The sequence below is a fragment of the Oncorhynchus masou genome, chromosome 17 (assembly GCF_036934945.1).
Source record: "Oncorhynchus masou masou isolate Uvic2021 chromosome 17, UVic_Omas_1.1, whole genome shotgun sequence".
Lineage (NCBI taxonomy): Eukaryota > Metazoa > Chordata > Actinopteri > Salmoniformes > Salmonidae > Oncorhynchus > Oncorhynchus masou.
The window spans coordinates 33,131,080-33,239,297 of NC_088228.1; the positions used below are offsets into that span (position 1 = coordinate 33,131,080).

General features: G+C 42.7%; 3 protein-coding genes and 1 long non-coding RNA gene across 6 annotated transcripts; 1 reads left to right on the forward strand and 3 right to left on the reverse strand.

Moving 5' to 3' along the window:
- Positions 1 to 11,166: 11,166 nt before the first annotated feature.
- LOC135558204 (uncharacterized) lies at positions 11,167 to 12,560 on the reverse strand. Its single transcript, XR_010458327.1, has 3 exons — positions 12,414 to 12,560; positions 12,127 to 12,193; positions 11,167 to 11,489 (listed from the first exon to the last, which is right to left on the reverse strand). It is a non-coding gene; the product is annotated as an uncharacterized LOC135558204 (long non-coding RNA).
- Positions 12,561 to 20,885: 8,325 nt separating this feature from the next.
- Positions 20,886 to 46,501, reverse strand: LOC135558889 (angiopoietin-related protein 1-like). Its single transcript, XM_064993089.1, has 6 exons — positions 46,418 to 46,501; positions 45,496 to 45,662; positions 25,811 to 26,677; positions 22,439 to 22,632; positions 21,633 to 21,903; positions 20,886 to 21,519 (listed from the first exon to the last, which is right to left on the reverse strand). Exons 3-6 carry the CDS (start codon positions 26,610 to 26,612, stop codon positions 21,332 to 21,334), a joined length of 1,455 nt encoding a protein of 484 aa, XP_064849161.1. The 5' UTR covers positions 26,613 to 26,677; positions 45,496 to 45,662; positions 46,418 to 46,501; the 3' UTR covers positions 20,886 to 21,331.
- Positions 46,502 to 52,218: 5,717 nt separating this feature from the next.
- Positions 52,219 to 67,010, forward strand: LOC135558890 (transcriptional adapter 1-like). 3 transcript variants are annotated; one of them, XM_064993090.1, is made up of 8 exons: positions 52,219 to 52,319; positions 55,139 to 55,230; positions 58,445 to 58,510; positions 58,602 to 58,699; positions 58,820 to 59,032; positions 59,245 to 59,396; positions 64,214 to 64,370; positions 64,586 to 67,010. In XM_064993090.1, exons 1-8 carry the CDS (start codon positions 52,246 to 52,248, stop codon positions 64,736 to 64,738), a joined length of 1,005 nt encoding a protein of 334 aa, XP_064849162.1. In that variant the 5' UTR covers positions 52,219 to 52,245; the 3' UTR covers positions 64,739 to 67,010. The 3 variants fall into 3 exon arrangements, with proteins under 3 accessions (XP_064849162.1, XP_064849163.1, XP_064849165.1); XM_064993091.1 differs by lacking the exon at positions 58,445 to 58,510; XM_064993093.1 differs by lacking the exon at positions 55,139 to 55,230 and having other exon boundaries at positions 52,228 to 52,319.
- A 1,990-nt stretch (positions 67,011 to 69,000) lies between these two features.
- On the reverse strand, positions 69,001 to 70,884 carry LOC135558891 (transcription factor Jun-like). The gene has a single exon (XM_064993094.1). It carries the CDS (start codon positions 70,481 to 70,483, stop codon positions 69,533 to 69,535), a length of 951 nt encoding a protein of 316 aa, XP_064849166.1. The 5' UTR covers positions 70,484 to 70,884; the 3' UTR covers positions 69,001 to 69,532.
- Between the last annotated feature and the right edge of the window lie 37,334 nt (positions 70,885 to 108,218).

Here is a 108,218-nt window from a genome sequence, read left to right on the forward strand (position 1 = left end):
GGTTTTTTAGTTATTGGGATTGTAGCTGATTAGGGTGTGTGTTACATAGGTTTGGCTGCCTGAGCGGTTCTCAATCAGAGTCAGGTGATTCTCGTTGTCTCTGATTGGGAACCGTATTTAGGTAGCCTGGGTTTCACTTTGTATTTCGTAGGTGATTGTTCCTGACTCTGTGTTAGTGTTCACCAGACAGGCTCAGGTCACTTTGGATTTTCTTTTTTTCTTGTATTGGGAAGAGAAGAGAACGAGCGCCATTCTCCTTGCGGAGATGGCGCTAAATACATCAACACGGTCGGTCCCTGGGATTGGGCTGGCCAACACGATTCGTTTTGCTTGGAAGGAAAAGGAGTTGGAGCCTTTAGGACGAGAATCTTTTGGAAGGATAATATTGATGGGGATTCTAAAGCTGACGGTGAAGGATGTGTTTTGTTTCCAAGGTTGGAAAGAAAAACTATAGAAGAAGAAAAACACGATGATATCCTGAGAAGGGCAAGAGCAGTGGGAGGTGAGAGGCCGATGTGCCACTACGAAATATCAAGCCTGGCGAAGAATAACTTTAGGGTTGTAACTGTCAACATTTACAACCCTTACGTTAAGGACGAAGAGGTGAGGGCTTTTCTGGGGAGATACATGGATAACGTTTCCTCAGCTAGGCACCTCAAAGACTCCCTTGGGTTTTGGAATGGGAGGAGAGGTTTCCAGGCCCTCCTCAGGGAGGACCCAAAGGGACATGGTGGCTACCTCCATCCTCCTGCTATGTTCTCCCTTGGGGCTGACAGGGGGACATTGTTTTATGCACGTCAGCCCCCCATTTTGCAGGCGCTGTATGGCCTACGGACACATTTCGCCTCGTGCAGCATGAGAAAATGCAGATTTTGTGGATCTGAGGATCACGAGGCGAGGATTGTGACAAGCCTAAGACATGCCATGGGTGTGGCTCGTCAGCACACCTGTGGCGGGGGTGCCCGGCCCGTCAGAGGTCATATGCGTCTGCGGCTGGGGAGCAGGAGCGGGGATGGGGGAAGAAGAGGAGGGGAAGGAAGCACGCCTCATGACAAGAGTACAAGTCCAGAGGGGAAGGCCACAAGGAAGGAAGAGGAGCAAGAAGCGGCGGATGGAAGAGAGAAGGAAACGGAAGGCACGGGAGTAGGAGAACCAGGAAAAGTGGCGGAAGAAGGCAACCGGGTGGAGGAGCATTAGAGAGAAGAAAGCGAGGGAGGAGTGGTGGAGAAGAAGACGGTGGAAGAGCAAGTGGACTGGGGGAAAGTGACATGGTGGAAGAGATGAGGGGTATGGTGGAGGAGCGGGCGGGGGGGGAGGGTGGTATCTCTCCACTGCCGCCATCACCAAAGAAGAGAATGAAGAGAAGGGTGCGATTGGCCGACAGTGAGGGGGAGGGGATGGCCAAGAGAGTGATGGGGTGGGAGAAACCTCTGGGTTGCTGCTGGTTTCCCCAGGCTCTCAACTTCATTTGGGTGGGGACACACCTAACAAGACTCAGGACTGGGTACAGGAGGAGGTGGGGAGTTTTTGTTTGGGGACTCAGCCTCCCCAATTTTTTTCCAAACCAGCTGCAACACTGGGGAGGGGGAGGATTGTGGGGGTAGACCCAGGGTGCAGGGCACCCCGGAGCCAAACACTATTCCTGCATCCTGGGATGGTGTGATGGAGGAAGAGGGGGGGATGTCGGGATTACGGATGGTGTTCTCACCGGTAGATATGGAGCAGGGGAGCATCGGGTGAGTCTCCTGTTTTTTTTTTCTGTCTGGGTTTAGAATTTGAGTGTATTACATGTTTTATTTTTTCATGGAGTCTAATTTTACTTTTGTTAGTTTAAATGTAAGGGGTTTAAGAGATATTGTTAAGAGGAGGGCGGTTTTTAGTTATTTGGAGGGTGTGGGGTTTGATTTTTGTTTTTTACAGGAGGTTCACCTGAGGGATGGAGGGGATGTTAGTAGATTTAAGAGGGAGTGGGACAAGGGGGAGTCGGTTTGGGGTGTAGGGGGTGCACTCATCGGGGGTAGGGATTTTGTGTGGGCATAGGGAGGTAAAAGTGGAGGATTCTTTTGTGGTAATGCAGGGGAGGGTTATAGGGGTGGATGTCACGATAAGGGATTGTAAATTTAGATTAGTGGTGGTGTATGGGCCACAGGTGGTGGCAGACAGGAGGGAGATGGTGGACTGTCTGACGCCACTGTGTGTCACAAATAGGAAATTAGTGATAGGGGGGATTTTAATACAGATTTAGGAAGAGGGGGGATAGCAGTGCAGGCGCCATTGCTAGGCTAATGGCTTGCCATGGTCTGGTAGATGGTGGTATGCACACTACTCCGAAAATGGACGGTCCTACATGGCGTAACTCCAGGGGGTTGAGCGGAGGCTCGATTATATTTTTGTACCCAGGTCTTTGGGTAAGTTGTCTGGGCGGCTGTTGCCTGTTTTCTTTTCGGATCACGACGGGGTGCTCCTGCAGGTGGGGTCGCCAGTCTGCCTCTTTGGTAAGGGGTACTGGAAGCTAGATCGGGATGTGCTGGAGGAGCAGGCTTTTGTTGACGGGTTTTATGGTTTCTTTAGGAGGCTTGAGGGCCTCCGGTCCATGTGCGAGGGGGTGTTAGAGTGGTGGGAATTAGTTAAGGTGAGGATTAGGGCTTTTATAATAGGGTATTGCAAGAGGAAAAAAAGGGAGGAGAGGAGGGAGGTGGATCGTATCCAAAGGTTAATTGAACTCGAATACGAGGCAGGCAACCTCGGCGGGTCGTTTGACTGGGAGAGATCCGCAACCCTAAAGGCGCAGCTCAGGGAGTTGCAGGAGCAGAAGGCTCGAGCTTTCCTGGAGCGTGCGCATAGTGGCTTTCTAGAACATAATGAGACTTGTTCTGCTATGTTCTTTAAGTTGGTTAGGGCAAGACAGAGTAGGAAGGTAATGCATGGTGTTAGGGAAGAAAATGGTAGTATAGTTAGAGAACCAGAGGATATGGTCAGGGTGACAACTGATCATTTCCAAGGTTTATTTAAGGAAAGGGAAATAGATGTAGAGCAGGGAAATGTGTTTTTAGAACACTTGTCCAGGCGGTTGCCGGAGGACATTAGAGAAGTGATGGAGGCCCAGATTTCACTAGAAGAGGTTGAGAGCGCTCTTAGGAGGATGGGAAAAGGGAAGGTGCCTGGGATGGATGGGCTGCCGGCTGAGTTTTATCTCAAGTTTTGGGGTATACTTGGACCAGTGGTCCTCGAAGTCTTGAAGGCCATCCTTGAGACGGGGTCCCGGGGGATCAATGGCTGTTGGTGTGCTGTCACTTTTATATAAGAAGGGGGAAGTAACAGACCTTGGCAACTGGCGGCCGTTGACCATGCTGTGTGTAGATTACAAGCTACTTGCAAAGGTTTTAGCAGACCGGTTGCGCACAGCCCTTCCCTACGTCGTTCATGAGGATCAGACGTGCGGGGTAGAGGGCCGCTCTATTAGATGGAACCTACAGTTAATCAGGGACTCCATCGCTTGGGTTGAAGATAGAGGACTGCCTTTTATGGTAGCAGCGCTAGATCAGGCGAAAGCCTTCGATCGCGTGAATAGATCCTTTTTATTCAGAGTGTTAGGTCGATTAGGATTTGGGGAGAAGTTTATAGGATGGATTCGTACATTATATGTCGGAGCGGGGTGCCGAGTTAGTGTAAATAGTCACTTGGGTGACGTTTTTGACCTTTCGTCTGGGGTCAGGCAGGGGTGCCCACTCTCGGCTCTCCTCTTCGTTCTGTACATGGAGCCTCTGGGGGCTGCCATTAGGGCAGACACAGGGGTGGAAGGTTTGCTGATCCCTGGAAGTGGTGGACTGCGTGTTAAGATGACGCAGTACGCTGACGACACTTCCTTGCTGTTGTGCAAGGACTCGTGCCTGACAGGGTCCCTTGCCATCTTTGGGGATTTCACTCGAGCGTCGGGAGCAGTTCTGAACCATGCAAAGTCTTCCGTCAAGTTTTTCGGAAGATGGCGCGGTAGAACGGATGTGCCTGGGGGTTATCTCTCTGTGAGGGGGCCCTGAGGATTCTCAGGGTCCATTTTGAGACCTCCGGCTCAGCGACGCTAAACTGGAACATGCGTATCGCAGTGGTACAGAGGAAGCTAGCAATGTGGAAAGCTAGGTATTTGTCTTTTATGGGCAAAGTCCTGGTCCTAAAGGTGATGTGTTGCCGTCGCTTTTGTATTTGGCATACATCTACCCATTGCCGGCTTGTCTGAGGAGGTCTCTAGTGAGGTTTCTTGTGGAGTGGCAGGTATGAGTGGGTCGCCAGGGCACGCATGATCTGTCCCATCGGGGAGGGAGGTAGGGGGTACCACATTTCCCCCTCAAGCTGGACACAATTTTTGTTTCTTTCTTGTTAACGGAGCTTGCTCAGCCAGTGATACACCCGTCCGGTTACCTCCTGCGGGTATTTTTCTTGTATCAGGCGAGAAGCATAATGGTGTGGTCTAACACGGGTCCTCGGGCGGAACAGCTGCCGTGGCACTTTGGTCATGCAGCCAAGTGGCTGCGTGCGCACCCTGAGGTTGAAGTTGCCCGAGTAGGTTTAGATCATAGGCACCTGTATGAGGAGGTCAGAAAGGCAGGGAGTCCGGCGCCTGTAGTGGGCATCTTGGAAGTGGTCTGGGAGGGAGTGCAGGTGCGGGGTCTGGACAACAGGCTCAAGGACCTGAATTGGTTGAGCCTTCATAAGTGTTTGCCGGTACGTTCCATCTTGTACCGGTATAGTTTGGTGCAATCCCCCACCTGTCCAAGATCCTCTTGTGGCAGGGAGGAGACTGTGCGCCATGTCTTTTGGGACTGTGCCTTTGCCGGAGTAGTATGGGCTAGGTTACGGGTGTTGTTAGGTTTGGTAAAGGGGGATTTTGTATTGACGTGGGCCAGGTTAGAGAGGGGTGTAGGGAGAGCGAGAGGGACAGATAGGGACAGGTTTCTGCTCTGGCTTCTCATGAGTCTCTTTAAACGGGGACTGTGGGAAGCAAGGCAGAACATGAGGAAGACAGGGAGAGATTGGGGGGTGGAAGGGATGGTGAGGAGAGTGGAAGGAGATTTGAGGGGAGGATGAAGAGGGAGGAGAGGAAGTGGGGGCAGCATGCTGCTCGGGAGAGGTGGAAGGGGGGTTTAGGGCTGGGTGTCATTTAGATTTGTAAGAGGATAGATTAGGGACGGGGAGATAGGGAAAGGTATTTTGTAGGGTGACGGGGAGGGAAGATGCTCCCTGAGGTTTTGTTTGGGGTTTATGTTTAGTTTAATTAGTTTAATTAAAAATACCATTATTTGAGTATGTATGTAAATTATGAGTTGTAAAGAATGAATGGTATTGAAGATAATAAATTATTTTTTATTAAAAAAATAAAAAAAACAGGCTGTATAGGTTTTTCACGTTCCGTTTGTTGTTTTTGTTTTTTCATGTATCGTCGTTTGTTCAATTAATAAACATGAGTAACCAACACGCTGCATTTCGGTCCGACTCTCTTTCGACAAACGAAGAACGTCGTTACAGAATCACCCACCACACACGGACCGAGCAGCATGTCAACAGGCAGGAGCAGCCCAAAAAGGAGCTGCGTATTAAGGATTTCTGGACATGGGAGGAAATCCTTGACGGGAGAGGACCCTGGGCTAAACCAGGGGAGTGTAGCCGCCCAAAGGTGCAGCAGGTGAAGAGGAAAGAGGAGGAGCAGCCCAAAGAGGAGTACAGTATGGATTATACAACGTGGGAAGAAATAGACAGGTGGGCGGCCGACCCAGAGAGAGTGCCGGAGCCCGCCTGGGATTCGCTGGAGCAGTGCGAAGAGGGCTATAGGAGAATGGAGTCAAAAAGAAAGACACGGCGGCGCAGAGCGAAGCCCCAAAAATTTCTTGGGGGGGGGGCTCAGAGGGGAGTGGCTGAGTCAGGAGACAGACCTGAGCCAACTCTCCCTGTTTATCGTGAAGAGCCAAGGAGGAGACCAGAACCGGTGTTGGAGGTGAGCGAAGCAGAGACTGTGAAGGAGTTAATGGGGAAATTGGAGGAGAAAGTAATGAGGGAGTTGCTAGTTTGGTGCTTTAGGTACAATATTCGTCCGACGGAGCGTGTCGGGGATTTAATGGCACCTGGGACAGCGCTCCATACTAGTCCTGAGGTGCGTGTTAGTCGGCTGGTGAAAAATGTGCCAGCCTCACGCACTAGGCCTACTGTGTACCTACCTAGCCTTGCACGTCCTGTGCCAGTCCTGCTCTCAGGCTCTCCAGTACACCTTCACGGTCCAGTCCATCCTGTGCCACCTTCACACACCAGTCCTCCGATGGTAGCTCCCCGCACCAGGCTTCATGTGCGTGTCCTCTATCCAGTACCACCTCCACACCCCAGCCCTCCGGTAGCAGCTCCCCGCACTAGGCTTCCTGTGCGTGTCCTCGGCCCAATACCACCAGTGCCAGCACCACGCATCAGGCCTTCAGTGCGCCTCGCCTGTTCAGCGCAGCCAGCGCTTTCTCCCTTTCCTGCGCTGTCGGAGTCTCCCGCCTGTTCAGCGTTTCTAGAGCCTTCCTCCTCTACAGCGCTGCCGGAGCATCCTGCCTGTATGGAGCAGCCAGAGCTGCCAGTCTGCATAGAGCAGCTAGAGATTCCAGTCTGCATGGGGCAGCCAGAGCTGTCAGTCTGCTTGGAGCAGCCAGAGTTGCCAGTCTGCATGGAGCTGCCAGTCTGCATGGAGCAGCTAGAGCTTCCAGTCTGCATGGGGCAGCCAGAGCTGTCAGTCTGCTTGGAGCAGCCAGAGCTGCCAGTCTGCATGGAGCAGCCAGAGCTGCCAGCCTGCATGGAGCAGCTAGAGCTGCCAGTCTGCATGGAGCAGCTAGAGCTGCCAGTCTGCATGGGGCAGCCAGAGCTGTCAGTCTGCTTGGAGCAGCCAGAGTTGCCAGTCTGCATGGAGTTGCCAGTCTGCATGGAGATTGCCAGTCTGCATGGAGTTGCCAGTCTGCAAGGAGTTGCCAGTCTGCAAGGAGCTGCCAGTCTGCAAGGAGCTGCCAGTCTGCAAGGAGCCGCCAGTCTGCAAGGAGCTGCCAAAGCTGTTAGTCTGCATGGAACAGTCAGAGCTGTCAGTCTGCAAGAAGCCGCCAGAGCTGTCAATCTGCATGGAGGAGCCAGAGCCGCCAGTCAGCATGGAGCAGTCAGAGCCGCCAGTCAGCATGGAGCAGCCAGAGCCGCCAATCAGCATGAAGCAGCCAGAGCCGTCAGTCAGCCAGACTCTTCCAGATCTGCCAGTCAGCCAGACTCTTCCAGATCTGCCAGTCAGCCAGACTCTTCCAGATCTGCCAGTAAGCCAGACTCTTCCAGATCTGCCAGTCAGCCAGACTCTTCCAGATCTGCCAGTCAGCCAGACTCTTCCAGATCTGCCAGTCAGCCAGACTCTTCCAGATCTGCCAGTCAGCCAGACTATTCCAGATCTGCCAGTCAGCCAGACTCTTCCAGATCTGCCAGTCAGCCAGACTATTCCAGATCTGCCAGTCAGCCAGACTCTTCCAGATCTGCCATTCAGCCAGACTCTTCCAGATCTGCCAGTCAGCCAGACTCTTCCAGATCTGCCATTCAGCCAGACTCTTCCAGATCTGCTATTCAGCCAGACTCTTCCAGATCTGCCAGTCAACCAGACTGTTCCAGATCTGCCAGTCAGCCAGATTCTTCCAGATCTGCCAGTCAGCCAGACTCTTCCAGATCTGCCAGTCAGCCAGACTCTTCCAGATCTGTCATTCAGCCAGACTCTTCCAGATCTGCTATTCAGCCAGACTCTTCCAGATCTGCCAGTCAACCAGACTCTTCCAGATCTGCCAGTCAGCCAGATTCTTCCAGATCTGCTATTCAGCCAGACTCTTCCAGATCTGCCAGTCAACCAGACTCTTCCAGATCTGCCAGTCAACCAGACTCTTCCAGATCCGCCAGTCAGCCAGGATCCGCCAGTCAGCCAGGATCTGCCAGATCTACTAGTCAGCCAGGATCCGCCAGTCGGCCAGGATCTGCCAGTCAGCCAGGATCCGCCAGTCAGCCAGGATCTGCCAGATCTGCTAGTCAGCCAGGATCTGCCAGTCAGCCAGGATCTGCCAGTCAGCCAGGATCCGCCAGTCAGCCAGGATCCGCCAGTCAGCCAGGATCCACCAGTCAGCCAGGATCCGCCAGTCAGCCAGACTCTTCCAGATCTGCCAGTCAGCCAGACTATTCCAGATCTGCCAGTCAGCCAGACTCTTCCAGATCTGCCATTCAGCCAGACTCTTCCAGATCTGCCATTCAGCCAGACTCTTCCAGATCTGCTATTCAGCCAGACTCTTCCAGATTTGCCAGTCAACCAGACTCTTCCAGATCTGCCAGTCAGCCAGATTCTTCCAGATCTGCCAGTCAGCCAGACTCTTCCAAATCTGCCAGTCAGCCAGACTCTTCCAGATCTGCCAGTCAGCCAGACTCTTCCAGATCTGCCAGTCAGCCAGACTCTTCCAGATCTGCCAGTCAGCCAGATTCTTCCAGATCTGCCAGTCAGCCAGACTCTTCCAGATCTGCCATTCAGCCAGACTCTTCCAGATCTGCTATTCAGCCAGACTCTTCCAGATTTGCCAGTCAACCAGACTCTTCCAGATCTGCCAGTCAGCCAGATTCTTCCAGATCTGCCAGTCAGCCAGACTCTTCCAAATCTGCCAGTCAGCCAGACTCTTCCAGATCTGCCAGTCAGCCAGACTCTTCCAGATCTGCCAGTCAGCCAGACTCTTCCAGATCTGCCAGTCAGCCAGATTCTTCCAGATCTGCCAGTCAGCCAGACTCTTCCAGATCTGCCAGTCAGCCAGACTATTCCAGATCTGCCAGTCAGCCAGACTCTTCCAGATCTGCCATTCAGCCAGACTCTTCCAGATCTGCCAGTCAGCCAGACTCTTCCAGATCTGCCATTCAGCCAGACTCTTCCAGATCTGCTATTCAGCCAGACTCTTCCAGATCTGCCAGTCAACCAGACTGTTCCAGATCTGCCAGTCAGCCAGATTCTTCCAGATCTGCCAGTCAGCCAGACTCTTCCAGATCTGCCAGTCAGCCAGACTCTTCCAGATCTGCCATTCAGCCAGACTCTTCCAGATCTGCCAGTCAACCAGACTCTTCCAGATCTCTTCCAGACTCTTCCAGATCAGGTGATTCTTGTTGTCTCTGATTGGGAACCGTATTTAGGTAGCCTGGGTTTCACTTTGTATTTCGGTGATTGTTCCTGTCTCTGTGTTAGTGTTCACCAGACAGGCTGTATAGGTTTTTCACGTTCCGTTTGTTGTTTTTGTTTTTTCATGTATCGTCGTTTGTTCAATTAATAAACATGAGTAACCAACACGCTGCATTTCGTCCGACTCTCTTTCGACAAACGAAGAACGTCGTTACATAGCTAAAGCATTTACTGCAAATTTGAATGTACAATTTTGTAAGCTTGCCGTGCCAATATTTGCCATGCAATGCAGCTAACTAACTCTTCTTGCTTATTATATAGTGGAGGATAAAAAAAACATTGTATGCCTATGGATGTGTAGCTAGCTATGTAGACGATCTGTGTATGTACTGTTTAAAACTTTTGGTATAAATATTAGTTCAGAGCAGTGGTTTTAAATGTTTACACCAGTTAATCATGAATCCCCAAGAAATTGCAGAAAATTACTTTTACATGTCGATATTATAATGTTAATATTAGCTAGCTAGCTTTGAACCTAGCTATGAACCTCAGCTATCATAGCCAGTAGTATTGACTTCAAGACACTCTAAATGGCATCAATGAAGCCTCTGGATTAAGTAGAATATCATATAACTTTAAGTCGTATATATATATATATATATATATATATATATATATATATATATATATATATATATATATATATATATATATATAGTTATTACCAAGGATGAGTTTCCCACATTGTAGCTTGTACATTGAATATATTCACTGATCATGTACAATACTCTACCTTGACAAATAAAGGTATGGTTCAGGTATGAATGACTGTTAGACATTATTTTCAGTCATATCCAATTGCAGGAGTATCATACTCCAGTCTTTAAATTATACTGCGTCTGCATATATGTATTACAATTATACACTTCAACATTGTTTACCAATCCTGGTCTTGGGGCATCAGTAGATGAGAACACATTATTCAACTAGTTAAAGGCTGATTTGTAATTCAGGACCAGAATTATTTTTAAACTGTGCACACACTACACCTCCGTTGCATCATGTAAATACTCTAAAACAGGTTCATCTCACCATTGAATTTCCTCCATCTGCACTGATCTGAGGACACAGGATATGTGTATTATTTCATCAAATGAGACTTAATTTCAACCAGTAGAGAATGTGAAAAGCTTTATTGAAAGTGAATTATCCAAGTGTTATAAATATATAATACATGCATTATAAATATTATAGTTAGTTTTAAACATGTATTTTTCCATTTATAAACACACCCTATGTGTTCTAATAAAATAAACTACATGCATTGAGTTTGTCTGATGCTTTAAATTCATGGTTTGATGCCTCATGAGGGCGCCAGAGATCTAGAAAACCAGAAGAAAAAACCTAACCCAACAATTTTCCTCCCACTCCTGCTGGCTTTCCGCAGATTCTGCCATTACTCTCCTGAAGTTGATGGTAACAGGCTACACGTGGAGTCGTCAACCTTTCTCATGTGGAATGCCAATTTAACTTACCATTTCTACCGATCTGTGTGCCAGTTATGGTTTTCATATGCAAATGTTTGTGAAACAATTTAATTTAATTTATAATAACGTCTTCAGATCTCAAAATTGGTGTCATGTGGTTAATCAAATTTCTATGCAAATCTAAATGAAAATTAAACAAACCTAAAAAGTAACTTCTATTGCCATTGTCAACTATGTAAATAGCCTTCATAAAGCCAACAAATAAAAACATTGCATAAGTAAATATTATATAAATCACATTGGCTGCACATGGCCTGTCTGCAATGAACTTGAAACACTATCAACTTGGGTCAGACCCGAAGCTTGCGCTAGTGTAGCAACTCTCATATGGCTCATTGACAAAGGACACAGTGCTCTTCTCTTTCAAGGTTTATTCAGCAAGTACATACTGTACACAACACTGTGTAAACTTCAGAACTGCAAACCCACCAAGCAATCTCCATCAAAGTTGAATAATCTTTTGGCTGGATCTGTAATCATTTTAGAAAAGTTCAAATGCATGTTCATAATATACAGTACCAGTCAAAAGTTTGGACACACATTCTCATTCAATGGTTTTTCTTTATTTTTACTATTTTCTACATTGTAGAATAATGAATGCATCAAAACTATGAAATAACACACATGGAATCATGTAGTAACCAAAAAGTGTTAAAGCAAAATATATTTTATATTTGAGATTCTTCAAAGTAGCCACTCTTTGCCCTGATGACAGCTTTGCACTCTTGGCATTCTCTCAACCAGCTTCATGAGGTAGTCACCTGAAATGCATTTCAATTAACAGGTGTGCCAGCTTAAAAGTTAATTTGTGGAATGTATTTCCTTCTTAATGCGTTTGAGCCAATCAGTTGTGTTTTGACAAGGTAGGGGTGGTATACAGAAGATACTGCTATTTGGTAAAAGACCAAGTCCATATTATGAAACTGGCTCTCAGGAATGGAAGACCCATAGTTACCTCTGCTGCAGAGGATAAGTTCAATAGTGACCAGCCTCAGAAATTGCAGCCCAAATAAAGGCTTTGCAGAGTTCAAGTAACAGACACATCACAACATCAACTGTTCAGAGGAGACTGTGAATGAGGCCTTCATGGTCGAATTGCTGCAAAGAAACCACTACTAAAGGACAACAATAACAAGGAGACTTGCTTGGGCCAAGAAACACAAGCAATGGACATTAGACCAGTGGAAATCTGTACTTCAAAACATACTTGCAGATGAGAGATTGCATGATTAAACCTTGTCTTTTTAATTCTAACCCAATGTCAGTCATCATGGTCATCAGGGGGTGAAATACAAAACTGACCTTGGATCATTAACTCTGGGACTACTACATCTCCATTTCAATGTAAAGCATCTCTTTAATAATACTTCCTGTTTAACCGACCAAGTGACCTCTCACCTCTGATCATGCTGTGCACTCCGTTTCAGGCAGTTCAGAAGAGGATCACTGACACAGCTGATATAACCTAGAGGATTTAGGGAGAAGGGGGAGAGGGAAGAAGTGAGGAGGGAGACTGTGATTGAGAAAATATGGAAGTTATAAAGAGACAGTGTTTAACAGGAATCTGTGTGTGGCCTCACGTAGTGTCCACACTGAGTGGCTGCAGAGTACTTTATACTGAAAAACATTCAGACACACGAGCACAAACAAATTAGCGTAGTTATATAAATAATGGAGTGTCTTACTATTCTCTATGGTCGGTCCTCTTGCCTATTCTTTGAAGGTGGAAGGAGCCACAGTTGTAAACCTGAGCCTGCTTACTGCACAACACAATCAGATTGATACACAAGAGTGTCGGTGTGAGTTGTAGGGTGTTTAATTGTTCATGACATTTTCCGATATGACTCTTAAAAGAGCCTGTTTTGTTTATGTGCTGACATCACTCTTACCTGAACAGCACCCTCACCTGAGAAGTAAAAATTAAAGGGAGAGAAACTGGGAATTGAATAACTGCAGTTGACATACAGTGCCTTGCGAAAGTATTCAGCCCCTTGAACTTTGCGACCTTTTGCCACATTTCAGGCTTCAAACATAAAGGTATAAAACTGTATTTTTTGTGAAGAATCAACAACAAGTGGGACACAATCATGAAGTGGAACGACATTTATTGGATATTTCAAACTTTTTTTAACAAATCAAAAACTGAAAAATTGGGCGTGCAAAATTATTCAGCCCCTTTACTTTCAGTGCAGCAAACTCTCTCAAGAAGTTCAGTGAGGATCTCTGAATGATACAATGTTGACCTAAATGACTAATGATGATAAATACAATCCACCTGTGTGTAATCAAGTCTCCCTATAAATGCACCTGCACTGTGATAGTCTCAGAGGTCCGTTAAAAGCGCAGAGAGCATCATGAAGAACAAGGAACACACCAGGCAGGTCCGAGATACTGTTGTGAAGAAGTTTAAAGCCGGATTTGGATACAAAAAGATTTCCCAAGCTTTAAACATCCCAAGGAGCACTGTGCAAGCGATAATATTGAAATGGAAGGAGTATCAGACCAGTGCAAATCTACCAAGACCTGGCCGTCCCTCTAAACTTTCAGCTCATACAAGGAGAAGACTGATCAGAGATGCAGCCAAGAGGCCCATGATCACTCTGGATGAACTGCAGAGATCTACAGCTGAGGTGGGAGACTCTGTCCATAGGACAACAATCAGTCGTATATTGCACAAATCTGGCCTTTATGGAAGAGTGGCAAGAAGAAAGCCATTTCTTAAAGATATCCATAAAAAGTGTTGTTTAAAGTTTGCCACAAGCCACCTGGGAGACACACCAAACATGTGGAAGAAGGTGCTCTGGTCAGATGAAACCAAAATTGAACTTTTTGGCAACAATGCAAAACGTTATGTTTGGCGTAAAAGCAACACAGCTCATCACTCTGAACACACCATCCCCACTGTCAAACATGGTGGTGGCAGCATCATGGTTTGGGCCTGCTTTTCTTCAGCAGGGACAGGGAAGATGGTTCAAATTGATGGGAAGATGGATGGAGCCAAATACAGGATCATTCTGGAAGAAAACCTGATGGAGTCTGCAAAAGACCTGAAACTGGGACAGAGATTTGTCTTCCAACAAGACAATGATCCAAAACATAAAGCAAAATCTACAATGGAATGGTTCAAAAATAAACATATCCAGGTGTTGGCCAAGTCCAGACCTGAATCCAATCGAGAATCTGTGGAAAGAACTGAAAACTGCTGTTCACAAATGCTCTCCATCCAACCTCACTGAGCTCGAGCTGTTTTACAAGGAGGAATGGGAAAAAATGTCAGTCTCTCGATGTGCAAAACTGATAGAGACATACCCCAAGCGACTTACAGCTGTAATTGCAGCAAAAGGTGGCGCTACAAAGTATTAACTTAAGGGGGCTGAATAATTTTGCACGCCCAATTTTTCAGTTTTTGATTTGTTAAAAAAGTTTGAAATATCCAATAAATGTCGTTCCACTTCATGATTGTGTCCCACTTGTTGTTGATTCTTCACAAAAAATACAGTTTTATATCTTTATGTTTGAAGCCTGAAATGTGGCAAAAGGTCGCAAAGTTCAAGGGCCGAATACTTTCGCAAGGCACTGTAGCTAAGTAAATGGAAGAATGTTGCAATATGGGTGGCTTTGAAGAGCCTTTGATTGTGTATAGTGTAAGGCACAAGGTGTTACCAGGGAACAGCACCCTCGTCAAAGAAGTAGGAGGTGAAGATCTCCTGCACCGGGATTGCCTCCCATGCTGCAGTGTTTGCCCCATCCATGCAACATCATGCAGAGCAGCAGACCTCTCCTCTGGCATACGGCAGAGAGCTGCAGGTCCCCTCCTGGTCCTTGTCAGCTGGGGATATGAACTTGCAACCTTTTGGTTTCTAGTCCAACGCTCTAACCACTAGGCTCCTCTGAAAGGGATCTGTAGGAACATGGAAGACAATGTCATTATTAGACTTTTGCATCACCAGGTCATTGTGGATTATTGAAGTATAATATATCTTATAACAAATCATGAGAACATTGGATAGATAGATGCATGTGACAACAGCAGGATCACGTCAAGGATGTCATCACAAATGAATACATAAATGCCAGTTGAAGCTTGATGAGTTGATCATTTGAATCAGCTGTGGAGTGCTAAGACAAAACTAAAATGTGCACCCCTTTAAGGCCCCAGGACTAAGAACCCACTGCACTTCATTGCGACCTTTTCATCTGCATACAGGCTTTCACAGCTCTTTGTATCTGAGGATAGAAAACATTACAAGAAACAGGCTTCATTATACTCATATTAGACAGCACTAAATATTATGTTACTATTATCTATGTCCTCACTTCTTTCTAGGGACTGGAACTACACAAAAGTACCTGCCCTATCCAGAATAGCCTGCACTCTCCCTTCTTTGACAGCTGGAGCTGCTATCCTTTCATTCTCTTCCATGGCTGTTCCATGGCTGAAGCAGTGGCTTCTTCCATGTGTAACTCTGTGTTGGTGTCTGTGTCACACTGCTTTGATTTATCTTGGCCAGGTTGCAATTGGGTACAAATCTGTCGTTCTGCCCCTGAACAGGCAGTTAACCCACTGCTCCTGGGCCGTCATTGAAAATAAGAATTTTTCTTAACTGACTTGTCTAGTTAAATAAAGGCTAAAAATAAATTATATTAAAAAATAAATTGTTCTCAACTAGCCTACCTGGTTAAATAAAGGTGAAATAAAAAAAATAAAAAATAAAAAAGGTCCTTTGCTGTTGTTCTAGGATTGAGTTGCACTTTTCGCACCAAAGTACATTAATCTCTAGGAGACAGAACGCATCTCCTTCCTGAGCGTTATGGCGGCTGCGTGGTCCCATGGTGTTTATACTTGCATACTATTGTTTGTACCGATGAATGTGGTACTTTCAGGTGTTTGGAAATTGCTCCCAGGGATGAACCAGACTTGTGGATGAACCAGACTTGTACAATATTTTTTATGAGGTCTTAGCTGATTTCATTAGATTTTCCCATGATGTCAAGCAAAGATGCACTGAGTTTGAAGGTAGGTTTTGAAATACATCCACAGGTACACCTCCAATTGACTCAAATTATGTCAATTAGTCTATCAGAAGCTTTTAAAGCCATGACATAATTTTCTGGAATTTTCAAAGCTGTTTAAAGGCACAGTCAACTTAGTGTATGTAAACTGCTGACCCACTGGAATTGTGATACAGTGACGTATAAGTGAAATAATCTGTCTGTAAACAATTGTTGGAAAATGACTTGTGTCATGCACAAAGTAGATGTCCTAATTGACTTGCCAAAATTTGCATAGAATGCAGAATTATTTATTCATTGGGATCTAGTGCCATTTGCTCAGTAGCCTATCTGATTTAGGCCTATGTAATGTTTTTGAAGAAGTCAAGTAACTAGTTTTGCCACAAGGAGGGGCCACTGGCTTCAGGGAAAATATTATCGGTAGGCGACTGTTTATACATTCTTCATGACCATTACTTCAGCTGTTTGGACTTAACTAGGCCATAAAAACAGCTGAGCAATAAGCAGGAGGGCAGTATTAGCTCTATTACCAGGGGCCAGACAGACATACAGGCATCTTGCCCCAAATGTGATTCTTATGATGTCACACAGTAAGGAGTCACATTAGGGGCAAGCAGACACATAGACCACTGCCAAGTGACAAAGCTGTCTGCCCAACTGAATCAAGATCAAACATCTGTTTATACCATTGATGTTCTCCGTGTTTCATGGTTTGGGGAATAACATTTTGTAAAAAATATATGAAAATGTGTTGTTTTATCTATCGTCATCTACAAATGCATGCCATGCTCTGGATGTTGAGGGAGCAAACATAATATATCTGTTTAAGTATAGGGACTGTGGAAAGCTCTTGCTGACAACTGATGTGCCTTGAAGGACAGCTAATAGACGTCTAATAGACTAAATACTTTCTAAACGGCAGCTTGGCTTGGCTTGAAAACTTGGCTTGAAGAGAAGAGTAACGCTCTTTTCATGACTCAAGGCTCTCTTTTATTTGTTGTCTTTGGATATGTTTTCTGTGCTTGGATTTGCTCTTGTGTGCTGTTAAAATAAATTTAATTGAGCCTTGGCAAAGGCTCCTGTGTTTCACGTCTCACTGAAATATCATACCACGTTTTAAAGTTATTTGAGTGAGAGGCAAACTCCTCCAGGCAGCTGCCTTTAAATTAAACTTCCCAGCTCTCACTGGATGACTATGAATCTAAAATCTGTATGTCTTAGTGGAGGAGTTGCTCAGTCCAGACTCCATACAGAAATGAGCTCTGTTAGCTAATTGGTTATATTTTTATGCAGGGATATTTTCTGTCAATCGGTATTGTTTTGCATCCCAGCTCAATATCATTAGCTGTTTGTGGGTGTGCTGCCTGTGACAAGTTTGAGAACCACTGGGCCGGGATGGATAAATGGATCTCTATGGAGATTCCCAACTGTCCCCCGGGAACCTGTAGTTTGAAGGTTCCACAATTATTTCCCAAATATCTTCTAGCTTAGCACTGTCATGGTGGTCAAAGACTCTGATGGTGCTGATGGTTTCAGAAGACCACCAGTCGTCTCCAGTGCCTCGCTGTCGCCAGTCCCTGAGTGTGGTCTCCTCACAGGGCCAAGGATCTCACCTTTTCCCTTCAGGCTCATGACAGCAGTGGCTCTCTGGCAGAGGGTGGCAGGTGTGTGGCTAACTGGCTGTGTCAAGTTTGAGGGTTTATGGTGCAGACAGAGTGACGGGAAGACTCAGGGTGGATGTGTTTTACAAACGGTGGACGTGAGCACACACACACACACACACTCTCTCTCACACACACACACACACACACACACACACACACACACACACACACACACACACACACACACAGAGGCCCCAGCGCCATCCAATGCAAATATTAGAGAGCCTGTAAAAAAATGCACAGTACCTCAGGCCTCCAGTGGAAATCTCTTTCTCTCTTCCCCACTGAACCATACCACTGCACAAGGCACACACAGAGACTCAAGCAACCCATGCAAATCAGTTGAGGTAGAGAAGGTCTCAGAATGTAGATCACGGTAATGCTCAATCTGCTGAAATACATATAGAACTGAACTGTTCTCATATAAAGAGATTAACCTTGGATGACCTCTCTTAGTTGTCCATTCCTTGTTGTCTTAACCTCATGAGGCATTTACAAGACATGTTCTTCAAGAATCAATGGGTATATCATTCATTTTCAAAAATGGATGTAGAATATAAGGGGGGCGGTTAATCTAGTGGTTAAGAGTGTTGGGCCAGTAACCCAAAAGTTGCTGGTTCGAATCCCTGAGCTGACAATTATGTCAATGTGCCCTTGAGCCAGGCACTTACTCCTAATAGTTCCTGTAACTCACTCTGGATAAGAGTGTCTAGTAAATGTAAAACATTGTTGTAATAGTTTGTGAGTAAGCATTTTTGTGGCAGAATTGGGGTGAGCTGTTTTAACTTCTCAAGGGTTATGTTCTGCTCTGTGATATTATGCATTTCATAGACTCCTGTTATCTCTGCACCCTAACACAAGGCCATTGTGTTCTGGAACTGTTGCTTGTATAAAATAACTGTTGTGTAAACAATATGATTGTATTATCACCTCCCACTATATAAGGGACATTGAAGGGGTTAAACCAAGGCCTCATACCTTAAAGGGTTAATAAATTGTTTTATGATAAACTGTAAGGTCTCCTCTTTAGAGACCTCTGTGTGTGTGTGTGTGTGTGTGTGTGTGTGTGTGTGTGTGTGTGTGTGTGTGTGTGTGTGTGTGTGTGTGTGTGTGTGTGTGTGTGTGTGTAAACACCTGTTTTGAGTGTTGAGCCCTTCAGGCACTATCAGAAGGTGGAAACCACCTACGTTCATATTCCTCCGGCCTGGGCCCCGCCGTTGGCTATCTGGGGTTCTGAGAATACGACTGGTTTCCTGAGAACACAAGGCTGCCTCATGTCTGATAAAAACAGCCACCTGTCAGAAGATGCTTAGACTCGTTCACCTTGTTATGACCCCAAACTTGTGATGAAAGGTCAAGTTTCGGTCAAACCCACTTCTGAGCTTTTAATTGCTGACAAGATGGTTGCTGCTGTCAGGGGAGGTTAGATGTATTAAAATGTTGTTGCCAGGGAAACTCACGCAAGTAGGACTGGGAGGCTGTATGAGTTACAGGATGTCTCAGACACTTTGCAGAACCTGGGGAGAGCTATCATATAGTACTCTATACCAACTTCTGCCTACAATTGTATTACTAAAGGAGACGTTTAATACTTAAACAAAGAGTCTGTATTTCCATTCTACTACCAATATACAGTTGAAGTTGGAAGTTTACATACACCTTAGCCAAATACATTTAAACTCTGTTTTTCACAATTCCTGACATTTAATCCTAGTAAAAATTATCTGTCTTAGGTCAGTTAGGATCAAAACTTTATTTTAAGAATGTGAAATGTCAGAATACTAGTAGAGAGAATAATTTATTTCAGCTTTGATTTATTTCATCACATTCCCAATGGGTCAGAAGTTTACATACACTCAATTAATATTTGGTAGCATTGCATTTAAATGGTTTACTTACATTTAGGTTGGAGAATTTAAGTTTATGTAAACTTCTGACTTCAACTGTATATAAGTTTGATAATTATATGGATCTGATCATCTGTTGAAGAAATTGACCAACAACATGTAACCAGTTATTCTTCAAGCTCCTTCCTGACTGAGATCAGAGAGGGATCTACCTTCCAGCTCCTTCCCTGACTGAGATCAGAGAGGGATCTACCTTCCAGCTCCTTCCCCGACTGAGATCAGAGAGGGATCTACCTTCCAGCTGCTTCCCTGACTGAGGCCAGAGAGGATCTACCTTCTAGCTCCTTCCCAGACTGAGATCAGAGAAGGATCTACCTTCCAGCTGCTTCCCTGACTGAGATCAGAGAGGGATCTACCTTCCAGCTCCTTCCCTGACTGAGATCAGAGAGAGATCTACCTTCCAGCTCCTTCCCTGACTGAGATTAGAGAGGGATCTACCTTCTAGCTCCTTCCCTGACTGAGATCAGAGGGATCTACCTTCTACCTCCTTCCCTGACTGAGATCAGAGAGGGATCTACCTTCCAGCTCCTTCCCTGACTGAGATCAGAGAGGGATCTACCTTCCAGGTCCTTCCCTGACTGAGATCAGAGAGGGATCTACCTTCCAGCTCCTTCCCTGACTGAGATCAGTGAGGGATCTACCTTCCAGCTGCTTGCAAAGATTCACTATTATACTTTAAATTATTCTCTGCCTTAATCTTTGGATTGAGTATTCCACAACAGCATGTTTAATTGGCTCTGAGTTTTGGACATCTGTAAACTTGTCCATAAAACAGCACAAAGAGCCTGTTTGGTTCATTCTGACTGGTTTATATTCAAGTCTGGTGACTTAAACTTGAATATTACCCTTCATCTTGTGTCCATGTGTGACAAATATACAGCAAAGGTCATTATAATCATATGTTTTGTTGAAGTTTATAGATGTCTCTTTCCCATTGACTTTAACGTGTGATACAGTATGTCTTTTGTAGTGTGCCGTGTGCTGCAGACCCATCAGTCAGAGGAACCCGCTGGTCTCTCCTTTGGGGTCAGTTTCCCTCCAGATCTAGCCAGTTCTACCGGTGATTACGGACCACAGGGAGTCGTGACTTTTTCAATGTAAAATATATTTTTTAAACATACAGCCCAAGCACTTTTGTACGGAAAGAATGTAAATTTCTCTGTATTTAAAAGGAAGAAAAAAGGATCACTTTAAAATGTGGACAGAATCCATCCCAGTCCCCCCTCTCTTCCCCTGTCTCTTTCCCTCTCCCCCTCTCTCCCTTCTTCCCTTCACTCTATCCTGTGGCTTTCAGCCATGTGTTTCTCGTTGTCTGTTCCGATACTTCATACTAACTCTCTGCTTCGTGTGCATTTTTTAAGTCTCCGAAAACCACACAAAACAAACCGTAATTCCTTTCCTTTTTTCTTTTTTTCTTGTTTTGTCTCTGGCTTGTATTGAGATTTAATCAACTGCAAAATGAGAAAAACATTCACACAGGCTACAATACATAAGTCAGCTGTGAGAGCACAATAAATGTTGCATGATCCACAAATATGGACAGTGAATCGAAAACCCAATGTTTTCTATAGGATAATTTACAGCTTCTCCCTGGTTTATTTCAAATACATGAAAAAACATCTCAAGGGATGCAAATGATGAAGCATCTCAGGATGGAGAAGTTGAAACAAAGTAGATTGAATGCTTACATAAGATGTTATTATGACATGTAAAGATATTTACACGCCTCTAAAATAGGCAAGCTTTTACCTCTAGCAACATACACAGATTTCAATTCCATACCATATGGTCAGTTGTTTTGATCTCCATGGTAACTGAAAGGTCTGGCACTCCTTGGCTCTAAGTCTAGTGCTGACAGTAAGGCCCAGACATTAGTAGGATACTTTAATACTTTACCATCCCACAATGAGGTCAGACAATGTTTGTACTCAATCTCTGTGAGTGAGTAGGTCTGAGATAGGCAATAGTGTACATGTGTTGGTTGAGGGATAGGATGGTCATGTCTCTCCCTCTGTAGTCTCAGTCTATAGGTCTAATCATCATGCGGACTCCCTTCATAGAGTAGAATCCTCCGCCGTAGTCTGCCCAGAAAATTCCGTCCTGGAACTTGCTGCGGTAGACACCGCCAGTGTACCAAACACCATTCAGATTGGCCTGGCCACAGGAGTTGTACCACCAGCCTCCCTTAAGGAAGTGTGCACAGTTACCTGCATAGAGATCATGTAAATAGCCCATTTGTTTGTCTCATATGCTTTCTTTAGAGCCTACTGTATATCTTATGCATTTAGACAACAGTATATGAATTGATTGATTGACCCACCTGAGAAGGCATCCTTGTCTCTGTCCAGTGTGGTGAACTGCTTGCCGTTGTGGCTGCTGAGTGAGTCGCCAGCGTTTCCCTGGTAGGTGCCCAACCTCAGGCGGTAGCCCTCGTTCTCATGCTCCAGGTGGAAGCTGCTGTAATCAGCATACACCTTCTTCCCCACCCAGTCCTCCAGCTCCACTAGAAGTCTGTAGTCTCCCTGCTTCCCTAAATTGTAGATCCCCAGCAGCCCCAGCCAGTATTCCCCATCTATGTTGCCGAATCCATTCTAAGAAAGATAAATGAAAAGTTAGTTGTTGGTTTTGTATAGTCTGAGTGGTTGAAAAAGAGGAATGCTAAAAAAAGGAATACTATAAATCAATTTTTGTCAGAAAGTACCTTTGGAAGACAAATGCATCTAAAATCACTTTTTGGTCTGTTCAGGTGAACAGCTTTAATCTCTTTGGCCATGATAATATATAAGACAAACAACAATCAGAGAGTTCACTTCAGATTGAATTAGTGCACTGTAATTAAAGAAGATATAGCTAGCAGAGCTGTGGTAGTTTGGAAAGTAAACATTGGAGATTGAGCGGTGGAATATACCTTTCATAATGGCCATCTCAAACTAAATCACTTCAGCAATAATACGCTGACACACACAAAATACATTATATTATAAGTGAAAACACAAGGGGTCCAGGCCTTGGAAAGGATCCTGAGACACCAGACCAGACGAGTTCCTTTTGGATAGTTCACATAACGGCACTGTTGTTGTCTCTGGCTTATTCGTTTTCAGTGTCTTTTCTCTTTTTCATCATCACCTTGTAGGCGTCCCAGTTCCTGAAGAAGTTGACAGAGCCATCCCTCCTGCTCTGGATGACGGTCCAGCCTCCGTTGTCCAGGCCCTGCTCACACCACACCTGCATGGGCCTCTCCGCTTCGTCAGGTTTCAGCAGGTACATACCGCTGGTGCCATGGCCAGCCTCCTGGGCCTGGAGACAGTCCCTGAAAGGACCTGGGGGAGCATGGAGGGTGGGATGGTGGGGGAGAGATGGAGGGAGAGATGGAGGCATGAAGGGAGAGATGGAGGGATGAAGGTAGAGATGGGGGATGGGGAAAGAGATGAAGGGACAAAGGTAGAGACGGAGGTATTTATCAGTTACAAACTGTTAATCAAATCAAATTGTATTGGTCACATACACAGATTTAGCAGATGTTATTGCGGGTGTAGCAAAATGCTTGTATTTTTATTTTATTATTGTCTTTTCATTTTTTTGTGTACACAGCATTTTCTGGGCTAATAATGTAAGAAATAACACACAAAATAACAAAATATCACACACCAGATGTAGGCAGTTAAAGCAGTGATTTGTTTAGAACACATTGAATATTAGGATTTATCTCTATCTACCATTTATTTGTTATACATTTGTCTTAGAGCAGATGTGAACAGTTCAACTATTGTGTTTGTTTAATTTGAGATGAATCTTTGCCTAGTTTATAGGTGAGGATCGCTATTGGTCTCAGCAAGCGGTGGTGAAGTAAGCCAGATGTGCAGATAATAATAATAATATATCCCTTTGTGGTCAGCGGAAACCATGTCATTCCAGCCTAGGTTCTGTCCATGCTTAGCATGAGAGGGAGCCATCCTGCAGAGGGTTCCCTTTCATACACAGCTGCCTTCAAATCCCACACGTTTTATTATTCTTGGGTCGGGACAATCTAAATGTGTCAGGAATTTTGGTAGATGAGTTAAATGTTTATTTTCTGTGTTTTCTTTTTCTCTTTTCCCTCTTCTGAACTTAGAATGCTACGACCTATTTTCTTTCCATCAAGGTCTGTGTTCTTTCTGGTGAGCAGCACCAAACCTAGTTCTAGCCGAATATGCAAATGTTACATAATAAAGAAATCTGACTAAGAAGAAAATGAACACACATTGGTTTGAGGTTAATTTTGAAATAAGTCTATGCTTTATCCTTGCTACCAAACAAACAACAACTAACCACCCATCCACCCCCTCACCTACCAACCTACACTACATGACCATTAGTATGCGGACACCTTTTCGTCGAACATCTCATTCCAAAATAATGGGCATTAATATGGAGTTGGTCCCCCTTTTGCTGCTACAACAGCCTCCACTCTTCTGGGAAGGCTTTCCACTAGGTGTTGCTGAGGGGACTTGCTTCCATTCAGCCACAAGAGCATTAGTGAGGTTGGGTACTGATGTTGGGCATTTAGGCCTGGCTGGCAGTCGGCATTCCAATTCATCCCAAAGGTGTTTGATGGGGTTGAGGTCAGGGGTCTGTGCAGGTCAATCAAGTTCTTTCACACCGATCTCGACAAACCATTTCTGTATGGACCTCGCTTTGTGCACAGGGGCATTGTCATGCTGAAACAGGGAAGGACCTTCCCCAAGCTGTTTTCACAAAGTTGGAACCACAGAAGCGTCTAGAATGTCAATGTATGCTGTAGCGTTAAGATGTCCTTTCAATGGAACTAAGGTGCCTAGCCCAAACCATGAAAAACAGCCCCAGACAATTATTCTTCCTCCACCACACTTTACAGTTGGCACTATGCATTGGGGCAGTGAATGTTCTCCTGGCATCTGCCAAACCCAATTTGGTTTGTCAGACTGCCAGATGTTGAAGCGTGATTTATCATTCCGGAGAACGTGTTTCTACTGCTCCAGAGACCAATGGCAGCGAGCTTTACACCACTCCAGCTGACACTTGGCATTCCGCATGGTGATCTTAGGCTTGTGTGCAGCTGTTTGGCCATGGAAACCCATTTCATGAAGCTCCCAACAAACAGTTCTTGTGCTGACGTTGCTTCCGGAGGCAGTTTACAACTCGGCAGTGAGTGTTGCAACCGAAGACCGCTTCAGCACTCAGCGGTCCCGTTCTGTGAGCTTGTATGGCTACCACTTCACAGCTGAGCCATTGTTGCGCCTAGACTATTCCACTTCACAATAACATAATTTACAGTTGACCGGGGCAGCTGGAGCAGGGTAGAAATTTGACGAACTGACTTGTTGGAAAGGTGGGGATCCTATGACATTGCCACGTTGAAAGTCACTGAGCTCTTCAGTTAAGCCATTCCACATGACAAAGTTTTGTCTTTGGAGATTACATGGCTGTGTGCTCGATTTTATATATCTGTCAGCAATGTGTGTGGCTGAAATAGGCAAATCACAAATTTGAATGAGTGTCCACATACTTTTGTATATACGGTGCATTCAGAAAGTATTCAGACCCCTTGACTTTTTCCACATTTTGTTACGTTACAGCCTTATTCTAAAATGGATGAAATAGTTTTTCCCCTCATCAATCTACACACATAATGACGAAGCAAAAACTGATTTTTGCAAGTTTATTACAAATAAAAAACTGAAATATCACATTTACATAAATATTCAGACCCTTTACTCAGTACTTTGTTGAAGCACCTTTGGCAGGTATTACAGCTTTGAGTCTTCTTGGGTATGATGCTACAAGCTTGACACAGAGACTTGTCCTGAAGTGACTCCTGCGTTGCCTTGGCTGTGTGCTTAGGAGCGTTGCCCTGTTGGAAGGTGAACCATCGCCCCATTCTGAGGTCCTGAGCAGGTTTTCATTAAGGACTCTATGTATGTTGCTCTGTTCATCTTTCCCTTGATCCTGACTAGTCTCCCAGTCTCTGCCACTGAAAAACATTGCCACAGCACCGTAGGGGTGGTGCCAGGGAATCTTGTTTCTCATGGTCTGAGAATACTTTAGGTGCCTTTTGGTAAACTCCAAGTTGGCTGTCATGTGCATTTTACTGAGGAGTGGTTTCCATTTGTGGCTTTCCAAATCATGTCCAATCAATTGAATTGACCACAGGTAGACTCCAATCAACTTGTAGAAACATCTCAAGGATGATCAATGGAAACAGGATGCACCTGAGCTCAATTTCAAATCTCATAGCAAAGTGTCTGAATACCTATGTAAATAAGGTATTTATGTTTTTTATTTTGTATACAGTTGCAAAAATGTCTAAAAACCTGTTATCACTTTGTCATTATGGGGTTTTGTGTGTAGATTGATGAGGGGAAAAAACAATTCAATCCATTTTAGAATAAGGCTGTAACGTAACAAAATGTGGACGAAGTCAAGGGGTCTGAATACTGACCCAATGCACTATATAGTGTATCTAATGATCAGTTGCCTCACCCTCTGCACTGAAGTTGCCCTGCGGAGCCTTCTGGAGCTCCAGGGTGCTTCCTGTGGGTGCTGGCCCTGCTTGGGAGCCCCTGTCTCTGGGAAATGCCCGGCCGTGGTCCCTCTGGATCTCGTTGGTAAATCTCGGGATGCTAACCGGTATGTTCTCTGGCACCACCTGCACCAGTGGTGGGCCCTGAGGAGACTGCTCCTGCCGCCGGCCGTACACCTGCAGACAGCGCTCTTCCAGGGCACCAACCAGAACTGACTGGCTGTTGACCACGGCGGAGAGTGCAGCGTATCGGACCTCTAGGTCACGGTAGCGGGCGGCCAGGCGTAGGGACTCTGCTGTGGCGTTCAGAATGCGTCCCTCCAGCTGAGCCAGCTCCAGAGAGTTGTCTCTCTTCCTGATGATCTCGTGCAGAAGCTGCATGTAGAGCTGGGTCACCCTGGAGTTCATGTTCCTGCTCTCCTTCCTCAGCAACTTCATCTCGTTCACCATGTTCCCATCAATGTTCACCACCAGCTTCAGGGTATCCATCTCCCGTCTCTGTTTGGAAAGCAGGTCCCTCACCGCCGCTACGTCCAGGCGGGTCACGCGGTCCTTGTCCGTGTGTAGGCCCCGGCTGGTGCAGATTGGCCCTGTGATCTTCTGCTCAGGGACCAGGAAGGTATACGAGCACTTTTTGGGTGGATCTCCTTTGTCCTCCAGGTACCTCCGTCTCCGGGTCAGGATGGAGGATCTGAGGCCCTCACTGCTGCCCCAGACGGACAGCCCAAGCAGGACAAACAGGCACCAAGCTCTGGGCCCCATAGCTGGTGGTTCCTTTTCTCTTCTTCTGCTCTTCTACAACAAGGCTGTCTGTGTCACTGGTGCACCTAAAACATAGGCAGGGGAGAGCGAGTCAATACGTGGTTGAATTCTTAGCAGTGGTGTGTCCACTGCAGAACAGACATGCAGAAATATGTTATCACAACTCCAATTCTGACTTAAGTTCATTCACTCTTGGATATTCCTTCACGCTACTGCCCTTGACCAGGCTATATCATATCTCTGGGTGTGTTTGGTTAGCCCCGTTTCTCATATTCCTACATCTCCCCTGCTTTCTCAAGCTTCTTCAAAAGCTTCCAGATTGTGTCTTTGGGTTATAGAAAAGGGCTATATAGGACCTATGTATTATTATAATTAAGTGGAGGGATACTGTTAAAAAATCTCCACTCTTTCATATAAAAGTCTGAAAATCAAGTAGGAAGTTTTGGTTTGGAATTAGATGAAGGCAAACATGAAGCCCCAATTCTGAATAAATAAAAAAAGTTATCTCAAAGAAGTGTGTGCATAAGTGTACCTATAATAAGATTATGCCTGTGCATCTCTTGGGCGCCAGCTGGAGGCCAATGATTGTTTCTGACTGACCCATTTTACTCGCATCCTATTTCTCCTGACTGGCCTAAATATGGCACTGTCTGAATTTGGTATCGAATGAAAGAGCTGGATGTGTGAGACTGGCTTATAAGTAATGTTTTCTGGGAATCCATTTTTTAAAATCAGAACTCAGGATAAGACCCAGATGCAGACAGCTAGAATCACAGATGTTTATTGACCCAAACCGGGTGCATGCAAAAGACAGGTCAAAGGTAGGCAGAGGTCCGTAATCCAGGACAGAGTCAATAAGGTGCAGAACAGCAGGCCGGCTCGGGGTCAGGGCAGGCAGGAGACAAAGGGCTGTGAGACATAGGTTTAATCCTAGACACATGAAAAATTGGATGAATACTGAGGGTACGGGGCAACAGAAGACAAACAGCAGAGAGGCTAATAATCTTGGAGAAATTTGCTGTCCGCTTGTCGTCGATACCTGGTGGTGGTCTTGAGAAGAGCCAACCGGGCTCTCTTCCAGATTTGGCAACAGCAGCGGACAAACATCTGGGCCGAGGGTATGCTGAACTCTTCCTCTTGCTCCGGAAAGAGCAGGGGCTAACACTCCAGGGAACACTCGAAAGGTGAGAGCCCAGTGGCAGAACAGGGAGGGTGTTGCAGGCTTATTCAACCCACACGAGTTGCTGGCAGAGTTGTCTCCAGGTCTCGCTCCGACTGGGCATTGGACTGCTAGGAGGCATTGGACTGCATTGAACTGTGGAACCCGGAGGACAGGCTGACCAATGAGCATACAGAAAGCCTTCCAGAACCCGGGACTAGAACTGAGGGCCCCGGTCGGAGACCATGTCCACCGGGAGTCCATGGATCCGGAAGACAGTGCTGCACCATGACCTGGGATGTGTCTTTGGCAGAGGGTAGGTTGAGGAGAGGAATGAAGTGGGTGGCTTTGGAAAACTGGTCCACTACTGTCAGGATGGAGGTGTTGCCATCAGATGAGGGAAGACGTGTGACGAAGTCCAGGGATATGTTAGACCAGGGATGGTGAGGGACAGGCAGTGGTTGAAGAAGACCAGCCGGAGCTTGCCAAGGAGTCTTGTTCTGTGCACAGATCGTGCAGGCGGCGATGAACGCGGAGACTTCCGGGACCATGTTAGGCAGGCCCCCAAAAGCGTTGTCGCACAAAAGTCAGGGTCCGATGAGAGCCCAGGTGGCAGGCAGGCCTGGAGGAGTGGGCCCACTCCACGACCAAGGAGTGGACAGTGTCAGGCACACGCAAACATCCTGTTATCTGCTCCCCGGGGTTTGGCTGGGAACGATTCGCCTCACGGACCTGCTTCCCTATTCCCCAGCTGAGTTCCATCGCCAGACACGAGGTGGGAAGGATGGTCTCAGGATCTGAAAGTGTAGTCGCGGGGCTATAGCAGCGTGACAGTGCATCCGGCTTGATGTTCTTGAATCCTGGTCGGTAGGAGAGGGAGAAGTTAAACCGGGTGAAAAGCAGGGCCCACCTAACATAACTGGAATCGAGATGCTTGGCGGTGCGGAGATATTCCAGGTTATTGTGATCCATCCACACAATGAACAGATGTACCGCCCCCTCCAACCAGTGTCTACACTCCTCCAACACCATTTTCACCGCGAGAAGCTCACGATTCCCCACATCGTAGTTCCTCTCCGTGGCATTGAGGTGATGGGAGAAGAAGGTGCATGGAGGTAACTTGAGGTCCAGGGTAGAACGCTGGGACAGGACAGCCCCCACTCCAACATCCGAAGCATTGGCCTCCACCACAAACTGACAGGATGTGTCAGGATGAACCAACATGGGAGCAGTGGTGAAGTGGTGCTTGAGGTCCTGGAACACCCGATCAGCAGCTGGGGACCATGTGAATGGAACCTTGGGGGATGTCAGTGCAGACAGGGGAGAAGCCATGGTGCTGTAACTCCGGATAAAGTTAGCAAATCCCAGGAAACGTTGCAGCTTCACTCTGGACATAGGCTGGGGCCAATCCACCACCGCTCCATCTGTACATTCCTTGCAGCAATGATGTAACCAAGGAAGGGGACAGTGGAGCGATGGAATTCGCATTTCTCCACGTTCACAAAAAGCTGGTTCTCCAGGAGGCGCTGGAGGACCTGTTGGACATGTGTTCTTGGGCTGAGTGGGAGAAAACGAGGATGTCATCGATGTAGACAAAAACGAACCGGTTCAACATGTCGCGGAGAACATCATTAACCAAGGCCTAGAACACAGCGTGGCCGTAGGTAAGTCCTAATGGCATGACATGTCTCAGCCTCCAGTATGTATGCTGCAGTAGTTTATGTGTCAGGGGGCTAGGGTCAGTTTGTTATATCTGGAGTACTTCTCCTGTCCTATCCGGTGTCCTGTGTGAATTTAAGTATGCTCTCTCTAATTCTCTCTTTCTCTCTTTCTTTCTCTCTCTTTCTCTCGGAGGACCTGAGCCCTATGACCATGCCTCAGGACTACCTGGCAGAATGACTCCTTGCTATCCCCACTCCACCTGGCCGTGCTGCTGCTCCAGTTTCAACTGTTGTGCCTGGGATTATTATTATTTGACCATGCTGGTCATTTATGAACATTTGAACATCTTGGCCATGTTCTGTTATAATCTCCACAATCGGCACAGCCAGAAGAGGACTGGCCACCCCACATAGCCTGGTTCCTCTCTAGGTTTCTTCCTAGGTTTTGGTCTTTCTAGGGAGTTTTACTAGCCACCGTGCTTCTACACATGCATTGCTTGCTGTTTGGAGTTTTAGGCTGGGTTTCTGTACAGCACTTTGAGATATCAGCTGATGTACGAAGGGCTATATAAATAAATTTGATTTGATTTGATTTTGATGACCAGGTATTCATAGTGGCCGCTGGCCATGTTGAAGGTGGTCTTCCACTCGTCCCCTTCCCGTATCCGCACCAGATGGTAGGCGATCCACAGGTCCAACTTGGAGAAAACGGTGGCCCCCTCGAGCAGCTTGAAGGCCGAGGGGATGAGTGGTAGCGGTTCTTCACTGTGATGTTATTGAGGCCCCGGTAATCGATGCATCGGGTTCCCCTCCTTCTTCTCCACAAAGAAAAACTTTGCGCTGGGTGGGGAGGCAGAAGGACGGATACACACTGCAGCTGTAGGGGAGACCTCGATGTAAGTCTCCATAGCCATGTCCATGCCCAGAAAATGCCTAATTTGGACACTGCTGGACAAGGGCTTGTCCCAGTTGCATTTGGCTTTGGACAGCTAAGAGAAATTACTTTCCCGGGATGGTGAGAGAGGGGAGTGTCTTCCTGTTGAACCAGTTCCTTTCGGCGCTGCCACCCATCATGGGTGCGGGCCACTCGATATTGAGTCTTGTCGCTGATCGTTTACAGACATCGATTAGCCCATATTTGTCATTAGGTACTGAAGTTCTGATGAGGGAGAAAGACAGCCTTGAGCCTAGGGCTTGGGCTTTTTCTTCTTCTTCTTAAACTTGTCAATGAGGAAGTCCCCTTCTCCTTCATCTGCTGTCAAACATACAGTGGGGAGAACAAGTATTTGATACACTGCGGATTTTGCAGGTTTTCCTACTTACAAAGCATGTAGAGGTCTGTAATTTTTGTCATAGGTACACTTCAACTGTGAGAGACAGAATCTAAAACAAAAATCCAGAATATCACATTGTATGATTTTTAAGTAATTAATTTGCATTTTATTAAATGACATAAGTATTTGATCACCTACCAACCAGTAAGAATTCCGTCTCTCACAGACCTGTTAGTTTTTCTTTAAGAAGCCCTCCTGTTCTCCACTCATTACCTGTGTTAACTGCACCTGTTTGAACTCGTTACCTGTATAAAAGACGCCTGGCCACACACTCAATCAAACAGACTCCAACCTCTCCACAATGGCCAAGACCAGAGAGCTGTGTAAGGACATCAGGGATAATATTGTAGACCTGCACAAGGCTGGGCTGGGCTACATGACAATAGGCAAGCAGCTTGGTGAGAAGGCAACAACTGTTGGCGCAATTATTAGAAAATGGAAGAAGTTCAAGATGACGGTCAATCCCCCTCGGTCTGGGGCTCCATGCAAGATCCCACCTCGTGGGGCATCAGTGAACATGAGGAAGGTGAGGGATCAGCCCAGAACTACACGGCAGTACCAGGTCAATGACCTGAAGAGAGCTGGGACCACAGTCTCAAAGAAAACCTTTAGTAACACACTACGTCATCATGAATTAAAATCCTACAGCGCACGCAAGGTCCCCCTGCTCTAGCCAGCACATGTCCAGGCCCGTCTGAAGTTTGCCAATGACCATATGGATGATCCAGAGGAGGAATAGGAAAAGATCATGTAGTCTGATGAGACAAAAATAGAGCTTTTTGGTCTAAACTCCACTCGCGTGTTTGGAGGAAGAAGAAGGATGATTACAACCCAAAGAACACCATCCCAACCGTGAAGCATGGAGGTGGAAACATCATTCTTTGGGGATGATTTTCTGCAAAGGGGACAGGATGACTGCACTGAGGGGAGGATGGATGGGGCCATGTATCACGAGGTCTTGGCCAACAACCTCCTTCCTCAGTAAGAGCATTGAAGATGGGTCATGGCTGGATCTTCCAGCATGACAATGACCCGAAACACACAGCCAGGGCAACTAAGGAGTGGCTCCGTAAGAAGCATCTCAAGGTCCTGGAGTGGCCTAGCCAGTCTCCAGACCTGAACCCAATAGAAAATCTTTGGAGGGAGCTGAAAGTCCGTATTGCCCAGCGACAGCCCCGAAACCTGAAGGATCTGGAGAAGGTCTGTATGGAGGAGTGGGCCAAAATCCCTGCTGCAGTGTGTGCAAACCTGGTCAACAACTACAGGAAACGTATGATCTCTGTAATTGCAAACAAAGGTTTCTGTACCAAATATTAAGTTCTGCTTTTCTGATGTATCAAATACTTATGTCATGCAATAAAATGCAAATTAATTACTTAAAAATCATACAATGTGATTTTCTGGATTTTTGTTTTAGATTCCGTCTCTCACAGTTGAAGTGTACCTATGATAAAAATTACAGACCTCTACATGCTTTGTAAGTAGGGAAACCTGCAAAATCGGCAGTGTATCAAATACTTGTTCTCCCCACTGTATAGGACATAGATCCTCAGGGTAACCTGCCGCTACCTCCGCCCAAGTGGGTTGCGATTGCGGGGTCTCCTCATTGCCCTGTTTTGAGGGTGAAGGGGTAAGCACGGTGAGTGCTTTTCCGCAGCCTTCACATGCGGGTGGGACCCCCAGCTAGGTGGTCCACAAAGAGTGTGTCCTTGTCTGAAATTGTAGCCCCACACGGATAAGGGTGTTCCAGTAGAGGGAGCAGGGGCAGGCACCCCGCTTGGTTCTCCTTGTGAGGGGTAAGCCAGCACCATTGCTCAGAGAAATAGTACATGTAAACTAGTTAGCATTCGTCTTGAGGTTAAATAGCCTAGCTAGTAACCACACTGCTAGCCAGAGAAAGCATATGCTTCGCTTGTCTCTCAACGAACAAATCGTGTCTCTCAACCGTCATGGAGTGAAGCAATTCTATCCTTACAAGTGAAAAAGCTATTTTGGGGTTTGCTAGCTTTGCGGAGACCCTTACAAAAATGTACCATGTAAAGGTACTGCTGTAAATACCATGGTATTTTCCTGCCACGGCATTGACCAAAAACCATGATGATCGTATAATGGTATTTATTTTATTGTACTGCCATGGATCGAGGGAATATACCATGGTTTTACACTAACAGCATGTGAACATGAAAGCATGGTAGTTGTTTATAATGTATTATCATGATGTTCTGCGTAACAACATTTTACGGGTTAAGTGACCAAAAATGCAAAAATGTATGGTACTCACATAATGCAACATTCACTACTCGCTCTGCAATTAAAAAGCGTAGGCCTAGTGGACACTCTTAAAACTTCTTACGGCTAGGGGCGGTATTTTCCCGTCCGGATGAAAAGTGTGCCCAAAGTAAACTGCCTGCTACTCAGGCCCAGAAGCTAGGATATGCATATTATTAATACACTCTGAAGTTTCTAAAATCGTTTGAATGATGTCTGTGAGTATAACAGAACTTATTTGGCAGGCGAAACACCGAGGATGAACCATCCATGGGGAAAGAAAATGGAGGTCACTCTTTTTTCAATGGGTTTGAATGGGAATCTAGAATTTAAGGCAGTTGCTTGCAGTTCCTATGGCTTCCACTAGATGTCAACAGTCTTTAGAAATATGTTGATGTTTTTCCTTTGAGAAATGAAGAAGTAGGGCTGTCCAGAACGAGGGTCGAGTGAAGTGTTGTCACGCCTTGGTCTTAGTATTGTGTGTTTTAGTTTATTAGTTAGTCAGACCAGGGTGTGACATGGGGTTATTATGTATTGTATTTTCGTATTGGGGTTTGTAGTGTTTGGGTTGGTAGCTGATTAGGGGTGTGTGTGTGTGTTAATTAGGTTGGCTGCCTGAGGCGGTTCTCAATCAGAGTCAGGTGCTTCTCGTTGTCGCTGATTGGGAACCGTATTTAGGTAGCCTGTTTTTCGCTTTGTATTTGGTGGGTGATTGTTCCTGTCTCTGTGTAGGTAGCACCAGTCAGGCTGTATTAGGTTTCGTTCTGTTTGTTGTTTTTTTTGTATTTATTTAGTTATTCGTGTATAGTTCGTTCGTTTTGTATTTATAATAAACATGAGTAACTTACACGCTGCATTTCGGTCCGACTCTCCTTCAACAACAAAAGAACGCCGTTACAGAATCACCCACCAAACACGGACCGAGCAGCGTGTCAACAGGCAGGTGCAGCGCAAGAGGAGCGCAAGGAGCCTCGTTTTTAAGGATTTCTGGACATGGGAGGAAATCCTGGACGGAAGAGGACCCTGGGCTAAACCAGAAGAGTGTAGCCGCCCTAAAGCGCAGCAGGCGAAGAGTAAACAGGAGCAGCGTGTCTACAGGCAGGAGCAGCGCAAACAGGAGCTACACGAGAAACAACAGAAGCAGCTTCAGTGGGAGAGGCTACACCATTTGGAGAATTGGACATGGGAGGAGGAACTGGACGGAGAAGGACCCTGGGCTCAGCCTGGTGAATATCGCCTCCCAAGGAGGAATTAGAAGCGGCTAAAGCGGAGAGCGCAAATATGAGGAGGCAGCACGGCGATGTGGATGGAAGCCCGAGTAGCAGCCCCAAAGATTTTTGGGGGCTATCAGGGGGAGTGGCTGAGTCAGGAGACAGACCTGAGTCAACTCTCCCTGTTTATTGTGAAGAGCCAAGGAGGAGGTCAGAACCAGTGTTGGAGGTGAGCGAAGCAGAGACTGTGAAGGAGTTAATGGGAAAATTGGAGGAGAGTTTAATGAGGGAGTTGCTAGTTTGGTGCTTTAGATATAATATTCGGCCGACGGAGCGTGTCGGGGATTTGATGGCACCTGGGTCAGCACTCCATACTAGTCCTGAGGTGCGTGTTAGTCGGCTGGTGGAAAGTGTGCCAGCCTCACGCACTAAGCCTCCTGAGTACCTGCCTAGCCTTGCACGTCCTGTGCCAGTCCTGCATTCAGGCTCTCCAGTACACCTTCACGGTCCAGTCCATCCTGTGCCACCTTCACACACCAGTCCTCCGGTAGTAGCTCCTCACACCAGGCTTCCTGTGCCTGTCCTTTATCTAGAACCACCTCCACACCCCAGCCCTCCAGTAGCAGCCCCCGCACTAGGCTTCCTGTGCGTGTCCTCGGCCCAATACCACCAGTGCCAGCACCACGCATCAGGCCTACAGTGCGCCTCGCCTGTTCAGCGCAGCCAGCGCTTTCTCCCTCTCCTGCTCTGTCGGAGTCTCCCGTCTGTTCAGCGGTTTTAGAGCCTTCCTCCTCTACAGCGCTGCCGGAGCCTCCCTGTTTGTATAGAGCAGCCTGAGCTGCCAGTCTACATTGAGCAGCCAGTGCTGTCAGTTTGTATAGAGCAGCCTGAGCTGTCAGTCTACATTGAGCAGCCAGAGCTGTCAGTTTGCATAGAGCAGCCTGAGCTGCCAGTCTACCTTGAGCAGCCAGAGCTGTCAGTTTGCATAGATCAGCCTGAGCTGCTAGTCTGCATGGAGCAGCTAGTCTGCATGGAGCAGCCAGAGCTGCCAGTCTGCAAAGAGCTGCCAGTCTGCATGGAGTTGCCAGTCTGCATAGAGCAGCCAGTCTCCATGAAGCCGCCAGAGCTGTCAGTCAGTATGGAGCAGCCAGAGCCGCCAGTCAGCATGGAGCAGCCAGAGCCGTCAGTCAGCATGAAGCAGCCAGATCTGCCAGTCAGCCAGACTCTTCCAGATCTGCCAGTCAACCAGACTCTTCCAGATCTGCCAGTCAGCCAGACTCTTCCAGATCTGCCAGTCAGCCAGACTCTTCCAGATCTGCCAGTCAACCAGACTCTTCCAGATCTGCCAGTCAACCAGACTCTTCCAAATCTGCCAGTCAACCAGACTCTTCCAGATCTGCCAGTCAACCAGACTCTTCCAGATCTGCCAGTCAACCAGACTCTTCCAGATCTGCCAGTTAACCAGACTCTTCCAGATCTGCCAGTCAACCAGACTCTTCCAGATCTGCCAGTCAACCAGACTCTTCCAGATCTGCCAGTCAACCAGACTCTTCCAGATCTGCCAGTCAACCAGATTCTTCCAGATCTGCCAGTCAACCAGACTCTTCCAGATCTGCTAGTCAGCCAGGATCCGCCAGTCAGCCAGGATCTGCCAGATCTGCTAGTCAGCCAGGATCCGCCAGTCGGCCAGGATCCGCCAGTCAGCCAGGATCTGCCAGTCGGCCAGGATCTGCCAGTCAGCCAGGATCCGCCAGTCAGCCAGGATCTGCCGGATTCAACTTCCTGGCTGGGCTTCATCTCGGTACTGGGCTTTTTCTCAGTACTGGGCTGCCTCTCAGTGCTGGGCTGCCTCTCAGTGCTGAGCTGCCCCTCAGTCCCGAGCTGTTCCTCAGTCCCGAGCTGTCCCTCAGTCCCGAGCTGCCTCAGTCCCGAGCTGCCCCTCAGTCACGAGCTGCTCCTTTGTTATGTAGGGTTCTGGGTGAGGACTATTCGGCCATGGTTGGCGGTTAGGGTGGATTATCCATGGACGCGAAGGGGAGGAACATTGACATTTATGAAGTGGGGTCCACGTCCGGAGCCGGAACCGCCACCATGGACAGACGCCCACCCGGACCCTCCCTATGGTTTTGAGGTGCGTTCGGGGGAGTCCGCACCTTGGGGGGGGGGTTGGTCTTAGTATTGTGTGTTTTAGTTTATTAGTTAGTCAGACCAGGGTGTGACATGGGGTTATTATGTATTGTATTTTCGTATTGGGGTTTGTAGTGTTTGGGTTGGTAGCTGATTAGGGTGTGTGTGTGTGTTAATTAGGTTGGCTGCCTGAGGCGGTTCTCAATCAGAGTCAGGTGCTTCTCGTTGTCGCTGATTGGGAACCGTATTTAGGTAGCCTGTTTTTCGCTTTGTATTTGGTGGGTGATTGTTCCTGTCTCTGTGTAGGTAGCACCAGTCAGGCTGTATTAGGTTTCGTTCTGTTTGTTGTTTTTTTTGTATTTATTTAGTTATTTGTGTATAGTTCGTTCGTTTTGTCTTTATAATAAACATGAGTAACTTACACGCTGCATTTCGGTCCGACTCTCCTTCAACAACAAAAGAACGCCGTTACAAGTGTACTGTTTGTTCGAGGCACGTGACCTGAAAAGCTTGCTCCACTTTGTTTTCCTCTGGTATTGAACACATTTTATCCTGTCTGAAAATGTATTGATTATTTATGTTAAAATATACCTAAAGTTGTATTAGGAAAGTTGTTTGAAATGTTTGGACAAAGATTACAGGTAATTTACGAGATATTTTTTAGTCATGTTGCGCGAGTTGAAATCTGTGTTTTTCTGGATCGAACGCGCCAAATAAATGGACATTTTGGATATATAACAACGGAATAAATCGAACAAAAGGACCATTTGTGATGTTTATGGGACATATTGGAGTGCCAACAGAAGAAGCTCGTCAAAGGTAAGGAAAGAATTATATCTTTATTTCTGAGTTTCGTGTTGAATTATGATGGTCTGTCTTTGTTTGACGGAGTGCTGTCCTCAGATAATAGCATGGTTTGCTTTTGCAGTAAAGCCTTTTTTGAAATCTGACACGTTGGCTGGATTAACAACAAGTATAGCTTTAATGTTATGTATGGCATGTGTGATTTCATGAAAGTTTAATATTTGCAGTAATTTCATTTGAATTTGGCGCTCTGCCATTTCACCGGATGCTGTCAAATCGATCCTGCTAAAGGGATTTGATCCCTAAGACGTTTTTAACCCCATTAAGAAGATAAGGTATTAAAAAAGGTTTCCTGGTGCTTCTCTCTTCAATACAGCTATCTCTCCTCAACGACTAGGTTCATCTTATACATAGCCAACATACTAAAAACTACTTGTAAAAGGTATTAATAATAATCTTATCTCAAAGATACATTTTCATAATTTCATATCCCTAACAACAGCAAGTTACAATGTTCCCCCTGTTTATAAAAGACAGATGAAATAGATCAGGGTGTGACCGTGTTAACATTTGTTAGAGTCCTCTGTTCCTCTGTTGCCACTACAGTCTAGCTTGACTGGAGCTAAAATTAGACAATTCTAGCTTTTTTGCTAACATACTTTCATAAATCCATTCAACTATCAAAACGTCATAAAAAAAAGAAGAATTATATAATTATTCTCGCTTAACTTTGTTTTATATCCTGCTTTATAACTCGCTCACTTTCCGGATAAGGTTTAAAATAATTAGTTTACTTAGTGCTTCTCTCTTCAATGTTCAGTTGGCTCTCTCTCATTCAACTGACTGATAAGGCTAGCTTAGCATTCGCAACTGTTTTTCAGTGAGATCTGCTATTGGCTCCTTTACTTGTCGCTAGTAGTCGCTAGATGACTTTTGCAGTTGCCTTTCTCCAGCACTGCTGCAGTCCGGAAGTAGTTTCTTCACCCCTCCCCTTCACACACCCCCTCCCCTTGTGCTTCTCTGTCTGTGTGTTTGTGTCTTTGCACAGACAGCTTCTTCCCCTCTCGTTTGCATCAGAATTTAGTTGGAAAAGTTGGTAAATTTCATCAAAACCACAGAATGCCTCTGTGTCAAAATTCCCCAAAAGACAGCCTAAAAGTAGCTAAATTTGTCACCGGAGGGGCCTGGAAACTCACTAAATATAATCATGATAATGACAATGCAAATATATCAATCAGTTATAAATGATTCAATCTGTAATCTCAATCAGTTTGATCTCAGGATTTATCAATTTAGCAAATAATAATTATGTTTCATACTTCCAGGTTTGTCTTCATATCTACATGTAATTTTGTTACATTTGAACCATATTTCAGTGGCATAATTGTCCCGTGATGATCTGTAGGGCCTTGATCATTGTCCATTGATATAACACAATAGGTTTGAAGCATGCGCTCCAAGCTGCGCTCCGTGGTAATAACTATAAATGATAACTGATGTCCCACTCTCCCGAGAGTAAACAATAGTTCAGATGAAAGATAACAGATTCTGTGGATTTCTGTTGATTTGTGGATGCACACAATGTCTGGATTAGATGGAGTTGGGGAGAGAAAGCAGCGAGGTCAGGCAGTGGAGATTTCCTCCTTTTAATGAGTTGAGATCTGTCAGACATTTCAACCTGACCTAATTAAAGCGCTCTGGTCAAGCTGGGCAAGTGGCTATGAATTAAAGGGAGATTTCACCAACTCCATGAGCCTTTTCCACAGCCACCCCAGAATTCTGTTAAATTCCACACTCCTCAAAAGGCTCATCCCTCCACGTCCTCTGTCATCTCAGGGAGAGGAATTCTTTGGACAACAGGCTTGATATATGTCTGGTTCTTTACCTGGATCTCCACTGATCTAACACAACCGTTTGTAGTTTAGTATTCCTTCAACCTCTATCAGGACGGTCCGCAAGACGGTTTCAGTGACAGTTTGGTCACCCAGGACGTCTTGTAAGGCCGTCTTAACCAATTTGATCTCTCGCTCCCGTGTTCCTCCAAAATAAGCTCCTCGGGGGTTGAATTTGAAGGAGATTTGTTGGCTCCATCAGTTGATCCTGGAGGGTTGGTTACATTGCTTGGAAGGTTTCCTCCAAGTTGGCCTCTCCCGCCTTGAAGTTTGTGCCTCTGTCAGCCAGGATCTTGTAGGGTTTCCCCCGTCGGGAGCTAAACCGCCGTAGGACCATGAGGAAGACTTCAGCATCCAAACTCTCCAGTAGTTTCAGGTGGATACATCTAGTTTTCAAGCACTTAAACAGAATGTCCCAGTGCTTCTCCACTCGGCGATCTAGCTTGATTGTAATGGGCCCAAAACAATCTACTCTTGTTGAACAGAAGGGGGGTTTGAGGAGGCGCAAGCGAGCAGTGGCAAATCTGCCATGCAGGCATATTGGTGCTTGTGAATTGCTCCTCGTCCTCCAAGTATCCAGTACTTCTGCCACATCGCCCCATAGACTCTTACTGGCCCTGGGTGGAGAAGCTTCTTATCATAACTCCTGACGAGGAGGTTGTTGAGAGGGTGTCTGGAGTCAAGGATAATTGTATGGATAGCATCGGGGTGCAAGACTTCTGCTTGGTGCAGCCTCCCTCTGGCTCTGATCATTCCGAATATTTGGTCATTCTCTGGGGCAGAAGAGAGAAGACGGCTGTCCTTAGCCACTTCCTTACCTGCTTTCAGAGATTTTAGCTCCTCAGGGAAGCTGACTGCTTGTGCATGCTGTAGGAGGAGTGTCTCTGCAGTGAGGGAGGTGGATATGAAAGCCACCACATATGAGGTGTTTGGGATTGTGCTGGGTCAGGGAGAGCTGTTGTTGGCTCCGTGGAGATGTTGTAGCATGTGCTTCAGTTGGTTGTGGAGGGGCCGCAAGCACTGGGGCTGTCGGCCACTCGTTCTCCAGTTGGGACAAGAATGGTGGTCCCAAGCTCCAGCGATGGGGTTGAGCCGGTTCCTGGAGTTTTACCACGAGTGATATCATCAGCAAGGTTATTTTCTCTGTCAACATACCTCCAATCATTGACTGCCGTTAGATCTTGGATTTCCACAATGCAAGTTCTGATGAACACCTTATACCTGCAGGACTGACTTGAGCCAGGTCAGTACCGTGGTCGAATCAGCCCAGTAGATGGTTCCTGGAGTTTTACCACGAGTGATATCATCAGCAAGGTTATTTTCTCTGTCAACATACCTCCAATCATTGACTGCCGTTAGATCTTGGATTTCCACAATGCAAGTTCTGATGAACACCTTATACCTGCAGGACTGACTTGAGCCAGGTCAGTACCGTGGTCGAATCAGCCCAGTAGATGACCCCTTGAATTGGCAAGGTGAGCCAGCTTGCAAGGTGGAGGCCAATTGGGCTCAACCTAGGCATTGACAACTGCTACTTGGGTGTAACCCTGGACCTGGCTATGACAAAGGAGACATGGGTTTGGCCAGCATCATCCAACACTCCAAGATAGGAAACTGCTCCAGAAGCCCACTCTGAAACGTTACAGAACACATGAAGTTCCCGGCTTGATCCAAGTTGGTCACCACAGGGTGCAAACATAACACCTTGGCATCTGGAGAACTCTGACAAATCTGTTTCCCAACAGATCCATCATTCCACTAGCTCTGCTGGATGGATTGGGTCATCCCAATCCCTCTTGGTCTGCCACAGGTACTGGACTAAGACTTTGGTGGTGCTTGTACCCAAGGGTATCTGGTATGCAGCTCCATCTTAGTCCTAGAGTGGGCTCTTGTGGGTTAGCGCCAGACTGCGAAAATCATAGTTCACTACTATTTGACCTGGCTTGTGGCAGGAGGTGCAGGATACCTCTGCTGTGTTGCTAGCCCACTGTCAGACCTCAAAAGCCCCTTTGGATAGGAGATTCTGGACTTTGTCTCTGGCTCTGTAAGCAGTTATCCACATAGAAGGCATTCTCCACTGAATCCCAGACTTCTGGGTCACTGTCTGGGTGCTCCCAGGCGTGTCTCTGCAGAGCATAAATGGCCCAGCAAGGACAGCATGTGGTGCCAAATGGGAGTACATGATGGCTGAGGAGTGCAAGGACACCTTGTACGGAAGGACCTAAGGTTGATCCTTTGACCAGCGCCTTGGAAAGAACAGTTGAAGACAAGTCAATACTTCCCACTGTGTTACTGGATAGCATGGTGAGGGAGATACCGGGATTTGCTGAGTGGGTTTCCCATTTCATGAGCTGTCACTTTTGTGACATATCCTGCCTTCACAAGGTCATGAATTTCCCAGTTATAAACTTTTGCAAGCTCAGGGTTCTTCACCAGTCACCGCTCTGTCCCACGGAGTAGTGGGAGTACAGCCTGTGTTGTGTTTTACAGAGGACGATGGTATGGTTGGGCACCCATAGTAGTGGGGTTGCGTACCTCTGAACACCATCCATTTCAGTGGTGGTGTGCTTCTGCAGGAGGTCTAATGCATAGGAGGAGTCATATTTTGAGCGGGTGACCTCCTTTAGCTTCCAGTTGGGGAAGGTGTCTATCTTTCAGAGGATCTACACATTCCGAAGGAGGTCAGTAGCTGCACATGGAGATGGAGCTACACTGCTTCTGGTTAATAGGACTTGCTGTGACTCTACAGCTTGGGTGGAGAGAAGTAGATGGACAAGTGTGGGTAGTCTGACCCGATCAGGATGAGTGGCGCAACCCTGGCCATGTTGCAAAGAGGCAGTCCTCTGAGATGAGGATATTGCTTCTGTAGAACACTCATCTGGCAGGAAGGCCATCTGCCGTGAAGGCATTTGTGATATTGTAGGCCACGTTCCTATGTCCTGAAGGTGAAATGCAAAATGTCACAGCAGAGCCCTTCACTTGGATAATATTATGTCGCACCGTTCTGAGGTTAAGGGTCTCGGGGGTCCCCTTCAGGTTCACCTGCCAGGCAGCAGCTGGGAGAATGATTGTTCGTTCAGACCCATCATCTAGAACATTGATTGTATCCATGCTCCTCCCTTCGCTTTGCAGAGTGACCTTTACCACCTTCAACATGACCCTTGGCTGGTCGAGGTACAGTAGAGCTCCTTTGTGGCTCCTACCATGAGCATACTCTGCTCCTTCTGTGTTTGGGGAATTACTTCATGCAATACTGTGAGATGGATTTTCTTACAGCTGTTGCAGGGTTTCAGCAATGTGCAGCTCTCCGATTTATGGCTACGGGCACACTTGTAGCATCGCTCACCTGAAGTTATCCAGGCCTTCAATTGGGGTCGAGTGAGATTTTGTATCTTGGGTCATGAGCCCAGGAAGTTCCCCTTACTATTGCAATAGGGGCAATTGTGCTAGAATTTGAGAGCGATCTTCCCCTTCCCTTCCGGGTTCCTCCCTTCCGGGTTCCTCCCGGCTTCACTATTTAAGTACATGGTGTGGAATTTAGCCTTTAATGACTCTCCTTGCGTTCAAACTCCTTCCTTAACCAGAGGCTGTGGCTGAGATTGAGGCCTGGTGAGCAATGCTCTTCGCCCTCATCTTCACCTGCAATCATGCTGCCATGGAGGCACATTCAGGATGTTGTCAATTACACTCTGGACTAGCTGGCGTGGCTCACCATATCTCGCTTTCGGAGCCTGGAGAGCAGCCGTGTATGATTTTGCGGAGTGCATTTTGGATTTGGTCAGCTTGTATGCACTGGGGAACCTCAAGTGATCCATCAGTACTTGTTATTTGTAACTTTCTGACAGATGACTGTGAATACCCAGTAGGCTCTCCAATGCCATTTCCAAGAGGATGAAATAACTCTCCTTTCCACTCACAAAGTATGGCAGTTTGGGTCTTGGAATTCCATAGGCTGAGGCTATTAGCAGTTCCATGATGTTGGCTCCCTAATCTGGTTGTGTGAAGGATACAACCATGACTGCTGATGAGCTAACTGTGGCCTCGTTGGGCTTGTCCCCTACTGTCCCAGACCCTAAATTGGTGGCAGCCTGAAATGAGTGAGAGCTGATGGTTGATGACTTTCCTGGTCCAAGCCCTGGATGAGAGGAACGATTTTACGTTGTTGTTAATTGGCAGAAAGGCGAAGGAGAGGTGCTTTGGCTAGATGGAGGGGGAATGCTAACTTGTGTCGCTGGCATAGAGGGCGTTGGCGGAGCGGCCTGTCCCCCCGTGGTCCATGCTGGCTATTGACCTCAGAGCCTCCTGGGACTGTGTGCCATGCTGTACCAGAGGAGCAGATTGGCAAAGAGAGGCAGACAGGTCAGGTCCATGTGGAGTGGTGGTCAGGTCAATCCCCTGTTTGTTCCTCTCCAGGAAGGATGCGTATGTATCCCACTTCCTCAAATGTATCCGTCTGAAAATTATGATTGTCTAGGAATGTTTCTATGAACATGACAGTGAATTCACCTTACTGGTGACTGGCCTGCCCAAGACACTTTCAAAGTTCTTGAAATTTTTCAAATTCACTGACCTTCATGTCTTAACGTAATGATGGACTGCCATGTCTCTTTGCTTATTTGATCTGTTCTTGCCATAATATGGACTTGTTATTTTACCAAATAAGGCTATCTTCTGTATACCACCACTACCTTTTCACAACACAACTGATTAGCTCAAACACATAAAGAAGGAAACAAATTCCCACAAATTAACTTTTAAGAAGGCACACCTGTTAATTGCAATGCATTCCAGGTGAGTGTGTGACTACTTGTCTCCAACAGATGCTGTTTGATTGGTTACTTCGAGCTTGTGGCCACGCCCAAGCATATCCCATAGTGAGACATCGAAACATCAAGTATTTGAAATAGAACCCTCGTCCATCCAACACTTTTGACAGGTGCAAAATATGACCTACTTCACATCAATAGGCTACCCATAAAAACAAATCTTCTGGATTCAAACATACTGAGGAAGCAAGGACTCAATATGTCTTGGATGGAAAAAGTAGTGGGGGCACGCAATAATTTCTGCCTGCGGTCTTCTCGGAAATGTTCTGAGGTGCATTTGAATGGTCCCATCCCAACCATACTTAATGGAGGGGGTCCAGTAGCATTACCTAAACCAAAACCAATGTGGTGGCAAAATTGTTCACTGTCAAAAGAGAGAAATATTGTATTACTGCCTGACGTCAAGCAGAGGGCAACATCAGATGTTCTTTATTTATGTATGTACTATTGATTAAGTGTTATTTATCATGACCAGTCCAGCACTGGAAATCCAAATTTCCTTTGTGTCAGGCTTTCAGGCAAATCAAATCGAAAGCACCCCAAAACATACTTACAGATGGAGAATAGGTTTGAGGAAAATTGGAGGAGGAGAGATTAAGAAAGGGATATATTAGAACTTTAAAGCCATAATAAGTCAGAGACTTGGGACGTGAACATGAACCATGCCCTCTCTCTCTCTCTCTCTCTTTCTCTCTTTTATCAAAACCCTTTTTCATCATCACTATCAATAATTAGGCTTCAGCGATTAACCCTTCTTAAAAGTTAGTCCCAAACCCCAATTTAGATAAGTGCCAGTGTTCACAGAAAAGGATCAATATAGCAGGATTATTAATCTAATAGTGTGTTATTACTGCTGTATAGTATGTCTTTGTTGCTAACACCCGAGGCCTGCTACTCTTCATCAAGTCAGCCACATTCAGAGAATTACATTTTTCATTGACTTATAAAAAGCAAAACAACGTTTCCAAAGTACATTTTCCCCCTCAGGTAGAGCCAGACCGATAGCTCATTTATATTGATGGGGCGGTTTGCATCCAGACAGGTCAAACTTGCGGTGACTGTCCTACAGTAGGCTAGCAGAGGACAGTCTTTGGGGTGACTGTCCTCCAGTGCCAGTTGGTCACTGGATGTTCTGCTGTGACTGAAGTGTGTCTGTTCAGTCACAGGCAGACCCAGGGGGATGTTTACTCAGTCTTTTCTCCTTACCCAAAGTTAGTCTAATAATGACTCACATTTGTAAGTTAATAAACCATTGATAACAGTTAATAAACCTTTAACAACAGCGAATAAAGCTTTAATAAACAGCGGGAGTGTATTAAAATAGATGAACAACTAATTATGGTTAATGGTTTAAGTTCTGGGAGGCTTCCATTAAAATACAAGCCCTTTGTAATGACTTTTCTTCTAAATAAATTAGTTATATAATGGTAATAGAACCCATTTGCAGAACTATGATACTCTTGAGGATAACAGATACGATCTACAAACTTGTTGTTATCTCTCATCTAAACAATACCATAACTGGAATTTGCTGTTTAACGTAGTTGAAGAAAAGGCAAACAGGACAAGATAAGCTACAGGAAAGAGGAGTGTGTACACACCTGCAGCTGTGTGAAGACAGTCTATGCGTCCCAACGTTGTTTGTTTCTCCTGCTGGTCTTTGTTACAGGCTTGTCGGAGCCGATGTCTCAGTCTCCGTTGTGGCTCCTGTATAACTGCATGCTCTTGACTCTCATGCCTTCTGCCTAGTACTGGTCTCGCTCTCTCTCTGGCATTCAAACACACATGCATGCATACACACACTCGCAGTAGGATGGAGGCTGGTCCAAAAAGATTGAGCTAGCCTGGGGTGATGGTAATTTTTCACTGTGGAGTGGGAGGTTGTCCTGCCAACTATCTTTGATGTCATAGTGCTTCTAAAGAATAACAAAACTCCTTCTAATATAAGGTTTCAACTGCTAATGGAAGGAAGGTATTTTTGGTATTTTGTTAGGATCCCCATTAGGTGTTGCGAAAGCACCAGCTACGCTTCCTGGGGTCAACACAAAACCTGAAACATGACCTAATACAGAATGTCAATAGACATGAACAGCTCAAGGACAGAACTACATCAATTTAAAAATGGAACACGTAGCCTACATATCAATATATACGCACAAACTAAAAAAAAGGAGAGGTGTTGTGCCGTGAGGTGTGAAGGAAGGAGGGAGGGAAGGAAGGAAAGGAGGAAGGAGAGAAGGAAGTAAAGAAGGCAGGAAAGAATAAAAGAAAAGATCGAAACCCACTATGCCTGGTTGCCTGGAATTGGTGTGTGTGGTGATGACACTTACACCCGCTCTGGATCACACATACATACTCACACTTGCTGTTGTTGCAGCTTAGTGATTGGTGTTTGTTTCACTCACGCACGCTCTCAATCAATCTTTAACTTTCAATCTCGTGGTTAAGCTTTGAAACTTTCCCATATAACCCACTTATCAGCAACTCACTCTCAATCACTTTCAACATTTCTCTCATACATACCTCTGTTTCTATTTCTAGAAGTCCTCTTAGAAGAACTTATGATCTTGATTATCCAGTGTTTTGGCTCTTATAAAAGAGGTTTCTGTGAGGGATGGTTGTGAGTTTATGTGTGTTTGTCCCACAAGGCGGGGTGTGTATATTGTGGCCATCTCAGAGCTATTGGCAGCTGTGTTTATTTGATTATGGACACAATATGTGGTCTCAGCAAACAAAGTTGGCTTTAGGCAAAATGTTTTGGACATAAAACCCAAATGAGGAAATACTTGTGAGTGTGGGAGAAGGATACTACTTGGAAAATACTGGGATAGGGGACTTTCTTAAACTTTCTTGACTGGTGTGTGTGTGTGTGTGTGTGTGTGTGTGTGTGTGTGTGTGTGTGCGTGCGTGCTTGGGTGTTTCATTGTGTTTCAAAGGTGGTTGTTTGTATGTAAAAATAGGTAACTCCTAACTTTGGAGAAAAAGTTCATATGAGAGTGAAGAAAACACAAAGCATGTAGCATTCCTTGTCTGGAATTGATTTACATTTAAATGAATACGTTCTCTACCCCTCAACACTCTTTAAGTAACCTGTTGCACATCACACACACACACACATTTATTTTATCATTAAGAGTCATAGCCTTCAATAAAGACAAAGGTTTTATAGCCAATAATTGTTATTCTTGCCCTATTAATAATTATGTTGCTTTGTTGGATTTGGACACTGTAGGCCAGTGCTCCTAATGTACATTTTAATTTAATTTAGCTTTTTTATAGATTATTTTCCTCCAGTCTATACTAGTATGGATCAGCCACACGAAAATTATTGATTGCCAAAGTTGTACATCATTAGAAGTGATTTTAATTTCCATGAAACATCAAACAAGAGCCTTAGTGTTCTTTGATGAGTGCAAGAATGGGTATTATCATGTCTTGTTGTCTCGAGATTTTCTTAATGCTTGTGGTGAAAAGATGGTCTCTCCCCAAGGCAACTTGTACATCTATACACTGGATTGAAAAACTGTATATTTGATAGGCATACTGTATATTGAATAACAAAGTGTCATATTTAAACCAATAACAACCAATCAATAGAGAAAAAGGAAATTGCCCCAGACACTGGGAGAGTATGTGCTGCAAGACAACAACACAACAATAGTGATGGGAGAAAAAAATATATATATTATTTTTGACAATATATCGTATCATATTGCATATATTCAATCACAAAATGTCATATTTAACCCAATAACAACCAATCAATAGAGAATGAGGAAATTGTCCCACACTAAAATAAAGTCAGATTTACTGATCCTAGATCTGTGACTAATGACAACTTATACCTAGGTCCAGACATTTTGCACATCACCGGAGCCAAGCATCCTGCCATCCAGGACCTATACACTAGGCGGTGTCAGAGGAAGGCCCAAAAAATTGTCAAAGACTCCAGTCACCCAAGTCATAGACTGTTCTCTCTGCTAACGCACTGCAAGCAGTACCGGAGCACCAAGTCTAGGTCCAAAATAGGATCCTTAACAGCTGCTACCCCCATGCCATAAGACTGCTGGACAATTAACAATTAATCAAATGGTCACCCGGACTACTTACATTGACCCTCCCCCCTTTGTTTTTACACTGCTGCTACTCGCTTTTTATTATCTATGCATAGTCACTTTACCCCTACCTTCATGTACAAATTACCTCAACTAACCTGTACCCCGCACATCCACTCGGTACTTGTACCCCCTGTATATAGCCTTGTTATTGTTATTTTATTGTGTTATTATTTTTCAATTTTTTTTTTTACTTTCGATTATTTGGTAAATATTTTCTTAACTCTATTTCTTGAACTGCATTGTTGGTTAAGGGCTTGTAAGTAAGCATTTCAAGGTAAGATCTTCAGCTGTTGTATTCTGAGCATGTGACAAATAACATTTTATTTTATTTTATTTGACCAACATCAAAGATTTCTATAACCCATGATAGACCAGTCTGTCGTTTCCAATGGGAGCAAATTAATCATAGTGGGCAGAACAAGCAAGGAGGTGGGCAGTGCCAAGCACCAGCTAGCGAGGTCATATTTGCGGTGTTTTAGCATGTATTTACATATTTCCGTTAGGGAACACCTACTCTGTGAAGTGCGTGGGCAATAACTCAATTCACCCTTGCACTCCTCCTAAACAAAGCCATTTTTTTTTCCTTTGGCAAAGGGTTGAGTCTACCAAACTTAGTCCACTCTGTAACAAATTATAGTTTTGGGAACAGAAAACTGTATTGAGATCAAATGTTTGATGAGAAAATGTGTAGAATGTATGCCAAATTCCATATCACTCCATCTTCTCCCACTGCCGGCCACTGGGCTTCCTCTCATCACCATAGCTGGTGGTGAGTGGAAATGCCATCCGGATGCTTTAGATTAATAGATCCGATGAAACATCTGGCTCATTGTTTTATTTGTGCCTATATGCTATGTTTATTGGGAGTCGTGTAAAGCTAAATCAGGAATGGGCAACTTTGATGGGGATGGGGGCCCACAAAAAAACAGAACTCATCATGTGGCTTGCAAGCAAAACATTTTAGCAGCCCCCCCTTGTTGTATAGAGAAAATGTTGCCATTTTAAATTAAGTTTGCTGCAATTCTACACGTTTTGCCACAGGCTAGAGAGAAGATTTAGCAATTTTATAACACATTTCATGCAATTCTGCAAATTTTGCCATGGGTGGAGAGAAAAATTTGCAGTTTTACAGCTATTTTCCTGCAGTACTACACATTTTGCCATAGGGTGGAGGCAAACGTTTATAGTTTTTTATTTGATAACTGATGATCAATGGGCCCCAGCCCATTCAGTAATTCAACCATGCTTACTACAAGATTAGATAGCTGACTAAATCAAATCAAATTGTATTGTTCGCATACACATATTTAGCAGATGTTATTGCGGATGTAGCGAAATGCTTGAGTTCCTAGCTCCAACAGTGCAGTAATATCTAACAATACACAACAATACACATGAATCTGAAAGTAAAAGAATGGAATTAAGAAATATAGAAATATTAGGACTAGCATTGTCGGAGTCCACAGTATAAATATATATACGGAACAAAAATATAAACACAACATGTAAAGTGTTGGTTCCATGTTTCATTAGCTGAAATAAAAGATCCTAGAAATGTTCCATACACACAAAAAGTTTATTCCTCTCAAATGTTGTGCACAAATTTGTTTACGTCTCTGTTAGTGAGCATTTCTCAGTTTCCAAAATAATGCATCCACAGACAGGTGTGGAATATCAAGAAGCTGATTAAACAGCATGATCATTACACAGGTGCACCTTGTGCTGGGGGCACTAAAATCCACTCTTAAATATGCAGTTTTGTCACATAACACAATGCCACAGATGTCTCAAGTTTTGAAGGAGCATGCAATTGGCATGCTGACTGCCGGAATGTCTACCAAAGCTGCTGCCAGAGAATTTAATGTTCATTTCTCTACCATAAGCTGCCTCCAACGTTATTTTAGAGAATTTGGCAGTATGTCTAACCGGCCTCACATCTACAGACCACGTGTAACCACACCAGCCCAGGACCTCCTCATCCGGCTTCTTCACCTGCGGGATTGTCTGAGACCAGGCACCCGGAGAACTGATAAAACTGAGGAGTATTTCTGTCTGTAATAAAACCCTTTTGTGGGGAAAAACTCATTCTGATTGTCTGGGCCTAACTCCCCAGTGGGTGGGCCTAGCTCCCAAGTGGGTGGGCCTATGTTCTCCCAGGTGCATATGTATTCACCCTCTTTGCTATGAAGCCCCTAAATAAGATCTGGTGAAACCAATTACCTTCAGAAGTCACATAATTAATTAAATAAAGTCCACCTGTGTGCAATCTATTTGTCACATGATCTCAGTATATAACACCTGTTCTGAAAGGCCCCGAAGTCTACAACATCGCTAAGCAAGGGGACCACCAAGCAAGCGGCACCATGAAGACCATGGAGATCGCCAAACAGGTTAGGGATAAAGTTGTGGAGAAGTACAGATCAGGGTTGGGTTACAAAAACATATCAGAAACTTTGATCATCCCACGGAGCACCATTAAACCCATTATTAAAAAAATTGAAAGAATAATGCACCACAACAAACCTGCCAAGAGAGGGCCGCCCACCAAAACTCCAGACAAGGAGGGCATTAATCAGAGGCAACAAAGAGACCAAAGATAACCCTGAAGGAGCTTCAAAACTCCACAGCGGAGATTGGAGTATCTGTTCATAGGACCACTTTAAGCCATACACTCCACAGAGTTGGGCTTTACGGAAGAGTGGCCATAAAGAAATCATTGCTGAAAGAAGAAATAAGCAAACACGTTTGGTGTTCACCAAAAGGCATGTGGGAGACTCCCCAAACATATGGAAGAAGGTACTCTGGTCAGATGAGACTAAAATTGAGCTTTTTGGCCTTCAAGGAAACCCCACCTGACCCAGATTCACCCCGAGAACACCATCCACCATCATTTTTCATAGGCAGGTATTGGGAAACTGGTCAGAATTGAAGGAATGATGGAGGGTGCTAAATACAGGGAACTTCTTGAGGGAAACCTGTTTCAGTCTTCCAGAGATTTGAGATTGGGACGGAGGTTCACCTTCCAGCAGGACAATGACCCGATGCATACTGTTAAAGCAACACTTGGGTGGTTTAAGGGGAACATTTAAATGTCTTGGAATGGCCTAGTCAAAGCCCAGACCTCAATCCAATTGAGAATCTGTGGTATGACTTAAAGATTGCTGTACACCATCAGGAACCCATCCAACCTGAAGGAGCAGGAGCAGTTTTGCCTTGATGAATGGACAAAAACCCCAGTGGCTAGATGTGCCAAGCTTACAGCGACATATCCCAAGGGACTTGTAGCTGTTATTGCTGCAAAAGGTGGCTCTACAAAGTATTGACTTTGGAGGGGAATAGTTATGCACACTCAGTTTTCTGTTTTTTTTTTTTGTGTGTATTATTTCTTGTTTGTTTCACAATAAAAGATATTTTGCATCTTCAAAGCATGTTGTGTAAATCAAATGATATAAATCTCCCAAAAGTATATTTGAATCCCAGGTTGTAAGGCCACAAAATAGGAAAAATGCCAAGTGGGGTGAATACTTTCTCTAGGCACAGTACAAATGTTTGCTCATTTATCAAAAAAATGGACTGAAAAATCACATTTACATAAGTACTGCCTGAACAAGGCAGTTAACCCACTGTTCCTAGGCCGTTATTGTAAATAAGAATTTGATCTTAACGGACTTACCTAGTTAAATAAAGGTTAAATAAAAAATAGCTGTGCAGCGACGCTCCCCATCCAACCTGACAGAGCTTGAGAGGATCTGCAGAGAAGAATGGGAGAACCTTCCCAAATACAGGTGTGCCAAGCTTGTAGCGTCACACCCATCAAGAGTTGAGGCTGTAATCGTTGCCAAAGGTGTTTCTTAATACATTTGATTTAATAATTTTGATTACTAACACATTTGCTAAAATGTCTAAAAACCTGTTTTTGCTTTGTAGGGTATTGTGTGTCGATTGATGAGGGGAAAAAACTAAGGTAAGCTAACAGAATGTGGAAAAGGTCAATGGGTCTGACTTTCCGAATGCACTGATAATAATACACAGCACTGTCTCATGAGGCATGTGTGCTCTCTGCTGGCAGGAAATTGTAATTGCAGAAGTGTGTGTGTGTGTGTTTTCCTATATTCCAAGTTCATAGGTGGCGCTATTACACCTTTTGCTGATGCACACACTTACGATAACAGAAAAAAGAAGATGCAGCCCAGGCGCGGAATGATTTCGTCCAACACTTGTATAGACGTCGTTATGGCAGCCCATGCTACTGAGCTTGAAATTGCCAAGAAACATTTAACTGACGCAATTGGTGATAATGTTAAACAGTAAGTAAGCAACTATTGGTTGGTTTGATGTTGTCCTTACACTTTTCTTTTTAACTTTCCTATTTCGAAAGTTGTTTTAATCGGCCACAAATGGATAGCTAAAACTAGCTCTCTGCTAACGGCTATGTATTATCTAGCTAGCTAAAGCCGGTAGCTTGTTTCCCAGTCGGTATTATCGGTGCGTTCGTAAATTCGCGCTGGCTATCTGCTCGATTTTTGAGCTTCTTGCCTGAGTGTGCTAGAGTGAAGAGTAACTGATGCATTTCCGAACGCGCAACACCCGTTTAATATGACTGTACATTTCGGCAAAAAAAGTTATTAAAATTGTTGCCATGAAAAGCAGCTTAACCAGCTCCGTTAGGCTGAGTGAAATGGTCAGTGAGGTGTTCTCTTATTTGTGTCTGGAAGTAACTAGCAAACTAGCTAACTTTATTTAGCCATTTTGCTTGGGTGCTTTTAAATTATTATAATTTTGTACATTTAACCTTTATTTAACTAGGCAAGTCAGTTAAGAACAAATTCTTATTTACAATGAATGACGCTGGGCTAATTGTGCGCTGCCCTATGGGACTCCCAATCACTGCCGGATGTGAAACAGCCTGGATTCGAACCAGGGACTGTAGTTTCGCCTCTTGCACTGAGATGCAGTGCCCCAGACCACTGTGCCATTCGGGAGCTCAAAACGGCTTGACTGCTCGGATCAACTCTACTCCTCGGCCAGAGCGTCCAGTGGACCTCTGAATTTACTAACGGGCAATCTGACAATGCTCTCAATTTACGAACGCCCAGAAGGCAGTTCGGCACTCCAGAGTGGATTTACCAACACACCCATAGGTATAACATCGCGACCGCGCCCGCCTGTGGGTAAAACAACCTATGGTTACCCCATTGGCTCTTTTTACAAATGCAATTTTCTTGTCTGCTTGTTTTAGCCAATTTATCGTTCAAAACTACTTTTAAAAAGTATGTGTAATGACTTTGTTATTCTCATTGAAAGCAAGTCTAAAGTCTGGTTATCGACATGTCTGTAGACAATTGTCATAGGTACATTATGAACATTATTTTTTTCGCCCAACGTCAAACTTGTATTGTCGTTATGGAAAAAGTAGTAATATCAAACGACGACCCGGTGCTCGAAACAGCAACTTGTGGTCGATGGGAATTCCCTTTTATTACGTGAATATCGACTCGGGAGTACACGATTCCCGCATATATTAAAAAAAAAAACGTTGGGCGTTCGCAGGGTTTTTTTAGCACACACACTTTTTCTTGAGGCAAGTCGAAGTTCGGTATTCAAAGTCTACGCCCCTTCGTCACTGATTGGTCAACAGTAGGGATTTTTCAATTAGGTGTTTGTCATTCGACGACAGTTGACTAGTTTTTATGCACATTTTTCCACTTGAGAAATACTGCACCAAACATCTTAGGTAGATGTAAAATTGTGCGACTAAAGGCGTCCGCATCCACCCTGAACAGTTCGTTTTGTGGCGTTTTTGTTCTACTGTTTACGCAATCCATTATAAATCGCAATCTGGGTCAGGTGGGTATAATGTGACAACATGACTAGCTAAATTATAAAATACGATTTTACAGTGTTACGCTTTCACAAGGCAATTCAGAAAAGCAGATCGTACTTTTGGTGCGCATGGAATGGAGTCATGAGTGCGTTCTGATGCGTGGTCCAGAGCAAATGCTCTTTACAATACAACAAACAGGCTCATTCTGTTCAGGACAACCCAGTGTATAATGCCATGTCATCTTGTAATTACATAAAACATAGTGATCATAAACGTTGACACAGTATATTACATGAGTTTTGTGATATGGAGATGTTCAGTGCAATTTTGGCCTCACTGGTGTCCTCGTTATTTACAGCATTTCCTTCACTCAGAAAACAAAACATTTTCAAAAGTCCCAATTCGCAGGAGGGATTGGGTCAACTTCTTGTGGCACTCCGTGCTCAAGTTCAGAACGTCTGTCGGTCAAAACCCATACAGAACTGTGAAGCGGAGACCCTGAGCTCAGAAGTCAAGTATAGCATGTTACTGTACAGCCACTGCATTCCAATTTAGGAGTTTATGAGTGTCAAAATTGGCAATGTTCAACCTGTATACAGGTATGACGTATAAAGTTACAAGTGTAAAAGGTAGAAAAAATAAAAATGAATCAGATTAAAATGGAATAATTCTGAACAGTCCCAAGACCAACCTTCAGCAGATAAGTTTCTAGCCACAAGCATAAACTAGCAAGCTGGGAACGACTCATCAGGATGACTGACAAAACTGGACTGACTGAACTGAGTCTGTTCATCTCCACTCAACTCTTGTTCCGCAACGAACGTAATCAATTTGAACACCAGGCGTGTTCGAATACTCTCCCAAGTCGAAGTTCGGTCTACTCCCGCTTGTAGGAGTGGGAACTACGTGTTGTTGTTCAACGAGAGATGACTAGTTTATTACTTCAGAAATGCTGCAACGAACATCTCAGTTAGATGTAATATGGCTCGACTAAGGCCTCTCCTGCAAAAACGTCAAAATGAATGACAATTTATGAATTAATCTTATATTCATTCTGACTCTTTTGAGGAAGTGTATACTGGCTATGTTGCTACGTTGTCATGAGGGACGAACCGTAATATTGCAATTTCTCAAGTGAAGGTCTTTTTAAGAGGGTATGCGAGGCACAGACGTTCACTTTGCCAAGCCAAGTTCTGCCAGGAGCAAATCGAACCTAGTATGCGCACGCTTTTACGTTAACTTTACTGAATGTTTAGCTAACGTTGTCATGAATGTTAATTTCCTCAATTGCATCTCTTATAGTTACTGGGCGAACTTGAAACTGTGGTTCAAACACAAGATAAGCAAGGAAGAGTTTGACATCGAGGCTCGTCGCCTTTTGGCACAAGACAACGGTTAGTGGAGAAATTATTCAACATTCTGACTGTTTCTGTGGGTTCGACTAGAGGTCTTCATACAGAAATGTATGCACTGAGAAAATTTCAGATCTGCTTAGTGCAAACTTGAACATTTACTAAATGCTGTGTGACTTCCAGCGAGTGTTTACTGTGAACATGCATATAAGCCTACTGCAGCTCTGATTGGTTATGCCTAACTCGGGTCTCAGGCCTATCAATGCAATATAACCCTACTCTGATGCGTTCTGCCTAAAACAAAATCTCTTGCATACTTTGTTTTGGTATGTTGCATTGAAAGTGGCTAACATTGCATTGATTCGATCGCAATTCCCATAGTAAAGGGAAATGTTCATAGTGTTAGTAAAAATGAGTGAAGTTCAATGTTGTGCTTCTCGATGTGGGCTGATATATCTTCTGGGGGCATTCCCGGGAGCTGCAAGCCTGCAGGTTAGAGGTAACATTGCCTGAGACCCAAACTGGGACCTGAGCGGGTCTGGATCCAGAATTATAAATAGTGTCTCGGGTCTGGGTCAGATTTGATATGATTGTCTCGGGTATGTGTAATTAAGACTTTTCCGGAAGGGGCTACACACACACACACACACACACACGCACAGAGAGATGCTTTTCTGGAGTGTGTAGCTTGTTGGTTCCTTCCTCCCTGTGTTACTCACAGTACTGCCCTGCCCCACCTGCTAGACTGTCTCTTCTCGCACTTTATCACCTCCGGTTAATAAAGTAACTCAGCTCCCTCACTCGGATAGGACCAAGTCTGGATCTGACTATTTCTATACAGGTTGTCCTCGGGTCTGTTTGGAACGGGTATATATATACAGTTGGAAGTCAGACGTTTACATACACTTAGGTTGTAGTCATTAAAACTTGTTTTTCAAACACTCCACAAATTTGCCTTTAAATTGTTTAACTTCTCTAGGGTAGGGGGCAGCATTGGGAATTTTGGATGAAAAGCGTGCCCAAATTAAACTGCCTGCTACTCAGCCATAAAAGCTAGAATCTGCATATAATTAGTAGATTTTGATAAACTGCACGAAGTTACTAAAACTGTTTGAATGATGTCTGTGAGTATAACAGAACTCATATGGCAGGCAAAAACCTGAGAAAAAATCCAACCAGGAAGTGGGAAATCTGAGGTTTGTAGGTTTAACTCTTGCCCTATCGAATACAGTGTCTATGGGGTCATATTGCACTTCCTAAGGCTTCCACTAGATGTCAAGTCTTTAGAACCTTGTTTGATGCTTTTTTGTCATCTGAGCGCCGTACTATTGATTATTGCATGGTGTGCTTTTTCCGTGAAGATTTTTGAAATCTGACACAGCGGTTGCATTAAGGAGAAGTGGATCTAAAATTCCATGTATAACACTTGTATCTTTTATCAATGTTTATTATGAGAATTTCTGTAAATTGATGTGGCTCTCTGCAAAATCACCGGATGTTTTGGAACTACTGAACATAACGTGCCAATGTAAACTCAGATTTTTGGATATAAATATGAACTTTACCGAACAAAACATACATGTATTTTGTAACATGAAGTCCTATGAGTGTCATCTGATGAAGATAATCACATTTTAGTGATTACTTTTATCTATATTTCTGCTTTTTGTGACTCCTCTATTTGGCTGGAAAAATGGCTGTTTTTCTGTGACTTGGTGGTGACCTAACATAATTGTTTGTGGTGCTTTCGCTGTAAAGCCTTTTTGAAATCAGACACAATTCTCGTTAATCCAGCCACAGTATCTTTAAAATGGCGTAAAATACTTGAGGAATTTTAATTATGAGATTGTTTTGAATTTGGCGCCCTGCACTTTCACTGGCTGTTGGTGGGGTGGGACGCTACTGTCCCTCTCCTTAATGTAACCACTGCGACAGATTTAAGAAAAAAACACGGGAAAAGCATACCTTGCAATAATCTGAGTTCGGAGCCCAAACAAGCCATAAAGATATCCTCCATGTTGTGGAGTCAACATTAGTCAGAAATAGCATTATAAATATTCACTTACCTTTGATCTTCATCAGAATGCACTCCCAGGAATCCCAGTTACACAATAAATGTTTGATTTGTTCAATAAAGTATATTATTTATGTCCAAACACCTCCTTTTGTTAGCTTGCTTGGAAAACAAATCCAAACTCGCAACGCGCGTGCAAGTCCAGCAGAAAGGTCGGACGAAAAGTCCAAAAAGTTCCGTTATAGTCCGTAGAAACATGTCATATGTGTTCTGTTATACTCACAGACATCATTCAAACAGTTTTAGAAACTTCAGAGTTTTTAAAATCCAAATATACTAATTATATGCATATTCTAGCTTTTATGGCTGAGAAACAGGCAGTTTACGCTGGGCACCTTATTCATCCAAGCTACTCAATACTGCCCCCCCGTTCACCAAGAAGTTAATGACTCCAACCTAAGTTTAAGTAAACTTCCATCTTAAACTGGGTCAGGGTTGGTAAGGCCAAGGTGCATTTCGGGAAAGGCCTGTTTTGAAGCTCCCCACCTCCATCTAGGCACTCCCTCACTGTTGTAAAAAATATTTTGGAAGCTTTAAAAATGCATTTATTAATGTCTAAATGTATTTTTGCCTTATTTATTATATTACAGACGCACCTTAATTAATGCACACTTTTATATTATGTGAGCTAAAAATAAAATTGAAAAAATATATAAAAACTTTAAGTATAATTTTTGGAAAATTCTAATATTACTGCCCCCAAAACCTATAATGACATGTAATTTTGTCCATTTTAATCGAAATACCTATGGAGGACTGCTTCTTCTGAGCAGTGACAAAATGGGTGACCTGGGGCTTCAAAATCTCTCACTGACCAATACATAGCATCAGCCATCAAGGTTTTTAAACCAAGCTCTGGTCCATGCCAGCGACTTGCATCTTTCCATTCATCCCCCCATCAAAATTTTTTTTTTTTTTTTGCGACTGGCTTCAATATACTTTCATTACTCACCAAAGTTAAGATGTTACTAGAGTTCTGATTTAACTTTTCACTGAATTCTTCAGTTGTCCGTTCTCCAAAATATGAAATGAGAGCACTTTGTTTACAGCCGCTAGCCATGCACATGTATCCGATTTGCACTACGAGCTGATACAAGCGTATGGACCAGAGCTAGTCTGCTCAGTGCAAAAAAAAGAATGAATTACAATCAAACTCTACTTATTTTTCTTTCTCTCTCTCAGTTCATGTCCACAATGACTTTCTCCTGGCCATTCTCACACGTTGTCAGATAATCGTCTCCACACCAGGTAGGGTTTCCATCGAGTATATCACTATCGATGGATACCACACATCTGTATGTTGACCACAAACCTGACTGCAACCCATTCCCTTTTCCAGAGGGTGCTGGATCTTTGCAGTGGGCAGGTAGCTCAGCCTCCAAGCCTGGCAAGCCTGCCAAAGGAAATAAGAAGTTCTCCTTCAGACAGAAATTTGATGTGAGTTGTTGTCCTTCAATAATGCATAATGGGAGGTGGCAGTAATACATGGTTTATAAACTTCAGACCTCTCCTGTTGGTGAAGTATAATTCCGTGCGTGTGACCCGTTGCGTGTCCAGCATCGCTTCCAGCCCCAGAACCCTCTGAGTGCGGCCCAGGCCTTCAGCCCGCGGGAGGTTGGGAGTGAGGAAGAGGAGCTGAGACTTAGTGCCCACACCCTGTTGCTGCCCACCCGGGGCCAGCTGGAGGCCCGCATGATGGTCACCGCTTTTGAGCTGGGCCTGGACAACGTCACGGAGGACGCCGTCAGCACCATGGTCCACGCAGTGGAGGTATGTGTCGAGTGTGTGTTTTTTATGGGATACTAGTACAAGATATTAGAAGGGCTGTAAGACTTCATGTTTCTCATACAGCACAGGTTACTTTATACTTTGAGACAGGCTTTGTACCCCTTCCAACAGCAAGTTGTATCAGTCCACTCAGGCCCCCCCCCCCCTCCCCATACACACACTTCACTCACCTGTCGTTCCCTCCACTACCACAGAACCAACTGAAGGACATGCTGACTGCTGTGGTGTCCAGGAGGAAGGCCTACCGAGTGCGTGATGGACACTTCCCCTACGCCTTCGGCAGTGATGTCACCCCCCAGCCCTACTTGAAGAACAGCCTGGCAGCCTACCACATTGTCACAGATTGGTAATGAGGTTAATTGTCTTTCTGCAGCGTTCAGCTGCCTTAAATCAACTAGAAAAATGTTCAACAAAGTATCAAATCAAGTGTTATTTATCACATGCGCCAAATACAACCGGTGTAGGTAGACCTTACAGTAAAATGCTTACTTACAAGCCCTTACATTTTTATTCACCTTTATTTATCTAGGCAAGTCAGTTAAGAACAAATTCTTATTTACAATAATGGCCTACCGGGGAACAGTGGGTTAACTGCCTTCATGGGCAGAACGACAGATTTAACTTTTCAGTTCGGGGATTTGATACAGCAACCTTTTGGTTACTGGCCCAACGCTCTAACCACTAGGCTACCTGCCGCCCTGCTTAACCAACAATGCTTTAAGTAGTTTTTAAGAAAACATTTTTAGGTAAAACATTGAAAATAAAAAGTAACCAATAATTAAATAGCAGCAGTAAAATAATAATAGCTAGGTGATATACATGGGGTACCGGTACAGAGTCAATGTGCAGGGGCACCGGTTAGTGGAGGTAATATTTACATGTAGGTAGAGTTAAAGTGACTATTCATAGATAATAAACAGAGCGTAGCAGCAGTGTAAAAGAAGACCCTGCGTAGCCCTTGATTATTTTTTCCAGCAGTCTTATGGCTTGGGGGTAGAAGCTTTTAAGAAGCCTTTTGGACCTAGACTTGGTGCTCCGGTACAGCTTGCCGTGCGGTAGCAGAGAGAACAGTCTATGACTAGGGTGGCTGGAGTCTTTGACCATTTTTAGGGCCTTTCTCTGACACCGCCTGGTATAGAGGTACTGGATGGCAGGAAGCTTGGCCACAGTGACGTACTGGGCCATACGCACTACCCTCTGTAGTGCCTTGCGGTCGAAGGCCGAGCAGTTGCCATACCAGGCAGTTATGCAACCAGTCAGGATGGTGCAGCTGTGGGCCCTTTTGAGGATCTGAGGACCCATGCCAAATATTTTCAGTCTCCTGAGGGTTAATAGGCTTTGTCGTGCCCTCTTCACGACTGTCTTAAAGTGGCTGGAGTTGAGTCAGTGTGTTGGCAGCAGCCACTCAATGTTAGTGGTGGCTGTTTAACAGTCTGATGGCCTTGAGATAGAAGCTGTTTTTCAGTCTCTCGGTCCCAGCTTTGATGCACCTGTACTGACCTCGCCTTCTGGACGATAGCGGGGTGAACAGGCAGTGGCTCGGGTGGTTGTTGTCCTTGATGATCTTTATGGCCTTCCTGTGACATCGGGTGGTGTAGGTGTCCTGGAGGGCAGGTAGTTTGCCCCCGGTGAAGCGTTGTGCAGACCTCACTACCCTCTGGAGAGCCTTACGGTTGTGGGCGGAGCAGTTGCCGTACCAGGCGGTGATACAGCCCGACAGGATGCTCTCAATTGTGCATCTGTAGAAGTTTGTGAGTGCTTTTGGTGACAAGCTGAATTTCTTCAGCCTCCTGAGGTTGAAGAAGTGCTGCTGCGCCTTCTTCATGATGCTGTCTGTGTGGGTGGACCAATTCAGTTTGTCTGTGATGTGTACGCCGAGGAACTTAAAACTTACTACCCTCTCCACTACTGTTCCATCGATGTGGATAGGGGGGTGTTCCCTCTGCTGTTTCCTGAAGTCCACAATCATCTCCTTAGTTTTGTTGACGTTGAGTGTGAGGTTATTTTCCTGACACCACACTCCGAGGGCCCTCACCTCCTCCCTGTAGGCCGTCTCGTCATTGTTGGTAATCAGGCCTACCACTGTTGTGTCGTCCGCAAACTTGATGATTGAGTTGCAGTCGTGGGTGAACAGGGAGTACAGGAGAGGGCTCAGAACGCACCCTTGTGGGGCCTCAGTGTTGAGGATCAGCGGGGTGGAGATGTTGTTACCTACCCTCACCACCTGGGGGAGGCCCGTCAGGAAGTCCAGTACCCAGTGGCACAGGGCGTTTCGAGACCCAGGGTCTCGAGCTTGATGACGAGTTTGGAGGGTACTATGGTGTTAAATGCTGAGCTGCAGTCGATGAACAGCATTCTCACATAGGTATTCCTCTTGTCCAGATGGGTTAGGTCAGTGTGCAGTGTGGTTGAGATTGCATCGTCTGTGGACCTATTTGGGCGGTAAGCAAATTGGAGTGGGTCTCGGGTGTCAGGTAGGGTGGAGGTGATATGGTCCTTGACTAGTCTCTCAAAGCACTTCATGATGACGGAAGTGAGTGCTACGGGGCGGTCATCGTTTAGCTCAGTTACCTTAGCTTTCTTGGGAACAGGAATAATGGTGGCCCTCTTGAAGCATGTGGGAACAGCAGACTGGGATAGGGATTGATTGAATATGTCCGTAAACACACCAGCCAGCTGGTCTGCGCATGCTCTGAGGGCGCAGCTGGGGATGCCGTCTGGGCTTGCAGCCTTGCGAGGGTTAACACGTTTAAATGTTTTACTCACCTCGGCTGCAGTGAAGGAGAGTATATATGCAGATGATAGTCTTCTACTCAGCTGGCCACTCCCCAGATGTTGTGTTAAATGCTCTACAACAAAGCTTTCTTAGTGTCCAATAAGCTTTCTCTGCCCTTAACCTTCTGAACAGCTACAATACAAAGGTCATGTGATTTGGTAAGAAGAATGCTGCCCTTCCCCCAGGTGTTATTACTACCTCTGAGGGTTTAGAGCTTGAAGTAGTCACCTCATACAAGCTGCCAAACTAACCCTGATTCAGATGACCATCCTACCCATGCTAGATTACGGAGACATCATTTATAGATCGGCAGGTAAGGGTGCTCTCGAGCGGCGAGATGTTTTTTACCATTCGGCAAATCAGATTTGCCACCAATGCACTTTTATAGGACACATCACTGCACTCTGTACTACTCTGTATTCTGTTCATCTCTGTATACCCATCGCAAGACCTGCTGTTTGATGCTTATTTATAAAACCCTCTTAGGCCTCACTCCCCCCCTGTCTGAGATATTTACTGCAGCCCTCATCCTCTACATTCAACTCCCGTTCTGCCAGTCACATTCTGTTAAAGGTCCCCAAAGCGCACACATCCCTGGATCGCTCCTCTTTTCAGTTCGCTGGAGCTAGTGAATGGAACGAGCTCCAACAAACACTCAAACTGGACAGTTTTATCAATTCAATTCAAGGGCTTTATTATTGGCATGGGAAACGTGTTAACATTGCCAAAGCAAGTGAGGTAGATAATATATAAAGTGAATATATAAAGTGAAATAAACAATTAAAAATTAACAGTAAACATCACACATACAGAAGTTTCAAAACAAAGACATTACAAATGTCATATATATATATATATATATATATAGTGTTTTAACAATGTACAAATGGTAAAGGACACAAGATAATATAAATAAGCATAGGTGTGTGTTCTTCACTGGTTGCCCTTTTCTCGTGGCAACAGGTCACAAATCTTGCTGCTGTGATGGCACACTGGAATTTCACCCAGTAGATATGGAAGTTTCTCAATCTCTTCATTCAAAGACTCAATCATGGACACTTACTGACAGTTGTGGCTGCTTTGTGTGATGTATTTTTGTCTCCACCTTCTTGACCTTTTGTGCTGTTGACTGCCCAATAATGTTTGTACCATGTTTTGTGCTGCTACCATGTGGTGTTGCTACCATGCTATGTTGTCTTAGGTCTCTCTTTATGTATTGTTGTGTTGTCTCTCTTGTTGTGATGTGTGTGTTTTGTCCTATATTTATGTTGAATGTATTTTAATCCCACAGGAGGCCTTTCGTCTTTTGGTAGGCCGTCATTGTAAATAAGAATTTGTTTCTTACTGACTTGCCTAGTTAAATAAAGGTTAAATAAATAAAAATAGGCTCACTGGGCAGCTTGGGCTGTGGTTCCCTTTGTAGTCTAATAGTTTGCAAGCACTGCCATCGGAGCCGGAGGTGTAGTACGATTCAATCTTAGTCCTGTATTGATGCTTTACCTGTTTTGATGGTTCATTGAAGGGCATAGTGGGATTTCTTATATTCTAATGGGTTAGAGTCCTGCTCCTTGAAAGCAGCAGCTCTTCCCTTTAGCTCAGTGTGGATGTTTCCTGTAATCCATGGCTTCTGGTTGGGGTATGTATGTACGTGTGCTCCTCAATGCCATCGGAAGAATTACGGACCATATTCCAGTCTGTGCTTGCAAAACAGTCCTGTAGCTTAGCATCTGCTTCATCTGACCACCTTCTTATTGACCAAGTCACTGGTACTTCCTGCTTTAGTTTTTGCTTGTAAGAATGAATCAGGAGGATATAATTATGGTCAGATTTGCCAAATGGAGGGTGAGGGAGAGCTTTGAATGCGTCTCTGTGTAAGGAGTAAAGGTGGTCAAGAGTTTATATTTTTTTATTACAGCTTTTTCCCCCTCTGGTTGCACATCTACTTGTATCAATGAATTGCATAGAAACAAAAATGCAATTATTAGGCTATTACCATTTTAATGAGTAACTATATGGTAAGCGGCGGACTGTAGAATAAAGTTTAACTGCTCTGTTCAGATGTAACATCAAGGGTCAACTTAGAGTAATTTTATAGACTTCAGTTTTACCTTAAATGGTTGTTAGTTCAAAACAACATACTATACTTTAGGTACATGAAGTAGCAGTAAGGTGAGGTAGGAGAGCTGCCCATACAACACACTGCAAAAAGGACCACTTGGAGACTGGATAGAGGTCCATTTTAAAATACTTATTTTATTTTATTTACAAAGGCAGGGTCCTTTGCAGTTTTAGGGCCAGGCAGAATTTCCCCTTACTAATAAATTACTTTTAGGCTCTTGTCATGCTCGTCTGTTTGTTCTGACTCCCTCTCCTCATCCGTACTCTAGCCCACCTCACAGTGCATCTCGTCTGGCCGGCCTGCCCCCTCAGCTATTACAAGACGATGCTGAGCAGCAGGCTGCTCTCCTATTGGCCTGTTCTGGTGACCGTCTCCTTGCGCCCCTCCCTCCGATCAGCATGTTTGATCTCCTGGAAGCGTTACAGGTGAGAGAATCACAGCTTCAATCTGCCTTACGTCACATGATATACCTATAACAAAAAACATTCTGACATTTGAATTGATTTGCTTTTTCAACCGCATTCCACAAACATTTTTCTCTCTAATCAAAAGGAAAGCTGAAAAGGTATATGTGTCATTGTATGTGAAAGAAAAAAATCAACTCAAACAACTATATTGTTCATGATTTTCCTTGACGTAGGTCCACCGAGGTGTGATGCCCTCTCACACCATGTATGCCCTGAACATGGAACGGATTCTGTCCCGGCTGTGGCATCCTAGTCACGAGGAACTGGAGCAGGACCGTGTGCACCGCCAACGCCTCGCAGGGAACGATGGTCTGCTCGTCAGCTGAGACACACACACAGACAGTCTGGTGGATAGACAGGCAGATTGTTGTGGGGGTATGGCTGAGACAAATGGAGAGTTTAACACACAGTGTTGAGGCATCCATATGGCCCCTAAACCCTGCCTTGAAGCAGAGCAAGAGGATGATATCGAAGACTGGATTTCCACTCCACTAGGTCTACTCCGTAGAGGCTCTGCAACCGCTTCACCACGCACCACTTTACACTAGTGTCAATAACGTTTTCGAACGCTTGGTAGAGTGCAAACCCAGCCTAAGATGCACAGAGCTGTGCTGTAATGAAAAGGAAGGAAGGAAGGAATGAAGGCCCAGTGTGGTGTGGTCACGGACAGCTTGTTATGGCACTAACATGTCTACACAGGTGCGCACACAGTGATATCTCTCCCATAGCCTCTCTGACCCTCCTTTAAATGCACCGTTAGTGATGTTAATACGTTTGAGGTGTGCATTTCTGACCTGGTGGGTTTATTTTGTCAGTTAATTTGTTTGATAGAATAGTGTTACATTTGTTGTATTTCCCAAGCCTCTGTGTACAAATGTTGCAGCCTTATTATTGCGATATTAACATGCTCTTGTAGAGTTATGCCTGAGTAGTACACTTGGGTCCTTGTTCACTGTACTTTGTCAGAGCAATGCATGCATTAGTATGCATACAAATATGTATGTGTGTGTGTGTGTGTGTGTATATTGTTTAGTTATTATTATTTTTACACCAGCGATCTTGTTTAATATCAAAGTCCACTTGACCAATAGTATTTACTCTAGTATCTTATGGTGCCACTGTTGCCAATGACATCTACAGTGCCACCAACTGGTCTGGTGCAGCCATCTAAGGTTGCAGTGACTTTATGTTCACACAGCTTGTAAGGACATATACGTAAGGTTTACTTACCAAGATTCATGGCCCATGTCCATCGGTTCAGTTCTTTATAGCCCTGGTGTGATATGGTGCCATCTTGTGGTGCAGTGTGGCCGACTTTGAATGCAGCAACTAATCATTGTCAAATTCATTAGGCTAATTCATTGACTCCAGATTTGGTATATAGACTCAATCTGACTTCATGAGTTCATGAGAATATGTTTTAAGTATTATTAGCATATGTGCTAACATGCATCTATAGGTTCATCTTAAGGACGTCCATGATGCGTTTCAAGTTGAAGGCCACTTTGTAGTGGCTTTACAGTGGTTTAAATGGACACGTCAAATCTGATTTTTGATTTGTTAACTCTGCCATCTTTTTACCAATCCCTTTAGCTTTTCTCAAGCTAAGTTAAGATGTAGCATGGGCCAACATTCCACATTTGGTGTCATGGTTCATGAGAAGATTTCTTTGAAGTTATTATATTTTTGTTTTTCCACATTTTAGCATGTGCTAATATGCATCTATTGGTATAGAGTGGCCATCTTTGAATGCATTAATGTTATTTTCTCAAACTGTTTAGGGACTGTTTTGATGATTCAAAATACCAAATTCTGAGTGTATCAGACTTTCAGTCCAGGTGAAGATTATTTTATGATTACTTTAAACATTAGCCTTACATAGTCAAAGTGAATTGTTAATAGTTTCCTAACTTTAAAGATATCAAAGCCAAACTTAACATGGTTCATCATGGTAATGTATTTGATGACCCTACAAAGTTGATAGGCCATTGTGGATTTACAAAGGTTTTAAATGGACATGTAAAATCTTGATTTCCTGATTTATCAATAACTCCGCCATCTTGTCACCAATCCCTTAGTTTGAGAAAAACTAAGTTAATAAGAGATGGTATAATTTGGATTTATGGTTCATGAGAAGTTTTTCAAAGATTTTTCAAAATGTCCAAGATGGAGGAAAATCTATCCTGAGGGACCGTATGGGTTCTTAAGGCAAATTTGTTCAGCATAGCTTTGCTGTGAATCCCTTATAATAATAGTAAACAGTATGGCAGCATCATAAGTGGTGTGCAAGTGTCCGTGTAGGCGTGATAGTCCTGTTTACATGTATATTGGCCTAAAACATGACTGGTAGCAGGGATATATATAACTACTTATGGTAATATACTAATGGTATTATATACGGTGCATTTGGAAAGTATTCAGACCCCTTGACTTTTTCCACATTTTGTTACGTTACAGCCTTATTCTAAAATTGTTTTGTTTTTTAGAAAATCCTCAGTCTACACACATTACCCCATAATGACAAAGTGAAAACAGGTTTTTAGATTTTTTTTTGTGCAAATGTATTAAAAATAAAACATACCTTTTTTATTTAAAGTATTCAGACCCTAGCTATGAGACTTGAAATTGAGATCAGGGGCATCCTGTTTCCATTGATCATCCTTGATGGTTCTACAACTTGATTGGAGTCCACTTGTGGTAAATTCAATTGATTGGACATGATTTGGAAAGGCACACACCTGTCTGTATAAGGTCTCACAGTTGACAGTGCATGCCAGAGCAAAACCAAGCCATGAAGTCAAAGGAATTGTCTGGAGAGCTCAGACCGCATTGTGTTGAGGCTCAGATCTGGGGAAGAGTACCAAGAAAAAGATCCACAAGAACACAGTGGCCTTCATCACTTTTAAATGGAAGAAATTTGGAACCGCCAAGACTCTTCCTAGAGCTGACCACCCGGCCAAACTGAGAAATCGGAGAAGGGTCTTGGTCAGGGAGGTGACCAAGAACCCAATGGTCACTCTGACAGAGCTCCAGAGTTTCTCTGTGGGGATGGTTGTCCTTCTGGAATGTTCTCCCATCTCTGCAGTACTTCACCAATCAGGTCTTCATGTTAGAGTGGATATGCAGAAGCCACTCCTCAGTAAAAGGCACATGACAGCCCGCTTGGAATTTGTCAAAAGGCGCCTAATGGACTCTGACCATGAGAAACAAGATGGTCTGGTCTGATGAAACCAAGATTGAACTCTTTGGCCTAAATGCCAAGCGTCATATCTGGAGGAAACCTAGCACCATCCATACGGTGAAACATGGTGGTGGCAGAATCATGCTGTGTGGATGTTTTTCAGCGGCAGGGACTGGGAGACTAGTCAGGGTCGAGGGAAAGATGAAGTGAGCTAAGTACAGAGAGATCCTTGATTAAAAACCTGTTCGAGAGCGCTCAGACTGGGACGAAGGTTCAACTTCCAACAAGACAACGACCCTAAGCACACAGCCAAGACAACACAGGGGTGCCTTTGGAACAAGTCTCTGAATGTCCTTGAGTGGCCCAGGCAGAGCCTGGACTTGAACCTGATTGTACATCTCTGGCTTTGCAGCGACGCTCCCTATCCAACCCGAGAGAGCTTGAGAGGATCTGCAAAGAAGAATGGGAGAAACTCCCCAAATACAGGTGTGCCAAGCTTGTGGTGTCACACCCAAGAAGACTCAAGGCTGTAATCGCTGCCAAAGGTGCTTCAACAAAGTACTGAGTAAAGTTTCTGAATACTTATGTAAATTATATTGTTTTTATTTTTAATATAAATTTACAAAAAATGTATACAAACCTGTTTGTGCTTTGTCATTATGAGATTTTGTGTGTAAATTGATTAAGGGGGGAAAAAACTCATTCTAAAATGTATAAGGTTGTAACATAAAATGTGGGGGAAAAGTCCAGAGGCCTTAATTACTTTCCAAATGCACTGTACATGTAAACAGGAGTAATAGTGACCAGTAGCAGTATGAATAGATACTTGGGAATATCAATCAATAACCAATGGATAGCAGCATAGTGGTAATCATTTAAGCAGCAGTGTAGGTGTGAAGGGGGGCAGTAGTTGACACTATTGAGCACGTATACACATCTATTGAACACATTACACGACACTATTGAAGAATGTTTTTTTTCTCAGTCATGGGAACTCGTTATGAAAGATAATTAATTTAATTTATTATATAGCACCTCAGCTCCTTAAAACACCAGTCGTAAGACTATTAGTACCAACCAGCATTTACAACAGGAGACAGACAGTATTTTAGGCACACCCTGACCCACCGTCATAGAAAACGTAACTGCTCCCAGAGCTCTCTTGCCATATTTGGCTTGCTTGCTGCTCATTTCCGAAACGGTGTCCAATCGTTGTCGAGGAGCACGGTCCCCTACCAAGCGATTACACTACACTGGAGTGACTCAATGGTCAGTCTGTCCCCATTTTACTGTTAACAAACATTAAATGCATTCACTGCTCATCCAAGAACGAACTATTCAACGTGTTTTCTGCGCCAATAAAAGCTATTTAAAACCCGATTCTTTATAATTATAACAAAGACAATATTCTCAATTCATGACTTTTTATTCCACATTGTATTTGTCGTATATTTGTATTTTCTGAAGTGCTCAAAAGACAGGCATAAAAATAGTATTATGATAAAGTATTCATTCAGGTCTAACATTTATTTGAACCTTTTCACAAAATGGTATTAATGTAAATGTTAAGAAAGTAAGGCAGTTTTGTGTCAGTCCTAGTACACAAACACCTCTGGGTCAATCCTCGCACAAGGTGTGTCAATAAAGCAATGTCTCGTAACGTTATAGTGTTACATTGTACAACTTGTCGCTGGTGAGAAAACTCAGTGCTAGACTTGGTCTATATACATACTAGACAATGTCAGAACTCGTAATCGATCAACAGGCATTTCCACTGTTTGTTGGCCGTAGCCACCACTAGCCTATTTATTCCACGAATACGTTTATTTTTCGTGTCGCCATTCTGTCAGGGGGCAAAGACGACGAACACGCCCCTATATGAGCTGCGTTTGGTCCCATAATGAAAAGTCTCACTCAAACCGCAATGTCTTATGGCTGTTCAGAACGCCTGGAGCTGCTGCGTCAATATGAGTTGGCACCCGCTGTTAACATGGTCCATGACCTTCTGTTTGAGCAGTGCCAGTTCGTCCCGGAGCACGTTGGCAGAAGAGACCAACTCTGTGTGTTGCGTCTTCAGGTTTTTGACCCTGTCCTCCAGCCTCGAGATCCTCTCCAGCTTCCTTTTCCGGCATTTAGACGCGGCCACCCTGTTCCTCATGCGCTTTCTCTCGGCCTTTATCCTCTCCTGGCTCTCCATGTCGATAGGAGACATCGGAGGGGTATCGCCGCTCATCTCGGGCACCGTCTGGGGCTCCTCTTTGAATGGCTGTAGCCGTGGGTGCTGGGCTGGCAGCTGGGTCTCGATGTGGGTTTGGGACGGGACGGACGTGTAACTGGCGGAAGAGTGTCTGTCGCCGGTAGGTGCCGACGCAGAGCTGACAGTCCGATTGAAAAGGCCCAAGTTTGTGTATTCCGGTGGCTCGGGGCGCACGGTGCAGCTGTAGGGTATAGGACTGTCCAACACAGTAGATGCGGATGCCATGTCGTTGGAAGCATTCGTCTGAGAGTCACAACTGCCATTAGGCATATGCTGTTGATAATGAAGCTCCGCGAGCGCCCTCACGAAACCCTCAGCAAAACCCTCTTGCTCGTCGGTGATGTTCTTGGGACAGAGGAACTGAGTTGGGGTCGGAGTCGTCAAACCATTGCAGGACTGGATGATGAGCCTTTCCAATTCCGGAGAGGCCAGTTTTAATAACCCCACATCAGGGGACGTCAGTATATCGATAGCTTTCGCCCGCAGATGAGGTTTAAACATTTTAGGGTCGTTGAGGTTCAGTGTCATACTCTGCTTCATACTATTCGGGTTAAACCCATGATATCCACCCACTGCGCCTTGCTGACCATTTACCGATTCGTCATAGAATGTAGCTTCCATCTTGGTGGGCATCAATTGACTGGTCTTTATCTCGAAGATAGTTGTTGGGAAAAAATAAAAGCATCAACTGTTGAAATTGCAATAAACAATTTGGAGTGATAAACTGCAATCCGATGTCCCCAATCTTTTGACAATTTTAGGACAAGTAGACTAATGTTCGAAACTCAAGTCGGAGGACAACTTTTGATGTCCTACGTGGAAACTTTTCTTGAGACTTGATAAAAGAAGAATAGTATCAAACAAAAATATTCACTTCCTCAATCGATATACGTCTTTTCAATTAATAATTGTTTTATTCGATTTGCCAACTGAAATAAGGCTTTTCTTTTCTAAGCAGATGCTGTATGTCACTCGATACAATGTACTTTCTAGCACTTCCAACGTGGAGACGAACTTTATCCACTTCTATGCTGCTGCTATACTGAAAATAACAATGATGTAATTTCTAAGGCTTTCTATTGGTTTGAGATGATGTGATGGGCGTTACTTTTTGTAATGACATGCACGTTGCGTGGACAACCAGCCATGTTCCCGCCTCCCGCAATGGTTGATGGGATTAGGTAATGCAGTAAAAGGAGCGGTGTCCTCTGGGATTACGTATTGTTTTTGAAAATATTGTTACCCGCTCTATTTCGCAACCCAATCTTAATCAGGTTGACTTGATTTCCTTTTGAATAACAGCTTTCACAATATTTGCTTTCCTTCTTTTGCTCTTTGCCTTTGTAGGTGGAAGCGTGGCGATTTGGCACCACAGTCACCACACAAATTATTGTCACCCTTGATAAAGATTCGCAAAAAAACGATATCAAATAAATAAATCAAATACTGAGCTATATTTCATGCAAAAAATGGGAAATTATATACTAACACAATTACTCAGAGAAAGATATGTTTTTTTTAACAAGTAATACGTTTTTTTTTCACAAAAAAATTAATTACAAAATTATTGGCAGCCCTGTTTTCAATACTCCAGCACCTTTGCGAGGATAACGGCACATCCTTTTTCTAAAATGTTTATGAGATTGGAGAACACATTGTGAGGGATCTTGTACCTCATACCTACTGTAAAATATGTGTTTGATTTTTTTAAATTTCACCTTTATTTAACCAGGTAGGCCAGTTGAGAACAAGTTCTCATTTACAACTGCGACCTGGCCAAGATAAAGCAAAGCAGTGTGACAAACAACAACACCGAGGTCCACCTGGAATAAACAAACATACAGTCATTAACACAATATAATAAGTCTATATACAGTGTGTGCAAATGGCGTAAGGAGGTAAGGCAATACATTGGCCATAGTAGCAAAGTAATAGTGCTGGAATATTGAAAGCCAGGGTGACAATAAGTATTAGGCTACTTGTTAAACAAAATATCTTTCTACAAGCAATTGTGCTATTTTAAAATAATATATATTTCTTAATATGCTGAGCATACGATATAGCTCAGTATTTTAATTATTTATTTGATAGTCTTTTTTGCTCATCTTTATCAAGGGTGTCAATCATTTTGGAGAAGACTACTTCTGGTGTGTGAGAGGGAGGAGGGAGGGGGGTGGCTCCCCCTGTTTTTTTGTTTTTTTTGCTTTTCAGGTGATCCATTCTGCATTGGTTATATAGGGGAAGGAAAATGTTCAACTGAATATCAAATAGAACATTGTGCCTCACATTTTAAGGGTTGCTTCAAGTACAGGTATTGCAAGTAGGCATCTGCCAAAATAAAGGAAACACCAGCACAAAGTGTCTTAATTGGGTGTTGGGCCACCACGAGACAGAACAGCTTCCATGCACCTTGGCATAGATTCTACAAGTGTCTGGAACTCTATCAGAAGGTTGCAACACTATTCTTCCACAAGAAATACCATCATTTTGTGTTTTGTTGATGGTGGTGGAAAACTCCCATAAGTGTTCAATTGGGTTGAGCTCTGGTGACTGAAATGGCCAGGGCATGTGGTTTACATCGTTTCATGCTCATCAAACCATTCATTGACCATTCATGCCCTGTGGATGGGGACATTCTCATCCTATGCGGACAAATAAATAATGGCCTGCCCAGCAGTTTTATACATGACCCTAAGCATGATGGGATGTTCATTGTTTAATTAACTCAGGAACCACACCTGTGTGGAATAACCTGTCTTCAATATACAGTACTTTGCATCCCTCAAGTGCTTCCATTATTTTGGCAGTTACCTGTATGTAGCAACAATGTGTTTCTACACTGTAATTACATAGGTACTACCATGCAAATACATATCCTAGGTATTAGCATTACTGAATGTAAACTCTCTAACTACGTTTTTAATTATTTCCCTGAATAGATGGAAATATGTCTTATGATCTGTCTGTAATATGCCATGTGTGGAGAAACTCTTTCCAGTCCCAGTAGAGCTCAATGGGCCTCAGTGTTACTCCTCAGTCTCAAGCAAACTCATGCACTGATAGCACTGGTATTGTCTCTGTGCGCTGTCCTTGCTGTGAGATCAACCCTGAGATGACACACTTGTCTTCAGGTTGCCTTGACAGCAGAACAACAACCACCATTTGGAGATATTGACAGCTTCAGTGTGAATTCCAGATTGGAATATTTTGGAAAGTCTGTTCCTCCTGTCACGATAATGATACTAACAACAAATGGATTCAACAACAAAGTTCCAATACCACAGTCATGCACACAGTCACAGGGACAGATCAAACACACATAGGCCCAAAAAGAAAAAACACACACCTGCATTCTCTGTATGGAGCTTGCAAGACTCGAGACTGGTCTCTCAGCAGTCTCTTTGCTGAAGATAAAATAGGTTTACACATATCCCCCAGCACGCTGCTGTGTTTATTACTGTAACTGGGAATTTTTCCCATCAGCCTACAGCTGACCTGGCCATACTTCCTGTTCCTCTGTCCCTGCTTCCTGTTCAGTGGCCTGATGGGTAACCTCTAGATAACACCACCTTCTTCCCCTGGCTCAGCCAGCTGCTTCCACTGCATGGAGGTCTGTATTGCCCGATGTCCACCAGATGCATATGCGTTTTGTTTTGCTGGATGTCTAGTCCACATTGTCCGTGCTTGACGCACATGTGCTTCGCTTTTCAACTACAGTAGCTAAAAGCTAAGCTTGTTAGTCTCTGACTGTGCTTCTGTTTGTACCACCACACAGTAAAGCAACCCACGAGTGGAAAATATTGAATGCATGCGGTACAAAGAATGCACCGCAGCCTATTGCGGCACCCCCAACGTAGCGTTGCGGATTGCTTCATTGACAATGAATGACTTCCGCAAGAAAGTAAAGAGTTTGATGCATGTGGACATGAGGCGTAATCAAGAGTTTAGACCCAGACCCAGCTGCCATAAGCTATCCTTTATTGGAAAGTGATGGATCCTTAGCCCATGAAAACACACTCTTCCTGTCTGTGCTCTGCTCTATCCAAAATGTGGAGAGTTCCCTTTGCATTTGTTGTTCATGAATAGAGGAAAGTTAGATTGGCCGCTCACTCACTCACTCATGTGTATGTCTACAGTGTTTGTTAACGACCATCTGTTTCTTCCTGTCCTGCTGCTATGTTTTCCTCCATCCTCTCCTTCCTCTATTTATGTATGGCCCTAACACAGCCTGCTAAATGTGCACTGCTTCTCTGTTTGCCCTTGGCTTTAAGTGTTTATACTTTCTAAGAAAATAACACAATAGTAAGATACTGTATTTGCCCTTGTAGTCTTGGCAGGGTCAGTAGGATTGTCTTCCAATTCTGACTGAATGTTTTTTTTAAATCTGTGTTAGACTCTAATGACCCTGACTCATCTATGTTATCACCTATTTCTAAGAAGTGTATGCCTTTTTTTCAATTGAGGTCAATCCCATTTGAAGGTCTAATCTTGGCAGAGCATTTTTTATACATATAGATTAGTTTCCCGACATCCTCACTTTAAAATAAGGCAACAGTAAACATGTCGCCCCCAAGTATGCAATGCCCCCTTGGGCCAAACAGTGTACTGTTGTAAATGAGGATTCTCTATGGCAAGATGCGTCATTCACCCATGTTTTGTCAAAATCAGTCCAGTGGTGTCTGAGAGAGCGTGTAGGTTAGCTAGACTCGTATCCCTGAGCATGTATGCCAAATTTCAGCACTCTGAGTCAAACAGATTAAGACATATTGAGTCTTAACAGTGTTTGCAACATGTGTACCAAATGGTGTTACAATATGGATATCCTTTACAGATGTATATACATTTATGAGCCAGATCACGCCCACGTGAGTGTTTATTGGTCAACAGCGGCCATGTTATTTTAGGTACTGGTCTGGAAAATATTGTGTTGAGAGACTTTTGTGCATAGATCACACATGTCAAGTTTTGTGCAGATTTGTTGCCAGAAGAGTTAGCGTTTTAACAATATTCAAAAAAATCCATCATGGCAGACCTTATTGGTCCCTGAGGCAAATTTGTTCCTTGTGAGGAGAGGGAGCTATGTACCGAATTTCAAAACGGTGCATTTGACCTAAAGTCTTTAGATTCAGTACATTTAGTGGGCTAATGTAATTTCAGATTTGTGTGTGTAGGATAATGAGCTGCCAGTGTCGCAGACTCACTGTTTACGAAGCTGACCAAACCAAAGAGTAACCTCTCTGGGCTAGGGTGTCATTAAAACAAGATTTTCTATTGGACAAATTCAGTCAAGTCCCTCCCCGTTTCGTTTCTTTTACTTCCGTTTAAGAAATATTTTGCAACAGAATTGTCTGAATGAATACACACATGCCTTGGTATGCGAGACCACAACGACTACCCTTTTTGGCCACTAATGCGTTCCATTGGAAATCAGAACGTTGTTATCAACATAAATTGTGAACTTCGACGTAAAGTAATGTTTCAAAAAAAGTTAGTTTCCCGTCGTGTTGTCCCTGTTTAAATCAAATGTTTAGGGAGTTATGTTTTGCACAATATGGATATCAAATGCAGCAGACTGAAATGGAGTCCAAAATTATGGTTGAAATTCCACGCAAAAAAATATCACTCACTATCAATGAGTCTCTACATATGTTTATATGTTTTAATTCAATGTTTGGGACCATAACCTATAAAAAAAACAGATCCCGACTTACCCTAGTAACCTTCGTTAATGATTTCTCTCTCCTGCAGGTGTTGTTCATGGTCGAATTAGACCCAGTAGAGTGGCATTGGACATCATGTCTCGCTCCATCCACCAATGCCACGTTGCACCACAGACTGTCCAGGAGTTGGCGGATGCTTTAGTCCAGGTCTGGGAGGAGATCCCTCAGGAGACCATCCGCCACCTCATCAGGAGCATGCCCAGGTGTTGTAGGGAGGTCATACAGGCACGTGTAGGCCACACACACTACTGAGCCTCATTTTGACTTGTTTTAAGGACATTACATCAAAGTTGGATCAGCCTGTCGTGTGGCTTTCCACTTTAATTTTGAGTGTGACTCCAAATCCAGACCTCCATGGGTTGCTAAATTTGATTTCCATTGATCATTTTTGTGTGATTATGTTGTCAGCACATCAACTATGTAATGAAAAAGTATTTAATAAGAATATTTAATTCATTCAGATTTCAGTGTTCCCTTTATTTTTGAGTATATATATATATATATATATATATATATATATATACACACACACACACACACATATATATATATATATATACACACATATATACACACACAGTACCAGTCAAACGTTTGGATGCACCTGCTCATTCAAGGGTTTTTCTTTATTTGTATTATTTTCTACATTGTAGAATAATAGTGAAAACATCCAAACTATGAAATAACATAGTTTCATGGAATCATGTGTTAACCAAAAAAGTGTTAAACAAATCAAATATATTTTATATTTCAGATTTTTCAAAGTAGCCATCCTTTGCTTTGATGACAGCTTTGCACACTCTTGGCATTCTCTCATCCAGCTTCATTAGGTAGTCACCAGGAATGCATTTAAATTAACAGGTGTGCCTTGTTGAAAGTTAATTTGTGGAATTTCTTTCCTTCTTATTGTGTTTGAGCCAATCAGTTGTGTTGTAGGGGTGGTATACAGAAGATGGCTCTATTTGGTTAAATACCAAGTCTATATTATGGCAAGAACAGCTCAAATAAGCAAAGAGAAATGACAGTCCATCATTTAAGACGTGAAGATCAGTCAGTCCGGAAAATTTCAAGAACTTTGAATGTTTCTTCAAATGCAGTCTTAAAAACCATCAAGCGCTATGATGAAACTGGCTCTCATGAGGACCGCCACAGGAAAGGAAGACCCAGAGTTACCTCTGCTGCAGAGGGAAGACAAGTTCATTAAAGTTACCAGCTTCAGAAATTGCAGCCCAACTAAATGCTTCACAGATTTCAAGTAAACAGACACATCTCAACACCAACTGTTCAGAGGTGGTCAAATTTTAGGTCCCAAGAAACAAAGAGATCTTCTGTTGAATCTGACAATTAATCTTGATGGTTGTACAGTCGTCTCAAATAAAACTGAAGGACCTTGGCGTTACTCTGGACCCTAATCTCTCTTTTGACAAACATATCAAGACTGTTTCAAGGACAGCTTTTTCTACGTAACATTGCAAAAATTAGAAACTTTCTGTCCAAAAATGATGCAGAAAAATGAATCCATGCTTTTGTTACTTCTAGGTTAGACTACTGCAATGCTTTATTTTCCGGCTACCCGGATAAAGCACTAAATAAACTTCAGTTAGTGCTAAATAGGGCTGCTAGAATCCTGACTAGGAACCAAAAATTTGATCATAAAACCTCCCTACACTGGCTTCCTGTTAAGGCAAGGGCTGATTTCAAGGTTTTACTGCTAACCTACAAAGCATTACATGGGCTTGCTCCTACCTATCTTTCTGATTTGGTCCTGCTGTACATGCCTACACGTACGCTACGGTCACAAGATGCAGGCCTCCTAATTGTCCCTAGAATTTCTAAGCAAACAGCTGGATAGCAGGAGCATACGTAACTGAACGAAGTGGCTGCTGAGATTTGATATCCAGCAGCTCTTTCGGTCATATTAGACGGAAGTAGCAACATTATGGCAAACAAGTTATGAACAACGCGAAAAACAACAAATAGCATGGTTGGTAAAGAGCCTACAGCATTAAGAGCCGATAAGACGGCAGCCGTCCCTCCGGCACCATCATGATCAATACTGGAGGAATAGGAATGAGAATGCATTAGTGTGTGTGTGTGTGTGTGTGTGTGTGTGTGTACATGTACCATCCCACACGAACCCATCTGCATTTTCCCCACCTGTGTCAGCATTTATTTTTTAATCTGTGTTTAGATGTTTGACCATCTGAGAGCCTCAATAATCACATTTCCAAGATTCAGCACAAGTTGATCTTTGCGGATGGACCAGCATCATTTTTGTTTATGTCATGAGGAAAGAGGGAGGTATGAGGAACGTACAGTACTGTAGTTCACCAATTCACCACAGTAGTTTGTACTGCAGTCAATAGCAGAGAGGATGAGGGAAGGAGGAGAGGTGGAGAGCACAAGGAAAAGGGCATAGAGCGGACCAACCAACGCTACCTAGCTACTTCCCCAAAGCCATGGAAGCACAAAGGGAGTGGAGAGACGGAAGGGGAACTGGGGACAGAGGGATCCCCCAGTGGTTAATTCACCCTCGCTCTCTCAACCGCGTGGTTCTCTTCTCTCTCTTTCTGAGTCTCAGCTACAGTCTGACAGCCCTCCTATCGCTCTCGCTCTCTCTCTCTCTCTCTCTCCCTCTCCCTCTCTCTCTCTCTCTCTCTCTCTCTCTCTCTCTGTCTCTGTCTCTCTCTCTCTCTCTCTCTCTCTCTGTCTCTCTCTCTCTCTCTCTCTCTAGTTCAGGTGCTAAAGTGGAAAATAAATAAACACCAATATAGGTTGTATTTACAATGGTGGGTTTGCTCTTGCTGCAGATAGACACACTGTGGTATTGCACCCAACAGATCAAAATTGGATTTGCTTGCACTCCTTGATAGGCCAGCTAGATCTACTGTCTCTATTATATTATGACAGACCAATAGATCATACATTCTCGGGAGGCTAGGATTATGACAGACCAGCTAGATTCCATCGCCTCTATTGTATTATGACAGACCAGACCAGCTAGTAAATGTCTCTATTGTATCTATGACAGACCATGGATTTACTGTCTCTATTCTATTATGGTCAATTACTAGATCTACTGTGGTTGTAGCTAAGGACAGACCAGACCAAATAGATCTACTGTCTCTATTATATTATTTTTTTCCACTAGATCTACCTTGTCTATTACTTTGACAGACCAGCTAGATCTAATGTTCCTATTATAATATGACTGGACCTGTGGGGTCTGTCTCTATTATATGACAGAGCCCCAGGAACAGCTTGCTTTTAGGGCTCTTTTCTAGGTTCATAATTTGACAGACCAGGTGATGGCTTTGTTTGGGAATTATATTAGATGGTTGTAGAATTTAATTCTCTTCTGGATTTATAATATGACATGTATCATTTGAGCTTTTAGATGTACACGGAGGATGTTATTGCAGAATTCTACATGCAAAGTCTCAATTTGGTGTTTGTCAGATTTTGTGAATTTTTAGTTGGTGAGCAGAACCCAGACCTGTCACAACCATAAAGGGCAATGTTCTATAACTGATGGGTACTTTGATGTTCCTATTTGATGGGTGACAAGGACCATCTTGCCTTGTTCTTCAGATTACAGCTTTGTGGAAGTTTACCTGTGGTGCTATGATGTTGACAGACCAGGTATGTATAGTTTTTACTGTGCTCTAGGGCAACGGTGTTAAATTGAATTTGTATTTGTGGTCCTGGACTGACCTTTGGAACACCGTTCTATTTTGTCTTACTGAGATATTCTGTCAGGACCCAGGTCTGACAGAATCTATGACAGAAGATCTAGATGCTGCTGTCTCTATTGTTGGTTGGGAACAGACCAGCACCAGATCACTGTCTCTATTACAGTAGACATTTTAGCTGGATTTACTTAGTCTCTTTTATCCTTATGACCCAGCTCCCCTTCTTAAGCTGTCTCTCCTCTCTATTATCTTTATGACTGGACCAGCTGGATTCTGGGAAAGATAGTTCTATAAAGACAGGACCAGCTAGATCCCTCAAACATTATATGACTTATTAGGCTGGAATCTACTGTCTCTAGGTGTGTTATGACAGACCAGCTAGATCTACTGTACATTATATTATGCTCCCTTTGAAGGCATTTTCCCATTACGTTTGTGAAAGATAGCTGGATTAAATGTCTCTATGGCGGCATGTCGGCTCAACCATAAATTGCCTTTAAAAGGTGACAGGTAATACTGTCTCTGTTTATGTCTGACCAGCTAGATCTACTGTCTCTATTATCATTACCACCATTGATCATCACCGATTATCACCATTGCTGTCATCTCTGATCACTGTCAACGTCATCACCATATGACATTGATGTTTAACACTGTTGAAGCATCACAGTGTAGCAGTGTCAGGTCCTTGATCTACTCTCTCGATTATAATATGACAGACCAGCTAGATCTACTGTCTCTATTATATTATGAAAGACCAGCTAGATCTACTGTATCTATTATATTATGACAGACCAGCTGGATCTACTTTCTCTATTATATTATGACAGACCAGCTAGATCTACTGTCTCTATTGTATTATGACAGACCAGCTAGATCTACTGTCTCTATTATATTATGACAGACCAGCTGGATTTACTGTCTCTATTCTATTATGACAGACCAGCTAGATCTACTGTCTCTGTTATAATATGACAGACCAGCTAGATCTACTGTCTCTATTGTATTATGACAGACCAGATTTACTGTCTCTATTATATTATGACCAGCTAGATCTACTGTCTCTATTATATTATTACAGACCAACTAGATCTACCTTCTCTATTACAATATGACAGACCAGCTAGATCTACTGTCTCTATTATAATATGACATACCAGCTCGATCTACTGTCTCTATTATATTATGACAGACCAGCGAGATCTACTGTCTCTATTATATTATGACAGACCAGCTAGATCTACTGTCTCTATTATATTATGACAGACCAGCTAGATCTACTGTCTCTATTGTATTATGACAGACCAGCTAGATCTACTGTCTCTATTATATTATGACAGACCAGCAGCTATATTATGACAGATCTAAGCTGTCTACTGTCTCTGTCTCCATTATAATAGGACAGACCAGCAAGATCTACTGTCTCTGTCTCTATTATATTATGACAGACGAGCTAGATCTACTGTCTCTATTATATTATGACAGACCAGCTGGATCTACTGTCTCTATTATATTATGACAGACCAGCAAGATCTACTGTCTCTATTATATTATGACAGACCAGCTAGATCTACTGTCTCTATTATATTATGACAGACCAGCTAGATCTACTGTCTCTATTATATTATGACAGAGCCAGCTATTATATTATGACAGACCAGCTAGATCTCTGACAGACCAGCTGATCTCTGTCTATTATATTATGACAGACCAGCTAGATCTACTGTCTCTATTATATTATGACAGACCAGCTAGATCTACTGTCTCTATTATATTATGACAGACCAGCTAGATCTACTGTCTCTATTATATTATGACAGACCAGCTAGATCTACTGTCTCTATTATATTATGACAGACCAGCTAGATCTACTGTCTCTATTATATTATGACAGACCAGCTAGATCTACTGTCTCTATTATATTATGACAGACCAGCTAGATCTACTGTCTCTATTATATTATGACAGACCAGATCTACTGTCTCTATTATATTATGACAGACCAGCTGATCTACTGTCTATTATATTATGACAGACCAGCTAGATCTACTGTCTCTATTATATATGACAGACCAGCAGAGATCTACTGTCTCTAGATTACTGTCTCTATTATATTATGACAGACCAGCTAGATCTACTGTCTCTATTATATTATGACAGACAGATCTACTGTCTCATTATATTATGACAGACCAGCTAGATCTACTGTCTCTATTATATTATGACAGACCAGCTGATCTCTCTGTCTCTATTATATATGACAGACCAGCTAGATCTACTGTCTCTATTATATTATGACAGACCAGCTAGATCTACTGTCTCTATTATATTATGACAGACCAGCTAGATCTACTGTCTCTATATATACTTATTATATTATGACAGACCAGCTAGATCTACTGTCTCTATTATATTATGACAGAGATCTACTGTCTCTATTATATTATGACAGACCAGCTAGATCTACTGTCTCTATTATATATGACAGACCAGCTAGATCTACTGTCTCTATTATAATATGACAGACCAGCTAGATATTATGACAGACCAGCTAGATCTACTCTCTATTATAATATGACAGACCAGCTAGATCTACTGTCTCTATTATATTATGACAGAGATCTACTGTCTCTATTATATTATGACAGACCAGCTAGATCTACTGTCTCTATTATATTATGACAGACCAGCTAGATCTACTGTCTCTATTATATTATGACAGACCAGCTAGATCTACTGTCTCTATTATATTATGACAGACCAGCTAGATCTACTGTCTCTATTATATCTATGTCTCTACCAGCTAGATCTGTCTCTGTCTCTATTATATTATGACAGACCAGCTAGTCTCTACTATCTAGATCTATTATATTATGACAGACCAGCTAGATCTACTGTCTCTATTATATTATGACAGACCAGCTAGATCTACTGTCTCTATTATATTATGACAGACCAGCTAGATCTACTGTCTCTATTATATTATGACAGACCAGCTAGATCTACTGTCTCTCTATTATATTATGACAGACCAGCTAGATCTACTGTCTCTATTATTATGACAGACCAGCTAGATGACAGACCAGCTAGATCTACTGTCTCTATTATATTATGACAGACCAGCTAGATCTACTGTCTCTATTATATTATGACAGACCAGCTAGATCTACTGTCTCTCTATGACAGACCAGCTAGATCTACTGTCTCTATTATTATGACAGACCATGACAGACCAGCTAGATCTACTGTCTCTATTATATTATGACAGACCAGCTAGATCTACTGTCTCTATTATAATATGACAGACCAGCTAGATCTACTGTCTCTATTATATTATGACAGACCAGCTAGATCTACTGTCTCTATTATATTATGACAGACCAGCTAGATCTACTGTCTCTATTATATTATGACAGACCAGCTAGATCTACTGTCTCTATTATATTATGACAGACCAGCTAGATCTACTGTCTCTATTATATTATGACAGACCAGCTAGATCTACTGTCTCTATTATATTATGACAGACCAGCTAGATCTACTGTCTCTATTATAATATGACAGACCAGCTAGATCTACTGTCTCTGTTATATTATGACAGACCAGCTAGATCTACTGTCTCTATTATATTATGACAGACCAGACCAGCTAGATCTACTGTCTCTATTATATTATGACAGACCAGCTAGATCTACTGTCTCTATTATAATATGACAGACCAGCTAGATCTACTGTCTCTATTATAATATGACAGACCAGCTAGATCTACTGTCTCTATTATATTATGACAGACCAGCTGAGATCTACTAGTCTCTATTATATTATTGATGACAGACCAGCTAGATCTACTGTCTCTATTATATTATGACAGACCAGCTAGATCTACTGTCTCTATTATATTATGACAGACCAGCTAGATCTACTGTCTCTATTATTATGACAGACCAGCTAGATCTACTGTCTCTATTATATATGACAGACCAGCTAGATCTACAGCTAGATCTCTGTCTCTATTATATATGACAGACCAGCTAGATCTACTGTCTCTATTATATTATGACAGACCAGCTAGATCTACTGTCTCTATTATATTATGACAGACCAGCTAGATCTACTGTCTCTATTATATTATGACAGACCAGCTAGATCTACTGTCTCTGTATGACTCTAGATTATATTATGACAGACCAGATCTACTGATATACTGATCTCTATTATATTATGACAGACCAGCTAGATCTACTGTCTCTATTATATTATGACAGACCAGCTAGATCTACTGTCTCTATTATATTATGACAGACCAGCTAGATCTACTGTCTCTGTCTCTATTATAATGACAGACCAGCTAGATCTACTGTCTCTATTATATTATGACAGACCAGCTAGATCTACTGTCTCTATTATAATATGACAGACCAGCTAGATCTACTGTCTCTATTATATTAACAGACCAGCTAGATCTACTGTCTCTATTATATTATGACAGACCAGCTAGATCTGCTGTCTCTATTATATTAAGACAGACCAGCTAGATCTACTGACTCTACTATATTATGACAGACCAGCTAGATCTACTGTCTCTATTAGATAGATCTACTGTCTCTATTAGATAGATTTACTGTCTCTATTATATTATGACAGACCAGCTAGATCTACTGTCTCTATTATATTATGACAGACCAGCAAGATCTGCTCTCTCTATTATATTATGACAGACCAGCTAGATCTACTGTCTAGATCTATTATTAATATGACAGACCAGCTAGATCTAGATCTACTGTCTCTGTCTCTATTATATTATGACAGACCAGCTAGATCTACTGTCTCTATTATATTATGACAGACCTAGCTAGATCTACTGTCTCTATTATATTATGACAGACCAGCTTGATCTACTGTCTCTATTATATTATGACAGACCAGCTAGATCTACTGTCTCTATTATAATATGACAGACCAGCTGTCTAGATCTACTGTCTCTATTATATTATGACAGACCACCTAGATTTACTGTCTCTATTATATTATGACAGACCAGCTAGATCTACTGTCTCTATTATATTATGACAGACCAGCAGACCAGTCTCTATTATATGACAGACCAGCTAGATCTACTGTCTCTATTATATATGACAGACCAGCTAGATCTACTGTCTCTATTATATTATGACAGACCAGCTAGATATGCTGCAGCTAGATCTACTGTATATATTGTATTATGACAGACCAGCTAGATCTACTGTCTCTATTGTATTATGACAGACCAGCTAGATCTACTGTCTCTATTATATTATGACAGACCAGCTAGATCTACTGTCTCTCTATTATATTATGACAGACCAGCTAGATCTACTGTCTCTAGATTATATTATATATGACAGACCAGCTAGATCTACTGTCTCTATTATATTATGACAGACCAGCTAGATCTACTGTCTCTATTATATTATGACAGACCAGCTAGATCTACTGTCTCTATTATATTATGACAGACCAGCTAGATCTACTGTCTCTATTATATTATGACAGACAGACCAGCTAGATCTATTATAATATGACAGACCAGCTAGATCTCTCTCTGTCTAGATCTATTATATTATGACAGACCAGCTAGACAGACCAGCTAGATCTACTGTCTCTATTATATTATGACAGACCAGCTAGATCTACTGTCTCTATTATATTATGACAGACCAGCTAGATCTACTGTCTCTATTATATTATGACAGACCAGCTAGATCTACTGTCTCTATTATATTATGACAGACCAGCTAGATCTACTGTCTCTATTATATTATGACAGACCAGCTAGATCTACTGTCTCTATTATATTATGACAGACCAGCTAGATCTACTGTATCTATTATATTATGACAGACCAGCTAGATCTGCTGTCTCTATTATATTATGGCAGACCAGCTAGATTAACTGTATCTATTGTATTATGACAGACCAGTGTCTCTATTATATATGACAGACCAGCTAGATCTACTGTCTCTATTATATTATGACAGACCAGCTAGATCTACTGTCTCTATTATATTATGACAGACCAGCTAGATCTACTCTCTCTATTATAATATGACAGACCAGCTAGATCTACTGTCTCTATTATCTATTATATTATGACAGACCAGCTAGATCTACTGTCTCTATTATATTATGACAGACCAGCTAGATCTACTGTCTCTATTATAATATGACAGACCAGCTAGATCTACTGTCTCTATTATAATATGACAGACCAGCTGACAGATCTAGATCTGTCTCTATTATATTATGACAGACCAGCTAGATCTACTGTCTCTATTATATTATGACAGACCAGATCTACTGTCTCTATTATATTATGACAGACCAGCTAGATCTACTGTCTCTATTGTATTATGACAGACCAGCTCGATCTGCTGTCACTATTATAATATGACAGAACAGCTTGATCTACTGTCTCTGTCTCCATTATAATAGGACAGACCAGCAAGATCTACTGTCTCTGTCTCTATTATATTATGACAGACGAGCTAGATCTACTGTCTCTATTATAATATGACATACCAGCTCGATCTACTGTCTCTATTATATTATGACAGACCAGCTAGATCTACTGTCTCTATTATATTATGACAGACCAGCTAGATCTACTGTCTCTATTATATTATGACAGACCAGCTAGATCTACTGTCTCTATTATAATATGACAGACCAGCTAGATCTACTGTCTCTATTGTATTATGACAGACCATACCAGCTAGATCTACTCTCTCTATTATATTATGACAGACCAGCTAGATCTACTGTCTCTATTATAATATGACAGACCAGCTATGACAGACCAGCTGATCTACTGTCTCTATTATAATAGGACAGACCAGCTAGAACTACACACGCTATTGTATTATGACAGACCAGCTAGATCTACTGTCTCTATTATATTATGACAGACCAGCTAGATCTACTGTCTCTATTATAATATGACAGACCAGCTAGATCTACTGTCTCTATTATATTATGACAGACCAGCTAGATCTACTGTCTCTATTATATTATGACAGACCAGCTAGATCTACTGTCTCTATTATATTATGACAGACCAGCTAGATCTACTGTCTCTATTATAATATGACAGACCAGCTGGATCTACTGTCTCTATTATATTAAGACAGACCAGCAGACCAGCAGATCAGCTGATCTCTATTATATTATGACAGACCAGCTAGATCTACTGTCTCTATTATATTATGACAGACCAGCTAGATCTACTGTCTCTATTATATTATGACAGACCAGCTAGATCTACTGTCTCTATTATATTATATGACAGACCAGCTAGATCTACTGTCTCTATTATATTATGACAGACCAGCTAGATCTACTGTCTCTATTATATTATGACAGACCAGCTAGATCTACTGTCTCTATTATATTATGACAGACCAGCTAGATCTACTGTCTCTATTATATTATGACAGACCAGCTACTGATCTACTGTCTCTATCTACTGTTCTATTATATTATGACAGACCAGCTAGATCTACTGTCTCTATTATATTATGACAGACCAGCTAGATCTACTGTCTCTATTATATTATGACAGACAGACCAGCTAGATCTACTGTCTCTATTATATTATGACAGACCAGCTAGATCTACTGTCTCTATTATATATGACAGACCAGCTAGATCTACTGTCTCTATTATATTATGACAGATCCAGCTAGATCTACTGTCTCTATTATAATATGACAGACCAGACAGACCAGATCTACTGTCTCTATTATATTATGACAGACCAGCTAGATCTACTGTCTCTATTATATTATGACAGACCAGATCTACTGTCTCTAGATCTACAGACCAGCTAGATCTACTATTATTATATTATGACAGACCAGCTATTAGATCTACTGTCTCTATTATATTATGACAGACCAGCTAGATCTACTGTCTCTATTATATTATGACAGACCAGCTAGATCTACTGTCTCTATTATATTATGACAGACCAGCTAGATCTACTGTCTCTATTATATTATGACAGACCAGCTAGATCTGTCTCTGTGTCTCTATTGTATTATGACAGACCAGCTAGATCTACTGTCTCTATTATATTATGACAGACCAGCTAGATCTACTGTCTCTATTATATTATGACAGACCAGCTAGATCTACTGTCTCTATTATATTATGACAGACCAGCTAGATCTACTGTCTCTATTATATTATGACAGACCAGCTAGATCTAGTCTCTATTATAATATGACAGAGAGCTAGATCTACTGTCTCTATTATATTATGACAGACCAGCTAGATCTACTGTCTCTATTATATTATGACAGACCAGCTAGATCTACTGTCTCTATTATATTATGACAGACCAGCTAGATCTACTGTCTCTATTATATTATGACAGACCAGCTAGATCTACTGTCTCTATTATATTATGACAGACCAGCTAGATCTACTGTCTCTCTAGATTACTCTGTCTCTATTATGACAGACCAGCTAGATCTACTGTCTCTATTATATTATGACAGACCAGCTAGATCTACTGTCTCTATTATATATATGACAGACCAGCTAGATCTACTGTCTCTATTATATTATATATGACACAGACCAGCTAGATCTACTGTCTCTATTATATTATGACAGACCAGCTAGATCTACTGTCTCTATTATAATATGACAGACCAGCTAGATCTACTGTCTCTATTATATTATGACAGACCAGCTAGATCTACTGTCTCTATTATATTATGACAGACCAGCTAGATCTACTGTCTCTATTATAATATGACAGACCAGCTAGATCTACTGTCTCTATTATATTATGACAGACCAGCTAGATCTACTGTCTCTATTATATTATGACAGACCAGCTAGATCTACTGTCTCTATTATATTATGACAGACCAGCTAGATCTACTATGACAGACCAGCTAGATCTACTGTCTCTATTATATTATGACAGACCAGCTAGATCTACTGTCTCTATTATATTATGACAGACCAGCTAGATCTACTGTCTCTATTATATTATGACAGACCAGCTAGATCTACTGTCTCTATTATATTATGACAGACCAGCTAGATCTACTGTCTCTATTATATTATGACAGACCAGCTAGAGATCTACTGTCTCTATTATATTATGACAGACCAGCTAGATCTATCTACTGATCTACTGTCTCTATTATATTATGACAGACCAGCTAGATCTACTGTCTCTATTATATTATGACAGACCAGCTAGATCTACTGTCTCTATTATTATTATGACAGACCATCAGCTAGATCTACTGTCTCTATTATATTATGACAGACCAGCTAGATCTACTGTCTCTATTATATTATGACAGACAGACCAGCCAGATCTACTGTATCTATTATATTATGACAGACCAGCTAGATGTACTGTCTCTATCTCTCTATTATATTATGACAGACCAGCTAGATCTACTGTCTCTATTATATTATGACAGACCAGCTAGATCTACTGTCTCTATTATATTATGACAGACCAGCTAGATCTACTGTCTCTATTATATTATGACAGACCAGCTAGATCTACTGTCTCTATTATATTATGACAGACCAGCTAGATCTACTGTCTCTATTATATTATGACAGACCAGCTAGATCTACTGTCTCTATTATATTATGACAGACCAGCTAGATCGACTGTCTCTATTATATTATGACAGACCAGCTAGATCTACTGTCTCTATTATATTATGACAGACCAGCTAGATCTACTGTCTCTATTATATATGACAGACCAGCTAGATCTACTGTCTCATTATCTATTACTGTCTCTATTATAGATCTACTGTCTCTATTATATTATGACAGACCAGCTAGATCTACTGTCTCTATTATATTATGACAGACCAGCTAGATCTACTGTCTCTATTCTATTATATTATGACAGACCAGCTAGATCTACTGTCTCTATTGTATTAGATATGATTATATTATGACAGACCAGCTAGATCTACTGTCTCTATTATATTATGACAGACCAGCAAGATCTACTGTCTCTATTATAATATGACAGACCAGATCTAGATCTACTGTCTCTATTATATTATGACAGACCAGCTAGATCTACTGTCTCTATTTATATTATGACAGACCAGCTAGATCTACTGTCTCTATTATATTATGACAGACCAGCTAGATCTACTGTCTCTATTATATTATGACAGACCAGCTAGATCTACTGTCTCTATTATATTATGACAGACCAGCTAGATCTACTGTCTCTATTATTTTCTGACAGACCAGGTAGATCTACTGTCTTATATTATGACAGACCAGCTAGTTCTACTGTCTCTATTATATTATGACAGACCAGCTAGATCTACTGTCTCTCTATTATATTATGACAGACCAGCTAGATCTACTGTCTCTATTATAATATGACAGACCAGCTAGATCTACTGTCTCTATTATATTATGACAGACCAGCTAGATCTACTGTCTCTATTATATTATGACAGACCAGCTAGATCTACTGTCTCTATTATATTATGACAGACCAGCTAGATCTACTGTCTCTATTATATTATGACAGACCAGCTACATCTACTGTCTCTATTTTTATAATATGACAGACCAGCTAGATCTACTGTCTCTATTATATTATGACAGACCAGCTAGATCTACTGTCTCTATTATAATATGACAGACCAGCTAGATCTACTGTCTCTATTATATTATGACAGACCAGCTAGATCTACTGTCTCTATTATATTATGACAGACCAGCTAGATCTACTGTCTCTATTATATTATGACAGACCAGCTAGATCTACTGTCTCTATTATATTATGACAGACCAGCTAGATCTACTGTCTCTATTATATTATGACAGACCAGCTAGATCTACTGATTATAGCTAGATCTCTGTCTCTATTATAATATGACAGACCAGCTAGATCTACTGTCTCTATTATATTATGACAGACCAGCTAGATCTACTGTCTCTCTAGATCTACTGTCTCTATTATAATATGACAGACCAGCTAGATCTACTGTCTCTATTATATTATGACAGACCAGCTAGATCTACTGTCTCTATTATATTATGACAGACCAGCTAGATCTACTGTCTCTATTATATTATGACAGACCAGCTAGATCTACTGTCTCTATTATATTATGACAGACCAGCTAGATCTACTGTCTCTGTCTCTATGACAGATATTATGACAGACCAGCTAGATCTACTGTCTCTATTATATTATGACAGACCAGCTAGATCTACTCTATTATATTATCTCTCTGTCTCTATTATATATGACAGACCAGCTAGATCTACTGTCTCTATTATATTATGACAGACCAGCTAGATCTACTGTCTCTATTATATTATGACAGACCAGCTAGATCTACTGTCTCTATTATAATATGACAGACCAGCTTGATCTACTGTCTCTATTATATTATGACAGACCAGCTGATCTACTCTCTCTATTATATTATGACAAACCAGCTAGATCTACTGTCTCTATTATAATATGACAGACCAGCTAGATCTACTGTCTCTATTATATTATGACAGACCAGCTAGATCTACTGTCTCTATTATTATGACAGACCAGCTAGATCTACTGTCTCTATTATATTATGACAGACCAGCAGCTAGATCTACTGTCTCTGTCTCTATTATATGACAGACCAGCTAGATCTACTGTCTCTATTATATATATGACAGATATTATGACAGACCAGCAAGATCTACAGTCTCTATTATATTATGACAGACCAGCTGGATCTACTGTCTCTTTTATATTATGACAGACCAGCTAGATCTACTGTCTCTATTATATTATGACAGACCAGCTAGATCAACTGTCTCTATTATATTATGACAGACCAGCGAGATCTACTGTCTCTATTATATTATGACAGACCAGCTAGATCTACCAGCTAGATCTACTGTCTCTATTATATTATGACAGACCAGCTAGATCTACTGTCTCTATTATAATATGACAGACCAGATCTACTGTCTCTATTATATTATGACAGACCAGCTAGATCTACTGTCTCTATTATATTATGACAGACCAGCTAGATCTACTGTCTCTATTATATTATGACAGACCAGCTAGATCTACTGTCTCTATTATAATATGACAGACCAGCTAGATCTACTGTCTCTATTATATTATGACAGACCAGCTAGATCTACTGTCTCTATTATATTATGACAGACCAGCTAGATCTACTGTCTCTATTATATTATCTATTACTGTCTCTATTATATGACAGACCAGCTAGATCTACTGTCTCTATTATATTATGACAGACCAGCTAGATCTACTGTCTCTATTATATTATGACAGACCAGCTAGATCTACTGTCTCTATTATAATATGACAGACCAGCTAGATCTACTGTCTCTATTATATTATGACAGACCAGCTAGATCTACTGTCTCTATTATATTATGACAGACCAGCTAGATCTACTGTCTCTATTATATTATGACAGACCAGCTAGATAAGCTGTCTCTGTCTCTATTATAATATGACAGACCAGCTAGATCTACTCTCTCGATTATAATATGACAGACCAGCTAGATCTACTGTCTCTATTATATTATGAAAGACCAGCTAGATCTACTGTCTCTATTATATTATGACAGACCAGCTAGATCTACTGTCTCTATTATATTATGACAGACCAGCTAGACTACTGCTAGATCTGACAGACCAGCTAGATCTATTATATTATGACAGACCAGCTAGATCTACTGTCTCTATTATATTATGACAGAGACCAGCTAGATCTACTAGATCTACTGTCTCTATTATATTATGACAGACCAGCTAGATCTACTGTCTCTATTATAATATGACAGACCAGCTAGATCTACTGTCTCTATTATAATATAACAGACCAGCTAGATCTACTGTCTCTATTATATTATGACAGACCAGCTAGATCTACTGTCTCTATTATATTATGACAGACCAGCTAGATCTACTGTCTCTATTATAATATGACAGACCAGCTAGATCTACTGTCTCTATTATTATGACAGACCAGCTAGATCTACTGTCTCTATTATATTATGACAGACCAGCTAGATCTACTGTCTCTATTATATTATTACAGACCAGCAAGGTCTACTGTCTCTATTTTAATATGACAGACCAGCTAGATCTGTATCTGTGTCTCTATTGTATTATGACAGACCAGCTAGATCTATTGTCTCTATTGTATTATGACAGACCAGCTAGATCTGCTGTCTCTATTATATTATGACAGACCAGCTAGATCTACTGTCTCTATTATATTATGACAGACCAGCTAGATCTACTGTCTCTATTATATTATGACAGACCAGCTAGATCTACTGTCTCTATTATATTATGACAGACCAGCTAGATCTACTGTCTCTATTATATTATGACAGACCAGCTAGATCTACTGTCTCTATTATATTATGACAGACCAGCTAGATCTACTGTCTCTATTATATTATGACAGACCAGCTAGATCTACTGTCTCTAGATCTATTATTATTATGACAGACCAGCAGATCTACTGTCTCTATTATATTATGACAGACCAGATCTAGATCTACTGTCTCTATCTACTGTCTCTATTATAATTATGACAGACAGATCTACTGTCTCTATTATATTATGACAGACCATCTAGATCTACTGTCTCTATTATAATATGACAGACCAGCTAGATCTACTGTCTCTATTATATTATGACAGACCAGCTAGATCTACTGTCTCTATTATATTATGACAGACCAGCTAGATCTACTGTCTCTATTATATTATGACAGACCAGCTAGATCTACTGTCTCTATTATAATATGACAGACCAGCTAGATCTACTGTCTCTATTATATTATGACAGACCAGCTAGATCTACTGTCTCTATTATATTATGACAGACCAGCTAGATCTACTGTCTCTATTATATTATGACAGACCAGCTAGATCTACTGTCTCTATTATATTATGACAGACCAGCTAGATCTACTGTCTCTATTATATTATGACAGACCAGCTAGATCTACTGTCTCTATTATATTATGACAGACCAGCTAGATCTACTGTCTTATTATAATTATGACAGACCAGCAGCTAGATCTATTATATTATGACAGACCAGCTAGATCTACTGTCTCTATTATAATATGACAGACCAGCTAGATCTACTGTCTCTATTATATTATGACAGACCAGCTAGATCTACTGTCTCTATTATATTATGACAGACCAGCTAGATCTACTGTCTCTATTATATTATGACAGACCAGCTAGATCTACTGTCTCTATTATATTATGACAGACCAGCTAGATCTACTGTCTTTATTATATTATGACAGACCAGCTAGATCTACTGTCTCTATTATATTATGACAGACCAGCTAGATCTACTGTCTCTATTATATTATGACAGACCAGCTAGATCTACTGTCTCATTTATATTATGACAGACCAGCTAGATCTACTGTCTCTATTATATTATGACAGACCAGCTAGATCTACTGTCTCTATTATAATATGACAGACCAGCTAGATCTACTGTCTCTATTATATTATGACAGACCAGCTAGATCTACTGTCTCTATTATATTATGACAGACCAGCTAGATCTACTGTCTCTATTTATATTATGACAGACCAGCTAGATCTACTGTCTCTATTATATTATGACAGACCAGCTAGATCTACTGTCTCTATTATAATATGACAGACCAGCTAGATCTACTGTCTCTATTATATATGACAGACAGACCAGCTAGATCTACTGTCTCTATTATATTATGACAGACCAGCTAGATCTACTGTCTCTATTATATTATGACAGACCAGCTAGATCTACTGTCTCTATTATATTATGACAGACCAGCTAGATCTACTGTCTCTATTATATTATGACAGACCAGCTAGATCTACTGTCTCTATTATATTATGACAGACCAGCTAGATCTACTGTCTCTATTATATTATGACAGACCAGCTAGATCTACTGTCTCTATTATATTATATGACAGACCAGCTAGATCTACTGTCTCTATTTACTGTCTTATATGACAGACCAGCTAGATCTACTGTCTCTATTTATATTGACAGACAGACCAGTCTCTATTATATTATCTACTGTCTCTATTATAATATGACAGACCAGCTAGATCTACTGTCTCTATTATATTATATTATGACAGACCAGCTAGATCTACTGTCTCTATTATATTATGACAGACCATAGACACTGTCTCTATTATATTATGACAGACCAGCTAGATCTACTGTCTCTATTATATTATGACAGACCAGCTAGATCTACTGTCTCTATTATATTATGACAGACCAGCTAGATCTACTGTCTCTATTATATTATGACAGACCAGCTAGATCTACTGTCTCTATTATATTATGACAGACCAGCTAGATCTACTGTCTCTATTATATTATGACAGACCAGCTAGATCTACTGTCTCTATTATATTATGACAGACCAGCTAGATCTAGTGTCTCTATTATATTATGACAGACCAGCTAGATCTAGTGTCTCTATTATATTATGACAGACCAGCTAGATCTACTGTCTCTATTATATTATGACAGACCAGCTAGATCTACTTCATCTATTATAATATGACAGACCAGCTAGATCTAGTGTCTCTATTATATTATGACAGACCAGCTAGATCTACTGGCTCTATTATATTATGACAGACCAGCTAGATCTCTGTCTCTAGTATTTTGACAGACCAGCTAAATCTACTGTCTCTATTATATTATGACAGACCAGCTAGATCTACTGTCTCTATTATATTATGACAGACCAGCTAGATCTACTGTCTCTATTATATTATGACAGACCAGCTAGATCTACTGTCTCTATTATATTATGACAGACCAGCTCGATCTACTGTCTCTATTATATTATGACAGACCAGCTAAATCTACTGTCTCTATTATGACAGATCAGCTAGATCTTTTGTCTCTATTATATTATGACAGACCAGCTAGATCTACATTCTCTATTATATTATGACAGACCAGCTAGATCTACTGTCTCTATTATATTATGACAGACCAGCTAGATCTACTGTCTCTATTATAATATGACAGACCAGCTAGATCTACTGTCTCTATTATAATATGACAGACCAGCTAGATCTACTGTCTCTATTATATTATGACAGACCAGCTAGATCTACTGTCTCTATTATAATATGACAGACCAGCTAGATCTACTGTCTCTATTATATTATGACAGACCAGCTAGATCTACTGTCTCTATTATATTATGACAGACCAGCTAGATCTACTGTCTCTATTATATTATGACAGACCAGCTAGATCTACTGTCTCTATTATATATATGACAGACCAGCTAGATCTACTGTCTCTATTATATTATGACAGACCAGCTAGATCTACTGTCTCTATTATATTATGACAGACCAGCTAGATCTACTGTCTCCTTGTCTATATTATATTATGACAGACCAGCTAGATCTACTGTCTCTATTATAATATGACAGACCAGCTAGATCTACTGTCTCTATTATATTATGACAGACCAGCTAGATCTACTGTCTCTATTATATTATGATCTACTGTCTCTATTATATTATGACAGACCAGCTAGATCTACTGTCTCTATTATATTATGACAGACCAGCTAGATCTACTGTCTCTATTATATTATGACAGACCAGCTAGATCTACTGTCTCTATTATATTATGACAGACCAGCTAGATCTACTGTCTCTATTATATTATGACAGACCAGCTAGATCTACTGTCGCTATTATATTCTGACAGACCAGCTAGATCTACTGTCTCTATTTATTATGACAGACCAGCTAGATCTACTGTCTCTATTATAATATGACAGACCAGCTAGATCTACTGTCTCTATTATATTATGACAGACCAGCTAGATCTACTGTCTCTATTATATTATGACAGACCAGCTAGATCTACTGTCTCTATTATATTATGACAGACCAGCTAGATCTACTGTCTCTATTATAATATGACAGACCAGCTAGATCTACTGTCTCTATTATAATATGACAGACCAGCTAGATCTACTGTCTCTATTATATTATGACAGACCAGCTAGATCTACTGTCTCTATTATATTATGACAGACCAGCTAGATCTACTGTCTCTATTATATTATGACAGACCAGCTAGATCTACTGTCTCTATTATATTATGACAGACCAGCTAGATCTACTGTCTCTATTATATATGACAGACAGACCAGCTAGATCTACTGTCTCTAATATATTATGACAGACGAGCTAGATCTACATTCTCTATTATATTATGGCAGACCAGCAAGATCTACTGCCTCTATTATAATATGACAGACCAGCTAGATCTACTGTCTCTGGTCTCTATTATATTATGACAGACCAGCTAGATCTACTGTCTCTATTATATTATGACAGACCAGCTAGATCTACTGTCTCTATTATATTATGACAGATCAGCTAGATCTACTGTCTCTATTATATTATGACAGACCAGCTAGATCTACTGTCTCTATTATATTATGACAGACCAGCAGCTATGATCTACTGTCTCTGTTATATTATATGACAGACCAGCTAGATCTACTGTCTCTATTATATTATGACAGACCAGCTAGATCTACTGTCTACTGATCTCTATTATAATATGACAGACCAGCTAGATCTACTGTCTCTATTATATTATGACAGACCAGCTAGATCTACTGTCTCTATTATATTATATTATGACAGACTCTATTATATTATGACAGACCAGCTAGATCTACTGTCTCTATTATATTATGACAGACCAGCTAGATCTACTGTCTCTATTATATTATGACAGACCAGCTAGATCTACTGTCTCTATTATATTATGACAGACCAGCTAGATCTACTGTCTCTATTATATTATGACAGACCAGCTAGATCTACTGTCTCTATTATATTATGACAGACCAGCTAGATCTACTGTCTCTATTATATTATGACAGACCAGCTAGATCTACTGTCTCTCTATTATATTATGACAGACCAGCTAGATCTACTGTCTCTATGACAGACCAGCTAGATCTACTGTCTCTATTATAATATGACAGACCAGCTAGATCTACTGTCTCTATTAGCTAGATCTACTGTCTCTATTATATATGACAGATCTACTGTCTCTATTATAATATGACAGACCAGCTAGATCTACTGTCTCTATTATAATATGACAGACCAGCTAGATCTACTGTCTCTATTATATTATGACAGACCAGCTAGATCTACTGTCTCTATTATATTATGACAGACCAGCTAGATCTACTGTCTCTATTATATTATGACAGACCAGCTAGATCTACTGTCTCTATTATATTATGACAGACCAGCGAGATCTACTGTCTCTATTATATTATGACAGACCAGCTAGATCTACTGTCTCTATTATATTATGACAGACCAGCTAGATCTACTGTCTCTATTATATTATGACAGACCAGCTAGATCTACTGTCTCTATTATAATACAGTCTCTATTATATTATGACAGACCAGCTAGATCTACTGTCTCTATTCCATTATGACAGAGGACAGACCAGCAAGATCTACTGTCTCTGATCTCTGTCTCTATTATATTATGACAGACCAGCTAGATCTACTGTCTCTATTATATTATGACAGACCAGCTGGATCTACTGTCTCTATTATATTATGACAGACCAGCTAGATCTACTGTCTCTATTATATTATGACAGACCAGCTAGATCTACTGTCTCTATTATATTATGACAGACCAGCTAGATCTACTGTCTCTATTATATTATGACAGACCAGATCTACTGTCTCTGACAGACCAGATCTACTGTCTCTATTATATTATGACAGACCAGCTAGATCTACTGTCTCTATTATATTATGACAGACCAGCTAGATCTACTGTCTCTATTATAATATGACAGACCAGCTAGATCTACTGTCTCTATTATATTATGACAGACCAGCTAGATCTACTGTCTCTATTATATTATGACAGACCAGCTAGATCTACTGTCTCTATTGTATTATGACAGACCAGCTAGATCTACTGTCTCTATTATATTACAGACAGCTAGATCTACTGTCTCTATTACCAGCTAGAGATCTACTGTCTCTATTATAATATGACAGACCAGCTAGATAAGCTGTCTCTGTCTCTATTATAATATGACAGACCAGCTGGATCTACTGTCCCTATTATATTATGACAGACCAGCTAGATCTACTGTATCTATTATATTATGACAGACCAGCTGGATCTACTTTCTCTATTATATTATACATTTACATACATTTAAGTCATTTGGCAGACGCTCTTATCCAGAGCGACTTACAAATTGGTGAATTCACCTTATGACATCCAGTGGAACAGCCACTTTACAATAGTGCATCTAAATCATTTGACAGGTGAGAAGGATTACTTTATCCTATCCTAGGTATTCCTTAAAGAGGTGGGGTTTCAGGTGTCTCCGGAAGGTGGTGATTGACTCCGCTGTCCTGGCGTCGTGAGGGAGTTTGTTCCACCATTGGGGGGCTAGAGCAGCGAACAGTTTTGACTGGGCTGACCGGGAACTGTACTTCCTCAGTGGTAGGGAGGCGAGCAGGCCAGAGGTGGATGAACGCAGTGTCCTTGTTTGGGTGTAGGGCCTGATCAGAGCCTGGAGGTCTGCGGTGCCGTTCCCCTCATAGCTCCGTAGGCAAACCATGGTCTTGTAGCGGATGCGAGCTTCAACTGGAAGCCAGTGGAGAGAGCGGAGGAGCGGGGTGACGTGAGAGAACTTTGGGACGTTCTGGAAGGTTGAACACCAGACAGGGCTGCGGCTGTTCTGGATGAGCCCCCCAGATCTAGTATTAACAACATGTATTAACCCCCCCCCAGTAGTATTAACAACATGTTCCCCCCAGTAGTATTAGTGACAACATGTTCAACCCCCAGTAGTATTAGCAACATGTTCCCCCCAGTAGATTAACAACATGTTCCCCCCAGTAGTATTAACAACATGTTCCCCTTGTAGTATTAACAACATGTTCCCCCCAGTAGTATTAACAACATGTTCCCCCCCCAGTAGTATTAACAACATGATCCCCCCCCCAGTAGTATTAACAACAAGGAGTAGTATTAAACTCCCCCAGTAGTATTAACAACATGTTCCCCCCAGTAGTATTAACAACAAGTTCCCCCAGTAGTATTAACAACATGTTCCCCCAGTAGTATTAACAACATGTTCCCCCCAGTAGTATTAACAACAGTGTATAACAACATGTTCCCCAGTAGTATTAACAACATGTTCCCCCAGTAGTATTAACAACATGTTCCCCCCAGTAGTATTAACAACATGTTCCCCCCAGTAGTATTAACAACATGTTTTTCAAACCCCAGAGTATTAACAACCCCCCAGTAGTATTAACAACAGTTCCCCCCAGTAGTATTCAACCCTCTGGAACATGCTAGATTTCCCCCAGTAGTATTAACAACATGTTAACAACATGTTAACGACCATCCAGTAGTATTAACAACATATCCCATTTATTAACCCCGAGTAGTATTAACAACATGTTCCATGGTCTCCAGTAGTATTAACAACATGATTACCCTAGTAGTATTAACAACTGTTCGTCCCCCAGTGTATTAGCAACATGACCCCCCAGTAGTATTAACAACATGTTCCAGTAGTATTAGCAAGGGCCCCTCAGATGGATCCCAATATGGTCCCCCAGTAGTATTAACAACATGCCCCCCAGTAGTATTCAACATGTTCCTCCAGTAGTATTAGCAACATGTTCCCCCAGTAGTATTAACAACATGTTCCCCCCAGTAGTATTAACAACATGTTCCCTAACCCCCCAGTAGTATTAACATACCCTAAGGGAACATTTTGACAATCACCGTATGGTTAGTGAGAAAGTCCCTATTGGAACTGTACGGTCCCTTACTAGACGTCCGAAAACATTTTAAAAATGCGGGGACGGCGTCGGGCCGAGCGGCAGGGCCAGACCTACCGGGAAGTCATCAAATGAACTTTGTCGGACATTCGGTTTTCGTTTAATAAAATAAACAAATTTTGGCCCATTTTTGCGCTATGCCGGAATATCCCACAAGAGGGCATAAGCAATCATATTGCTATTGGACAAAACATCCCGAATCACGACGTGCCATATCTCGAAAACTGAAAATATTTCGAAGCCGAAACTTGGTGAGCGTAGGTTTGGCATTATGGGAAGATGGCCCCGAACAAGATGGCGTCTAGGCCTCAACGGTTTTTGAGTTATGGCCATATTTCTGGGATTAAAGGTCCAAAATGAAAATAGAGAAAAGATTTTTTCACTTCACGTCAAAGTCAAGGAGCCTCCGGTGTCAATAAAAAAAAATCAGCCATTTATCTATCGTCATTTAAGAGAAATCGTACGATGACCAGATCGTGATGTTCAGATATAGGTGTTTTTTTTTTTCAACGGTTACAGATCCAGTTGCAGGGTGTTCATACGAATATTTTTAAAATGTGCTGCGGAGCTCTGCGACATTTCTGTGATTTTCTATGATTTTCTGAAATAACACACACTCACTAAACCCTCCGTAAATAACTCAGTTCTTAATGTAAAGACTTAAAACTCAGGATTCTGTAAAGGCATACCCCAATGAGGATATGAGTTTATTTATAGCTTCCTGTGCCAACCGGAAGTGCCATAATTGGTGTCTCAGGGGCTGTTTGGAAGGGTTAAAAAAATCAGATCTGTCCAAAACTTCATATGTGTGATTAGACAACACCCATGAACTGTAAATCAGTCATTTTTCCCAACAGATGTCAAAGAAAAGCTCTCACACACACACACAGCAAGGATGGAGTGACAAAGCGTGGTGTTTAAAGACACAGAGAGCAGGCAATGGCATAAACATAATCCCAAGGCCGTGCCGAGTCCAACGAGGTGCCCCGCTTGACCGTAGCTCGCTCGGTCTGAGCGCAGCGACCATGAGAAAAATAGGCCCACAATGAAGCCTGCACCACAATGTCATTTGATTTTGGGTGACAGCGGCGGAACCGTTAGGTTTAGAAGGACAATTCAAACACAGGACTGTTCCTAAGGTCCTCCCGATCTGTGCAAGCCTAACCTTGACTGTGTGGCATTAACCTTTCACAGTTAAAAGAAGGTGTTTACAAAAAAACAGTGTGCATTGACTTCTCTCCCCATAGGAATACATTGCCTGCTCCCCTAAATACAACCTGGGGTCTTTATGGGTTATGAATGCTGTATGAACCTGTCTTCTATGACATTCCATCAGACCACTATGAGGTCTACCTGTGTCGATTCTAAGCTTCCTGGAGCAACCGGAAGTGGTTAAATTGACCCAAAAGGTATTTGGATGTACATCACCTCGAAAGGTGGAAAGGCCTCTGCATTATTCAACCCTGTGTAGATCAGTCAATTCTCAACTTAAAGACTTAAAACTCAGGATTCCCTAGGTTTCTATGTCAGTCAAGACATGTGTGTATTTATAGCTTCCTGTGCCAACCGGAAGTGCCATAATTGGTGTCTCAGGAGCTGTTTGGAAGGGTTAAAAAAATCAGATCTGTCCAAAACTTCATATGTGTGATTAGACAACCCCCATGAACTGTAAATCAGTCATTTTTCCCATAAAAATTCAAAGGAAAAATAAATCACACAGATACACAACTTGGATGGAGGGACGTATTGGGGTGTGTAGAGACTGACAGTGCCTCCAATAGTTAGCTTTGTTCGAGCTAAAAAAGAACCGTCAGACCTAGAGTTCCGAAACTTTAGAATCCTGTTCTAGACCTCAGGTAGATAGTGCGTGGTGAGTTACGGCGCTCTAGGAGGTTCTCGGACCGAGAAACAGCGTCGAACATTTGCAATGACTTCAATTCATTTTGACCATTACGAAAATGGCGACATTTAGAAATGTCCCAGAGACACAAGACTAGGTGCATTGTGACCGTCTCGGCCCATAGAGACAGAACCCAACATCTCGGTCCGATAGCTCATTCAAGGACCCGTAGCAAGGCATGGAAAAAAGTGGATTTTCAGCACCAATTAGGCTTTTACTCGGACACCAAATGACCTATCGAGCCGAAACTCGGGATTTGGGGTCGCCTCACATAGGACTACACATAATGTCCGAACTGGCCCCGCAGCTAGAAAGTAACTATGTGTTTTATGGTTTTTTAATGTTTTGTACCGAAGGCCTTGTGAATTTTGGGCCAGCTCTGAAGTATGTTATACTTGGCTCCTAAATGAGTTGGGAAGAGTGGGTTTGGTGTCAGTTTGTATCAGTTTGGTGTCAGAATGATATCAAATTGACTGATGGACGGTGACTTGCAGGTGACTCTTGTCCATTAGCAATATGTTTAAGCGGTGAGGTACCATCACCAAAAGCGACATTCTGAAATCAACCCAAACGAGCGATGGAGAGGTACCAGTATCACTGCCCAGCCATCCCTATGTCATCGGGCCAGTCAATTTGGCATTCCTGCATGATTTTTATGGCATGACAAATTGGTGATGGTGAATGCCCAGTTAACCATATGGCAAATGCACAGTGACTTTGAAAGAGTGAGAAAACATTACCAAATGGACATTCTGAAATCAACCCTAATGAGCGATGGAGAGGTACCAGAATCACTGCCGAGCCATCCCGAGTTCATCGGGCCAGTCAATTTGGCATTCCTGCACGAATTTTCAGTGACTTTGCAAAAGTAAGGAACATTTGCAATATGTTTTAACAGTGAGGTACCATCACCAAAAGCGACATTCTGAAATCAACTCAAACGAGCGATGGAGAGGTACCAGAATCACTGCCCAGCCATCCCGAGTTCATCGGGCCAGTCAATTTGGCATTCCTGCACGAATTTTCAGTGACTTTGCAAAAGTAAGGAACATTTGCAATATGTTTGAAAGCGGTGAGGTACCATCACCAAAAGCGACATTCTGAAATCAACCCAAACGAGCGATGGAGAGGTACCAAAATCACTGCCCAGCCATCCCGAGGTCATCGGGCCAGTCAATTTGGCATTCCTGCATGATTTTTATAGCATGACAAATTGGTGATGGTGACTGCCCAGTTAACCATATGGCAAATGCACAGTGACTTTGAAAGAGTGAGAAAAATCACCAAATGGACATTCTGGAATCAACCCAAACGAGCGATGGAGAGGTACCAGAATCACTGCCAAGCCATCCCGACTTCATCGGGCCAGTCAATTTGGCATTCCTGCATGAATTTTCAGTGACTTTGCAAAAGTAAGGAACATTTGCAATATGTTTTAACAGTGAGGTACCATCACCAAAAGGACATTCTGAAATCAACCCTAACGAGCGATGGAGAGGTACCAGAATCACTGCCAGCCATCCCGAGTTCATCGGGCCAGTCAATTTGGCATTCCTGCAAAATTTTCAGTGACTTTGCAAAAGTAAGGAACATTTGCAATATGTTTTAACAGTGAGGTACCATCACCAAAAGCGACATTCTGAAATCAACCCAAACGAGCGATGGAGAGGTACCAAAATCACTGCCCAGCCATCCCGATGTCATCGGGCCAGTCAATTTGGCATTCCTGCATGATTTTTATGGCATGACAAATTGGTGATGGTGACTGCCCAGTTAACCATATGGCAAATGCACAGTGACTTTGCAAAAGTGAGAAAACATGACCAAATGGACATTCTGAAATCAACACAAACAATGGCATCACCATAGTGTCCAGACTGTGCCGAGTCCAACGAGGTGCCCCGCTTGACCGTAGCTCGCTCGGTCTGAGCGCAGCGACCATGAGAAAAATAGGCCCAATATGAAGCCTGCACCAGTACGTCATTTGATTTTGGGTGACAGCGGCGGAACCGTTAGGTTTAGAAAGACAATTCAACCACAGGACTGTTCCTAAGGTCCTCCTGATCTGTCCAAGCCTATCCTTGACCGTGTGACATTAACCCTTCACAGTCAAAAGAAGGTGTTTACATAAAAACAGTGTTCATTGACTTCTCTCCCCATAGGAATACATTGGCTGCTCCACTAAATACAACCTGGAGTCTTTATGGGTTATGAATGCTGTATGAACCTGTCTTTGGTACCAGTCCATCAGGCCACTATAAGGTCTACCTGTGTCGATTCTAAGCTTCCTGGACCAACCGGAAGTGGTTCAAATCGCCCTAAAAGTGTATACTCATACACTGCCTGCAATTTGATGGACATAGTGCATTGAACCCTGTGTAAATCAGTCAATTCTTAACGTAAAGACTTAAAACTCAGGATTCTGTAATAGAATACCCCAATGAGGATGTGTGTTGAGTTATAGCTTCCTGTGCCAACCGGAAGTGCCATAATTGGTGTCTCATGGGCTGTTTGGAGGGGTTAAAAAATTCAGATCTTTCCAAAACTTCATATATATGATTAGACAACCCCCATGAACTGTAAATCAGTCATTTTTCCCATAAAAATTCAAAGGAAAAATAAATCACACAGATACACAACTTGGATGGAGGGACGTATTGGGGTGTGTAGAGACTGACAGTGCCTCCAATAGTTAGCTTTGTTTGAGCTAAAAAAGAATCAGACCTAGAGTTCCGAAACTTTAGAATCCTGTTCTAGACCTCAGGTAGATAGTGCGTGGTGAGTTACGGCGCTCTAGAATGTTCTCGGACCGAGAAACAGCGTCGAACATTTGCAATGACTTCAATTCATTTTGACCATTACGAAAATGGCGACATTTAGAAATGTCCCAGAGACACAAGACTAGGTGCATTGTGACCGTCTTGGCCCATAGAGACAGAACCCAACATCTCGGTCCGATAGCTCATTCAAGGACCCCGTAGCAAGGCATTGAAAAAAGTGGATTTTCAGCACCAATTAGGCTTTTACTCGGACACCAAATGACCTATCGAGCCGAAACTCGGGATTCGGGGTCGCCTCACATAGGACTACACATAATGTCCGAACTGGCCCCGCAGCTAGAAAGTAACTATGTGTTTTATGGTTTTTTAATGTTTTGTACCGAAGGCCTTGTGAATTTTGGGCCAGCTCTGAAGTATGTTATACTTGGCTCCATGAGTTGGGAAAAGTGGGTTTGGTGTCAGTTTGTATCAGTTTGGTGTCAGAATGATGTCAAATTTGATGGACGGTGACTTGCAGGTGTTGTCCATTAGCAATATGTTTAAGCGGTGAGGTACCATCACCAAAAGCGACATTCTGAAATCAACCCTAACGAGCAATGGAGAGGTACCAGAATCACTGCCCAGCCATCCCGGGTCATCTGGCCAGTCAATTTGGCATTCCTGCATGATTTTTATAGCATGACAAATTGGTGATGGTGAATGCCCAGTTAACCATATGGCAAATGCACAGTGACTTTGCAAAAGTGAGACAACATTTGCAATATGTTTTAACAGTGAGGTACCATCACCAAAAGCGACATTCTGAAATCAACTCAAACGAGCGATGGAGAGGTACCAGAATAACTGCCCAGCCATCCCGAGTTCATCGGTTCAGTCAATTTGGCATTCCTGCATGATTTTTATAGCATGACAAATTGGTGATGGTGACTGCCCAGTTAACCATATGGCAAATGCACAGTGACTTTGCAAAAGTGAGACAACATTTGCAATATGTTTTAACAGTGAGGTACCATCACCAAAAGCGACATTCTGGAATCAACCCAATCGAGCGATGGAGAGGTACCAGAATCACTGCCCAGCCATCCCGAGTTCATCGGGCCAGTCAATTTGGCATTCCTGCATGATTTTTATGGCATGACAAATTGGTGATGGTGAATGCCCAGTTAACCATATGGCAAATGCACAGTGACTTTGCAAAAGTGAGAAAACATAAAGAAATGGACATGATGAAATCAACACCACGAGTGATTGAAAGGAACAACAATCACTGCCCGGCCATCCCGAGTTCATCAGGCCAGTCAATTTTGCATTTCTGAAGGATTTTTGAGCATGTCAAATTTCTTATGACATTTGGCCCCCACAAAACTGATGGATGCCTGATGCACAAGCAAAAAAAAAAAACATTATGATAATAAAATATGACTAAAGTATGTTGATACAGTTCTTATACGTGTGTAACTGACACAAAATTCGAAAAATTTTCGAAAAACGGTCCAGAAAGCACTTTTTTAGGGGTGTGTGAAGTTTTTTATGAAATTTTATAATTTTTGACTTTTACATTTACATTTACATTTAAGTCATTTAGCAGACGCTCTTATCCAGAGTGACTTACAAATTGGTGAATTCACCTTCTGACATCCAGTGGAACAGCCACTTTACAATAGTGCATCTAAATCATTAAGGGGGAGGGGGGGGTGAGAAGGATTGCTTATCCTATCCTAGGTATTCCTTGAAGAGGTGGGGTTTCAGGTGTCTCCGGAAGGTGGTGATTGACTCCGCTGTCCTGGCATCGTGAGGGAGTTTGTTCCACCATTGGGGGGCCAGAGCAGCGAACAGTTTTGACTGGGCTGAGCGGGAACTGTACTTCCTCAGTGGTAGGGAGGCGAGCAGGCCAGAGGTGGATGAACGCAGTGCCCTTGTTTGGGTGTAGGGCCTGATCAGAGCCTGGAGGTACTGCGGTGCCGTTCCCCTCACAGCTCCGTAGGCAAGCACCATGGTCTTGTAGCGGATGCGAGCTTCAACTGGAAGCCAGTGGAGAGAGCGGAGGAGCGGGGTGACGTGAGAGAACTTGGGAAGGTTGAACACCAGACGGGCTGCGGCGTTCTGGATGAGTTGTAGGGGTTTGATGGCACAGGCAGGGAGCCCAGCCAACAGCGAGTTGCAGTAATCCAGACGGGAGATGACAAGTGCCTGGATTAGGACCTGCGCCGCTTCCTGTGTGAGGCAGGGTCGTACTCTGCGGATGTTGTAGAGCATGAATCTACAGGAACGGGCCACCGCCATGATGTTGGTTGAGAACGACAGGGTGTTGTCCAGGATCACGCCAAGGTTCTTAGCGCTCTGGGAGGAGGACACAATGGAGTTGTCAACCGTGATGGCGAGATCATGGAACGGGCAGTCCTTCCCCGGGAGGAAGAGCAGCTCCGTCTTGCCGAGGTTCAGCTTGAGGTGGTGATCCGTCATCCACACTGATATGTCTGCCAGACATGCAGAGATGCGATTCGCCACCTGGTCATCAGAAGGGGGAAAGGAGAAGATTAATTGTGTGTCGTCTGCATAGCAATGACTTCTGACTTCTGACTTCCTATGAAATCATATTGCAGATGGACAAAACGCATGCAATAATGCGCAAGTAAAAAAAAAAAAAAAAATTATGATAATAAAATATGACTAAAGTATGTTGATACAGTTCTTATACGTGTGTAACTGACACAAAATTCGAAAAATTTTCGAAAAACGGTCCAGAAAGCACTTTTTTAGGGGTGTGTGAAGTTTTTTATGAAATTTAATAATTTTTTACTTTTGACTTCTGACTTCCTATTAAATCATATTGCAGATGGACAAAACATATGCAATAATGCGCAAGTAAAAATTTTTTAAAAATTATGATAATAAAATTGGACAAAAGTATTTTCATACAGTTCTTATACATGTGTAATTGTCAAAAAAAGCGAAAGAATTTCGAAAAACGGTCCAGAAAGCACTTTTTTAAGGGGTGATAAGTTTTTTTTTTTAAATTCATTTTTTCAAAATTTGGCTTTTGGATGTTGACTTGGAGTCCAATATCAATATGAAAAACCATGGTGGAGCGCAATCGCCACCTGTTGGATTTTTGAAGTGTTACAACTGGCAATAGCCATATGGCAATTGAAGTAAACTTTGCATGAATCAACGCCGCTTTGGGTGGTATTGGCCAATGTGTACATGGTTTGTCCTATGCCAATAATTTGCCATTCATTTTTGTCCACTACGGGGGTGAATTCCCTTACAACATGTTCCCCCCAGTAGT

Excerpts from the sequence above, each read along its gene's own strand:
- LOC135558889 (XM_064993089.1), bottom strand. The coding sequence starts at position 26,612 with ATGGGGCCCAGAGCTTGGTGCCTGTTTGTCCTGCTTGGGCTGTCCGTC. Across the intron at positions 21,904-22,438 it reads GGAACTGGGACGCCTACAAG|AATGGATTCGGCAACATAGA; the intron begins GTGATGATGAAA and ends TATCTTTCTTAG. Across the intron at positions 21,520-21,632 it reads AGACAAGGATGCCTTCTCAG|GTAACTGTGCACACTTCCTT; the intron begins GTGGGTCAATCA and ends ATCTCTATGCAG.
- LOC135558890 (XM_064993090.1), top strand. The coding sequence starts at position 52,246 with ATGGCAGCCCATGCTACTGAGCTTGAAATTGCCAAGAAACATTTAACT. Across the intron at positions 59,033-59,244 it reads CCATGGTCCACGCAGTGGAG|AACCAACTGAAGGACATGCT; the intron begins GTATGTGTCGAG and ends CCACTACCACAG. Across the intron at positions 64,371-64,585 it reads ATCTCCTGGAAGCGTTACAG|GTCCACCGAGGTGTGATGCC; the intron begins GTGAGAGAATCA and ends TCCTTGACGTAG.
- LOC135558891 (XM_064993094.1), bottom strand. The coding sequence starts at position 70,483 with ATGCCCACCAAGATGGAAGCTACATTCTATGACGAATCGGTAAATGGT.